The following is a 122,915-nucleotide window of genomic DNA, read 5'->3' as shown; positions in this document are numbered from 1 at the left end:
AAGTCCATGATGATCAAGTAAATTTTTGTAAAAAACATAAAGACAACTTGTATATAGACCATAGAATGGACTTCTTTGGAAGTCAATGACTAAACATTACAAAACGGTACGGAAGGAATACACATAGTCCAAGCTGGAAATGCATCGAGTGAATGGAAATTTTTGTATAATTTCAAGGAACTTGAATGTAATTTCTGGAATATTGTATGCCCTTGTACACAGCCATGAAGATGTTCATAAGGCACACCAAGGAATAGCAGACATTTGTAAAATAAACCGAAAATCTCAAATATCTTCTGATAGAAAAGGAGAGGAGAATTTAATTGATTTATTTTAAAATGTTACAATTCAAAAATTTTCAAAAAAAACCCCAAACACAATATAGATCTTATTTCTCTTAAAATAACAGTGAATCTGGATAAACAATTAAATTTTTTTTCTCAGAATTTATTTTCATAAATATTTCTAACAATTTAGTGTCAAATTAGGACAATTATGACTTTGTAAAATTTGTTACAAAATTAATCCTTTTAATTTTTCAATAATATTACACCATAAAATCTAAGATTTCCCTGAGGTCAAATAAACTAAAATAAAACTATTTCAAGACATTGATTAAATTATAATTATTTGTTAGTTCAGCAAATATAACTTTTTAATTTTTTATTTTCAATTTGTATTTTTTTTCAATGTTTTAAAAGTTAAGTTTTAAAAATTTTGTTTTTGTTTTTGGGTGGGCACTCATTCTGTGAATATATATTTTTTTTTATTTTATTACCACTTTTAAAAAAAAATTTATTACTTGTTAATATTAGTTTGATATTAGTTACATTTTTGGTTATTTTGGAACGTTAGTGCTCCAAAATAAATTCTACAGCCTTTATAGATACTTTTAGTTTTAAAATTCAATTCAAAATTTTAAATTTAAAATAGTAAAAATTTAAATCTTTGCACTAATGTAAATAATTTGTAATTATTGACACGTCCAATATCGACTTCCTATAGAAGATTTGAGTATTTTTGTACTATTCGTTTATATTATTGCTTTATTAGGGCCCGTTCCCACGATGTAACGCGGCGCTCATTCTGACACGTAAACACGTGACAGAGTCAGCGCTTCAAAACAGAATCCCATTGACTGCAATGGGTGCTGTCTTACGCGCGCTACACATTGAAATCAATGGGAGGCTTTTTAACCCATTGATTTCAATGTGTTACGCGCGTTACACGGAACCCATTGAAATCAATAGGATTCTTTTGTGAAGCGCTGACTCTGACACGTGTTTACGTGTCAGAATGAGCGCCGCATTATATCGTGGGAACGGGCCCTTATCCTCCTGTTTTCCGGCTCTCATGCAAGTGCCATCATTTACTGTGCAATAAGTATTCAGTTTTCCTTTTGCTCTTCAACATTTTTAAAAAAAATTTAATCAAATATTACAATTTTTTGCTTTTTTTTTAATCTTTTTCATTATTTACTTATAGTTATACCTTAGGAGACATTTAAATAACTAATATACAATTTCCATTTAGCCATGGATGTTTTTACCAAAAAATTTCAAGATACTATATTTCAATTAGAATTTTTTGTTTTTCTGGAGTGCTATTCTGTTTTTGTGTTTTTTTTCCCAGCCACATGGTTACAGAGACTGTCTAAGATCTCGCGTAGCTCACGTCTCTTTGCTTTAAGTTGAGACTGCAGACTGCGGCCTCAATATATATGCTACACCCGTCTGTCGTGGTATCAGAATATTTTACGGTACGGCTACATCATCTGCTGGGCTACTAAAGTCTTCGAACCAAAAACATTCATTGATCCTGTTCACCGCCATCAATTTCAATATTAAGATCTTTCGTTTTTGCTCTCTCGGGCCGAGAGTCCAATCGAAATAATCATCAAGTAGTGGAATCCTCTGAACAAGAGTAGGACTAGCCACCAAATTCAAGATGGAGGGCAATTGCCAAAATCCAAAAAAATCCACCTGTGCTCATAAGACCACGCTCCTTCTTTTTCTCCAAAATATTGATTTAATTTCCTTGGTGATTACTTCCTGCCAGTCTTCCCTGTAAAAAAAAAAAAAAATCGTAACATTATATAGTACAGACCAGACACATAAAATTCTATAAAGCAGACAGAAAGGTATTGTAAAATGTATTAATATCTAATAAAATATAGTACTGTGGTTCCTTGAATAGTTGCAGTTTCACTGATTCCGGCGCAGTTGGAATTTTTTTTCTACCCCTCACCGTTCCCGAGCAATCAATGTTGTTACTTTCCACACAATTATGCTCTCTTCTGTTAGGTGGGCGGTCCTGACCTGAAGCACGTAGTCTGGACCGCCCACCTCACGGCAGAAAGTATAATAACATTGATTGCTCAGGAACGGTGTGGGTTAGAAAGAAAATTCCAACTGCACTGGAATCAGTCAAGCGGCGGCTATTGAAAGATGGAATAAAATGGTATAGAGTATATATAGTAAAATATATATAGTATAGTATTGTATACCATAATATAGTATAACATTCTATGGAACGGGCTATAGGATTGTATAGGATTGTATATTTACCCCCTTATAACCCAGTAGAATATATGTACGATATAGCAAATGGTTCCACACAGTAATAGTAGGGATCGGAGCTAGCTCCCTTCCGGGTTGTTTAACATCCACAGGCTACATACATATGATCATGTGCAGGTCCTCCCATCCCTCCATCAGCTCTCCAGACATGAATTTAGGATGCTTATGGGATATGATAGCAACGACAGTACTAACAATCACAAAGGCAGGGGCTAATAGGTTCTCTGTCAATATAGTGCTGACAGGTGTATACACTGCAATACAAAAGTGCTATCATATTATAGCAGCGATCAATTGATCACATGATCTAATTACCTTAGATTGAAGAACACAACACTTAAAAATATGTAAAAAAAAAAAGTTGATTTATACCAAAGAAATAAAATAATGTAAATCACTGATATCAAGGCGTCAAAATTTTTTGGAAAACTACAACTTGTCTCACAAAAAATAAGCACGTCGAAAATTGAAAAGTTAGAGCTCGTTCACACGGGCAACAAGGAAGTGGACTATGGCGCGTAATCCATGTCATAATCCGCACCCACACAATGGTGGTCTATGGAGATCGCCAGGCTACTTTTTTCCGTGAGTAGCACCATGCCGGTCACGGAAAATAGATGCAGGCTGCCAATTCTTCAGGCGGATGCTGCAGCTCGGTGAGCCGTGGAGTCCGCCTGGTGGCAGCAACCTCTGGGATCGGCCCATTCATTTGAGCCTGCTCCGGAGGGGGAAGCCGCGACTGTCGGAAGGCGGGTTTTGACCCAAGAGTGACACGGCTCCCCATGTCACTCTCGGTGCTGAAATCTGCCATACCGCTCCTGTGTGAACTTAGCCTAACAATGTTGAGAATACAGGCAGATAAAAAAAAAAATGACTGTCCTGAAAGGTAAAATAGGCCCTGTCCCTTGCCCTTAAAGGGGTTGCGCCATGAAAAAAATGTATCCTCTTTCCAATAGATATACTGTAAGATGAATTGTTGACCGGGGAAGGTCTGATGAATGAGGCCCCCACAATACTAAGAAATATTATGGGGGTGTACAAACACCCCCCCAGCTCCCATCCACTTCAACTATGGAACCGCCCACCGTTTCTGAGAATGAAGGGGACGCAGCACTGATTTAGCACCATACCATCTATATGTAATACAGTTATGCATGGTCCAGGGTTGCAGGAGGCGTGGCTAATGGCACATATTTGCTATCACAACCAATCCGATTCTGTCATTTGTTTTACTGTGTCTGAAGGCTCCTCCCCCCCCAAAACAAAAATGCACAAGATTTTAGAAATGACAATGTTTCTGGGGTGTTTTTCACGCTGGTTCCTGTCTGAGATACCTAAAAATGATATATATCATGCACACAGAACGGCCAGACAACATGAGAGTTTTGCCTCTACCTCATCTCTACTCTTGCTGTTTAGAAAGCAACTTTTCCGCTTTTTTCCTTTTGAACTCTGCAATTTCCTCCGCTGTTAACCCGTGGGAATTACACCTGTGGTAGATATATATATATATATTAGTTATTGTGTGCAACAAAGGTAACTAAAGGGTTAAAAGTTTATTTTTTTTTTTAAATGTCATCATCACGTTACATATCAGTGTATGTTGTACTTGTGGCGTAGTAATAAAATTAACTTAAAGGGGATGTTTCGCCACTTCCACCAACTCCAAATTTTTGCATAACTCAATAGGCACTTCTTCACTGATTCTGGCGTAGTTGGAATTTTCTCTCTAGCCCCCAGCGTTCCTGAGCAATCAATGCTATTAGTTTCAGCACAGTTACACTCTATTCTGTTAGGTGGGCGGTCCTTGGTTGAAGAAGGTAGTCTAGAACCGCCCAACTGACAGTAAAAAATATAATAGCATTGATTGCTCGGGAACGGTAAGGGTTAGAGAAAAAATTCCAACTGTGCCGGAATCAGTGGAGCGGCACTGATTGAAGGACGGAAAGTTGGAGTTGGTGGAAGGGGTGAAAGGTTCTATACCAGGGCCCCCACCTACCGTATTGTAGTCTTATATAACACAAGGGCCTTTGGGCCCTCTCAAGCACCCAGCTCTGAGGGCAAGTGCTACCTCTGCAGCTCTCTAGAGCTCATAGAGTATATACCATTTATGCATGAATGACTTGCGTAGATATAACTAGTTAGGGGCCATTTAAAAAAGGGGGGTGAACATATCCCCTATCCTAAATCCTATCCCTAATCCCTAGAACTATTACTTTCCATTGCTTTTGTATCATTAAAACTGCAAATCCTTGAGATCATACATCAGCTAGAGGAGTCATGTTCTTCCCCACAGTTTATATGGGACAATGATCTGATTGCTTTTTTTCTCATTGGTGGTTTATTTGCTTGTAGTTCATACCATAATGTCAGGAATGCTGAAATTACCACATTTACTGTCCAAGACCACCAGGGATGCTAATAGTAACTTCCTTCACTACTCTAGACCACCAGGGATACTAATATTAAACTAATTGACTATGCTAAACTGCCAGGGATGCTAACATTACCCCATTGGTATAGCCTAGGCCACCAGGGCGTTAATATGAACCTTATTTACTATGCTAGACTACCCTCTGGATTCTACTATTAACCTCATGCAGTACCCTATAGCACCAGGAATTCAAATGTTAACCTTATTCACTACCCTAAACCACCAGGGATGCTAACAATACCACAATCACTAGCCTAGTCTATCAGGGATGTTCATTTTAATCTCATTCAATACTTTAGACCACTATGGATGCTAGCATTAACCTCATTCACTACCCTAGACCACCAATGATGCTAACAATACAACATTCACTAGCCTAGACTTTCAAGAATGCTAAAATTAACCTCAATCACTACTCTAAGCCACAAAGGATGCTAAAAATACCACATTCACTACCCTAGACCACCAGGGATGCTAACATTAACATAATTTATTACCCTAGACCACCATAGATTCTAATATTAACCTCATTTGTTACCCTAGACCACTAGGGATGAAAATATTAACCTCATTCACTACCCTAGATCACCAATGATGCTAACAATATCACATTCACTAGCTTGCAATCCCAGGGATGCTAATTTAAAACCTCAATCACTACCCTAGACTACAAATGATGCTAACAATACCACTACCCTAGACTATCAAGGATACTAATATTAACCTCATTCACAACCCTAGACCACCAACGATGCTAACACCCACTAGCCTATCATCCCAACCTCTTTTTCCTACCCTAAATCACCCAGTGATAATAATATCATTATTATTAATAACTAATATTAACCTCATTCACTACCCTAGATCACCAATGATGCTAACAATATCACATTCACTAGCTTAGACTATCAAAAATGCTATTATTAAGCTATTTTACTACCCTAGACCACCAGGGATGCTAATATTAACCTCATTCACAACCCTAGACCACCAATGATGCTAACACCCACTAGCCTATCATCCCAACCTCTTTTTCCTACCCTAAATCACCCAGTGATAATAATATCATTATTATTAATAACTAATATTAACCTCATTCACTACCTTAGATCACCAATGATGCTAACAATATCACATTCACTAGCTTAGACTATCAAAAATGCTATTATTAAGCTATTTTACTACCCTAGACCACCAGGGATGCTAATATTAACCTCATTCACAACCCTAGACCACCAATGATGCTAACACCCACTAGCCTATCATCACAACCTCTTTTTCCTACCCTAAATCAACCAGTGATAATAATATCATTATTATTAATAACTAATATTAACCTCAATCACTACCCTAGATCACCAATGATGCCAACAATATCTCATTCACTAGCTTAGACTATCAAAAATGCTATTATTAAGCTATTTTACTACCCTAGACCACCAGGGATGCTAATATTAACCTCATTCACAACCCTAGACCACCAATGATGCTAACACCCACTAGCCTATCATCACAACCTCTTTTTCCTACCCTAAATCAACCAGTGATAATAATATCATTATTATTAATAACTAATATTAACCTCAATCACTACCCTAGATCACCAATGATGCCAACAATATCTCATTCACTAGCTTAGACTATCAAATATGCTATTATTAAGCTATTTTACTACCCTAGACCACCAGGGATGCTAATACTAACCTCATTCACTACCCTAAACCACAAAGGATGGTAACAATACCACTAGCCTAGACTACCAGGGATGCCAATATTAACTTCATTTACTACCCTAGACCACCAACAATACTAACAATGCCACATTCACTAGACTACCATCTCTTTTTCCTACCCTAGACCATCAATGATAATAATATTAACATCATTATTATTAATAACTAATCTCATTAAATACCCTAGACCACCATGGATGCTAATATAAACCCCATTCACTATACTAGAGTATAATGGAAGCAGATATTCACTTATCCACTACACTAGAACACCAGGTAAATGGTCTTAGAGTAATGATGATTCGGTGGTAGTATTCATTCACTGTATGACAGTATTATTTCGTCACTGCATTGCTTTCTTATTCAGTCACTATATGGTGGTATTATTCAGTCACTATATTATAGTATTATTCAGTAACTATATGGTGGTATTATTTGGTGACTATATTCTGATATTATTCAGTCACTCTAAGGGGGTATTCAGACGGAGTAACGCCGGGCGTGTATCACAGCCGTACACGCCGGCGTTACGGTACACTGCTGAACACTTCCCATTCACTTCAATGGGAGCGCTCGTAAACGCTGCTGTTACGAGCGCTCCCATTGAAGTGAATGGAAAATGTTCGGCAGTCTGCCGTAATGCCGGTGTGTACGGCTGTGATACACGCCCGGCGTTACTCCGTGTGAATGCCCCCTAAGATTGTATTTTATTCTGTCACCAAATTATGGTATTATTCAGTCATTATATGGTGGGTATTATTCAGTCACTATATTGAGGAATTATTCAGGCACTATATGGTGGTATTATTCAGTTACTATATAGTGGTATTATTCAGTCACTATAAGGTGGTATTATTTAGTCACTGTATGGTTGTATTATTCAGCCACTATATGATGGTATTATTCAGCCACCATATGGTGGTATTATTCAGCCACTATATGGTGGTATTATTCAGTTACTATATAGTGGTATTATTCATTCATTATATAGGGGAAATATTCAGCCACTATATGGTGGTATTATTCAGTTACGATATACTGATATTATCCAGTCACTATAAGGTAGTATTATTTAGTCACTGTATGGTTGTATTATTCAGCCACTATATGATGGTATTATTCAGCCACTATATGGTGGTATTATTCAGTTACTATATAGTGGTATTATTCAGTCACTATATAGGGGAAATATTCAGCCACTATATGGTGGTATTATTCAGTTACTATATACTGATATTTTTCAGTCACTATAAGGTGGTATTATTTAGTCACTGTATGGTTGTATTATTCAGTCACTATATGGTGGTATTATTCAGCCACTATATGATGGTATTATTCAGCCACTATATGGTGGTATTATTCAGTTACTATATAGTGGTATTATTCAGTCACTATATAGGGGAAATATTCAGCCACTATATGGTGGTATTATTCAGTTACTATATACTGATATTTTTCAGTCACTATAAGGTGGTATTATTTAGTCACTGTATGGTTGTATTATTCTTCCAGTATATGATGGTATTATTCAGCCACTATATATGGGGAATTATTCAGCCACTATATAGGCGAATTATTCAGTCACTATATGGTGGTATTATTCAGTCACTATAAGGTGGTATTATTCAGGCACTATATGGTGGTATTATTCAGTCACTATAAGGTGGTATTATTCAGTCACTATAAGGTGGTATTAGTCAATCACTATATGGTGGTATTATTCAGTCACTATAAGGTGGTATTATTCAGTCACTATAAGGTGGTATTATTCAGTCACTATATGGTGGTATTATTCAGTCACTATATGGTGGTATTATTCAGTCACTATAAGGTGGTATTATTCAGTCACTATATAGTGGTATTATTCAGGCACTATATGATGGTATTATTCAGCCACTTTTAATGAAGGGTGGGGGCTAGAAAGCAGCCTTATAGCAGGTAAGCACTAACTATGTGGCAGTAATCCTTCTGTGGCTGCCCCTGCACTGCCGCCTACAATACCTTAGTACGATACCTTGGTAATATCGGGAAGTTCATGAAGTTATCAGCTGGAGTTTTCTGATCTGTCAAAGACTTACAAAAAGTTTTCACCGCAACTTTCTCATTAATATTCAGCGTCGGTGCGGCGCGGTGCTCGTATATTATCGTGACTGCACATTAACAATGAAATGTTTGTCAGTTTATTTACATATCCGGCAGCTCGGCGCACTGCGCGCTTTACCGAACCATTTCTCTTATTATGCTGATCCTCGTATTTATTTGCCCCCGTTGTATTTTTTTTTACATCTTTTCACTTGCAATTATGTGGTTAGAGCGAGGCAAGCAGTTTCCTTTGCTGGGAGATATTACACTATTAAAGAGAATTTATTGTGCTCCATAAAAGCGATACCTCCGAGACGCAGTCATGAATCAGAATACACTCCGTGTTTTTTTATGGCGGCCCATAAGCTGTTCAGACATTCGCCTAAGAAGGTGTTTGAGATGCAAAACAAACTGCTGAAACCCCCGCCATCTAGAAATAATACCGCTACGTATAGTGAAAGGCCTGAGATTATTACTGCGTAAATCGGAATTGCTAATATTGTCTGAGGGCGCAAATAAGTGGGCAGGACGAATGGCGGAATTCTGTGGAAATGTCAGGAAAAAACTCTCTTAAAGGGGCCGAGGCGTACATAGGGTGGGCAGATGAGAGTAGATGGAGGCGCTAGTTAGGCTAGGGATACATGGTGACTCCCATAAAGCAGTGGTATAGTCCTAAATAGAGATGAGTGAACAAGTCAGGTTCATTACAAATTTTACAAAAAAATTTGGGTTCAGCCCTTCCTGAGATTTTGGGGTTTTGCCACCCACAACTCACTATTATACACTTCAGACTCTGATATATAAAAAATCAAGGTGAAGTCAAATAATAAACACTGATATTCACCTTCCCTCACCTCTCCTGGGTTCCCTGGTGACATCCTGTGAATGTTCCCCGGCCTCCTCTGGCCTCTTCCGGCCTCTTCTGTGACATCACAGGCCCGCAGAGAAGGCAGAGGCGTGTGATTGGCTCTCAATGGTCGTGAAGGACATGCCCACTTCAAAGTGTCTTGATGTTAGTGTGTCCAATGAGACCACCGAGGCCTGTGAGTAGGGTAGGCCTCAGAGCTCCCTTAGGGTCTTTGATGTGTGTCACACAGGAGGATGAAAGAGGCCAGAATATGCCGGGGAACGATCACCAGATGCCACAGGGAGCTCAGGAGAGGCGAGGGAAGGAGAATATTAGTATTTACAAAAAGAAATTAAAGTGGCCTTGGGAATATTCATGAAATAAATCTTGCGAGGTTCACTTATCTCTAGTCATGAACAACTATTAGTCTGATCTGGTCCAAACACTGATATTCACCTTTCCTCACCTCTCCTGGGTTTCCTCGTGGCATCCAGTGAATGTTCCCCGGCCTCTTCCGGCCTCCTCTGTGACATCACAGGCCCCCCAAGGAATTTTAAGGCTTGTGATTGGCCCTCAGTGGTCACAAGTGTCTCGACGTTGGTGTGTCCAATAAGACCACCGAAGCCTGTGAGTAGGGTTGGCTTCAGGGGGTCCCTCAGGGTCTGTGATGTCACACAAGAGGCCGGAAGAGGCCAGAATAAAACTGGGGAACGTTCACCTGATGTCACAGGGAGCTCAGGAGAGGCGAGGGAAGGAGAATATTAGTGTTTACAAAAAGATTCAGAAACAAAAGTGATGGGTGAATCTCAGGAACATTCATGAAATAAATCTTGTGAGGTTCACTCATCTCTAGTCATGAACAACTATTAATCTGATCTGGTCCGATCACTGTCATACAGTAATGTTTACGCAATCAAGTGTCGCCATGTAGCAGTGAACGTTGGCCTTAGTAGTGGCGCATTAGATAGAGTACCACAGATGGTTCTTTTGAGCTGTTATTTGGTTACCATATGTCAGTATTATTGGAGCACTGGGTGGCGGTAAATACTTGGCATTGTTACTAGTGTCAGACTTGCCCACCACAGTATCAGATGATCCTCCGGATGATCCTCCAGTCCTGGGAAATATGGCCCACATACGTGGACTGTGATGGAATATGATCGTGTGCCTCAGACCTAAGGATTGTTGTAGGGTGGGCCCAAGGAACCTTAGACCAATACGTTACCTGGTCTAATCCCCCCAGATATAATCTATTAAAGGCATGAGCTGCCCGAAATGCCAAGGTAAGACGCCATAACCCAAATAAAACACATAAATTCTATATACATTGCTATACAGTACATTACTTTGATAACAATATACATACCCTGGCTTTACATCTGGTGGTTTTGGTAATGGTTTGGTGAATCCGTCTTTTCCTACTAACCAGAACGTTTCTTCTACTCCTTTGCCCTAAAAGAAAAAAAAATGCAAAAAAACCCAACCAAGTAACCAAGTTTTTATGTTAAACCTAAGTATTTTTTAATATCTATATTTTAAAAAGTATTACATACCGCAATTTTACCTCAGGCCACTAAGCCTAAAAATAGATTTGCCGCCTAATCCATAGGGACCTTCATTGCACCTCATTTACATCACAGACAGTAATAAACCTATTTTTAAGTATTTTTTTAATATCTATATTTTAAAAAGTATTACATACCGCAATTTTAACTCAGGCCACTAAGCCTAAAAATTGCACCTCATTTACATCACAGACAGTATTACAATAGAAGATAACACCTCTATAGATAACACCACTGACCCATCATTGCATCACTACCGGCAACAGATGATGTACAGCTTATCTCCTCCTCCCTGCACAGAGTATGTCTTGCTCAGACAAGATGGCCGCCCCCATAGTCATGGACAGTAAGTAGAAGAAAAAAAATCAACAATAACAAAGTAAAATCAGATAACAAAAAAGTGATCGATTCAGGGATAGGGTTGAGCGATCGGGATCGAGCAAAATTCACGATCGCGATCTTAATACCGAACCCAATCTTTTTAGGCGGGATCGAGTTCTCACGTTAGTTCCCACAATGCTTGGCTACTGGCCAATCATTGTAGGAAAAACTAACATTAGGGTTGAGCGATCGGGATTGGGAAAGATCGGATCCCGATCGGCGATCGAGCAAATTTCACGATCGCGATTGGTTGGAAAATGATCGAAAATCAGATTTTCAAAACGATCCTGAAATCTCAAGATCAGCTCAACCCTATTCAGGGAGTCTGAACTCTGGTTATCTTCACTATAAACATTAACATAATACTGTGTGCAGGGGCCACTATGGGACATAATACTGTGTGCAGGGGCCACTATGGGGCATAATACTGTGTGCAGGGGCCACTATGGGACATAATACTGTGTGCAGGGGCCACTATGGGGCATAATACTGTGTGCAGGGGCCACTATGGGGGATAATACTGTGTGCAGGAGCCACTATGGGGCACAATACTGTGTACTGGGGCCACAAAGGGACATAATACTTTATGCAGGGGCCACTATGGGGGATAATACTGTGTGCAGGGGCCACTATGGGACATAATACAGTGTGTAGGGGCCACTATGGGGTATAAAACTGTGTGTAGGGGCCACTATGGGACATAATACAGTGTGTAGGGGCCACTATGGGGTATAAAACTGTGTGCAGGGGCCACTATGGGACATAATACTGTGTGCAGGGGCCACTATGGGGTATAATACTGTGTGCAGGGGCCACTATGGGGCATAATACTGTGTGCAGGGGCCACTATGGGGCATAATACTGGGTGCAGGGGCCACTATGGGGAATAATACTGTGTACTGGGGCCACTATGGGGCATAATACTGTGTGCAGGGGCCACTATGGGACATAATACTGTGTGCAGGGGCCACTATGGGACATAATACTGTGTACAGGGGTCACTATGGGTTATAATACTGTATGCAGGGGCCACTATGGGGCATAATACTGTGTGCAGGGGCCACTATGGGGGATAATACTGTGTGCAGGGACCACTATGGGACATAATACTGTGTGCAGGGGCCACTATGGGGCATAATACTGTGTGTAGGGGTCACTATGGGGCATAATACTGTGTGCAGGGGCTACTATGGGGCATAATACTGTGTGCAGGGGCCACTATGGGACATAATACTGTGTACAGGGGCCACTCTGGGGGGATAATACTGTGTGCAGGGGCCACTATGGGACATAATACTGTGTGCAGGGGCTACTATGGGGGATAATACTGTGTGCAGGGGCCACTATGGGACATAATACTGTGTGCAGGGCCACTATAGGGCATAATACTGTGTGCAGGGCCCACTATGGGGGATAATACTGTGTGCAGGGGCCACTATGGGGTATAATACTGTGTGCAGGGGCCACTATGGGACATAATGCTGTATGCAGGGGCCACTATGGGGGATAATACTGTGTGTAGGGGCCACTATGGGGGATAATACTGTGTGCAGGGGCCACTATGGGACATAATACTGTGTGCAGGGCCACTATGGAACATAATACTGTGTGCAGGGGTCACTATGGGGTATAATACTGTGTGCAGGGGCCACTATGGGGCATAATACTGTGTGCAGGGGCCATTATGGGGTATAATACTGTGTGCAGGGGCCGCTATGGGACATAATACTGTGTGCAGGGGCCACTATGGGACATAATACTGTGTGCAGGGGCCACTATGCGGCATAATACTGTATACTGGGGCCACTATGGGGGATAATACTGTGTGTAGGGGTCACTATGGGGCATAATACTGTGTGCAGGGGCCACTATGGGGCATAATACTGTGTGCAGGGGCCACTATGGGGCATAATACTGTGTGCAGGAGCCACTATGGGGGATAATACTGTGTGCAGGGACCACTATGGGTGATAATACTGTGTGCAAGGGTCACTATGGGGTATAATACTGTGTGCAGGGGCCACTATGGGGGATAATACTGTGTACTGGGGCCACTATGGGACATAATACTGTGTGCAAGGGCCACTATGGGGCATAATACTGTGTACTGGGGCCACTATGGGGCATAATACTGTGTACAGGGGCCACTATGGGGTATAATACTGTGTGCAGGGGCCACTATGGGGCATAATACTGTGTGCAGGGGCCACTATGGGGCATAATACTGTGTGCAGGGGCTACTATGGGGCATAATACTGGGTGCAGGGGCCACTATGGGGAATAATACTGTGTACTGGGGCCACTATGGGGCATAATACTGTGTGCAGGGGCCACTATGGGGGATAATACTGTGTGTAGGGGCCACTATGGGGGATAATACTGTGTGCAGGGGCCACTATGGGACATAATACTGTGTGCAGGGCCACTATGGAACATAATACTGTGTGCAGGGGTCACTATGGGGTATAATACTGTGTGCAGGGGCCACTATGGGGCATAATACTGTGTGCAGGGGCCATTATGGGGTATAATACTGTGTGCAGGGGCCGCTATGGGACATAATACTGTGTGCAGGGGCCACTATGGGACATAATACTGTGTGCAGGGGCCACTATGCGGCATAATACTGTATACTGGGGCCACTATGGGGGATAATACTGTGTGTAGGGGTCACTATGGGGCATAATACTGTGTGCAGGGGCCACTATGGGGCATAATACTGTGTGCAGGGGCCACTATGGGGCATAATACTGTGTGCAGGAGCCACTATGGGGGATAATACTGTGTGCAGGGACCACTATGGGTGATAATACTGTGTGCAAGGGTCACTATGGGGTATAATACTGTGTGCAGGGGCCACTATGGGGGATAATACTGTGTACTGGGGCCACTATGGGACATAATACTGTGTGCAAGGGCCACTATGGGGCATAATACTGTGTACTGGGGCCACTATGGGGCATAATACTGTGTACAGGGGCCACTATGGGGTATAATACTGTGTGCAGGGGCCACTATGGGGCATAATACTGTGTGCAGGGGCCACTATGGGGCATAATACTGTGTGCAGGGGCCACTATGGGGCATAATACTGTGTGCAGGGGCCACTATGGGGCATAATACTGTGTGCAGGGGCCACTATGGGGAATAATACTGTGTACTGGGGCCACTATGGGGCATAATACTGTGTGCAGGGGCCACTATGGGACATAATACTGTGTGCAGGGGCCACTATGGGGCATAATACTGTGTGCAGGGGCCACTATGGGACATAATACTGTGTGCAGGGGCCACTATGGGACATAATACTGTGTACAGGGGCCACTCTGGGGGGATAATACTGTGTGCAGGGGCCACTATGGGACATAATACTGTGTGCAGGGGCTACTATGGGGGATAATACTGTGTGCAGGGGCCACTATGGGACATAATACTGTGTGCAGGGCCACTATAGGGCATAATACTGTGTGCAGGGGCCACTATGGGGCATAATACTGTGTGCAGGGGCCACTATGGGGTATAATACTGTGTGCAGGGGCCACTATGGGACATAATACTGTGTGCAGGGCCACTATGGGACATAATACTGTGTGCAGGGCCCACTATGGGGGATAATACTGTGTGCAGGGGCCACTATGGGGTATAATACTGTGTGCAGGGGCCACTATGGGACATAATGCTGTATGCAGGGGCCACTATGGGGGATAATACTGTGTGTAGGGGCCACTATGGGGGATAATACTGTGTGCAGGGGCCACTATGGGACATAATACTGTGTGCAGGGCCACTATGGGACATAATACTGTGTGCAGGGGCCACTATGGGGTATAATACTGTGTACAGGGGTCACTATGGGTTATAATACTGTATGCAGGGGCCACTATGGGGCATAATACTGTGTGCAGGGGCCACTATGGGGGATAATACTGTGTGCAGGGGCCACTATGGGGCATAATACTGTGTGTAGGGGTCACTATGGGGCATAATACTGTGTGCAGGGGCCACTATGGGGCATAATACTGTGTGTAGGGGTCACTATGGGACATAATACTGTGTACAGGGGCCACTCTGGGGGGATAATACTGTGTGCAGGGGCCACTATGGGACATAATACTGTGTGCAGGGGCCACTATGGGGCATAATACTGTGTGTAGGGGTCACTATGGGGCATAATACTGTGTGCAGGGGCTACTATGGGGCATAATACTGTGTACAGGGGCCACTCTGGGGGGATAATACTGTGTGCAGGGGCCACTATGGGACATAATACTGTGTGCAGGGGCTACTATGGGGGATAATACTGTGTGCAGGGGCCACTATGGGACATAATACTGTGTGCAGGGCCACTATGGGGTATAATACTGTGTGCAGGGGCCACTATGGGGTATAATACTGTGTGCAGGGGCCACTATGGGGTATAATACTGTGTGCAGGGGCCACTATGGGACATAATACTGTATGCAGGGGCCACTATGGGGGATAATACTGTGTGTAGGGGCCACTATGGGGGATAATACTGTGTGCAGGGGCCACTATGGGACATAATACTGTGTGCAGGGCCACTATGGGACATAATACTGTGTGCAGGGGCCACTATGGGGTATAATACTGTGTACAGGGGTCACTATGGGTTATAATACTGTATGCAGGGGCCACTATGGGGCATAATACTGTGTGCAGGGGCCACTATGGGGGATAATACTGTGTGCAGGGGCCACTATGGGGCATAATACTGTGTGTAGGGGTCACTATGGGGCATAATACTGTGTGCAGGGGCTACTATGGGGCATAATACTGTGTGCAGGGGCCACTATGGGACATAATACTGTGTACAGGGGCCACTCTGGGGGGATAATACTGTGTGCAGGGGCCACTATGGGACATAATACTGTGTGCAGGGGCCACTATGGGGCATAATACTGTGTGTAGGGGTCACTATGGGGCATAATACTGTGTGCAGGGGCTACTATGGGGCATAATACTGTGTACAGGGGCCACTCTGGGGGGATAATACTGTGTGCAGGGGCCACTATGGGACATAATACTGTGTGCAGGGGCTACTATGGGGGATAATACTGTGTGCAGGGGCCACTATGGGACATAATACTGTGTGCAGGGCCACTATGGGGTATAATACTGTGTGCAGGGGCCACTATGGGGTATAATACTGTGTGCAGGGGCCACTATGGGGTATAATACTGTGTGCAGGGGCCACTATGGGACATAATACTGTGTGCAGGGCCCACTATGGGGTATAATACTGTGTGCAGGGGCCACTATGGGCTATAATACTGTGTGCAGGGGCCACTATGGGGGATAATACTGTGTGCAGGGGCCACTATGGGACATAATACTGTGTGCAGGGCCACTATGGGACATAATACTGTGTGCAGGGCCCACTATGGGGGATAATACTGTGTGCAGGGGCCACTATGGGACATAATACTGTGTGCAGGGCCACTATGGGGCATAATAGAGCACGCAGGAATGCGTAAGAGGGGGTCAGTCGAGGTCTTCGGTGTCGGTCGGGGGATGGGGGGGCCATGTCAAAAGTTCGCCATGGGGCCCCGCCATTCCGAGTTACGCCACTGGCCACGCCTATATATAATATAATTACTATACATTTATTACAAAGAGATTTCTTAATCTTACCTTTAACTCTGTTTTCCCTCTAAGTTCTATTTTATAGTTCTCCTTTAGGGTTCGCAGCGTTGCCACCGTGCTTTGGTTGACGTGGATTCTATAAGCTGTAAAAGGGCAAATGGTTAGATACTCTGGGTCATTGTAACACACTGGAGGGCCCAGTGCTAAGGTTTTATAAGTGCCTTCCCCCCCCATAACTACCACTTGCCTGATCCGCACAAATTATAATGTCCCCACATAGTATAATGTCCCTGGAGTAACATCACACGTTAACACCCTAATGACCCATCAGACATTATGTTATATTGTAATGTCCCCATCCAATTGCTCCTACACAAGGAACCCGAAAAGTTTATCACGCCCTAGTGTGGGTCGAGGACGACCTATGACCCCCCTTGACTTCTGGGCCCGGTTACAACTGTTACCACTGCGGCCTATATGGGATATTAACCTGTTTATCACCTCCAGGGTATCAGATGTTAACCCCAAACCATAAAAATAAAACCATTGTATGTGAACGTTCTCACTATTAACCATTTATTACCATGTACCTCCAAGGATATTAGTAATAATAAACCTCCATGAATAATAGATATAATATTAATACAAAAACTATTTTGAAGGTAAGATCCGCAGCTCTTGTTCGTTGATAAAAAATAACTTTTATTACTTCATTTAAAAATTGGTAAAGACACCATAACGTACAAGTGAAAAAAGATTAAAAAAACATGAAAGTGAATTAAAAACCGCAGTAACTACATATTAGGCTGACTGACGCGTTTCGAGACACAAAAAAGGTCTCTTAATCATAGTCTTGTGAATGCCCACAAGACTATGATTAAGAGACCTTTTTTGTGTCTCGAAACGCGTCAGTCAGCCTAATATGTAGTTACTGCGTTTTTTAATTCACTTTCATGTTTTTTTAATCTTTTTTCACTTGTACGTTATGGTGTCTTTACCAATTTTTAAATGAAGTAATAAAAGTTATTTTTTATCAACGAACAAGAGCTGCGGATCTTACCTTCAAAATAGTTTTTGTGTTTCCTCTTCTTCCTCAAGTCCGGGAGAATCAGATCGTGCACCTTGTTTCAGGATATGGTGAGCTTTTACATTTAACTTTATTTGGATAATATTAATACATTTATTACCCAAGACCTCCAGGAATAATAGATATAATATTAATACATTTATTACCCAAGACCTCCAGGAATAATAGATATAATATTAATACATTTATTACCCAAGACCTCCAGGAATATTAAACTAACCAATAACCATTATACAGCACCTTTAATAATTGATATCAATATTAACCCCGTAGACCTCCAGAGATATTAGATATTAACCCATAGTCATTATAAACTATCATGAATAATACATATCAGTATCGGCCCTGTACCAGGAAAATGGCTCAGTGGTGTAATGGACAGCCAATTCCCTCCACCCCATAGATCTGGTGACTTACGCAGTCCTGTGGATTCCATTCGTGAAGCTGTGTTCACGGTGTCTCCGAATAGACAGTAGCGCGGCATAGTGAGGCCAACGACTCCGGCTACGCAAGGCCCTGGATGAGATGACAAATAGAAAACCATTATACTTGACCCCCAGGATGGGACTTCCACTTTTGGGAGTTGGAATAGTCTTCCATCACTATTATGATACCTGAGTGCAAACCTATCCTGATCCTGACCGGTACATCCGGCATGTGCCTCATCTGGAAGGTGCCCACAGAGCTCAGGATGTCTAGAGACATGTTGGCAATTTCGGCTGCGTGCTTGTTTCCGTTCCTCTTGGGAAGCCCTGAGGCCACCATGTAGGCATCGCCTATGGTCTCCACCTACAAAGAGAGAATTTATTGAATAGCCTAACCAGAAAAGGCGTGGCTAATGAAAGAGGAGGGGCTTCTGTCACTGTATGACCTTGGTCTTGGTTGCCCCTTTGTTCACATCCAAAACTATCCCTGGAATTGAACTTCTAACTCCCCCCTCTTTGGATAACCTTCTCATAGCCAGCTTATTTGATTGAACACAATGTAATACCATCTTGCTCCTGTAGTGGCCACTATGGAGCTGCTGGACCTGAAGCGATCAGCTGATCTCCAATGAGTTTTTAGTTCAAAATTATGTTGTTTTTTTTCCAATATTCTGCAAGATTCATCCACCAGATCATATTATTCCTACCGTAGAGACTAACTTTATGAAACAATGAAGGTTTATATGCCTCTCAGGGTTTGTAGAAAGCTGGGTACCTTATACACATCATGATTTCCCAGAACGGCATCGAATAGAGTATAAAGGTCGTTTAAAAGGTCGACCACCTCGATGGGTTCGCTAAGGGCCGATATGGTGGTGAAGCCGACGATATCGCTGAAGTAGATTGTGACCTGATCGAAATATTCCGGCTCAACCGTGGCTCCGGTTTTAAGAGCTTCAGCAACAGATCTGAAAGACACCAATGTGGGGGGGTTAAAGGGAATGTAATGGGGCTCTTAAAGGGAAGTTGCCATCATTGAACCTTGGCGTGGCGTCTACTCACGGAGGCAGCATTTGTGAGAGAAGTTTTTCCGTTTTCTGTTTTTCCACCTCCAGCTCCTCGGTTCGCTCTCGGATCAGATCTTCCAAGTTACTGGAGTATTGTTCCAGCATCCTCAGCATGGAGTCGATGATGTTGGTTTTCTTTCCTTTGTTGATGGTCTTAAACTGAAATAAAATACAACTGTCAGACCGTCCTCCTCGGGTATGGACTATCCTGGCATACACTACTAGGGTGCCAACTTTTTGGGTATGAAAAACGTGGCAAAATTATACGGGTCTTAGTGATTGTAGATGCCAGGAGAGCCCACTGATCACCCTGACTACACTAGGACTGAGCCCATTCTGCTTTCCTTTCCTGACTAACTGTCATGAAAGGGTTGATTTTCTCCTTTCTGACAGTGGAAGGCTGTGCATCATAAATCTCCTTCATCCAGTGCACCAGAAGGCAGGGGTGATACATTCTAAATGTATGTATGTAACATTCTAAATGTATTTCCCCTGCCTTCTGGTGCACTGGATGAAGAAGATTTATGATGTACAGCAGTGGCGTAACTAGGAATGGTGGGGCCCCGTGGGGAACTTTTGACATGGGCCCCCCCAACCAACACCGAAGACCTCGACCGACCCCCTCCTCCGCACTCTATTATGTCCTGTAGTAAGCCCCTGCACACAGTATTATGTCCATTAGTGGCCCCTGCACACAGTATTATGTCCATTAGTGGCCCCTGCACACAGTATTATGTCCCATAGTGGCCCCTGCACACAGTATTATGTCCCATAGTGGCCCCTGCACACAGTATTATGTCCCCATAGTGTCCCCTGCACACAGTATTATCCCCATAGTGGCCCTGCACACAGTATTATGTCCCATAGTGGCCCCTGCACACAGTATTATGCCCCATAGTGGTCCCTGCACACAGTATTATGTCCCCATAGTGTCCCCTGCACACAGTATTATGTCCCATAGTGGCCCCTGCACACAGTATTATGTCCCATAGTGGTCCCTGCACACAGTATTATGTCCCCATAGTGTCCCCTGCACACAGCATTATGTCCCATAGTGGCCCCTGCACACAGTATTATGCCCCATAGTGGCCCCTGCACACAGTATTATCCCCCATAGTGGTCCCTCCACACATTATTATGTCCCTTAGTGGCCCCTGCACACAGTATTATAGCCCATAGTGGCCCCTGCACACAGTATTATGTCCCATAGTGACCCCTGCATACAGTATTATCCCCCATAGTGGCCCCTGCACACAGTATTATCCCCCATAGTGGCCCCTGCACACAGTATTATCCCCCATAGTGGCCCCTGCACACAGTATTATCCCCCATAGTGGCCCCTGCACACAGTATTATAGCCCATAGTGGCCCCTGCACACAGTATTATCCCCCATAGTGGTCCCTGCACACAGTATTATGCCCCATAGTGGCCCCTGCACACAGTATTATCCCCCATAGTGGCCCCTGCACACAGTATTATACCCCATAGTGGCCCCTGCACACAGTATTATGTCCCTTAGTGGCCCCTGCACACAGTATTATAGCCCATAGTGTCCCCTGCACACAGTATTATGTCCCTTAGTGGCCCCTGCACACAGTATTATAGCCCATAGTGGCCCCTGCACGCAGTATTATGCCCCATAGTGGTCCCTGCACACAGTATTATGTCCCATAGTGGCCCCTGCACACAGTATTATACCCCATAGTGGCCCCTGCACACAGTATTATGTCCCTTAGTGGCCCCTGCACACAGTATTATATCCCATAGTGGCCCCTGCACACAGTATTATACCCCATAGTGGCCCCTGCACACAGTATTATACCCCATAGTGGCCCCTGCACACAGTATTATCCCCCATAGTGGCCCCTGCACACAGTATTATGCCCCATAGTGGCCCCTGCACACAGTATTATACCCCATAGTGGCCCCTGCACACAGTATTATCCCCCATAGTGGCCCCTGCATACAGTATTATGTCCCATAGTGGCCCCTGCACACAGTATTATGTCCCCCTAGTGACCCCTGCACCCAGTATTATGCCCCATAGTGACCCCTGCACACAGTATTATGTCCAGGATCGGCAAGTAAATAGGGCCCGTAACGGCCAATTTTAAAAAACGCAGCAGTAGTGGCTGTCACCGGGCCCCCTAATGGCCCGGGCCCTGTGGCAGCCGCCTCCGCTGCCTCTATGGTAGTTATGCCCCTGATGCACAGCCTTCCACTGTCAGAAAGGAGAAAATCAACCTTTTCATGACAGTTTGTTCGGTGGGGGAGGCTGTGACACAAAAAGGGGGCATGATTACTATGTGAGAATAGGGATGGGAATGATGTGAAGCTTTTGTGCACAGACATGGTGTGAAGAAGTCATCATGGTGGTCTGGGCCGGATAGAGAAAGAAAAGGACATGTAAATGCTACAAAAATCCACAGAAGGAACGTGGCTGATGGGTGTGAGAAGTTGCATAGGGGGCCCAACGTGAGTTTTTGCACCAGGGCCCATGAGTTATGCCCCTGGATAGCATTAATCTTGCACCGTCTCCACTGGTGAAGGGTTTTGCTGCCTCCCAGCCAAAAAAGTAGCTAAATTACCAAAATATTATTTTGCAATTTAGTATCTTATAACATTTTAATATTGTATCACTGCTTTATATAACTATTGTAGAGATAAAAGAGATGATGATACAAAATGGTGAAAGACTTAAAGGGAAAGGTTTGACCCCAGGAAAGGCAAACGGGTCTGGTTGTAACATCCAGCATACATAGGGTTAACCCCTATCCGAATCTTTCCGGCATACTGTATGTAGGGGCTGTAATACCATAGAACGGCCATCAGGCGGTGATATAAACCTATTTTACCTCCATGCTGATACTATGATACTGCTGGAACCCTTTAACCCTTCTGTTCCCACAATAGGTAATAATAATATGGACATGACAAGGTTTTCTTCCAGGTAAAGTGATGTATCCATAGCCCCCCCCCCCCCCCCATGAACACGTGTGACACATGGAATAACAGAGATCCCATCGGATGTGAGAGCAATCCACCGGCCCGGGATATTTGGCACCAACCTGATCAAAGATCTCATCGAAGGTTGGCCGCCTTTCTGCGAGTTCACTCCAGCATTGTTTCATGAGCTGTATGCACTCCAGGGGGGCCTGGTCGGGGGCCACAGCCGGGCGGCACAGAGGGGGCGGCTTCTTCACCTTCCTGATGATTTCTGGAACATGAAAATAGTGTCAATAGGAGATATGGGAGAACCTCTCAAGATTCGGCTAGTTTGGGGTTCGGGTGGGTCAGATCCCTGATTTGTTTGAGGTTGAAGAAGTTTTGGGGGGGGAGGGTAAAAAAGAAAACCATTCATACTCACCTCCTCTCAACTTTTTTGGGACCCCCCGAGTCCAGCGCTCTCTCTTGGTTTTGACTTCATGTGCTCGGGGTCACCACTGTGGCCTGTGATTGGGCCTCAGTGGTCACATGGGCACACCAGGCGTCATGATGTCATAACGCTCGGCGCGCCCATGTGACCTCTGTGGCCCAATCACAGGCCTCAGCATTGACCCCAGATACATGATGTCACCAGGGGAGCACCGGACGCCACGAGGGGGCTCGATAGAGGTAATGGAAGGTGAGTATGAATGTTTTTTGTTTTATACACCTCCCCTGGGCCTCCTCCTATTATACCCTGGGGTCCGAAGACACCCCACAGTATAATAGTATACCACAATGTAGGGCGCAAAAGTTTTTATTAAATTCTCAATTCTTCGGTTTTGTTAAAAACTGAGCAATTTGAGATATTTGGATCAAACCCGACTCGTGCCGAAGCGATTTGCCCATCTCTAGTCAATAGCGGATGACAATATTTCAATATCTCTGCTGACGCCCGGCCCATCACATACACAGCTCCGATAACACCCATGTGACCATCATGTAGGAGCCCAATGGTCCCCCGAAACATAAGTAGACACCAATACTATAAATAACACGTGGTAGTTACAGATTTTGTATTGGGGACCAAGTAGGTGCATGTACTCCAATGGTGGTCACCTGGACAGGAAGTTGTATGTTGGTAGGCAACCTACACCTAATTATCATATAGAATAATGGAGATATAACAGATTGTAAGCCACCAGGTAATCTTGTATTATGTCAGAGCTTTACCTTCAGCGGAGAGTCCAGACATGCAATATGGTGGACCCCGGACAACCACTTCTTGTAGTATGATGGCAAAGCTGAACACGTCCCCTTTAAAGGTTCCTCTCCTGGCCAGGTTCTGATCTCGTAGAAGTTCTGGAGCCGTCCAAAACAATTCTACATGAGAGAATGATGTCATATTTATTAGCTCCTCCCACGTGGAGATGATGTCATAGATTACTCATGAGCTCCACCCACATGGAGATGATGTCATAGATTACTCATGAGCTCCACCCACATGGAGATGATGTCATAGGTTACTCATGAGCTCCACCCACGTGGAGATGATGTCATAGGTTACTCATGAGCTCCACCTACATGGAGATAATGTCATAGGTTACTCATGAGCTCCACCCACATGGAGATGATGTCATAGGTTACTCATGAGCTCCACCCACATGGAGATGATGTCATAGGTTACTCATGAGCTCCTCCCACATGGAGATGATGTCATAGGTTACTCATGAGCTCCACCCACATGAAGATGATGTCATAGGTTAATCATGAGCTCCACCCACATGGAGATGATGTCATAGGTTACTCATGAGCTCCACCCACATGGAGATGATGTCCCAGGTTACTCATGAGCTCCACCCACATGGAGATGATGTCCTAGGTTACTCATGAGCTCCACCCACATGGAGATGATGTCATAGGTTACTCATGAGCTCCACCCACATGGAGATGATGTCATAGATTACTCATGAGCTCCACCCACATGGAGATGATGTCATAGGTTACTCATGAGCTCCACCCACATGGAAATGATGTCACAGACTACTCATGAGCTCCTCCCACATGGAGATAATGTCACAGACTACTCATGAGCTCCACCCACATGGAAGTGATGTCACAGACTACTCATGAGCTCCTCCCATATGGAGATGATGTCATAGATTACTCATGAGCTCCACCCACATGGAAATGATGTCACAGACTACTCATGAGCTCCACCCACATGGAGATGATGCCACAGACTACTCATGAGCTCCACCCACATGGAGATGATGTCACAGACTACTCATGAGCTCCACCCACATGGAGATAATGTCACAGACTACTCATGAGCTCCACCCACATGGAAGTGATGTCATAGACTTCTTATGAGAAGACTGTAGGCATGATTTAGTGATGTCACTTAAAGGGAATGTGTCAAAATGTTTTAATTAATTAACAACAGACAGTGACATATATAACTTTTTCAATTTTTTTTATATTTTCTGATTTTTTTTTCCCCAATTTTTCAGATTTTTTTTAAAAATTCTATTCTCTCTATTTTTTTTATTCAAGGGGCGGCCATCTTGCCTGAGATTCTCCTCTACTTCGTTAACAGCAATTAGCGATTTGCTTTACAGCATAGAAATAGCCATGGGCAGCGATAGTCTGCAGGAGAGTTTTCTAGATATGTTCTGTGCAGGGAGGGGCAGGAGATAAGCTGCGGCATCATCTATAGTAAGGAATGGGTATAATAATGGCTCAGTGGTGTTATCTATAGGGGTGTTATCTTCTTTTGTAATCCTGTCTGTGAAGTAAATAAGGTGACTGCTGCAAAGTAAACTCCCACAGAATTGTCAAGTCTCAAAGTATTTTTAGGCTTAGTGGTCAGAGTGAAAACTTCACATGATTTTAGAATATAGATACTGAAAAGGAAAATTCTTTAAAATAACACCAAAACTAATTTAAAATATGTTAATATGAAAACTTGGTCTGAAAAATAAGTAATTTTCCGACAACTCATTCCTTTTACGCGCGGTGCAGATACAAAAGGTAAGGGGATCACATCATAAAATGGGGCCCCCCAAATGGAGTATCATGAAAGCTCGACTAATATGTCACTGATGTAGAGACCAATGTGATATTCTCCCCATCATCACTTCTGATATCATCTAGGACATTTTCTCACCTCCGGGGGGCAGAGTAGAGCGGGGAGCTTTCTGATTTTCAACAATTTCATTGAAGCCATAGTCAGTGATCTTCAGGACAAATCTTCCGTCCACCACACAATTCCGTGACTTCAGACGTCCGTGTAGAAAGTCTCTGTGGTGTAAATATCTCATTCCCTGGGAATAAAAAATTCAAAGAAACTTAAATTAGTACATGAAAAAAAAACAAAACAATGACTTCCACCAGAGGGCGCTACTGACTGTCTAGTATAGAAGTGTCCACCCAGACGCTCCTGGCTCTTGTATCAACTAAGTCTTGTACGAGACTTGGCTAGTTCCTTCATATGTCACTGCACTATATATGGGGGATACATGTGGCTGTACTATATATGGGGGATACACGTGACATATATATGGGGGGTACATGTGACGGTACTATATATGGAGGATACATGTGACTGCACTATATATGTTTGCTGTGAGTAGGAGTACAAGTGCCACAGAATGTAATGCTGCATCTAAGATGCCCCTAATAGGAGGTGATGACGACCTCTAATACCTGGTTGGTGAAAACCATCAGCAGGTAGAATATTTAATAATCAAGTTATCTATTAACCCTGAACTGTGAACTGCCGATTATTAGCGTATACTCTGTGTATGGTACAGTGTTGGCCAAAACTATTGGCCCCCCTGCAGTCCTGTCAGATAATCCTCGGTGTCCCCCAGATAATGATTACAAGCACAAACTCTTTGGTAATATCTTCAGTTATTTTGCTTGCAATGAAAAAACACAAAAGAAAGTCACATCATTGATCATTTTACACAAAACTCCAAAACTGGTGCGGACAGAAGTATTGGCGCCCTCAGCCTAATACTTGGTCGCACAACCTTTAGACACAATAACTGCGCACAACCGCTTCCGCTAACCAGCAATGAGTTTCTTACAAGGCTCTGCTGGAATCTTAGACCATTCTTCTTTGGCTGCTGCTCGCGGTCCCCCCTGAGATGTGAAGGGGGCCTTCTCCAAACTGCCCCCAAGAGATCTCTCCCCCTCCCCCACAGGTGTTCTATGGGATTCAGGGCTGGACTTATTGCTGCCACTTTACAAGTCTCCGGGGCTTTCTCTCACCACCATTTTCTAGTGCTGACCTGAAGTGTGTTTTGGGTCCTTGTCCTGCTGGAAGAGCCCTGACCTCTGAGGGAGACCCCGCTTTCTCACACTGGGCCCTACATGATGCTGCACAATGTGTTGGTCGTCTTCAGACTTCATAATGCCATGCACACGGTCAAGCAGTCCAGTGCCAGAGGCAGCAAAGCAACCCCAAACCATCAGGGACCTCCGCCATGTCTGACTGTAGGGGGCGTTTTCTTCTCTTTGGAGGCCTCTTTTTTTCCTGTAATCTCTATGTTGAGGCCTTGTCACGGAGCAAAGGTATACGTCTTCCTCCGGATGGTCTTTTGAATCAACACGGACGCAAGAGGTCGGGAGACAACAGCAATTTATTGTAATCCACAAAGTTAGTAGCCGGTGGCGGTCACATCAACCGTAATAACAATAAGTCCACAGAAGTCACAATCCAATGATAACTTTGGTTCCTTGGTCCTGTAACTAAGTCCTGGCTCTCTGCAGAGCTGTGCACAGGCCGGCTAACACATACTAACTGCAAGCTACAACTATATACTAAACTGTTACTTCCTCTATCTGTGGGTGGGAAGGGCTGAGTCACAGATCCTTCCCCCCTCACCTATACCAAGGAGAGCAGACTCCCTGTCTACTATGGACAATGCACCGTCCAACATCTTCTTGGAGACACTGATCAGATTATCTCCACCCATTGTCCTCACTGGTCCTCACTAGTTAGAGGTATTTGCATACAATGTGCTAACACACTAGACCCTAATCAGCCAACTACACATTGATGTATATAACAGGTTAGAGAATACATTCCACATGAAATATATATTACACATTGCCTATAGTATAGACTCTAACCATCCCGTGACAACCCCTCCCCCTCTCAAAACATGTGCATGACACAATTGGCCTACACAGGTAAATTGGGGAATGCACATCAGTCTCTATAGCTCATATTTCCTCCTGCCGGGATAACCCATCTGCGTTCTGGTGTTGGTTCCCTCGGCGGTACTGAATGGTAAAGTTGTAGAGTTGAAGGGCTGGCATCTGGCAAAAAATCCGGTCGATCCATGTTGGCGTCTCTCTGAGCTTGGCTTCGGGTCACTGCTCCCACAAAGTGGCACTGTAGATTTCCAACATCGTTGCCTAACAGAACATCGGCCGGCAGCCCGCTCATCACACCAATTGTGCATCGTTTTGGTCCATAACCATAGTCGAGTTCCACGGTAGCTTTAGGAATACGTTTCCGAGTACCTCCTGCCAACTCGATAGAAAGGCCAGGGCCCTCCTCTAGGGCCTCGGGTCGAACCACTCGGGGGTCCGCTACCGTTAGGAAAGCTCCCGAGTCCCGGAATCCAACAACTGTTCGGCCATCCAGTAGGGCCTCCTGCAAGTGCTTCCGCTGAAGGTTTGCGGGATGTGTGGCGGAAGGCTGAATCCCATAGACCCCTGGAGGTGGAACAGATGGGTCATTCATGGAGTCATCTGGAAATGGGGCCAAACTTTCAGTCCTAGGGGTGGTTCCCAGGTAGTGAATAGGCCGGGATGCCACGGTGGCCCGTGCCCCCATGTTAACAGGGCAACTAGCTTGCAAATGTCCAGGCCGCCCGCACCCAAAACATCTGCGCTCTAGCATTCTTCCAGTAGGTCGTTGTCTAGGGACAGGGTTGTTCATAGCTGGAGGCCGATGGGCTGGGGCAGGGGTAGAGGGGGAATTGTAATCCTGAGGCCGGGCACGAAAGGTGGGTGGCTGGATGAAGGGTGTCTGGCGGACTGTGGTAGTTTTCCGCTCCTCTGCAAACAACCTCTTCCACTGCGGCTTGATGGTCAGGCCCTCATCTGCAAGAGAAGCAGCTTGCTCAACTGTGGCTGGGTTCCGTTCCAGCACCCACTCACGGATCTCAGCGGGGCACTGGGAAAAGAACTGTTCCTTAAGTATGACTTGGAGGATCTTATCGACTGTGACAGCCTCCTCTCCTTCTAGCCAGCGCTTGCATGCTTGCTTCAACTTGTGGGCGAACATGTGGAAGGAGCTTCCCCCATTGTAAGACAAAGAGCGGAATTGAACTCGGTAGGTCTCTGGAGTGACTGCATAATACTTCTGCACCGCTCTTTTAATGGCCTCATAGTCCCGCTGATCACTAGGGTCCATGGCTCTGAGAGCTTCCACAGCCCCATCTCGTAGGTGCCCCACCAGATACCGGACCCAATCCTTCTCTGGGACTTCCATCAGGTGGCACTGGTGTTCGAAGTCCTGAAAATATCCATCAACATCCCCAGCCGCTTCATCAAAGGTCTTGAAGTGTTTATGGGAAACATATGGTGGTTCTCTCACTGTTGGGCTGGGGGCCGACGTTTGATTATAATTCCGCGTAGTTATCTCAGCCATTCGCATTTCATGCGCCATTCTTTCCTTTTCATGCGCCATTCTCTGTTCCTCCTTCTCCGTTTCCTGAGCCCTCTGTAATGCTCTACTCCTTTGCTCTGCAGTTGCTCCTAGCCCCAGCACTGCCAACTCCTCCTCATACAAAACAACCCATCTGCTCTTTTGGGTCTGTACCTGCCACTCCCGTATCTCTCCAGTCTCCTGGGGGCAGCCCTCCTCATGGTCGCTTTGCAGGGTCATCTCCTCCAGTGCCTCGATCAGTTGATCTTTCGTTCTTCCCTGGTAACTCAGGTTTAGTTCCCGGGCCCTTACTTGTAGACTTGCCATAGTCCAGTTCCTGTATTCTGAGGTTGTGGCTCCATTAATCGCTGGGCTGCTGTAGTCCATCTCGCTGTCCGCTGTTGATCCCACCGCTGCCACCAGTTGTCACGGAGCAAAGGTATACGTCTTCCTCCGGATGGTCTTTTGAATCAACACGGACGCAAGAGGTCGGGAGACAACAGCAATTTATTGTAATCCACAAAGTTAGTAGCCGGTGGCGGTCACATCAACCGTAATAACAATAAGTCCACAGAAGTCACAATCCAATGATAACTTTGGTTCCTTGGTCCTGTAACTAAGTCCTGGCTCTCTGCAGAGCTGTGCACAGGCCGGCTAACACATACTAACTGCAAGCTACAACTATATACTAAACTGTTACTTCCTCTATCTGTGGGTGGGAAGGGCTGAGTCACAGATCCTTCCCCCCTCACCTATACCAAGGAGAGCAGACTCCCTGTCTACTATGGACAATGCACCGTCCAACATCTTCTTGGAGACACTGATCAGATTATCTCCACCCATTGTCCTCACTGGTCCTCACTAGTTAGAGGTATTTGCATACAATGTGCTAACACACTAGACCCTAATCAGCCAACTACACATTGATGTATATAACAGGTTAGAGAATACATTCCACATGAAATATATATTACACATTGCCTATAGTATAGACTCTAACCATCCCGTGACAGGCCTTTTCCTACTTTTGTCTCCTCTGACCAGAGAACATTCTTCCAGAACGGTTTTGGCTTTCTCAGGTAAGTTTTGGCAAACTCCAGCCTGGCTTCTGTCTGTGGGTAAGAAGTGGGGTCTTCCGGGGTCTCCTACCATACAGTCCCTTCTCATTCAGACGCTGACACTGGATAGTACGGGGTGACACTGTTGTACCCTCGGACTGCAGGGCAGCTTGGACTTGTTTGGATGTTAGTCGAGGTTCTTTATCCGCCATCCGCACAATCTTGCGGTGAAATCTCTCATCAATCTTTCTTTTGCGTCCACATCTAGGGAGGTTAGCCACAGTGCCATGGGCTTTACACTTCTTGATGACACTGCGCACGGTAGACACAGGAACATTCAGGGCTTTGGAGATGGACTTGTAGCCTTGAGATTGCTCATGCTTCCTCACAATTTTGCTTCTCAAGTCCTCAGACAGTTCTTTGGTCTTCTTACTTTTCTCCATGCTCAATCTGGTCACACAAGGACACAGGACAGAGGTGGAGTCAACTTTAATCCATTTCACCTGGCTGCAAGTGTGATTTAGTTATTGCCACCACCTGTTAGGTGCCCCAGGTAAGTAACAGGTGCTGGTAATTACACAAATTAGAGAAGCATCACATGATTTTTCAAACAGTGCCAATACTTTTGTCCACCCCCTTTTTTATGTTTGCTGTGGAATTATATCCAATTTGGCTTTTTGACGATTCTTTTTGTGGTTTTCCATTGAAGACAAATTAAAGCATTTTCTGGAAGAACACAAGTATTATTTGACAGAATTGCAGGGGTGCCAATACTTTTGGCCAACACTGTATATAAGATTCCTAACCAGTGGAGTTTACAAACTACATTCTGCTACAGTTTACAGTAGAAATTGGAGGACTCTATACTGCCATCTGGTGGACAAGGCTGGTACTTCATATTTTCAGTACTATCATTTTCTATCCTTCTGTATAAGTTCCCACCTATCAGACACCTCCACATACCTTGATGAGATCTAATAGCAGTGAAGACTTGAACATCCAGTCCAGCTTGACGTCCTCGTTCTTCAGCAGATCCTCCAGGCTTCCTCTGGAGCAATGTTCAGTCACAATGGCAAAAATGCTGCAGTCGGAGAAAAAGCCTAAAAAGGGATTCACATTTTCATTCCTCAAATCCTTCATCTGCAAATGGAAAACGGAGCAGAGAAGAGACAGGTCAGATCTCTGTAGGGTCGGATGTACAGTGGATGACGCCATGTGTGGTCCTCCTAAACTACCCACTTGTTGGGCCATACAGTCTACAAATGACAATATAATACACTGCATGACTATAAGCGGCATGCAGTACAGTGAGGAAATATAAGCGCCATATAGTACAGCGCATAATTATAGTGCCATACAGTACAGCACATAATTATAGCCCCATATAGTACAGAGCATAATTATAGTGCCATATAGTACAGAGCATAATTATAGCGCCATATAGTACAGAGCATGATTATAGCGCCATATAGTACAGAGCATGATTATAGCGCCATATAGTACAGAGCATGATTATAGCGCCATATAGTACAGAGCATAATTATAGCGCCATATAGTACAGAGCATGATTATAGCGCCATATAGTACAGAGCATGATTATAGCGCCATATAGTACAGAGCATAATTATAGCGCCATATAGTACAGAGCATAATTATAGCGCCATATAGTACAGTGCATGATTATAGCGCCATATAGTACAGTGCATAATTATAGCGCCATATAGTACAGTGCATAATTATAGTGCCATACAGTACAGCGCATAATTATAGCACCATACAGTACAGCACATAATTATAGCCCCATATAGTACAGCACATAATTATAGCCCCATATAGTACAGAGCATGATTATAGCGCCATATAGTACAGAGCATGATTATAGCGCCATATAGTACAGTGCATGATTATAGCGCCATATAGTACAGTGCATGATTATAGCGCCATATAGTACAGTGCATAATTATAGCGCCATATAGTACAGTGCATAATTATAGCGCCATATAGTACAGCGCATAATTATAGCGCCATATAGTACAGCGCATAATTATAGCGCCATATAGTACAGTGCATGATTATAGCGCCATATAGTACAGTGCATAATTATAGCGCCATATAGTACAGTGCATGATTATAGTGCCATATAGTACAGTGCATGATTATAGCGCCATATAGTGCAGTGCATGATTATAGCGCCAAATAGTACAGTGCATAATTATAGCACCATATAGTACAGTGCATGATTATAGCGCCATATATAGTACAGTGCATGATTATAGCGCCATATAGCACAGTGCATGATTATAGCGCCATATATAGTACAGTGCATGATTATAGCGCCATATATAGTACAGTGCATGATTATAGCGCCATATAGCACAGTGCATGATTATAGTGCCATATAGCACAGTGCATGATTATAGCGCCATATAGTACAGTGCATGATTATATCGCCATATAGTACAGTGCATAATTATAGCGCCATATAGTACAGTGCATGATTATACTACTATACAATGTGTAATAATACTAATATATGTGTAATAATACTACTTTACAGTGTGTAATAATACTACTATACAATGTGTAGTAATACCACTATACAGTGTGTAATAATACCAGTGTACAATATGTAGCGAGGTGATACTGCTATACAGTGTATAATAATGCAACTATACAGTGTGTAATAATACCAGTGTACAATATGTAGTGATACTGCTATACAGTGTGTAATGATACCACTATAAAGTGTGTAATAATATTACTATACAATGTGTAATAATACCACTATACTGTGTGTAATAATACCAGTGTACAATATGTAGTGATACTGCTATAAAGAGTGTAATAATACCAGTGTACAATATGTAGTGATACTGCTATAAAGTGTGTAATAATACTGCTATACAGTGTGTAATAATACCACTATACAGTGTGTAATAATATTACTATACAGTGTGCAATAATATTACTATACAATGTGTAATAACACCACTATACAGTGTGTAATAATACTACTATACAGTGTGTAATAATACTACTATACAATGGGTAATACTACTACTATATGATGTGTAATAAAACCACTATACAGTGTATAATAATACCACTATACAGTGTGTAATAATACTATTATACAGTGTGTAATAATACTACTATACAGTGTGTAATAATACCACTATACAGTGTGTAATAATACTACTATACGATGTGTAATAATATCACTATACAGTGTGTAATAATACTACTATGCAGTGTGTAATAATACTACTATACAGTGTATAATAATACCACTATACAGTATGTAATAATACCACTATACAGTGTGTAATAATACTACTATACAGTGTGCAATAATACTACTGTACGATGTATAATAATACTACTATACAGTGTGTAATAATACTACTATACAGTGTGTAATAATAACACTATACAGTGTGTAATAATACTACTATACAGTGTGCAATAATACTACTATATGATGTGTAACAATACTACTATACAATGTGCAATAATACTACTGTACGATGTATAATAATACTACTATACAGTGTGTAATAATACTACTATACAGTGTGTAATAATAACACTATACAGTGTGTAATAATACTACTATACAGTGTGCAATAATACTACTATACAGTGTGTAACAATACTACTATACAGTGTGTAATAACACTACTATACGATGTGTAATAATACTATTATACAGTATGTAATAATACTACTATACAGTGTGTAATAATACTACTATATGATGTGTAATAATACTACTATACAGTGTGTAATAATACTACTATATGATGTGTAATAATACTACTATACAGTGTGTAATAACACTACTATACGATGTGTAATAATACTATTATACAGTATGTAATAATACTACTATACAGTGTGTAATAATACTACTATACGATGTGTAATAATAATACTATACAGTGTGTAATAATACCACTATACAGTGTGTAATAATACTACTATACAGTGTGTAATAATACTACTATACAGTGTGTAATAATACCACTATACAGTGTGTAATAATACTACTATACAATGTGTAATAACACCACTATACAATGTGTAATAATACTACTATACCGTGTATAATAATACCACTATACAGTATGTAATAATACTACTATACAGTGTGTAATAATACCACTATACAGTGTGTAATAATACAACTATACAGTGTGTAATAATACTACTATACAGTGTGTAATAATACTACTATATGATGTGTAATAATACCACTATATGATGTGTAATAATACTACTATACGATGTGTAATAATACTATTATACAGTGTGCAATAATACTACTGTACGATGTGTAATAATACTATTATACAGTGTGTAGTAATAGCACTATACAGTGTGTAATAATACTACCATACAGTTTGTAATAATACCACTATACAGTGTGTAATAATACTACAATACAAAGGGTAATAATACTACTATATGATGTGTAATAAAACCATTATACAGTGTATAATAATACCACTATACAGTGTGTAATAATACTACTATACAGTGTGTAATAATACCACTATACAGTGTGTAATAATACTACTATACGATGTGTAATAATACCACTATACTGTGTGTAATAATACTACTATACGATGTGTAATAATACTACTATACAGTGTGTAATAATACCACTATACAGTGTGTAATAGTACTACTATACAGGGTGTAATAATACCACTATACAGTGTGTAATAATACTACTATACTGTGTGTAATAATACCACTATACAGTATGTAATAATACTACTATACAGTGTGTAATAATACTACTATACAGTACGTAATAATACTACTATACAGTGTGTAATAATACCACTATACAGTGTGTAATAATACCACCATACAGTGTGTAATAATACTACTATACAGTGTGTAATAATACTACTATACAGTATGTAATAATACCACTATACAGTGTGTAATAATACTACTATACAGTGTGTAATAATACCACTATACAGTATGTAATAATACTACTATACAGTGTGTAATAATACTACTATATGATGTGTAATAATACTACTATACAGTATGTAATAATACTACTATACAGTGTGTAATAATACTACTATACTGTGTGTAATAATACCACTATACCGTATGTAATAATACTACTATACAGTGTGTAATAATACTACTATACAGTACGTAATAATACTACTATACAGTGTGTAATAATACTACTATACAGTACGTAATAATACTACTATACAGTGTGTAATAATACCACTATACAGTGTGTAATAATACTACTATACTGTGTGTAATAATACCACTATACAGTGTGTAATAATACTACTATACTGTGTGTAATAATATCACTATACAGTGTGTAATAATACTACTATGCAGTGTGTAATAATACTACTATACAGTGTATAATAATACCACTATACAGTATGTAATAATACCACTATACAGTGTGTAATAATACTACTATACAGTGTGCAATAATACTACTGTACGATGTATAATAATACTACTATACAGTGTGTAATAATACTACTATACAGTGTGTAATAATAACACTATACAGTGTGTAATAATACTACTATACAGTGTGCAATAATACTACTATATGATGTGTAACAATACTACTATACAATGTGCAATAATACTACTGTACGATGTATAATAATACTACTATACAGTGTGTAATAATACTACTATACAGTGTGTAATAATAACACTATACAGTGTGTAATAATACTACTATACAGTGTGCAATAATACTACTATACAGTGTGTAACAATACTACTATACAGTGTGTAATAACACTACTATACGATGTGTAATAATACTATTATACAGTATGTAATAATACTACTATACAGTGTGTAATAATACTACTATATGATGTGTAATAATACTACTATACAGTGTGTAATAATACTACTATACGATGTGTAATAATAATACTATACAGTGTGTAATAATACCACTATACAGTGTGTAATAATACTACTATACAGTGTGTAATAATACTACTATACAGTGTGTAATAATACCACTATACAGTGTGTAATAATACTACTATACAATGTGTAATAACACCACTATACAATGTGTAATAATACTACTATACCGTGTATAATAATACCACTATACAGTATGTAATAATACTACTATACAGTGTGTAATAATACCACTATACAGTGTGTAATAATACAACTATACAGTGTGTAATAATACTACTATACAGTGTGTAATAATACTACTATATGATGTGTAATAATACCACTATATGATGTGTAATAATACTACTATACGATGTGTAATAATACTATTATACAGTGTGCAATAATACTACTGTACGATGTGTAATAATACTATTATACAGTGTGTAGTAATAGCACTATACAGTGTGTAATAATACTACCATACAGTTTGTAATAATACCACTATACAGTGTGTAATAATACTACAATACAAAGGGTAATAATACTACTATATGATGTGTAATAAAACCATTATACAGTGTATAATAATACCACTATACAGTGTGTAATAATACTACTATACAGTGTGTAATAATACCACTATACAGTGTGTAATAATACTACTATACGATGTGTAATAATACCACTATACTGTGTGTAATAATACTACTATACGATGTGTAATAATACTACTATACAGTGTGTAATAATACCACTATACAGTGTGTAATAATACTACTATACAGTGTGTAATAATACTACTATATGATGTGTAATAATACTACTATACAGTATGTAATAATACTACTATACAGTGTGTAATAATACTACTATACTGTGTGTAATAATACCACTATACCGTATGTAATAATACTACTATACAGTGTGTAATAATACTACTATACAGTACGTAATAATACTACTATACAGTGTGTAATAATACTACTATACAGTACGTAATAATACTACTATACAGTGTGTAATAATACCACTATACAGTGTGTAATAATACTACTATACTGTGTGTAATAATACCACTATACAGTGTGTAATAATACTACTATACTGTGTGTAATAATAACACTATACAGTATGTAATAATACTACTATACAGTGTGTAATAATACTACTATACAGTACGTAATAATACTACTATACAGTGTGTAATAATACCACTATACAGTGTGTAATAATACTACTATACAGTGTGTAATAATACCACTATACAGTGTGTAATAATACTACTATACTGTGTGTAATAATACCACTATACAGTATGTAATATTACTACTATACAGTGTGTAATAATACTACTATACAGTACGTAATAATACTACTATACAGTGTGTAATAATACCACTATACAGTGTGTAATAATACTACTATACAGCGTGTAATAATACCACTATACAGTGTGTAATAATACTACTATACTGTGTGTAATAATACCACTATACAGTATGTAATAATACTACTATACAGTGTGTAATAATACTACTATACTGTGTGTAATAATACCACTATACCGTATGTAATAATACTACTATACAGTGTGTAATAATACTACTATACAGTACGTAATAATACTACTATACAGTGTGTAATAATACTACTATACAGTACGTAATAATACTACTATACAGTGTGTAATAATACCACTATACAGTGTGTAATAATACTACTATACTGTGTGTAATAATACCACTATACAGTGTGTAATAATACTACTATACTGTGTGTAATAATAACACTATACAGTATGTAATAATACTACTATACAGTGTGTAATAATACTACTATACAGTACGTAATAATACTACTATACAGTGTGTAATAATACCACTATACAGTGTGTAATAATACTACTATACAGTGTGTAATAATACCACTATACAGTGTGTAATAATACTACTATACTGTGTGTAATAATACCACTATACAGTATGTAATATTACTACTATACAGTGTGTAATAATACTACTATACAGTACGTAATAATACTACTATACAGTGTGTAATAATACCACTATACAGTGTGTAATAATACTACTATACAGCGTGTAATAATACCACTATACAGTGTGTAATAATACTACTATACAGTGTGTAATAATACCACTATACAGTGTGTAATAATACTACTATACTGTGTGTAATAATACCACTATACAGTATGTAATAATACTACTATACAGTGTGTAATAATACTACTATACAGTACATAATAATACTACTATACAGTGTGTAATAATACCACTATACAGTGTGTAATAATACTACTATACAGTGTGTAATAATACCACTATACAGTGTGTAATAATACTACTATACTGTGTGTAATAATACCACTATACAGTATGTAATAATACTACTATACAGTGTATAATAATACTACTATACAGTACGTAATAATACTACTATACAGTGTGTAATAATACCACTATACAGTGTGTAATAATACTACTATACAGTGTGTAATAATACCACTATACAGTGTGTAATAATACTACTATACTGTGTGTAATAATACCACTATACAGTATGTAATAATACTACTATACAGTGTATAATAATACTACTATACAGTGTGTAATAATACTACTATACAGTGTGTAATAATAACACTATACAGTGTGTAATAATACTACTATACTGTGTGTAATAATACCACTATACAGTATGTAATAATACTACTATACAGTGTGTAATAATACTACTATACAGTGTGTAATAATACTACTATACAGTGTGTAATAATACTACTATACGATGTGTAATAATACTACTATACAGTGTGTAATAATACTACTATACAGTGTGTAATAATACTACTATACAGTGTGTAATAATACCACTATACAGTATGTAATAATACTACTATACAGTGTGTAATAATACTACTATACAGTGTGTAATAATACTACTATACGATGTGTAATAATACTACTATACAGTGTGTAATAATACTACTATACAGTGTGTAATAATACCACTATACAGTATGTAATAATACTACTATACAGTGTGTAATAATACTACTATACGATGTGTAATAATACTACTATACAGTGTGTAATAATACTACTATACAGTACGTAATAATACTACTATACAGTGTGTAATAATACTACTATACAGTGAGTAATAATGCCGCTATACAATGTATAAACAGTTTTTGGGTGGTTGTACCCTACTGCTGGTAGACCCTCTAGGGTTGCCCTATGGCAGAGGCATCTTGTCTTCTTGTCATTAAGGGCAAACCTTGGCCTAACGTTTTGACCAAAAGATCTCTTAGTGCACAGGTTTTACGCTGAGCCAGGAGAGTCGGACTGCGCCCCCTACTGCCGCACCAGCATGTGAGAGGTGAGGCCGGGATGATCTTGTGCACCATAGTATTAGTAGGTAGCCATTATATTACCGACAATAGTATCCTCACCTTGCGCAATGTGCTGGTGGTGCTCTGCCGCAGTTCGTGATATGCCCCGGGCTCAAATTTCTTCAGCCAAACCCAATCTCCCTGCAAGATAACATCAAACCATAAACTCAGGATTATCCACATATGACAAGAAATGACAGGAGTGACCTGAAACGTACAGGCCCGAACGCCAGCTATAATACAGGTGACCAATATCTCTATATAAATAGTCCGGAGCAGAGATACAAACATCTGTATGCAATAATATTCTACGGGTGCATTCACACGGAGTAAAATGGAGTGTAATTTGGAGTGTAATTTTTACACGTGTAAAAAATTTACGCGTTTTTTTACACATAGCGTTTACGGAGCGTTTACGGAGCGTGTTTTTCTACACGCGTAAACGCTCCAAAAAACGTTCCGCAAATGCCACAAGTAAAAAAAAACCTCCAAAATATACGTGTACATTTTTTACACGTGTAAAAATTACACTCCAAATTACACTCCATTTTACTCCGTGTGAATGCACCCTACTAGTAACAGGCGGTAATATGTTATATACAAGGCAATAATGTAGCAAGGAACAACCCAGGAGTCTAGAAATGAGAGAAGCTTCCTCATCTTCCATACTAGTACCACATACCCACCCCAGAGAGGAACTACCGAACTATCCGTATCACAGTACAGGGATAATACACACAGTGATGTCACAGTACAGGATAATACACACAGTGATGTCACAGTACAGGATAATACACACAGTGATGTCACAGTACAGGATAATACACACAGTGATGTCACATACAGGGATAATACACACAGTGATGTCACATACAGGGATAATACACACAGTGATGTCACATACAGGGATAATACACACAGTGATGTCACAGTACAGAGATAATACACACAGTGATGTCACAGTACAGAGATAATACACACAGTGATGTCACAGTACAGGATAATACACACAGTGATGTCACAGTACAGGATAATACACACAGTGATGTCACATACAGGGATAATACACAGTGATGTCACAGTACAGGATAATACACACAGTGATGTCACAGTACAGGGATAATACACACAGTGATGTCACAGTACAGGATAATACACACAGTGATGTCACAGTACAGGGATAATACACACAGTGATGTCACAGTACAGGGATAATACACACAGTGATGTCACAGTACAGAGATAATACACACAGTGATGTCACAGTACAGGATAATACACACAGTGATGTCACAGTACAGAGATAATACACACAGTGATGTCACAGTACAGGGATAATACACACAGTGATGTCACAGTACAGAGATAATACACACAGTGATGTCACAGTACAGGATAATACACACAGTGATGTCACAGTACAGGGATAATACACACAGTGATGTCACAGTACAGAGATAAAACACACAGTGATGTCACAGTACAGGATAATACACACAGTGATGTCACAGTACAGGATAATACACACAGTGATGTCACAGTACAGGATAATACACACAGTGATGTCACAGTACAGAGATAATACACACAGTGATGTCACAGTACAGGGATAATACACACAGTGATGTCACAGTACAGATAATACACACAGTGATGTCACAGTACAGAGATAATACACACAGTGATGTCACAGTACAGGATAATACACACAGTGATGTCACAGTACAGGATAATACACACAGTGATGTCACAGTACAGAGATAATACACACAGTGATGTCACAGTACAGGGATAATACACACAGTGATGTCACAGTACAGAGATAATACACACAGTGATGTCACAGTACAGAGATAATACACACAGTGATGTCACAGTACAGGGATAATACACACAGTGATGTCACAGTACAGGATAATACACACAGTGATGTCACAGTACAGGGATAATACACACAGTGATGTCACAGTACAGAGATAATACACACAATGATGTCACAGTACAGGATAATACACACAGTGATGTCACAGTACAGGATAATACACACAGTGATGTCACAGTACAGGATAATACACACAGTGATGTCACAGTACAGAGATAATACACACAGTGATGTCACAGTACAGGATAATACACACAGTGATGTCACAGTACAGGATAATACACACAGTGATGTCACAGTACAGGATAATACACACAGTGATGTCACAGTACAGGATAATACACACAGTGATGTCACAGTACAGAGATAATACACACAGTGATGTCACAGTACAGGATAATACACACAGTGATGTCACAGTACAGAGATAATACACACAGTGATGTCACAGTACAGGATAATACACACAGTGATGTCACATACAGGGATAATACACAGTGATGTCACAGTACAGGATAATACACACAGTGATGTCACAGTACAGAGATAATACACACAGTGATGTCACAGTACAGGATAATACACACAGTGATGTCACATACAGGGATAATACACACAGTGATGTCACAGTACAGGATAATACACACAGTGATGTCACAGTACAGGATAATACACACAGTGATGTCACAGTACAGGATAATACACACAGTGATGTCACATACAGGGATAATACACACAATGATGTCACAGTACAGGATAAAACACACAGTGATGTCTCAGTACAGGATAATACACACAGTGATGTCACAGTACAGGATAATACACACTGTGATGTCACAGTACAGAGATAATACACACAATGATGTCACAGTACAGGATAATACACACAGTGATGTCACAGTACAGGATAATACACACAGTGATGTCACAGTACAGGATAATACACACAGTGATGTCACAGTACAGAGATAATACACACAGTGATGTCACAGTACAGGATAATACACACAGTGATGTCACAGTACAGGATAATACACACAGTGATGTCACAGTACAGGATAATACACACAGTGATGTCACAGTACAGGATAATACACACAGTGATGTCACAGTACAGAGATAATACACACAGTGATGTCACAGTACAGGATAATACACACAGTGATGTCACAGTACAGGATAATACACACAGTGATGTCACATACAGGGATAATACACACAGTGATGTCACAGTACAGGATAATACACACAGTGATGTCACAGTACAGAGATAATACACACAGTGATGTCACAGTACAGAGATAATACACACAGTGATGTCACAGTATAGGATAATACACACAGTGATGTCACAGTACAGGATAATACACACAGTGATGTCACAGTACAGAGATAATACACACAGTGATGTCACAGTACAGGATAATACACACAGTGATGTCACAGTACAGAGATAATACACACAGTGATGTCACAGTACAGGGATAATACACACAGTGATGTCACAGTACAGAGATAATACACACAGTGATGTCACAGTACAGGATAATACACACAGTGATGTCACAGTACAGGATAATACACATCAGTGATGTCACAGTACAGAGATAATACACACAGTGATGTCACAGTACAGGATAATACACACAGTGATGTCACAGTACAGGATAATACACACAGTGATGTCACAGTACAGGATAATACACACAGTGATGTCACAGTACAGAGATAATACACACAGTGATGTCACAGTACAGGGATAATACACACAGTGATGTCACAGTACAGATAATACACACAGTGATGTCACAGTACAGAGATAATACACACAGTGATGTCACAGTACAGGATAATACACACAGTGATGTCACAGTACAGAGATAATACACACAGTGATGTCACAGTACAGAGATAATACACACAGTGATGTCACAGTACAGGATAATACACACAGTGATGTGACAGTACAGGGATAATACACAGTGATGTCACAGTACAGGATAATACACACAGTGATGTCACAGTACAGAGATAATACACACAGTGATGTCACAGTACAGGATAATACACACAGTGATGTCACAGTACAGAGATAATACACACAGTGATGTCACAGTACAGAGATAATACACACAGTGATGTCACAGTACAGGGATAATACACACAGTGATGTCACAGTACAGGATAATACACACAGTGATGTCACAGTACAGAGATAATACACACAGTGATGTCACAGTACAGAGATAATACACACAGTGATGTCACAGTACAGGGATAATACACACAGTGATGTCACAGTACAGATAATACACACAGTGATGTCACAGGACAGAGATAATACACACAGTGATGTCACAGTACAGGATAATACACACAGTGATGTCACAGTACAGGATAATACACACAGTGATGTCACAGTACAGAGATAATACACACAGTGATGTCACAGTACAGGGATAATACACACAGTGATGTCACAGTACAGAGATAATACACACAGTGATGTCACAGTACGGGATAATACACACAGTGATGTCACAGTACAGGATAATACACACAGTGATGTCACAGTACAGAGATAATACACACAGTGATGTCACAGTACAGGGATAATACACACAGTGATGTCACAGTACAGAGATAATACACACAGTGATGTCATAGTACAGAGATAATACACACAGTGATGTCACAGTACAGGATAATACACACAGTGATGTCACAGTACAGGATAATACACACAGTGATGTCACAGTACAGGATAATACACACAGTGATGTCTCAGTACAGGATAATACACACAGTGATGTTACAGTACAGAGATAATACACACAATGATGTCACAGTACAGGATAATACACACAGTGATGTCACAGTACAGGATAATACACACAGTGATGTCACAGTACAGGATAATACACACAGTGATGTCACAGTACAGAGATAATACACACAGTGATGTCACAGTACAGGATAATACACACAGTGATGTCACAGTACAGGATAATACACACAGTGATGTCACAGTACAGGATAATACACACAGTGATGTCACAGTACAGAGATAATACACACAGTGATGTCACAGTACAGCATAATACACACAGTGATGTCACAGTACAGGATAATACACAGTGATGTCACAGTACAGAGATAATACACACAGTGATGTCACAGTACAGGATAATACACACAGTGATGTCACATACAGGGATAATACACACAGTGATGTCACATACAGGGATAATACACACAGTGATGTCACAGTACAGGATAATACACACAGTGATGTCTCAGTACAGGATAATACACACAGTGATGTCACAGTACAGAGATAATACACACAATGATGTCACAGTACAGGATAATACACACAGTGATGTCACAGTACAGGATAATACACACAGTGATGTCACAGTACAGAGATAATACACACAGTGATGTCACAGTACAGGATAATACACACAGTGATGTCACAGTACAGGATAATACACACAGTGATGTCACATACAGGGATAATACACAGTGATGTCACAGTACAGGATAATACACACAGTGATGTCTCGATAATACACACAGTGATGTCACAGTACAGGATAATACACACAGTGATGTCACAGTACAGAGATAATACACACAGTGATGTCACAGTACAGGATAATACACACAGTGATGTCACAGTACAGAGATAATACACACAGTGATGTCACAGTACAGGGATAATACACAGTGATGTCACAGTACAGGATAATACACACAGTGATGTCACAGTACAGGATAATACACACAGTGATGTCACAGTACAGGATAATACACACAGTGATGTCACAGTACAGGATAATACACACAGTGATGTCACAGTACAGGATAATACACACAGTGATGTCACAGTACAGGATAATACACACAGTGATGTCACAGTACAGGATAATACACACAGTGATGTCACAGTACAGAGATAATACACACAGTGATGTCACAGTACAGGATAATACACACAGTGATGTCACAGTACAGGATAATACACACAGTGATGTCACAGTACAGAGATAATACACAAGTGATGTCACAGTACAGGATAATACACACAGTGATGTCACAGTACAGGATAATACACACAGTGATGTCACAGTACAGGATAATACACACAGTGATGTCACAGTACAGGATAATACACACAGTGATGTCACAGTACAGAGATAATACACACAGTGATGTCACAGTACAGGATAATACACACAGTGATGTCACAGTACAGGATAATACACACAGTGATGTCACAGTACAGAGATAATACACACAGTGATGTCACAGTACAGAGATAATACACACAGTGATGTCACAGTACAGGATAATACACACAGTGATGTCACAGTACAGAGATAATACACACAGTGATGTCACAGTACAGGATAATACACACAGTGATGTCACAGTACAGAGATAATACACACAGTGATGTCACAGTACAGGATAATACACACAGTGATGTCACAGTACAGAGATAATACACACAGTGATGTCACAGTACAGGATAATACACACAGTGATGTCACAGTACAGGATAATACACACAGTGATGTCACAGTACAGAGATAATACACACAGTGATGTCACAGTACAGGATAATACACACAGTGATGTCACAGTACAGGATAATACACACAGTGATGTCACAGTACAGAGATAATACACACAGTGATGTCACAGTACAGGATAATACACACAGTGATGTCACAGTACAGAGATAATACACACAGTGATGTCACAGTACAGGATAATACACACAGTGATGTCACAGTACAGGATAATACACACAGTGATGTCACAGTACAGAGATAATACACACAGTGATGTCACAGTACAGGATAATACACACAGTGATGTCACAGTACAGAGATAATACACACAGTGATGTCACAGTACAGGATAATACACACAGTGATGTCACAGTACAGGATAATACACACAGTGATGTCACAGTACAGAGATAATACACACAGTGATGTCACAGTACAGGATAATACACACAGTGATGTCACAGTACAGAGATAATACACACAGTGATGTCACAGTACAGAGATAATACACACAGTGATGTCACAGTACAGAGATAATACACACAGTGATGTCACAGTACAGGATAATACACACAGTGATGTCACAGTACAGGATAATACACACAGTGATGTCACAGTACAGAGATAATACACACAGTGATGTCACAGTACAGAGATAATACACACAGTGATGTCACAGTACAGGATAATACACACAGTGATGTCACAGTACAGGATAATACACACAGTGATGTCACAGTACAGAGATAATACACACAGTGATGTCACAGTACAGAGATAATACACACAGTGATGTCACAGTACAGGATAATACACACAGTGATGTCACAGTACAGGATAATACACACAGTGATGTCACAGTACAGAGATAATACACACAGTGATGTCACAGTACAGAGATAATACACACAGTGATGTCACAGTACAGGATAATACACACAGTGATGTCACAGTACAGAGATAATACACACAGTGATGTCACAGTACAGAGATAATACACACAGTGATGTCACAGTACAGGATAATACACACAGTGATGTCACAGTACAGGATAATACACACAGTGATGTCACAGTACAGGATAATACACACAGTGATGTCACAGTACAGAGATAATACACACAGTGATGTCACAGTACAGGATAATACACACAGTGATGTCACAGTACAGGATAATACACACAGTGATGTCACAGTACAGAGATAATACACACAGTGATGTCACAGTACAGGATAATACACACAGTGATGTCACAGTACAGGATAATACACACAGTGATGTCACAGTACAGAGATAATACACACAGTGATGTCACAGTACAGGATAATACACACAGTGATGTCACAGTACAGGATAATACACACAGTGATGTCACAGTACAGGATAATACACACAGTGATGTCACAGTACAGAGATAATACACACAGTGATGTCACAGTACAGGATAATACACACAGTGATGTCACAGTACAGATAATACACACAGTGATGTCACAGTACAGAGATAATACACACAGTGATGTCACAGTACAGGATAATACACACAGTGATGTCACAGTACAGGATAATACACACAGTGATGTCACAGTACAGGGATAATACACACAGTGATGTCACAGTACAGAGATAATACACACAGTGATGTCACAGTACAGGATAATACACACAGTGATGTCACAGTACAGGATAATACACACAGTGATGTCACAGTACAGGATAATACACACAGTGATGTCACAGTACAGAGATAATACACACAGTGATGTCACAGTACAGGGATAATACACACAGTGATGTCACAGTACAGGATAATACACACAGTGATGTCACAGTACAGAGATAATACACACAGTGATGTCACAGTACAGGATAATACACACAGTGATGTCACAGTACAGGATAATACACACAGTGATGTCACAGTACAGGATAATACACACAGTGATGTCACAGTACAGGATAATACACACAGTGATGTCACAGTACAGGATAATACACACAGTGATGTCACAGTACAGGATAATACACACAGTGATGTCACAGTACAGGATAATACACACAGTGATGTCACAGTACAGAGATAATACACACTAGTGATGTCACAGTACAGGATAATACACACAGTGTGCACAGTACGGAATACACAGTGATGTCACAGTACAGAGATAATACACACAGTGATGTCACAGTACAGGATAATACACACAGTGATGTCACAGTACAGGATAATACACACAGTGATGTCACAGTAACAGAGATAATACACACAGTGATGTCACAGTACAGGATAATACAACAGTGATGTCACAGTACAGGATAATACACACAGTGATGTCCACAGTACAGAGATAATACACACAGTGATGTCACAGTACAGATAATACACACAGTGATGTCACAGTACAGGATAATACACACAGTGATGTCACAGTACAGGATAATACACACAGTGATGTCACAGTACAGGATAATACACACAGTGATGTCACAGTACAGAAAGTGATGTCACAGTACAGTGATAAACACACAGTGATGTCACAGTAAGATAACACACAGTGATGTCACAACAGAACAGGATCAAGATAATACACACAGTGATGTCACAGTACAGGATAATACACACAGTGATGTCACAGTGTAAACAAGTGATGTCACAACAGAACAGTGATGTCACAGTACAGATAATACAAACACAGTGATGTCACAGTACAGAATACACAATGATGTCACATACGAAACACAGTGATGTCACAGTACAGATAATACACACAGTGATGTCACAGTACAGATAATACACACAGTGATGTCACAGTACAGAGATAATACACACAGTGATGTCACAGTACAGAGATAATACACACAGTGATGTCACAGTACAGAGATAATACACACAGTGATGTCACAGTACAGGATAATACACACAGTGATGTCACAGTACAGGGATAATACACACAGTGATGTCACAGTACAGGATAATACACACAGTGATGTCACAGTACAGGATAATACACACAGTGATGTCACAGTACAGAGATAATACACACAGTGATGTCACAGTACAGGATAATACACACAGTGATGTCACAGTACAGAGATAATACACACAGTGATGTCACAGTACAGAGATAATAACACAGTGATGTCACAGTCAGGATAATACACACAGTGATGTCACAGTACAGGATAATACACACAGTGATGTCACAGTACAGGATAATACACACAGTGATGTCACAGTACAGGATAATACACACAGTGATGTCACAGTACAGGATACACCAGTGATGTCCAACAGGATAAACTACACACAGTGATGTCCAGTACAGATAACCCAGTGATGACAGTACAGATAATACACACAGTGATGTCACAGTACAGGATAATACACACAGTGATGTCACATACAGGATAATACACACAGTGATGTCACAGAACAGGATTCAACAGGATACACAGTGATGTCACAGTACAGGATAATACACACAGTGATGTCACAGTACAGAGATAATACACACAGTGATGTCACAGTACAGAAAACAGTGATGTCCAGTACAGAGATAATACACACAGTGATGTCACAGTACAGGATAATACACACAGTGATGTCACAGTACAGAGATAATACACACAGTGATGTCACAGTACAGGATAATACACACAGTGATGTCACAGTACAGGATAATACACACAGTGATGTCACAGTACAGGATAATACACACAGTGATGTCACAGTACAGGATAATACACACAGTGATGTCACAGTACAGGATAATACACACAGTGATGTCACAGTACAGGATAATACACACAGTGATGTCACAGTACAGAGATAATACACACAGTGATGTCACAGTACAGGGATAATACACACAGTGATGTCACAGTACAGGATAATACACACAGTGATGTCACAGTACAGAGATAATACACACAGTGATGTCACAGTACAGGATAATACACACAGTGATGTCACAGTACAGAGATAATACACACAGTGATGTCACAGTACAGAGATAATACACACAGTGATGTCACAGTACAGGATAATACACACAGTGATGTCACAGTACAGGGATAATACACAGTGATGTCACAGTACAGGATAATACACACAGTGATGTCACAGTACAGGATAATACACACAGTGATGTCACAGTACAGATTAATACACACAGTGATGTCACATACAGGGATAATACACAGTGATGTCACAGTACAGGATAATACACACAGTGATGTCACAGTACAGGGATAATACACACAGTGATGTCACAGTACAGGATAATACACACAGTGATGTCACAGTACAGAGACAATACACACAGTGATGTCACAGTACAGAGATAATACACTCAGTGATGTCACAGTACAGGATAATACACACAGTGATGTCACAGTACAGATAATACACACAGTGATGTCACAGTACAGAGATAATACACACAGTGATGTCACAGTACAGGATAATACACACAGTGATGTCACAGTACAGGATAATACACACAGTGATGTCACAGTACAGAGATAATACAAACAGTGATGTCACAGTACAGGGATAATACACACAGTGATGTCACAGTACAGAGATAATACACACAGTGATGTCACAGTACGAGATAATACACACAGTGATGTCACAGTACAGGGATAATACACACAGTGATGTCACAGTACAGGATAATACACACAGTGATGTCACAGTACAGAGATAATACACACAGTGATGTCACAGTACAGAGATAATACACACAGTGATGTCACAGTACAGGATAATACACACAGTGATGTCACAGTACAGAGATAATACACACAGTGATGTCACAGTACAGAGATAATACACACAGTGATGTCACAGTACAGGATAATACACACAGTGATGTCACAGTACAGGATAATACACACAGTGATGTCACAGTACAGGATAATACACACAGTGATGTCACAGTACAGGATAATACACACAGTGATGTCTCAGTACAGGATAATACACACAGTGATGTCACAATACAGGGATAATACACAGTGATGTCACAGTACAGGATAATACACACAGTGATGTCACAGTATAGAGATAATACACACAGTGATGTCACAGTACAGGATAATACACACAGTGATGTCACATACAGGGATAATACACACAGTGATGTCACAGTACAGGATAATACACACAGTGATGTCACAGTACAGAGATAATACACACAGTGATGTCACAGTACAGGATAATACACACAGTGATGTCACAGTACAGGATAATACACACAGTGATGTCACAGTACAGGATAATACACACAGTGATGTCACAGTACAGGATAATACACACAGTGATGTCACAGTACAGGATAATACACACAGTGATGTCACAGTACAGAGATAATACACACAGTGATGTCACAGTACAGGATAATACACACAGTGATGTCACAGTACAGGATAATACACACAGTGATGTCACAGTACAGGGATAATAACACAGTGATGTCACAGTACAGGATAATACACACAGTGATGTCACAGTACAGAGATAATACACACAGTGATGTCACAGTACAGAGATAATACACACAGTGATGTCACAGTACAGGATAATACACACAGTGATGTCACAGTACAGAGATAATACACACAGTGATGTCACAGTACAGGATAATACACACAGTGATGTCACAGTACAGAGATAATACACACAGTGATGTCACAGTACAGGATAATACACACAGTGATGTCACAGTACAGGATAATACACACAGTGATGTCACAGTACAGGATAATACACACAGTGATGTCACAGTACAGAGATAATACACACAGTGATGTCACAGTACAGGGATAATACACACAGTGATGTCACAGTACAGAGATAATACACACAGTGATGTCACAGTACAGGATAATACACACAGTGATGTCACAGTACAGAGATAATACACACAGTGATGTCACAGTACAGAGATAATACACACAGTGATGTCACAGTACAGGATAATACACACAGTGATGTCACATACAGGGATAATACACAGTGATGTCACAGTACAGGATAATACACACAGTGATGTCACAGTACAGGATAATACACACAGTGATGTCACAGTACAGAGATAATACACACAGTGATGTCACAGTACAGGGATAATACACACAGTGATGTCACAGTACAGAGATAATACACACAGTGATGTCACAGTACAGAGATAATACACACAGTGATGTCACAGTACAGGATAATACACACAGTGATGTCACAGTACAGGATAATACACACAGTGATGTCACAGTACAGAGATAATACACACAGTGATGTCACAGTACAGAGATAATACACACAGTGATGTCACAGTACAGAGATAATACACACAGTGATGTCACAGTACAGGATAATACACACAGTGATGTCACAGTACAGAGATAATACACACAGTGATGTCACAGTACAGGGATAATACACACAGTGATGTCACAGTACAGAGATAATACACACAGTGATGTCACATACAGGGATAATACACAGTGATGTCACAGTACAGGATAATACACACAGTGATGTCACAGTACAGGATAATACACACAGTGATGTCACAGTACAGAGATAATACACACAGTGATGTCACAGTACAGGGATAATACACACAGTGATGTCACAGTACAGAGATAATACACACAGTGATGTCACAGTACAGAGATAATACACACAGTGATGTCACAGTACAGGGATAATACACACAGTGATGTCACAGTACAGGATAATACACACAGTGATGTCACAGTACAGAGATAATACACACAGTGATGTCACAGTACAGAGATAATACACACAGTGATGTCACAGTACAGGATAATGACACACAGTGATGTCACAGTACAGAGATAATACACACAGTGATGTCACAGTACAGAGATAATACACACAGTGATGTCACAGTACAGGATTATACATACAGTGATGTCACAGTACAGGATAATACACACAGTGATGTCACAGTACAGGATAATACACACAGTGATGTCACAGTACAGAGATAATACACACAGTGATGTCACAGTACAGAGATAATACACACAGTGATGTCACAGTACAGGATAATACACACAGTGATGTCACAGTACAGAGATAATACACACAGTGATGTCACAGTACAGGATAATACACACAGTGATGTCACAGTACAGGGATAATACACACAGTGATGTCACAGTACAGAGATAATACACACAGTGATGTCACAGTACAGGATAATACATACAGTGATGTCACAGTACAGGATAATACACACAGTGATGTCACAGTACAGGATAATACACACAGTGATGTCACAGTACAGAGATAATACACACAGTGATGTCACAGTACAGGGATAATACACACAGTGATGTCACAGTACAGATAATACACACAGTGATGTCACAGTACAGAGATAATACACACAGTGATGTCACAGTACAGGATAATACACACAGTGATGTCACAGTACAGGATAATACACACAGTGATGTCACAGTACAGGGATAATACACACAGTGATGTCACAGTACAGAGATAATACACACAGTGATGTCACAGTACAGGATAATACACACAGTGATGTCACAGTACAGGATAATACACACAGTGATGTCACAGTACAGGATAATACACACAGTGATGTCACAGTACAGAGATAATACACACAGTGATGTCACAGTACAGGGATAATACACACAGTGATGTCACAGTACAGATAATACACACAGTGATGTCACAGTACAGAGATAATACACACAGTGATGTCACAGTACAGGATAATACACACAGTGATGTCACAGTACAGAGATAATACACACAGTGATGTCACAGTACAGAGATAATACACACAGTGATGTCACAGTACAGGATAATACACACAGTGATGTCACATACAGGGATAATACACAGTGATGTCACAGTACAGGATAATACACACAGTGATGTCACAGTACAGGATAATACACACAGTGATGTCACAGTACAGAGATAATACACACAGTGATGTCACAGTACAGGGATAATACACACAGTGATGTCACAGTACAGAGATAATACACACAGTGATGTCACAGTACAGAGATAATACACACAGTGATGTCACAGTACAGGGATAATACACACAGTGATGTCACAGTACAGGATAATACACACAGTGATGTCACAGTACAGAGATAATACACACAGTGATGTCACAGTACAGAGATAATACACAGTGATGTCACAGTACAGGATAATACACACAGTGATGTCACAGTACAGAGATAATACACACAGTGATGTCACAGTACAGAGATAATACACACAGTGATGTCACAGTACAGAGATAATACACACAGTGATGTCACAGTACAGAGATAATACACACAGTGATGTCACAGTACAGAGATAATACACACAGTGATGTCACAGTACAGGATTATACATACAGTGATGTCACAGTACAGGATAATACACACAGTGATGTCACAGTACAGGATAATACACACAGTGATGTCACAGTACAGAGATAATACACACAGTGATGTCACAGTACAGAGATAATACACACAGTGATGTCACAGTACAGGATAATACACACAGTGATGTCACAGTACAGAGATAATACACACAGTGATGTCACAGTACAGGATAATACACACAGTGATGTCACAGTACAGGGATAATACACACAGTGATGTCACAGTACAGAGATAATACACACAGTGATGTCACAGTACAGGATAATACATACAGTGATGTCACAGTACAGGATAATACACACAGTGATGTCACAGTACAGGATAATACACACAGTGATGTCACAGTACAGAGATAATACACACAGTGATGTCACAGTACAGGGATAATACACACAGTGATGTCACAGTACAGATAATACACACAGTGATGTCACAGTACAGAGATAATACACACAGTGATGTCACAGTACAGGATAATACACACAGTGATGTCACAGTACAGGATAATACACACAGTGATGTCACAGTACAGGGATAATACACACAGTGATGTCACAGTACAGAGATAATACACACAGTGATGTCACAGTACAGGATAATACACACAGTGATGTCACAGTACAGGATAATACACACAGTGATGTCACAGTACAGGATAATACACACAGTGATGTCACAGTACAGGGATAATACACACAGTGATGTCACAGTACAGATAATACACACAGTGATGTCACAGTACAGAGATAATACACACAGTGATGTCACAGTACAGGATAATACACACAGTGATGTCACAGTACAGAGATAATACACACAGTGATGTCACAGTACAGAGATAATACACACAGTGATGTCACATACAGGGATAATACACAGTGATGTCACAGTACAGGATAATACACACAGTGATGTCACAGTACAGAGATAATACACACAGTGATGTCACAGTACAGGGATAATACACACAGTGATGTCACAGTACAGAGATAATACACACAGTGATGTCACAGTACAGAGATAATACACACAGTGATGTCACAGTACAGGATAATACACACAGTGATGTCACAGTACAGGATAATACACACAGTGATGTCACAGTACAGGATAATACACACAGTGATGTCACAGTACAGGATTATACATACAGTGATGTCACAGTACAGGATAATACACACAGTGATGTCACAGTACAGGATAATACACACAGTGATGTCACAGTACAGAGATAATACACACAGTGATGTCACAGTACAGAGATAATACACACAGTGATGTCACAGTACAGGATAATACACACAGTGATGTCACAGTACAGAGATAATACACACAGTGATGTCACAGTACAGGATAATACACACAGTGATGTCACAGTACAGGGATAATACACACAGTGATGTCACAGTACAGAGATAATACACACAGTGATGTCACAGTACAGGATAATACATACAGTGATGTCACAGTACAGGATAATACACACAGTGATGTCACAGTACAGGATAATACACACAGTGATGTCACAGTACAGAGATAATACACACAGTGATGTCACAGTACAGGGATAATACACACAGTGATGTCACAGTACAGATAATACACACAGTGATGTCACAGTACAGAGATAATACACACAGTGATGTCACAGTACAGGATAATACACACAGTGATGTCACAGTACAGAGATAATACACACAGTGATGTCACAGTACAGAGATAATACACACAGTGATGTCACAGTACAGGATAATACACACAGTGATGTCACATACAGGGATAATACACAGTGATGTCACAGTACAGGATAATACACACAGTGATGTCACAGTACAGGATAATACACACAGTGATGTCACAGTACAGAGATAATACACACAGTGATGTCACAGTACAGGGATAATACACACAGTGATGTCACAGTACAGAGATAATACACACAGTGATGTCACAGTACAGAGATAATACACACAGTGATGTCACAGTACAGAGATAATACACACAGTGATGTCACAGTACAGGGATAATACACACAGTGATGTCACAGTACAGGATAATACACACAGTGATGTCACAGTACAGAGATAATACACACAGTGATGTCACAGTACAGGATAATACATACAGTGATGTCACAGTACAGGATAATACACACAGTGATGTCACAGTACAGGATAATACACACAGTGATGTCACAGTACAGAGATAATACACACAGTGATGTCTCAGTACAGGATAATACACACAGTGATGTCACAGTACAGAGATAATACACACAGTGATGTCACAGTACAGGATAATACACACAGTGATGTCACAGTACAGAGATAATACACACAGTGATGTCACAGTACAGGATAATACACACAGTGATGTCATAGTACAGGATAATACACACAGTGATGTCACAGTACAGGATAATACACACAGTGATGTCACAGTACAGGATAATACACACAGTGATGTCACAGTACAGGGATAATACACACAGTGATGTCACAGTACAGGATAATACACACAGTGATGTCACAGTACAGGATAATACACACAGTGATGTCACAGTACAGGGATAATACACACAGTGATGTCACAGTACAGGGATAATACACACAGTGATGTCACAGTACAGGGATAATACACACAGTGATGTCACAGTACAGGGATAATACACACAGTGATGTCACAGTACAGGATAATACTCACAGTGATGTCACAGTACAGGATAATACACACAGTGATGTCACAGTACAGGGATAATACACACAGTGATGTCACAGTACAGGATAATACACACAGTGATGTCACAGTACAAGATAATACACACAGTGATGTCACAGTACAGAGATAATACACACAGTGATGTCACAGTACAGGATAATACACACAGTGATGTCACAGTACAGAGATAATACACACAGTGATGTCACAGTACAGGATAATACATACAGTGATGTCACAGTACAGGATAATACACACAGTGATGTCACAGTACAGGATAATACACACAGTGATGTCACAGTACAGAGATAATACACACAGTGATGTCACAGTACAGGATAATACACACAGTGATGTCACAGTACAGAGATAATACACACAGTGATGTCACAGTACAGGATAATACATACAGTGATGTCACAGTACAGGATAATACACACAGTGATGTCTCAGTACAGGATAATACACACAGTGATGTCACAGTACAGAGATAATACACACAGTGATGTCACAGTACAGGATAATACACACAGTGATGTCACAGTACAGAGATAATACACACAGTGATGTCACAGTACAGGATAATACACACAGTGATGTCATAGTACAGGATAATACACACAGTGATGTCACAGTACAGGATAATACACACAGTGATGTCACAGTACAGGGATAATACACACAGTGATGTCACAGTACAGGATAATACACACAGTGATGTCATAGTACAGAGATAATACACACAGTGATGTCACAGTACAGGATAATACATACAGTGATGTCACAGTACAGGATAATACACACAGTGATGTCACAGTACAGGATAATACACACAGTGATGTCACAGTACAGAGATAATACACACAGTGATGTCTTAGTACAGGATAATACACACAGTGATGTCACAGTACAGAGATAATACACACAGTGATGTCACAGTACAGGATAATACACACAGTGATGTCACAGTACAGAGATAATACACACAGTGATGTCACAGTACAGGGATAATACACACAGTGATGTCACAGTACAGGGATAATACACACAGTGATGTCACAGTACAGGGATAATACACACAGTGATGTCACAGTACAGGATAATACTCACAGTGATGTCACAGTACAGGATAATACACACAGTGATGTCACAGTACAGGATAATACACACAGTGATGTCACAGTACAGGGATAATACACACAGTGATGTCACAGTACAGGGATAATACACACAGTGATGTCACAGTACAGGGATAATACACACAGTGATGTCACAGTACAGGGATAATACACACAGTGATGTCACAGTACAGGGATAATACACACAGTGATGTCACAGTACAGGATAATACTCACAGTGATGTCACAGTACAGGATAATACACACAGTGATGTCACAGTACAGGGATAATACACACAGTGATGTCACAGTACAGGATAATACACACAGTGATGTCACAGTACAGGATAATACACACAGTGATGTCACAGTACAGGATAATACACACAGTGATGTCACAGTACAGGATAATACACACAGTGATGTCACAGTACAGGATAATACACACAGTGATGTCACAGTACAGGATAATACACACAGTGATGTCACAGTACAGGATAATACACACAGTGATGTCACAGTACAGGGATAATACACACAGTGATGTCACAGTACAGGGATAATACACACAGTGATGTCACAGTACAGGGATAATACACACAGTGATGTCACAGTACAGGGATAATACACACAGTGATGTCACAGTACAGGGATAATACACACAGTGATGTCACAGTACAGGATAATACTCACAGTGATGTCACAGTACAGGATAATACACACAGTGATGTCACAGTACAGGGATAATACACACAGTGATGTCACAGTACAGGATAATACACACAGTGATGTCACAGTACAGGATAATACACACAGTGATGTTACAGTACAGGATAATACACACAGTGATGTCACAGTACAGGATAATACACACAGTGATGTCACAGTACAGGATAATACACACAGTGATGTCACAGTACAGGATAATACACACAGTGATGTCACAGTACAGAGATAATACACACAGTGATGTCACAGTACAGGATAATACACACAATTGTCTATGGGGTTTGGGGACCCTCTTACCTCATATACAGCCACGTTGGAGTTCTCATGGTTGACTCCTGTGCTCTGTGACCGTGTGAAGGACCTCAGGCTTTTGCAGTCAGAAACACTTTTGGTGTCGCTCAAGTTGTCGATATTAATTTTCTATCAATAAAAATAAGATAAAATATCAGATTATTTCATGTCCATCCAGTATGTTTAGGATATGTTGATGAAGGATCCGGGGTTGTATTGTGGTGTGTGTGTACGGGGGGGGGGAGTGTTGGGTACAAATAAATCTAAAGACAAGATGTATACAGCGAGGAGGGGGTGGGGGGGTTTATGAAAGGATTGTCCAGGGATAGAAAAAACATAGTTGATTTCTTCCAGAAACAGCACCACACCAATTCACAGGCTGTATGCGGTACTGCAGCCCAGTCCCATTCACGTTAATGGGGCTGTAATTCCATGGACAGGTTTGGCGCTGTTTCCCTGCTGATCACAAGGTTGAGTCCTATTTGGACTAGTACGGTGGTCACACATGTCTAGTGTCGCTCTATTCAGCTTTTCAGGACTGTTGAATATCGCCACATATCGCACTCACTAAATTCCTAAAAATACCGCTTTATCATTGTCTGATTCTCCATTAGGATCCATTAGGATATAATCCGGGTCTCCGAGGTTTATACGCCTCTACTTACCATACAAATACAGAAGTAATGCTCATCTAATACCGCAGACATATGACAGATTTATAATCCGCTCCAACCTCTTCATGTCAATATCTGGCAGCAGTGTGTGCGGTAGAATGTTCTGTATAGGGATTTATTGTTGTAATGAATTCTTTATTATATACAGGGGGGGAAATGATCAATCCCTGGAGGGCAGATTTCTGGGTAGAAGGGTGATATGGTGCTGCATATTGGGCACAAGGCAGAGCGGCAGGCCGGGATCATGAGACATCAGACGACTAGGCCTGAAGCCTGCCCGGATCGTGGAGAGGTAAGTAACAGTGTTTTTTATGTTTCTTACCTCTCCCGGGCCGCCGATCATTATACTCGGGGGTCCGAAAAGACCCTTGAGTATAATGATAGCAGCGGTATCGACTGTCACCGGGCCCCTAATGTCCCGGGCCCTGTGGCAGCTGCCTCTGCTGCTATGGCGGTAGTTACGCCACTGCTTACGGCTATTTCTACGTGTTAGGGACAAAAAAATGACTTTTAATGATGGGATCCCTTTAAAGCATCTCATGTGACCGCTGAAGCCCTATAACTGGCCCCAGTGGCCCCCCAGGACTGGTGACATCATCAATGAGGCCAGAAGAGGTTAGAAGACATCTGGAAGAGTACACTGGACATCATGAGGGATTCCAGGAGATATTAGGGAAGGTGAGAAAGGAATTGGGAGGAAGAAAAAGTTGAAAAGAATAAAGACGTTGCATAGAGGAAGAATGAATAAAGAATAGGTGAAGGAGAAGATGATGCAAATGTATGAGAAAAAAACTAAGACGTTATAATGGAATAGGATGGAGAAGAAAAGCAAGGAAAAAAGAAGGGGAAGAGGGAGAAGGAAGAAGGTGATGGAGGCAAAGGAAAAAGTAAAATATGAAGGAGAAGATGATTCATAAGAAGAAAAGGACATCAAATACAAGCCACAAGAAGGAAGAAGATGGATACTAAGACTAAGATGATGATGGAGGTAAGAAGAAAGAAGAGGAGTGGAAAGCAAAGGTGGAGAAGGAAATGAAATAATAAGTCGAGGAGAAAGAAGATGAAGATTAATAAAGAGAAGAACAAAGATGTGAAGAATGAGGAAAAGAAATAAAGAAGGACAAAGAAATGAAGAAGATAAAGATACAAAGCAAAGCTGAAAGGGAAGGAAAAATAGATGATGGAGAAAGAAGATAATGTCTGAGGGAAAGATACATCATAAGGAAAAAACTAAAAAATAAGGTGCAGAAGAGGAAGCATATAGAAGAAACACGGAAGAAGATCAATAGGAAGGAAGGTGTTGAAAGAAGAGCAGGAAGATCATAAAAGTTATAGAAGAAGCCTGAGAAGGAAGAAGGAAAAGATACAGAAGATAGAAAGGAAAGAGGTGGAGAAAGAAGAGGAATAAGACATAGAAAAGGAACTAAAAAGTAGTACAAAGGAATGAAGAAGATAGATGAAAAGAAAAATATGTGTAGAAGTCAGATGAAAAAAGAGAAGTAAACAGAAGATGGAGGATCAAGAACAGGAAAACATGAAGAACAAGGACGTGAAGGAAACAGAAGATGATAATGGAGAAGGAAAGGGAAAATGGAATGGGGAAGATGAGTTATAAAAAGTAGGAGATGAAGAGAAGGAACAAGGATAATGTAAAAGAAGGATGAAAAAGAAAAGATTGAGAAAATGGATAAGGAGACAAAATATATTGATGGAGGAGGAAAAGAAGGGGAAGAAACAAGATGGGACAAGGAAGTAAGTTGATCCGGAAGAATCAGAAGAAGACGACTGGTCTTTGACATTACCTTCATACTCAGCTTGGGGTTGATAAAGGTCAAGTCATCCAGAGACAAGAGAATCTTGTTGGGTCCTTTCACCAGTTGTATCTGAAGGAGGCTGTGCCTGAAATATCACAGGAGATCTTGTGGAACATCTCATAGATACTGTCATGAAGTCCTACAGACCTCGGCATGCTGTATGCTATACTGATCTATACTGTGCACCTTAGTGGCATCTCATCCATCTAGAACCTTAGAACGTTTCATTTAGTGTTCTCATCATTTGATGAATTTCCCCTTATGATATATTACATGCACATATTACATGGCCTGGATGGGGACAATCTTCTGACCTAATAAGACATGTAGACTAGGGTTGACCTCTTGAGCCATCTCCTAGCCGTGGCTTTGCTTGACCCAAGGCACATGTCCACCATCCCCCTAATTTCACCCCCTGATGTGTACCAGGATTACATTATGACACACATAGGATTATAGGCCCATAATCTTCATGCCGTAAACATCTCTCTGAGGACTATTGAAGTAATACACAAAAAACACAAACTGCTTAACCTCCCACCAAACCCAATAACATCCATTATATTTCCATGTTTTGAGGATTTAGAACTGGTCGACCGATGATCACAAATATAATCCCAGAGATTATTACATTGTGGCGTCAACAAAAAGATGAGCCACTGGCCCGGTCGGACAGACGAGGAGCGTCACCGGGGCTATATCTTGTATTAGGGGTGGAATTACAAGACCACTACAATGATGGGATTGAATACGTAACCACGGATCCTCCCCTTCTTTCTTCAGCAGCGTCACCTCTGTCGGCTCTTACACTAGTAGAGCCGACTGCGCATGCTTGCAATTGCGGCCTCGGAACTATGGCCGCGCATGCGCCGTCGGCTCTACTAGTGTAAGAGCCGACAGAGGTGACGCTGCTGAAGAAAGAAGGGGAGGATCCTGTTCTCTGGCAGCCGTGGGGACGCCCTCGCATTTTCAGCGCTGGGGCCCGCCCCCATCGCTGCCAGAGAACTAATTTACATACCGGTAAAAAACGGTATTACTAAGGAACGGCGCGATCCTTAGATCCCATCTAAAGGTAGGAGATGAATAGCCTTTCTAAAGGCTATTCCGATGTTTTATCCACAGAAAAAGTTTTTTAATGGTAGAATCCCATTAAGTAAGACTACGTGAAAAATTGCCTCAATTTCTTATTTTAGGGTGCATGCACACTACGTAACGCCGGGCGTGTATGAGAGCCGTACACGCCGGCGTTACAGCAGGGCTGCCGAACACTTCCCATTCACTTCAATGGGAGCGCTCGTAAACGCCGCTGTTACGAGCGCTCCCATTGAAGTGAATGGGAAGTGTTCGGCAGTCTGCCGTAATGCCGGCGTGTACGGCTCTCATACACGCCCGGCGTTACGTAGTGTGCATGCACCCTTAGATGGAGTAATTAAAAATTAAAAGCAGTTACCTGATGAGGTAAGAGACACCGACGCCACATAAAGCCAAAGCAAACACCAAACCGAACACCAGGATGACAATAGATGGTTCAATACCTGAAATACAAAATACACTATTACTACTATGGGCCACATGGACGGAGGCTCCTGGTATAAAAGTTCACCCTTTTCATGGCCATCACATATGTGTATACACTATAGATACATCCAGTCAGGAGTATGGCGATAGGAGATGAAGGGGTAGCAGTTGTTATTGGGCCCTGGACCCTGAGGGGGGCCCGAAAATCCCTCTGCCACCAAAAATATAGCACTATTGTAAATGTCACAGGTTCCATTAGTGCCTCTTAGCAATATTTTGCCCCATTAGTGATTCCCATGGTACGATGCCCCAGTAGTTACCCTCACATAGTATAATACCTCATTAGCAAAGGAATAACGTGAAGCTCCTGGGCCCTAGGGGAAAATCTGTAATGGGACTCCACATCCCTTGTGCTATTTAGAATAGTGGTCCAGGCGACATTAGGGATTGCCACCTCTGAACCCGCTATAGTTACCCATTAGTGACCCACATAGTATGATACCCCAAGTGATCCTTCACCTAATTTTTCTGTATTTTGCCCCTCTATTCTGTAATTCTTTATATATGATAACCACCCCGCACGTTCTTTCAGCCTCCACCGCCTGCAGACATTGGTCTTGTCCATAGACTGGCGGTGGGTGGAGGCCCAAATGGCCATACACCTGGAGGCTGACAGTACGGGGGTGGGGTGGCCGTCAGGTATAAAGAACATGGCGCAGAGTAGCCGTGCCAGGGAGTTATCTGCTGGAGGGTTGCCGACCTCTGTTCTGCACAAATGAATTCTCCCTTTTTGCCCCACAAAGTTATTATTACTACGGCAAGGTGACCTTTTTGTGCCGCTGCAGTAAATGTCCTCCTTCATCCCCCCTACAAGGCAACAATGACCCCTTTATACTGTCCCTAAATATACAGGGTTCCTTTCGATATAATTGTGCCCTCTTGTGCCCCCAAATAGGCCATAGAGACAGTTTTCTTCTTTTAGGGACACCTCATTTGCATAGCATTTCCCAGTGTTCCTGTAAGACTCCTGACACTAGCTGGATCTCCTCAAGGAGTCTCAGTACCCCGTGATAGTCCCCGTAGAATTCAGTAGCAACTAAAACATCCAAATTATAGACTCCATCATCTACGGGAAGAAGATGGATCCTAGTTATGGCCTGTGGCAAAAAGAAAATATAGAAGAAAAAATAGAATGGAAAAAAATAGAATGTCCGAATACGGATCAATTTTCACACCACACCAGCCTAAATTTTTCCGGGGGCTCTCCATAAATCAGTCATTTCCTGAGTCAGTCATAACCGTTATTCAGACTGGCATACAACACACCAGTCTTAATGATTCTGCCCCTTTGTCTCTATGGGGGAGGGGCCATAAATTGTTAAACTTCAAATATGACATCATAGAATTTTCCTCTTTAGTCTAGGGCAATGGTTGGGCAATGGACACATCATTGCTGGCCGAGTATGACCAGAGACCCATGGAGACCACAAGAGTATCTGTACTAGATCAATGGGGGATTGATGAGGTAAGTGGTTGTAAATATTTGTAGAAATTGGACAACCCCTTTAACTGGTTACGAGTGGACAGATGTAGATCAAGACATCAAGATGTGAGAAATTTTATGCTGGTGAAGTCCAGATCTACCAATGATAGGAAATTCTGTACCATCAAACATTTTGTAACCTAACAATAATCTCTGGCCATTATCGTCAGATTTTGTTGCGTCTTCTCAGACTTGACTGGTCCACCAAAATCTACATCGTAAAAAGTTGCAAATTATTACAGGGGATCATCTCAAGAACTCCAGGAATCTTTACTTTCAGATAAGGTCAAGGTCCAAAATAAGAAAGGAACTGAGAACAAACCAGGGTAGAATAGGAAGATGGAAACCCCACTCCCCTTCCTCCGGCTCCCCTCCTGGGACCCATTCGCTATCTGGCTCACTTGTTCTAAAATCTTTCCTTTAGTATCCCCGTGCTCTTCCATGATCTCCTTTTTGTTTAACCCGCTTCTCCCTGGTGGTCTCATGGCAGCGATGGTTTGACCTTGGAGTCAGCTGGGCTTCTTTCATGTTCCTGATTTGGTGGGCCGCTGACCCTGGAGTTCAGGCCCTTTGACTACTTTACCTCATAGCTACACTTGCCCTCCTCAGAGTGGTTCCACTACCAGAAGATTGTCCACTTTGTGTCTTGACAATTTGCCTCTTTGAGGGTATCACCACCTACTGCCTTCGAGAAGGTGTGTTGGGCGGGTTCCTCTACGGTTGGGTTATCAACTATTTATGGTCTTCTCTCCTCTCCTGAGGGGCAACCTCCTATCGCCCATTGGTACATGACCTCACCTATCTGCTTAACCTCCCACCTAGACATTTGGGCAAGCAGACCTTTGACTCCTCCCCCCCCCCTCCTTCCTTCTACCCCAGATATGCAAGTACAACCCTAAGACACTGGGGGTAGTGTCCTACAAACATGGGTGTCCAAAGTGGAAGAATGTGATCAAACAGGGCCAACTCCTGTAGAAGAAACCCAACTTTCTAGAGACAAGACAACGTAGTACACCGGCACACATTGTGACGTTATAAGGAAACTGATGATGTCATCAGATTCATGAATTCTACTCTGGATCAAATTTTTTTTCCAAAAACCAAAGATGAGCCACAATTATCGGGAAGGAAATGATCTAAAATATGAGGACAAGTCTACGCCTTGATGTCTATGAAAATTTCTGATTGGCCCCCTGACTGTCCGCGCCATTTTTCTGGCATAGAGGGATGATATTGTAGCGCAAATTTAGAACAAGGTCTTTTCCTGTGCCAAACGTGTGCAACAACCCCCAATTGTGGGAATGTGGGCAGGTCGGAGAGCGGGGCGGGGCAAGGGATGGCTTGGACCAACATACTTAATATTACTAGGCTGGGTAAGCCAAACCACTGACTCCATATCTTATTCCGGCCCTAACTCCAAGCTAGAATGAAAATTTGCTCTGTTAAGGATGCCGAAATTTTTTCAATAAACTTTATTTTATTAAAATAAAGCCACTCAATACCATAGGTATGTCTTACCTCCAATGCATAATGTATCTGGATCAAACCAACAGCTGGAGTCTGCAGGAGGAGGAGTCCCGCCAGGAAAACGAATGGTTTTTCCCAAGAAACGCACTAAGTGGGAGGCCATCTCTACTGAGTAGGTCGGGAAGAGCTGATTGACTTTGCCATCAGTGTCCAAGACCACAAAGCTGCTGAGCTCGTTCCCCTTCCCATCGGTGTAGAGCATTTGCGTAAACCCGGGATAATCCAAGTTTTTGGTATATTCCACAAGGTTTGATCCGGAGATCCAGGCTCCTTGTTTCCATGCGTTGCTCATTGCTTTGGCCATTAAGTACATGGAATTATAGATGGTGCCAAATAGCGGGGAAACCTGTGGACATGCAAAAAGTTTATTAATACTGGTCCAGAATTGTCTGGTATAGAAAAATAAAGATTATTCCAGAAACAGCGCCCCCTATGGTCTTGTCCTTTACAAGTAGCCCAAGATTCCAGTACACAGGCCACATCCATGGACTATACCTGTCGCGGGGTGTTTAGAGTCTATACTATAGGCCATGTGTAATACATATTTCATGTGGAATGTATTCTCTAACCTGTTATATACATCAATGTGTAGTTGGCTGATTGGGGTCTAGTGTGTTAGCACATTGTATGCAAATCCCTCTAACTAGTGAGGACAATGGGTGGAGATAATCTGATCAGTGTCTCCAAGAAGATGTTGGATGGTGCATTGTCCATAGTAGACAGGGAGTCTGCTCTCCTTGGTATAGGTGAGGGGGGAAGGATCTGTGACTCAGCCTTCCCACCCACAGATATAGGTGTAACAGTCTTAGTATATAGTTTGTAGCTAGCCGTTAGTATGTGTTAGCCGGCCTGTGCACAGCTCTGCAGAGAGCCAGGATTTAGTTACAGGACCAAGGAACCAAAGCTATCATTGGATTGTGACTTCCGTGGACTTATTGTTGTTACGGTTGATGTGACCGCCGCCGGCTACTAACTTTGTGGATTACAATAAATTGCTGTTGTCTCCTGACCTCTTGCGTCCCTGTTGATTCAAAAGACCATCCAGAGGAAGGACGTATACCTTCGCTCCGTGACAACTGGTTGGCAGCGGTGGGATCAACAGCGGACAGCGAGATGGACTACAGCAGCCCAGCGATTAATGGAGCCACAACCTCAGAATACAGGAACTGGACTATGGCAAGTCTACAAGTAAGGGCCCGGGAACTAAACCTGAGTTACCAGGGAAGAACGAAAGAGCAACTGATCGAGGCACTGGAGGAGATGACCCTGCAAAGCGACCATGAGGAGGGCTGTCCCCAGGAGACAGTAGAGATACGGGAGTGGCAGGTACAGACCCAAAAGAGCAGATGGGTTGTTTTGTATGAGGAGGAATTGGCAGTGCTGGGGCTAGGAGCAACTGCAGAGCAAAGGAGTAGAGCATTACAGAGGGCTCAGGAAACGGAGAAGGAGGAACAGAGAATGGCGCATGAAAAGGAAAGAATGGCGCATGAAATGCGAATGGCTGAGATAACTACGAGGAATTATAATCAAACGTCGACCCCCAGCCCAACAGTGAGAGAACCACAATATGTCTCCCATAAACACTTCAAGACCTTTGATGAAGTGGCTGGGGATGTTGATGGATATTTTCAGGACTTTGAACACCAGTGCCACCTGATGGAAGTCCCAGAGAAGGATTGGGTCCGGTATCTGGTGGGACACCTACGAGATGGGGCTGCGGAAGCTCTCAGAGCCATGGACCCTAGTGATCAGCGGGACTATGAGGCCATTAAAAGAGCGGTGCAGAAGTATTATGCAGTCACTCCAGAGACCTACCGAGTTCTTATGGTAGAGTTGGAAGGGACCTCAAGGGCCATCGGGTCCAACCCCCTGCAAGTGCAGGTTTTCCTAAATCATCCCAGCTATATGTTTATCCAGATTCCGCTTGAAGATTTCCATTGATGGAGCGCCCACCACCTCCCGTGGCAGCCTATTCCACTCTCTCACTCCCCTCACTGTCAGAAAGTTTTTCCTAATGTCTAATCTGTATCTCTTTCCCTTTAGTTTCATCCCATTGCTTCTTGTACTTCCTTGTGCTAATGAGAATAGGGGAGATCCCTCTGCACTGTGACTACCTTTCAGATATTTGTAGACTGCTATTAAATCTCCCCTCAGCCTTCTCTTCTGCAAACTAAACAGTCCCAGTTCTTTTAGCCGCTCCTCATAGGACATGGTTTGCAGACCTTCCACCATTTTGGTTGCTCTTCTCTGGACTTGCTCCAATATATCGATGTCTTTCTTGAATTGAGGCGCCCAGAACTGTACACAGTATTCCAGGTGTGGTCTGACCAGGGAAGAGGACAGCGGAATAATGACCTCTCTTGATCTAGATTCAATGCTTGTCTTAATACATCCCAGAATTTTATTCGCCTTTTTTGCAGCAGCACCGCACTGTTGGCTCATGTTGAATTTGTGATCTACTATTATGCCCAAGTCCTTTTCCCCTATGCTATCACTAAGTTCTATTCCTCCCATACTATATATGTTTTTTACATTTCTGTTACCCAGATGTAGAACTTTGCATTTGTCCCTGTTAAATACCATTTTGTTCGCCTCAGCTCATTGTTCCAGTGTGTCTAAGTCCTTTTGAATACACTCTCTCTCCTCTCTAGTGTTGGCTATTCCTCCTATCTTCGTATCATCTGCAAATTTTATGAGTTCCCCAATAATTCCATCGTCCAGATCATTTATAAAGATATTAAAAAGTACTGGGCCCAGAACAGAGCCCTGCGGCACCCCGCTTTTGACTTTCTTCCAGTTGGATGTGTAGCCATTTAGTATTACTCGTTGTGCCCGATCATTAAGCCAGTTGTGAATCCACCTAACTGATTTTTTGTCAAAGCCATACTTAATCATTTTTTCAATAAGAAGGTTATGATACTTTATCAAATGCCTTACTGAAGTCAAGATATACTATGTCCACGGCATTCCCTTGGTCCAACCATTCAGTGATTTTGTTGTAGAAGGAAATCAGGTTAGTCTGACAAGATTTATTGGTCATAAAGCCGTGCTGGCTCTGGTTAATTAATGCCTTCCCATCCAAGTACCGAAGTAAATGTTCCTTGACAATTTGCTCAAAGATTTTTCCTGCTATCGAGGTCAGACTTACCGGCCTGTAATTTCCTGGATCGTCCCTTTTCCCCTTTTTGTAGATGGGGACAACATTTGCCCTTTTCCAATCTAAAGGGACCACTCCTGTTTCCCATGACTTACCGAGGATTATAGCAAGGGGTTCTGTTATTTCCTCTGCTATCTCTTTCAGGACTCTAGGGTGTAAATCATCTGGTCCTGGGGACTTGGTTTCCTGTAACTTGGCTAAGTGCTCTCTTACCAGTTCCGCTCTTTGTCTTACAATGGGGGAAGCTCCTTTCACATGTTCGCCCACAAGTTGAAGCAAGCATGCAAGCGCTGGCTAGAAGGAGAGGAGGCTGTCACAGTCGATAAGATCCTCCAAGTCATACTTAAGGAACAGTTCTCTTTCCCAGTGCCCCGCTGAGATCCGTGAGTGGGTGCTGGAACGGAACCCAGCCACAGTTGAGCAAGCTGCTTCCCTTGCAGATGAGGGCCTGACCATCAAGCCGCAGTGGAAGAGGTTGTTTGCAGAGGAGCGGAAAACTACCACAGTCCGCCAGACACCCTTCAGCCAGCCACCCACCTTTCGTGTCCGGCCTCAGGATTACAATTCGCCCTCTACCCCTGCCCCAGCCCATCGGCCTCCAGCTATGAACAACCCTGTCCCTAGACAACGACCTACTGGAAGAATGCTAGAGCGCAGATGTTTTGGGTGCGGGCGGCCTGGACATTTGCAAGCTAGTTGCCCTGCTAACATGGGGGCACGGGCCACCGTGGCATCCCGGCCTATTCACTACCTGGGAACCACCCCTAGGACAGAAAGTTTGGCCCCATTTCCAGATGACTCCATGAATGACCCATCTGTCCCACCTCCAGGGGTCTATGGGATTCAGCCTTCTGCCACACATCCCGCAAACCTTCAGCGGAAGCACTTGCAGGAGGTCCTACTGGATGGCCGAACAGTTGTTGGTTTCCGGGACTCGGGAGCTTTCCTAACGGTAGCGGACCCCCGAGTGGTTCGACCTGAGGCCCTAGAGGAGGGCCCTGGCCTTTCTATCGAGTTGGCAGGAGGTACTCGGAAACGTATTCCTAAAGCTACCGTGGAACTCGACTATGGTTATGGACCAAAACGATGCACAATTGGTGTGATGAGCGGGCTGCCGGCCGATGTTCTGTTAGGCAACGATGTTGGAAATCTACAGTGCCACTTTGTGGGAGCAGTGACCCGAAGCCAAGGTCAGAGAGAAGCCAACATGGATCCACCAGATTTTCTGCCAGATGCCAGCCCTTCAACCCTACAACTTTACCATTCAGTACCGCCGAGGGAACCAACACCAGAACGCAGATGGGTTATCCCGGCAGGAGGACATATGAGCTATAGAGACTGATGTGCATTTCCCAATTTACCTGTGTAGGCCAATTGTGTCATGCACATGTTTTGAGAGGGGGAGGGGTTGTCGTGGGGTGTTTAGAGTCTATACTATAGGCCATGTGTAATATATATTTCATGTGGAATGTATTCTCTAACCTGTTATATACATCAATGTGTAGTTGGCTGATTAGGGTCTAGTGCAGGGGTGGGCAATTATTTTTCCCATGGGGCCGTATAAGAAATTGAAACTATGCTAGAGGGCCGTGCCACGACAAATTTAGCTCCACCCACTTCTACGTTGACTCCGCCCATTCCCGGTCATCTTTCCATGTGCCCCCACACAGTATAATCCTCCTACAGTCACCCGTACATTATATGTCTCCACATTGTAATATTCCCTTCCAACTGCCCCACAGTATTAAGCCCCTCTCCTGGTGCCCCAGTATAAACTGGTGGAAACTAGAGGGGACATGAAACTGGAGCAGCTGGAGGGGACATTAAATAGTGGGGGTAGTTGGAGGGGGGCAATAAATTGACAGCTGGAGCGGGACATGAAACTGGAGGCAACTAGAGGGGGACATTAAAATCAGGAAGCTGGAAGCAGACATTAAACTGTAGGGGTAGCTGGAGGGTGACATTAAACTGGGGGCAACTAGAGGCAGAAGGGTCCCCCTACAGCTTCCTCCACGGTTTAATGTCCCCCCAGTCTGTGCCCTCTTCATCAACCACCAGTTTCATGTCCCCCTCTCCATTTCTCCCTCAGTTTCATATCCCTCTTTATTTTCCCCATTTCATGTCCCCCCCCTCCATCTCTCCCCCAGTTTCATGTCCCCCCCCCCTCCATCTGCCATCTCTGCCCTAGTATAACATTCCCCTTCCATCTCTGCCTCTAGGTTACTGAGACACACACACAGACACACACATATAGACAGACAGACACACATATAGACAGGCACACATATAGACACACACATACACACACATATAGACAGGCACACATATAGACACACATACATACACACACATATAGACAGGCACACATATAGACACACACACATATAGACAGACACACATATAGACACACACACATATAGACACACACACATATACACACATATAGACAGGCACACATATAGACACACACACATATAGACAGGCACACATATAGACACACACACATATAGACAGACACACATATAGACACACACACATACACACACATATAGACAGGCACACATATAGACACACACACATACACACACATATAGACAGGCACACATATAGACACACACACATACACACACATATAGACAGGCACACATATAGACACACACACATACACACACATATAGACAGGCACACATATAGACACACACACATACACACACATATAGACAGGCACACATATAGACACACACATATAGACACACACACATATAGACACACACATATAGACACACACATATAGACAGACACACATATAGACACACACACATACACACACATATAGACAGACACACATATAGACACACACATATAGACACACACACTCTCTCTCCCCCCTGCAGCTCACCTTACATCTCTCATCATCATGACACGCTCCACATCTTCATCTTCGGCCGGCACTAAGACACGCCCCTAGACACGCCCCCCAGACACGCCTCCCTAGACACGCCTCCCTAGACACGCCTCCCTAGACACGCCCCCCAGACACGCCTCCCTAGACACGCCTCCCTAGACACGCCTCCCTAGTCAAAGCTGTGCGGGCCGGACTGAATCAGTCAGAGGGCCGGATATGGCCCGCGGGCCAGACTTTGCCCAGGTCTGGTCTAGGGTGTTAGCACATTGTATGCAAATACCTCTAACTAGTGAGGACAATGGGTGGAGATAATCTGCTCAGTGTCCCCAAGAAGATGTTGGATGGTGCATTGTCCATAGTAGACAGGGAGTCTGCTCTCCTTGGTATAGGTGAGGGGGGAAGGATCTGTGACTCAGCCCTTCCCACCCACAGATATAGGATGTAACAGTCTTAGTATATAGTTTGTAGCTAGCCGTTAGTATGTGTTAGCCGGCCTGTGCACAGCTCTGCAGAGAGCCAGGATTTAGTTACAGGACCAAGGAACCAAAGCTATCATTGGATTGTGACTTCCGTGGACTTATTGTTGTTACGGTTGATGTGACCGCCGCCGGCTACTAACTTTGTGGATTACAATAAATTGCTGTTGTCTCCCGACATCTTGCGTCCCTGTTGATTCAAGATATCCTCCGGAGGAAGGACGTATACCTTTGCTCCGTGACAATACCATTCCACTCTGTATGGGGGTATCTACCGCAATTCTATGTTCTACTATGAAGCCCCTCATGTGTATTAGTCCTTTTATGCAGCATCATTACATTAACCGTATAGTGTGACATATATATAACGGCATTCTTGGTGACCATTGTTAGCATTTGTTATTCCTATATTACTGTATGATGTATGGTGATAATAATGATCTGCATTATCAATATACTGTGACATCACTGTGTGTATTATCCTGTACTGTGACATCACTGTGTGTATTATCCTGTACTGTGACATCACTGTGTGTATTATCCTGTATTGTGACATCACTATGTGTATTATCTCTGTACTGTGACATCACTGTGTGTATTATCCTGTACTGTGACATCACTGTGTGTATTATCCCTGTACTGTGACATCACTGTGTGTATTATATCTGTACTGTGACATCACTGTGTGCACTATCCTGTACTGTGACATCACTGTGTGTATTATCTCTGTACTGTGACATCACTGTGTGTATTATCCCTGTACTGTGACATCACTGTGTGTATTATCCTGTACTGTGACATCACTATGTGTATTATCTCTGTACTGTGACATCACTGTGTGTATTATCCCTGTACTGTGACATCACTGTGTGTATTATCCCTGTACTGTGACATCACTGTGTGTATTATCTCTGTACTGTGACATCACTGTGTGTATTATCCCTGTACTGTGACATCACTGTGTGTATTATCTCTGTACTGTGACATCACTGTGTGTATTATCCTGTACTGTGACATCACTGTGTGTATTATCCCTGTACTGTGACATCACTGTGTGTATTATACTGTACTGTGACATCACTGTGTGTATTATCTCTGTACTGTGACATCACTGTGTGTATTATCCTGTACTGTGACATCACTGTGTGTATTATACTGTACTGTGACATCACTGTGTGTATTATCTCTGTACTGTGACATCACTGTGTGTATTATCCTGTACTGTGACATCACTGTGTGTATTATCCTGTACTGTGACATCACTGTGTGTATTATCCCTGTACTGTGACATCACTGTGTGTATTATCCTGTACTGTGACATCACTGTGTGTATTATCCTGTACTGTGACATCACTGTGTGTATTATCTCTGTACTGTGACATCACTGTGTGTATTATCTCTGTACTGTGACATCACTGTGTGTATTATCCTGTACTGTGACATCACTGTGTGTATTATCCCTGTACTGTGACATCACTGTGTGTATTATACTGTACTGTGACATCACTGTGTGTATTATCTCTGTACTGTGACATCACTGTGTGTATTATCCTGTACTGTGACATCACTGTGTGTATTATCTCTGTACTGTGACATCACTGTGTGTATTATCCTGTACTGTGACATCACTGTGTGTATTATCCTGTACTGTGACATCACTGTGTGTATTATCCCTGTACTGTGACATCACTGTGTGTATTATCTCTGTACTGTGACATCACAGCTTCCTAATATTTCACTATACATCCCATTTCAGCACCTACTCCACTTCTTCTTGGTGTATGGAGTCTAAGCTATAGCTTCATGGTGACTTGACCACTGGGTGGCAGTGTAGTCTTACCTGTTGTGGCTCCAGAGTGGTGCTTATTTCTCCCTTCTCTTTGTACTCTGAGAAGACGTCATAGAAGGACTTCTCATCATAGTCCATTGTGATTGTCAGCACAGCATCGTAGGCTTCCTGCAGTTTGCTATTTCTATCAAAGATGGCGTACGAGTTGTTTTTATAGGGAAGGCTGTAAAGTAAAGTGTCGTAGGGTACAAAGACATATCTTCCATCTGTAAGTCCCATCTCATGTGCTCTTATGAGGAAGGTGGCTTGGTCTTGTCCTCCAACCAGGACTGAGTGCATGCACATGACGATTACTAAAACGAAAAAAAGCAGGAAAAGTCAACCATATAAAGGTCCCGACCATGAAGCTGCAAAGAGATGGACTACGGCAAAATGAAGATAAGTCTGACGCAAATGTCCGTCTGAAATTCCTCATTTCCCGCACTATGAACATACCCTGACTCTTACTCTCTCAGAATGTGAGCACTCAAAACAGATCCCATTCATTTCGATGGGTCATTACGGGGGTATAACTCACGTAATTTTGCGGCGGCAAAATTATGTGCGCAAAATTAAGGGCGTTATACGCCCGTAACGACCCATTGAAATGAATGGAATCTGTTTTGAGTGCTCACATTCTGACACGTGTATACGTGCCAGAATGCGCGCCCGTTAACTCCGTGTGAAGTGGCCCTAAGTAGGCCATGTACACCATGGAGCATGCCCACTACACTTAGATGACATCAGATGATGTCATCTGGAAGGGGTTCTACAACATGCAGCAAAGATGATGTCGGAGAGGTGGGGTATGACTCATTTATGCTATATTAGGAATAGATAGGCTACGTACTCCATAGAGCATGCTCACTACACTCCAGATAATTCAGGTGATGTCATCTGTAGGGTCTACAACGTGAAGTTGACACCTGATAGGGCAGGGCATGGCTATATGGTGTTCTTGGCTGCGTGTGAATGAGGCCTAGAACAGACCATGTCCATTTTTCAGGGACATCAGGCCACCTGAAAAAATGGAACGGTCATATGCATAAGTCCTAACAGTACAAGACGTCGAAGGGTATAAATTGGAGTTGTTTCATGAAGACAGCATCATAGAGGGGGGCTATAATGGATGGCCCTCATATGAAACCCCTCCATTACCTAATGCAAAGAGTTGCTCCAAAAAGCCGTCCTTGGTCCAGTGGACCTGGCCCATCCATATGTCACAGGTTGGCCATACATTAAAGGGATTCTATCATTAAAATCACATTTTTTCTCGATCACACGTAGGAATAGCCTTAACAAAGTCTATTCTTCTCCTACCTTTAGATGTCTTCTCCGCGCCGCCGTTCGGTATAAATCCCGGTTTTCATCTGTATGCAAATGAGTTCTCTCGTAGCACTGGGGGCGGGCCCCAACACTCAAATAGCACTGGGGGCGTCCCCAATGCTGCGAGAAATCTCTCCAGCACTGCCTCTATCTTCTTCAGGAATGGCCTCTCTGCGTGTTTTCTTTCGCAGCTGGGTTCAAATTTCTAGGCCTCAGCCAGAGCCGACTGCGTATGCCCACAGGCCACAAGAAAATGGTCGCTTACTGTAAGCGGCCATTTTTCTTGTGGCAGCAGGCATGTGCAGTCTGCTCTGCCCTGCTAGAAGTTTGACCCCAACGTGTGAAGAGGCCGTTCCTGAAGAAGATGGAGGCGTCGCTGGAGAGATCTCTCGCAGCATTGGGGACGCCCCCAGTGCTGTTTGAGCGCTGAGGACCGCCCCCAGTGCTACGAGAGAACTTATTTGCATACAGACAAAAAACAGGATTTCTACTGAACGGCGGTGCGGAGAAGACATCTCCGCATAAAGGGGTTGTCCCGTGAATTAAAACATAAATAAGATTTCAGTACAGGACGGTAGAGCCTCAGGGAAGCAGGGACTCCAAACACCATAGATCAGTAAGATGGTCCGATAATATCCAATCTTGGACAATCCCTTTAAGGTTCCCTTTATGCTCCCTCTCTCAGCTATGCATGAGATGGAATTTTCCACCTTTGATCTTTGATATGACATTCCATATTATAATATTAGTATTGTGTCTACATTGATAGACTGTAGGATTGTATCTGGATATTACTCGGGCTTTCTGACGGCCTCTTGATGTTTTCCTGACACACTTCGGCTTTTCCTGCCGTACAGAATATTTACCCATTTACATTTATTTCATCTATTTTTGTCTATTTTTTATTTCTTTCCTCAATCCCACGGGAAACGCTTCTGTCAGATGGAAGAGACGCGACATTTACGGTTTGGTGGAAGAAAACAGAAACATATTCCTGCCAAAGGTTACATTTCATCGCTTCAGTGTCCAAGGTTTTCCGAGTTTCAGTTATCAAAAGTTCATGGTGTCAATTTAACTATTTCCAAAAGGGGAAAAAAAATCCCAAATGTATAAGGTCAGGCCTAAGAATAGGGCAATGTACAAAGCCAGGGGTGTAACTACCAGGGTAGCGGCTGCCACAGGGCCCGGGACATTAGGGGCCCGACAACAGCCGCTACTACTGCGTTTTTTTTCTTAATAGGCCGTTACCGACTGGAGTTACTCCAACCGGTAACGGGCCCTATTTCCTTACCGATCCTGGCAGGGGCCGGGATCGGTAAGTGACGCCACGGGCCCCACAAACACAATTATTATACTCGGGGGTCTTTTCAGACCCCGAGTATAATGATCGGAGGCCCAGGAGTCGTAAGTGAACATGAAAAATAGTGTTACTTACCTCTTCGGGCAGGCTTCAGGCCTAGTTGTGTGATGTCCATGACATCACATGACCGGAACTGCGTCCCAGGTCATGTGATGTCCGGGACGTCATTGAAGATGGCCAACACCACCGAGGACTGCAGCGGAGCCGGAGATAGGTAAGTAACTGTGCGTTTTATGTTTGTATCCCCCCTGTCTCCAATTATTATACTGAAAAGACCCAAGAGTATAGTAATTGTTCATGGCTGTTCACAATGGGGCAAAATACTGTGTGCAGGGGCCACTAAGGGGCGTAATAGTGTGTGCGGGGGCCACTATGGGACATAATACTGTGTGCAGGAGCCACTATGGGGCGTAATAGTGTGTGCAGGGGCCACTATGGGACATAATACTGTGTGCAGGGGCCACTATGGGGCATAATACTGTGTGCAGGGACCACTATGGGGCATAATACTGTGTGCAGGGACCACTACGGGGCATAATACTGTGTGCAGGGGCCACTATGGGGGATAATACTGTGTGCAGGGGCCACTATGGCGTATAATACTGTGTGCAGGGACCACTATGGGGCATAATACTGTGTGCAGGGGCCACTATGGGGGATAATACTGTGTGCAGGGGCCACTATGGGGCACAATACTGTGTGCAGGGGCCACGATGGGACATAATACTGTGTGTAGGGGCCACTATGGGACATAATATTGTGTGCAGGGGCCACTATGGGACATAATACTGTGTGCAGGAGCCACTATGGGGCATAATACTGTGTGCAGGGGTCACTATGGGACATAATACTGTGTACAGGGGCCACTATGGGGCGTAATAGTGTGTGTAGGGGCCACTATGGGACATAATACTGTATGCAGGGGCCACTATGGGACATAATACTGTATGCAGGGGCCACTATGGGGCATAATACTGTGTGCAGGGACCACTATGGGGCATAAAACTGTGTGCAGGGGCCACTATGGGACATAATACTGTGTGCAGGGACCACTATGGGGCATAATACTGTGTGCAGGGGCCACTATGGCGCACAATACTGTGTGCAGGGGCCACTATGGGGGATAATACTGTGTGCAGGGGCCACTATGGGGCACAATACTGTGTGCAGGGGCCACGATGGGACATAATACTGTGTGCAGGGGCCACTATGGGACATAATATTGTGTGCAGGGGCCACTATGGGACATAATACTGTGTGCAGGAGCCACTATGGGGCATAATACTGTGTGCAGGGGTCACTATGGGATATAATACTGTGTACAGGGGCCACTATGGGGCGTAATAGTGTGTGTAGGGGCCACTATGGGACATAATACTGTGTGCAGGGGCCACTATGGGGTATAATACTGTGTGCAGGGGCCACTATGGGGTATAATACTGTGTGCAGGGGCCACTATGGGGTATAATACTGTGTTCAGGGGTCACTATGGGGCATAAAACTGTGTGCAGGGGTTACTATGGGGCATAAAACTGTGTGCAGGGGTTACTATGGGGCATAATAGAGGTAGCAGGAATGCAGGGGGGAGGTCGGTCAGGGTCTTCAGCGTTGGTCAGGGGAGCCCATGTCAAAAGTTCGTCATGGGGCCCCACCATTCCTAGTTACGCCACTGTACGAATCCCTAATAGTAAGTGCACTTTTAGGTCTGATTTGGTCCAGGAGATACAGACCAAACGTTGGCCGAATTTTGCAATGCTGGCCGACCCCTGAGCCATGACTTGGACTCCATCTCTGATGTTAGTTCCTGGACTCCCAAAGTCTTCTACAATGCTAGGAGTCCTGGTTTCACTGTCCAACACTGAATACATTATTACAGTATGGAGCTCTACAGGAAAGCAAGGACTCCTAGCATCGTAGATGACTGTGGGAGTCCGAGTCCCAGGTCAGGGTTCAGTCCACGAAATGTAGCCTCTTGTGTGACGCTGGCCTTAGTGCTTTACTTTTGGGGTGGGTGAAGTATAAACGACAGGTAACCATATTGTGTAAGTCATTATGAATATGGAGTTTCTATCCAAGGACACACAACACTGTAGGAGTCCAATGGTGATCCAACCACTAAGACCTCAACTGGTCATGAGTAAGTGGATCCCATGTCTCCCATATTAACAGAGTGGCAAGTCATCTTGCACATTTCCATTGCATTCATGACTATTGGATTGGCGAAGATAGTCAAGTACTGTACTTGGCTTCTCTTTGGCTGTCCCATAGAGATGACGATGGAAGCAGGACCGTCAATCGAGACATGGAGCCCCTGTTCTCATGATCGTAGAGATTCCAGCAGTAGCTCTTCAGTATCCCTAGGTAAAATTAAGTATTACATAAAGCCCATTCGCAACATCATTGAACTCCATGGTTCTAATTACTGCAACATTATCCAAATAAATTCACATTAAAGTCGGAATCCTACCAATCCTACCAAACTTAGATTTCGATAACGTCCTGTGGTAACCTAAATTCAGTTCACTGGAAGCATGAAAGGTCTGGGTTGTGCCACCATAAAATAGGCATTGCCATAAGGCCCTATAAAACCAACCATAGATAGTATTCAAGCCCCAATTTCTTCTTCTTACCTCGAAGGTCATGTGTTTCTTTTATAGCTTTCAGTGTAGCTTTGATTCCTTTGTCTCCATTGCCCAAACTCGTCACGATGCCAATGGGCAGTCCATGGTTCCTGAGAGCACTGGCTACTTTCCGACCAGTGTCCACCCAAATATCATCATTAGAAGACACCACCCCGACATGTGCCCATCGGAAATACTTCATAAAGTCAAACAAAACTTTGGTCGGCGTCGGCATAGTCCTGGCAAAGGTTGGAAAACTAATTTTATTATCCAGGTCATGGTTGACGCAAGCCCAAGAGAATATGGCTTTATTCCAATTTTTACCTAAAAGAGAGGCAGAGTCACAGTACCCGGGGTTTTGCGGGCCTATAAATGCCGAAGAAAGTTTATCAAAACCTGCAAAGTCTACTAAAGCTTTGGAAGTTTCACAATTCTCATCTAAAATTTTGTAATCCAATTTACGATTCAGTTCAAGCGTCGAATCATTGTTGATCTTGATGACCGCCAAACGGGCGGCCAACTCTGGCAAGGCCTTAGAGAAAAGTGGGTCACATTTCCAAGGACCAACAATGCCCACGGTGAAGTTCTCACTCTGCGCGCCCAAAGGCTTCATGAGTAATCCTAAAAGAAAGCACCAAGGAACCACATGAAATGGGAACGTTCTTGAAGGTCGTTGCGTTCGGAGCTGGTTAGGACCTTGGAGCCTTGATCTCTTCAACAAGAAGTCTCCAAGGCTTGAGGAAAGATAAAACATTGTCTTATAGCTTGTTACCGTGAAGCTAAGGTCCTTCACTGGCCATGAATCTACAACCACGCAAGGTCCTGAAGGAGATAAAGGGAAGAAAATTAGAACTTTTTAGAATTGAAAAAACAGCACCAAACAGTCTTCAGTGGACACCAAAGGCTTGAACCCATTTCATGTTTATCACAATCAGGTGTCTTATGTGGTTCAACTTTTGGAAGATTCTACAAACCCCATTTAACCCCTTTAGGGTTGGCAACATGCGGATGTAGCAGAGCTGACTATGTGGTTTGACTCCTCGTGCTCCATAGTCTTGTGTTACTGACATTAAGATGTTACAAATGGTGCAATGACAGTTCTGCTGCATTGATGAATTGAGCTCTGCTACATCAGTGCGGAGACAGGTAATGTGTCAGGGGAATTAGGAAGTCCAATGTTCCACGAGGGGATGGCAGGAGGTCCTGACCTTAGGTACAGATCCATCTACCAGTCATGTATGTAACACTCACCCTGCAGATATAACTACTGGTATAGTCAGAAGCTACATTGGGACGGGGTGATATTCCAGTGCTGTGTCCCTAAAAAAGAATCCAAAAACTCCTTTGTAACTTTTGGATCAAGTTGCGTCTTCTGACACAGCATTCAAATGGGACTAAAGATGGTGGCCAGTGATATCAATGGGTGCACAAATGGCAGTATACACGGTCCTGTACTATACCCTTCTATTCTGGAGGCAAACATGGCACCAAAATGAGAGGAGGCTCTTCCCAATGGGGCTCCCTATGTGCTACGTACACCACCACTCTGGAGGAATTGTCCTGACAAGACATTTAGGCCGGGGCCCCATGGGCCGGAAACGCCGCGATTTGCCCACAGCATTTCCGCCGTGGTAAAAATCGCGGCATTATGCAGTACAGACAAAGTGGATGTTATTTACGTGAATCCCAAGCCCACTTTGCGGTTAAAACTGCAGTACGGACACCAGCATGGTTTTGGAAATCACAGCATGTCAATTATATCTACGGAAACGCCGACGGAGGAAAACTCCATGAACTTTCTGTTCAAAGCGCTGCGGGAAGAACCGCGATGTATTCCCGCTTTAGCGCTACAGATCGTCCCGTGAGGCCTTAGCCTTAAAGACAATTCATTAAAAGGATGTTTTGGACTTTATCCTTAAGTGTCTGACACCCAGGACACTGCTGTCTGATGCGGTAGCAGTGAACCCTATGCACCACTTTGGCTTCATGAGGCTGAGCTGCAATACCAAGCACAGCCACTGTACAATGTATGGCGCTGTACTTGGTTTGCTATGAAGAGACTGCAGCGTCGACCCCAAAAGATGATCAGCATTGATCCTGGATGTTGAACCCCTGCCGATCTTCAATAGATGACCACTACGTGGGGCCTTAGCCAAAAATAGTTTTTCCCTGGAGGCCATGGAAGGTGAAAAATAAAATAAAACATACCTGTACCCAGCGCTTCAGTGCCCCAGGCCACTGTCCGATTCTGCGGCACCCCAGTGCTTGTTCTATCACCTGTGATGTCCCGGGTCCTTTCCTTAGGCCATAGCTTGGCATCAGCAGTCACATGCAGCGGCGATTTCTGCTAGAACAAGCGCTGGGGGTTTCGTGGGACCGGACAATGGTTGGAGACACCGGAGCGCCACCAACGGGTGACAATTTGTTCCTGTTTTTTCCTGGACAACCCCTTTAAATCTCATTCACTTTGCTGGGACTGTTTTGTTTTTCAGCGCGTTTCCGCAATGTGTGGCCTTTATTGTCGGCGACTACAACTGAACACTTACTGTCAGCTCCCCCTTACATAGTAAATCTCTATTATTTGCTCGTGCTGTTGTTATATCAGCAATCTCTCCGTATATTATGGTGCATTTAATATTGCCTTTTGAGTGTTGCAGTATAAAGAATGGGGGACAGAGAGCATCCTGAGGTTTCACATCCATTTTAACTTTCCATAGACCCTTCCCAGCTCCTGGTAGAGTCACCGGCTGACGCGGACTATGTTACAGCTCCATTAAGTGAATGGATTATAATCGTCTTAATGTTCATCGCTTTGTCAGCACATGGAGGGAGGATTTGTAGGAGAGTTTCACCGGCACCAGTGAGAATCCCAAATCCCCCATGTACAGTACAGTATACCGCCTGAAGGCTTATTAACGGAGCAGGCGAGGGACCGAGCGCTCCTCATACTGCTGATACCGCCATAGACCCAACCCATGGGAACGGGGACAGAAAAACCTGCGCATGTCCTGCTCTACTTTACAAGTTCCTACATTACATACAGCACATTATAGCTTTACTTTAATGGAGGGCTGCATGGCGATATTTTTTTTTTTGTGCAGCAGGATAGTATTGGATGCTTTATTAACCTATTAACTCATGGGACTATTGTGTCTCTTATGTTTAGTTACGAAAAAATCCAGCAATATTGCAATTTTTCGCAAATGTGGAACCACAGGTAACAGCGTATGGTATACATGTGTAATGTCAGGTGTACCCAAAAATTTTCGTTAGGAGCTATTGGGACACATCCCACCTACAACAGATGTAATAAAGTCTTTGGCTAAGGCCCCACAGGCCGGAAACGCTGCGTAAAGCTCTGCGGGAACAACCGCGGCGTGAATGCATCGCAGTTCTTCCCGCAGCGCTTTGAACAGTAAATTCACAGAGTTTTCCTCGGCGGACTTTCTGTTACCATTAAGCTTCAGCGATTGGGTTTGGATCGGCGAGCGAGTAAATTTCACGATCACGATCAGAATCACGATCCCAATCTTTTTTGGGGGGATCGAGGTCTCACGTTAGTTCCCACAATGCTTGGCTACTGGCCAATAGGGTTGAGCAATCGAGATCAGGAAAGATCGGCTCCTGATCGGCGATCGAACAAATTTCACGATCGGGATCGGCTGGAAAATCAGATTTCAAAAACGATCCTGAAATCTCAAGATCAGCTCAACCCTAGTTACCATTCTACAGGGAAGCCGCCGGCGTTTCCGTAGATATAATTGACATGCTGTGATTTCGCGCCGGTTTTGGAAATCACAGCGTGTGCGCATTGCGGTTTTAAACGCAAAGTGGGCATGGGATTCCCATCCACATTGCAGTTACTGTATAACGCTGCGATTTTTCCCACCCCGGCCTTCATGTTGGGCACCGTAAACAAGAGAGCGATTCGGTGGGAGAAAGTCAACTTAAAGGGGTATTTCAATCTCATCAATACGATGCGTTGCAAATTTGGTTTCTCCATGGGGTGTTTTGTTCCCTGAATGGAACAATGGTCGCCTTTTATTTATATAGGACTGCCCAAGATAGTCAAAGCTATCTGAAATATTTGGGTTGATGGTCTGTCTCTCCGACCATCGCATCATTCAGAATTGGGGGACAAAACACCCTCGTTCTCGTGATAGGTGGAAAACCCAGACCCCAATGATCTGTAACATGTCCTCTAATATGTGGATGTTGATGTGATAGGAAAAAATGGCCAAATAGTAGAATATTCTAGAAGATGGCCTATCACTGTGTACAGGGGCAGAGCACTGGACAATGGAAGTCCATCCAGTTAGTCAGCGAGGTGAAGCTGGGTAAGTAGAGGTGAGTATATACTGCCCAGGCCTGTATATACAGTTATATGTATATAGTATATAGTTTCACTGTATAGAAATATAATAAGATTTAGAAGCCTTTCACTAGGCCGCATTCAGACAAATAAAGCTGTAGTGGTTACCCATAGCAACCAATCACAGCGCAGCTTACATTTCTTATATTGGTCTGGAGAGATGTAAGCTGTGCTGTGATTGGTTGCTATTGTCTAGCTGTAAGAGGAGGCAATGGGAGTCTTATTTTTACACGCGTGTTTACTCCGTGTGAAGGCGACTGGCCAGCGCATCACTAAAGGGGGTTCCCACATCATAAAAGTGGGGGTGTCATACGTGGCTTTTAAGGAAGGTGGTGTGGACACGGGACAGATCTTGTATCATACATATCAACCTGAAAAAGGTTCGGGCCAGTTGAAAGAAGGGTCAAATTTGGGAAGATTTAGTCCCAAAGTGTGTACCTATACACGCCGCCTCTGTTGTAGTAAATCTGACACCAGAGCGGAGGCACTCGGCGTCCATCTTGTGTTACAAGCAGGGGTGTAGCTATAGGAGTCGCAAGTGTTAGCAACTCCTACAGGGCCCCGGACCCTGAGGGGGCCCCAAATTCCCCCTCCTATACCCCATAATAAAGCTGCCTTCAGCTACACTTATCTGATCCCAGGCTTCGGCAGTATCCCGGTTGTATTTTGTCCGCACTGTTTGCACAATGGATGCACAACCTAAACCTAACACTGAGGATGGTAGTGAATAAATATCTATTGGAAAGGGCCTGAAACCTTGACCCTGGTGCCTGGAGGCCCATAATCCTCATATGTAGTCTATGGAGAGGGGCTGGGGGAGGAATGAGCTACAGCTGATAGAATGGGAAGTTTCTATCTTATCCCAAGTGCTTTATTCACATCAGTACAGCTCAGTTATTCTCTACGACGTCCTTATTGAACCTGCTGCAGCTTCAGAGTGAGAAAGAGAGAGTTATGGAGCAAGTTCTCCTCCTCTGTGAGTAATCTATGGCAGACGTCCTAGTAGGTAGTCTCCAGTTCCCAGCAGAACTGAGAAGTAGGATCTTAGGTTGTTAGGGGTCTGACACCGAGCACCCCCACTGATCAGCTATTCTCAACAGATGCTGGAACTACTCAGTGGACTGAGCCAGAACATAATGGCTTTTGCACTGTGTAGTGGCCGTGTTGGGCTTCTGCTGCTCATCTCCCATTCATGTAAATGCACATCGTTAAGGGTCAGAATTTGCACTCTGCATGTGAACATTAAGTGCAGCTAGCTGCAACGGGATGCCGGCGCAGTGCACCGGAAGACCGTCGCGGCGTTCTGGATTTGGTCCAAATGAATGGGCCTAATCGGGAGGGAGCCTCGCACTGCGGACGCCGCGGCTGATTAATGGAAGATTATCAGACATATAGGGCATAGGGACTAGCTATAGGGGGCGCCAAAATAGACATTACACCCAGGCCCTGGTACCTACAGAGGCCTAACCCCCCCATATAAAGAGACCTGATTTACTCAAGGAATAGAAACACAGAATTTGTCACTTTGTCCTATATGGGTGAGACTAGACGAGTTCTTCTCCGAGGAGTTTAGTTGCTTCCATAACTTGACATCTGTCACTGCCACTAATCCCCCGACTGTAAGAATATAGGGGAGAATTTGTGGGGAACTAATGTAATCTCTCTATATTGTATCATTATTATTAGTATTCTGTTCTTATTTAGCTATCGATCTTATGTGATTATTATAGGGAGATGTTTTTGCCTTTTATTCCTTTATATTATTAGTAGTTGTATTATAGATTATTACTTATCTGCTGGTAGTAGAATCACTATTATTATTATTATTATTATTATTATTATTATTATTATTATTATTATTATTTTTATTATTATTATGTTTAATTATAATTTTAGTAATTTATTACTTGAACCACTTACAATACAGAACCTAATATTTCATTTACTATTTTGTGTCACTATTATTCTATTCTTGTTATGGGATTTATGTTTACATTTTATTGCGTATTATTATTATTATTATTATTATTATTATTATTTTTATTATTATTATTATCATTTTTATTATTACTATTATTATTATTACTATCATTATTATTATTATTATTATTATTACTATTATTATTATTATTATTATTATATGTAGTGGTTGTTATATTATGGTTTTTATTTTGCTATTATTATTGTTGTTGTTGTTGTTAATATTATTATTATTATTATTATTATTATTAATAATAATAATAATAATAATAATACATTAATAATTATTTACTTATTTTATTAATTTATCTACTTTCGATTTTTTCCCTTTTTTTAGTCTTTTTATACTTATTTTCTTCCATAAATGTATTAACTGATAACATTGTAATATTCCTTTTTATGAACTCAATCACATGCACACAAATATATAAATATTATATACAGATAGATATAGATATAGATATTTTTTTTTTTTCTCCTTTGTGTGGACTAGTAATATGTTCATCTTACACAATTACCAAAGAAAGCGAGATTCATGATGTAAGCTACACTATTATCTAATGTCTGTATATATATATATATATATATATATATATATATATATATATATATGTGCACATAGTATGAGCTTCCTGGAGCTCGCATGGAAGACGACACAAGACCTGCTAGAATCATTCACTTACCCTTCAAGAGCCCATTATAAACTTTGTATGCCGGACATTATAGGGGTGTAGCAGCCTCATTAACCCTTAGAAGTCTCCAAGTTCAGTATTTCAGCACCGCAGACAGCTCCTGCAGACAGTCTAGTTGTGTCCCCCTGGTCTGCGCTCTCATATCCTCCTATGGGGCCAGTGTCCAGTACAGGGAGACTTCTACGTCCTCCACTCTCCTGTATCCACCACCAGATTTCTTATTATCTCCTTGACCTTCAATTAAGAAGCCAAAAAATTCCATATTAAAGGGCCAAAGATCCAGCAGTGAAGCAACATCATAGAGAATGGGGCGCATGTATGGAGGGCGTCCTACTGGACATCACTAGGTTCCACTTTTAGGGTCCTGCACATGGTACCCAGGGGTCGGTAGCTCCTGGTGGTTCCTCTTGGTGGCCGCTGCTTGTTAGAAACTCTTTAGTCAAATTCCATATGTTTCCAAGTTGCTAAAAAAAAATAAAAATAAATGACACATATGTGCAGCAATTTTGCACAGTGTGACCTCTGGGTCAGGAGCAGAGCATTACTTGGAGCTGTGAGTGTGTGTATAATCCCTGCTTTGTGCAGGAAGCCTCCTAAGAAGATTGCTGCTTTACTCTGTCTCTCACACCTCTCCCATCCTGCAGTTTAGCTTCTCTCCTGTTGCTTGCCTGCGCCTGCACTTCATAGACATGACATGTAGTAAACAGCTGGGGGGCCTGCCCGGGCTACAGAGACCTGGGATCAGGACCTGGACAGGGAATACAATGGGGTCAGGATACATAGAGAGCAGGGTCTGCACCCTGTAGCCCCCAGCTATTGTCACAGCATGCTGGGCATTGTAGTTTCACAACAGCTACAGGTTGTACAGAATGCCCTCACATATATACATACTCCATAGTGTCGTACAGATACACTCACATCGGTCCCTGTGGAGGACCATCTATATACACACACCTCCTCTATCACAATTACTCTCTCTCTCTTTATGGTAAATATATTGGCAGATATTAGTTTAATATAATGAATTATTATTACTAGAGTTCTCTTTCTATTTATTGCCCATGAGTTATTACTTAACATTTACACAGCACAGTCTTAAAGTGACCCCCAGATTTCTCTTACTTCAGCTTACCCCCCCCCCCCCCCAGTATATCTGCACTGGCTCTGCAGGGGTGGGGAAAGAGGAGTGGCCTGAACCGATGATGAAGAAGGGGTGTGACTTGTGCTATCATATACTCACTGTAGTCACAGTTCACAGCTCTGCTGCAATAAAGCCGTACTAGTAGTAATTATTCTATCTATTCTTATATCTATCTCCTATCAATCATCTATCTATCTATCTCTCCTATCAATCATCTATCTATCTATCTCCTATCTATCTATCTATCTATCTATCTATCTATCTCCTATCTATCTATCTATCTATCTATCTATCTCCTATCTATCTATCTATCTATCTATCTATCTATCTATCTATCTATCTCCTATCTATCTATCTATCTATCTATCTATCTATCTCCTATCTATCTATCTATCTATCTCCTATCTATCTATCTATCTATCTATCTATCTATCTATCTATCTCCTATCTATCTATCTATCTATCTATCTATCTATCTATCTATCTATCTCTCTATCTATCTATCTATCTATCTATCTATATCCTATCTATCTATCTATCTATCTATCTATCTCCGATCTATCTATCTATCTCCTATCAATCTATCTATCTATCTCCTATCTATCTATCTATCTATCTATCTATCTCCTATCTATCTATCTATCTATCTATCTATCTATCTATATCCTATCTATCTATCTATCTCCTATCTATCTATCTATCTATCTATCTTCTATCTTCTCTCTATCTATCTATCTATCTATCTATATCCTATCTATCTATCTATCTATCTATCTATATATCTATCTCCAATCTATCTATCTATCTATCTCCTATCAATCTATCTATCTATCTATCTATCTATCTATCTATCTCCTATCTATCTATCTATCTATCTATCTATCTATCTCCTATCTATCTATCTATCTATCTCCTATCTATCTATCTCCTATCTATCTATCTATCTATCTATCTATCTCCTATCTATCTATCTATCTATCTATCTATCTATCTATATATCAATCTATCTATCTATTTATCTATCTATTATCTCCTATCTATCTATCTATCTATCTATCTATCTATCTATCTATCTATCTATCTCCTATCTATCTATCTCCTATCTATCTATCTATCTATCTATCTCCTATCTATCTATCTATCTATCTATATATCAATCTATCTATCTCCTATCTATCTATCTATCTATCTATCTATCTATATATCAATCTATCTATCTATTTATCTATCTATTATCTCCTATCTATCTATCTATCTATCTATCTATCTATCTATCTCCTATCTATCTATCTATCTATCTATCTCCTATCTATCTATCTATCTATCTATCTCCTATCTATCTATCTATCTATCTATCATCGCTCCCTCGCTCTGGGCTCACATCTCTTCTCTATACCCGCTGTGTATTTCTTTCTTGCTTTACTCTATTATTTATTTAAGCTTATGTTATTACCACTATGTTTATTCTTACAATATTATTATTACATTGCATTATGTTACTGTATTATTTATTGAAGCCGGTGTCACTACTATGTTTATTTTTACAATGATATTAATATATTTTATTATTTTATTATATTATGTATTTAATCTTATCTTATTACTATTGTTTACTTTTTACATTCCTATTATATTTTATTATCTTACCCTATTTTTTTTTTTATTTATCAGCATTATTACACTGTAACTCTTGCACAGGAATATTCCACAAGGAGAACTGTATTATAAAGCAATGTTCACACATTATGTACCCGTCAGGATTTGGTGCTAGATTCTGGCAGTACATATAGTACATCCCATTTATAGGTTCCAGAAACAATCCTATGGAATAATGAACCCCCTGCGGATGATAAAATCGGCGGCACGTCCTGTATTACCTCGGATGCCGGACACAAAACCTGAGGATTAGTTTTGTTACATTACAATGAGGACGATCCATGGGGTGGATTTGTGGTAGAAATCCAAGATTCGGCTTTGAATTTTTGCTACGGATTTGCTCAAAAAATCTAAATTGGGTTCAGTCCCATGTGAACAAACTCTTACAGTTCCAACGGTGCCGCTATCAGCGCATACAGTATAGCATGCTGTAATATTATGTACAGTACTGTGCAAAGGTTCTAGGCAGGTGTGGAAAAATGTTGCAGAGTAAGGCGGCGTACAGAACAAGAAGGGTTAATAGTTTATTTTTGTCAATTAACAAAATGAAGAAAAAAAGAAATGTCAATCCCATCAATATTTGGTGTGACCTTTGCCCTTTGGAGGAGGAGTCCTGGAAGTGATGATAGGGACCCTACAGATATAGTGCTGATCTCAACATCATCCAGTCTGCCTGGTATAACATGAAGAGACAGACTGATTGGAGCAAGCCTATATCTGCAGAAGATCTGCGCTTAGTTCTCCAAGATCTCTCTCATATACTCTCATAATTTTTTTTTCTTTTTCTGCTCTCTTATCTCACATCTCTGTCTCTTTACTCTCTCTTCTATATCTCTCGCCTCTCTCACATATCTCTCCTCTCACACATATCTTTCATATCTCTCTCCTCTCTCACATATCTCTCATATCTCTCTCCTCTCTCTCATATCTCTCTCCTTTCTCTCATATCTATCTCCTCTCTCTCATATGTCTCATATCTCTCTCCTCTCTCTCATATCTCTCTCCTCTCTCTCATCTCTCTCTTATCTCTCTCCTCTCATATCTCTCCTCTCTCACATATCTCTCATATCTCTCTGCTCTCTCTAATATTTCTCTCCTCTCTCACATATCTCTCATATCTCTCTCCTCTCTCACATATCTCTCATATCTCTCTGCTCACTCTAATATTTCTCTCCTCTCTCACATATCTCTCATATCTCTCTCCTCTCTCTCATCTCTCTCTCTTATCTCTCTCCTCTCATATCTCTCCTCTCTCACATATCTCTCATATCTCTCTGCTCTCTCTAATATTTCTCTCCTCTCTCACATATCTCTCATATCTCTCTCCTCTCTCTCATATCTCTCCTCTCTCTCATATCTCTCTCTTATCTCTGTCTTTTATTTCTCTCCTCTCATATATCTCTCATATCTCTCCTCTCTCTTATCTCTCTCCTCTCTTATCTCTCTCTTCTCTTCTCTCTCATATCTCTCTTATCTCTCTCATATTTTCTCATATCTCTCATCTCTATCATCTCTCTTATCTCACACATCTGTCATATCTATCTCATCTCATATAACTCTCAGAACTATATACTGTTAACCCTTAATGCTGTAAGACAAGCTGATAGGGGGGTCCAGGGACCCTATTACCCCAGTAGGTGGGAGTTCAGACATCTATATCCTATCCTGACACGCGCAGTCGATACCTATGGTCGGTAAACACTGATAACATGCTCTTAGCTTCCCAGATTTGGGTAACGATGGTAACTGACCCTTGAGTGTATATCTATACAATACTTACTCTTTAAAAATCCTACTAATATTAGAAATGTGAAAGTTTGGATGTTGTGCTAATTGCACTTTGCTGGTAAAGCCAGGGCTATTATCTCTCTATGTAAACACGCAGATAACACTGAGTCCATTCTTATTATCTGATCTGCATAAGTGTTCTGTTCAACCAGAGGGGGGGGGGGGGAGACAAATACACTCTAGGCAGTGCTGAGACACCCCTTTAATCCAAATTGGTAATTTCCCAATTTTAAACATGCCGGGAAATACAAATACTAATTTGTTGCAAAATTCTCAAAAAACAAGAACTATGAAGGAAGCAAACGCCGGAGCAGATGGATCATCAACACCAACAATACGCTCATTATATGGCGTCCCAGCGAGCTGCTGAGTTGCCAGAACAATCACAGGCACGGTTCGAGGAACAAATTCAGCAACAGGACAGCTTGAGAGCTGCCGAAACGCCGGAGCAGGAGGATCATAGACAGCAGCAATTTGCTGAATATAGGCGGATCATCGATGCCAACAACACGCAGACAAAGTCACGGGCGGAGGCTAGTAAATCAATAAAGGACCCTGGATTCTCTTTAGAATTGTTTTCAGGGTCATAGGCAGCAGTAGACTGGAGTTGACACATTGAGGAATTTGCTAGACTTGTCTCTGTGCAGGGGAGAGGAGGTAGATAAACTGTGACAGCATCTATTGTCAGTAGTTGTTACAATGATGGTGCAGTGGTGTTATCTATAGAGGTGTTATCTACTAATGTAATCTTGTCTGTGATGTAAATGAGGTGACAGCAGCAAAAGAAAACCTCTATAGAATTGGCAAGTATCAGTCTATTATCATTAGGTTTAGTGGCCAGAGTGAAAGTTGCAGGTTTTGTTAGATAAGGATACGGAAAAAGTAAAAAAAAATACATATATATATCTCGTCAAAAATGCTCAAAAAATGCATTTGCTGCTTGTCCAGTCGATGCAGGAGTCCAATATATTACCACAATAAAATACAGTACAAAGTATCATCCTCTGACAACCACTTACCTCTTACTGGTCTTCTTCCAGTTGTCAGATTGTCAGCATTGACTTTTCATGCAATTAACATGCAAATAATTAACAGGAAATGAATAGATAATTGCAGACCCCCGAATGGTCAGTGACCTGCAGCAGGCGCTGCTCTACTGGCCAAGGCTGGCATGGACTGGCACTGCCATGAGATGTGCAGTTGTGCCCGGGGACTGGCAGGAGGTCACATGATACTCCAATTATTTGATGTCTTGGATGAAACTTTCCAGCGGTTTAATCATTTCTAATACCGAGGAGACTTGGTAGATTTGGTAGAAGCTGCTGATGGGAACATCTTACATGTGAGTCTCCAAAGCTGAGCTGTTGGTTTAGGAGAATAATAAAAGTTTCCATCATTCTAGGCTTCATTTTAGGTTCACAATTATGGGCTGATTAATGTCTTACTAGCGCTTTATAGTGGTCAGAGCCCCATTCTCCTGATACAGAGATCCAAATCCCCAGCATAGATAGTAACAGGGGAGCTTAAAGGGAGTAACATGGTAAAATTCTGTCTGCAGCCACCACTAGGGGGAGCTCAGGGGGTGTAACATAGTAATATTCTGTCTGCAGCCACCACTAGGGAGAGCTCAGGGGGAGTAACATGGTAATATTCTGTCTGCAGCCACCACTAGGGGGAGCTCAGGGGGAGTAACATGGTAAAATTCTGCCTGCAGCCACCACTAGGGGGAGCTCATGGAACATGGAAGCCTGTCTGCAGCCACCACTAGAGGAGCTCAGGGGGAGTAACATGGTAATATTCTGCCTGCAGCCACCACTAGGGGGAGCTCAGGGGGTGTAACATAGTAATATTCTGTCTGCAGCCACCACTAGGGAGAGCTCAGGGGGAGTAACATGGTAATATTCTGTCTTCAGCCACCACTAGGGGGAGCTCAGGGGGAGTAACATGGTAATATTCTGTCTGCAGCCACCACTAGGGGGAGCTCAGGGGGTGTAACATAGTAATATTCTGTCTGCAGCCACCACTAGGGGGAGCTCAGGGGGAGTAACATGGTAATATTCTGTCTTCAGCCACCACTAGGGGGAGCTCAGGGGGAGTAACATGGTAATATTCTGTCTGCAGCCACCACTAGGGGGAGCTCAGGGGGTGTAACATGGTAATATTATACATACCTCCATGTCCAATATAAAACGTTGTATAGTGCCCCCTCTGTCCGTTCGCTGGCCGTCCTCTCTCCCTCAGTCTTGGGGTCAGGCTGGTGATCTGATTAGAGGCTCCGCCAGATGTCAGACTCCCTCCATAAGCTCGGATTCCTCCTTTTACATGATCTTGGCCGGGGATGATTGTTTTTCTCCTTAGGCCGATGAAGAGATAATACTTCCTTAACCCCTTCCTAGCTGGTTAGGGTAAAGGCAAGAAAACTAGGGCGATGGCCAGATGTCGCCGGTCAAGGCAGCAAAAGCTTTACCGTAGTGTATGGTGTTGTGTGTTCATAGACAGTTCAGGGTGAAGAACAGATCAGCCATCCATCTATAGAGAGTATAGCATGGGGGAGGGGTCACCTGCTCAGAACCAGAGGGCGCTGTACTCGGCCACCATCTTCTCTGTCTCTGGATTCTGCCTACATCTTGTTCCTGGTACTTGTAGCTTGGACCCCTTGGTTTTGTTCTTTCCCTGCTTTTGGTTATGGTCTTGGACCACCAGCATCTCCCCACACCCCACTATGGACTCCTCTCCTTCCCCTGCCATGGTCCTCTGCTGCTTCCTCTCCTGATGGTCACCTCCACATTGTTATTGCCTCTTCTGCATGCATCCGGAAGGTCAGCACACCCTGTAAAGTGTCCCCAGGCACTATCTTTAGTTCCCTGGTATTTTAGGCATCTTCTTCCACAAGAAGGTGCCTGAGCAATAAGGTTCCTAGCTTGTTAGGGTCCTGGGAAGGTTTTTACTATACTGTGTGTTACCTGTATACTGACCTTTGCTTGTTTACTGAACTTAGAATCTATCCCACCTGCCCTGACCTTTCCCAGTTTACTGATCTCAGAACCCGCCCCACCTGCCCTAACCTCTGCTTGTGTACTGAACTCTGAACCTATTCCACCTGCACCAACTTCTGCCTGTTTACTGAGCTCAGAATCTGTCCTGCCTTACCTAACTTCTGCCTATTTACTGAACTCAGAACCTGTCCCACCTGCCCTGACCTCTACCTGTTTACTGAACTCAGAACATGTCCTGCCTTACCTGACCTCTACCTGTTTACTGAACTCAGAATCTGTCCCACCTGCCCTGACCTCTGCCTGTTTACTGAACTCAGAACATGTCCTGCCTTACCTGACCTCTGCCTGTTTACTGAACTCAGAACCTGTCCCACCTGGCCTGACCTCTGTCTGTTTACTGAACTCAGAACCTGTCCCACCTGCCCTGACCTCTACCTGTTTACTGAACTCAGAACCTGTCCCACCTGCCCTGACCTCTACCTGTTTACTGAACTCAGAACCTGTCCCACCTGCCCTGACCTCTACCTGTTTACTGAACTCAGAACCTGTCCCACCTGCCCTGACCTCTACCTGTTTACTGAACTCAGAACCTGTCCCACCTGCCCTGACCTCTACCTGTTTACTGAACTCAGAACCTGTCCCACCTGCCCTGACCTCTACCTGTTTACTGAACTCAGAACATGTCCCACCTGTCCTGACCTCTACCTGTTTACTGAACTCAGAACATGTCCTGCCTTACCTGACCTCTACCTGTTTACTGAACTCAGAATCTGTCCCACCTGCCCTGACCTCTGCCTGTTTACTGAACTCAGAGCATGTCCTGCCTTACCTGACCTCTGCCTGTTTACTGAACTCAGAACCTGTCCCACCTGGCCTGACCTCTGTCTGTTTACTGAACTCAGAACCTGTCCCACCTGCACCAACTTCTGCCTGTTTACTGAGCTCAGAATCTGTCCTGCCTTACCTAACTTCTGCCTATTTACTGAACTCAGAACCTGTCCCACCTGCCCTGACCTCTACCTGTTTACTGAACTCAGAACATGTCCTGCCTTACCTGACCTCTACCTGTTTACTGAACTCAGAATCTGTCCCACCTGCCCTGACCTCTGCCTGTTTACTGAACTCAGAACATGTCCTACCTGCCCTGACCTCTACCTGTTTACTGAACTCAGAACATGTCCTGCCTTACCTGACCTCTACCTGTTTACTGAACTCAGAATCTGTCCCACCTGCCCTGACCTCTGCCTGTTTACTGAACTCAGAACATGTCCTGCCTTACCTGACCTCTGCCTGTTTACTGAACTCAGAACCTGTCCCACCTGGCCTGACCTCTGTCTGTTTACTGAACTCAGAACCTGTCCCACTTGCCCTGACCTCTACCTGTTTACTGAACTCAGAACCTGTCCCACCTGCCCTGACCTCTACCTGTTTACTGAACTCAGAACCTGTCCCACCTGGCCTGACCTCTACCTGTTTACTGAACTCAGAACCTGTCCCACCTACCCTGACCTCTACCTGTTTACTGAACTCAGAACCTGTCCCACCTGCCCTGACCTCTGCCTGTTTACTGAACTCAGAACTTGTCCCACCTGGCCTGACCTCTGTCTGTTTACTCAACTCAGAACCTGTCCCACCTGCCCTGACCTCTACCTGTTTACTGAACTCAGAACCTGTCCCACCTGCCCTGACCTCTACCTGTTTACTGAACTCAGAACCTGTCCCACCTGCCCTGACCTCTACTTGTTTACTGAACTCAGAACCTGTCCCACCTGCCCTGACCTCTACCTGTTTACTGAACTCAGAACCTGTCCCACCTGCCCTGACCTCTACCTGTTTACTGAACTCAGAACCTGTCCCACCTGCCCTGACCTCTACCTGTTTACTGAACTCAGAACCTGTCCCACCTGCCCTGACCTCTACCTGTTTACTGAACTCAGAACCTGTCCCACCTGGCCTGACCTCTACCTGTTTACTGAACTCAGAACCTGTCCCACCTGCCCTGACCTCTACCTGTTTACTGAACTCAGAACCTGTCCCACCTGCCCTGACCTCTACCTGTTTACTGAACTCAGAACCTGTCCCACCTGCCCTGACCTCTACCTGTTTACTGAACTCAGAACCTGTCCCACCTGCCCTGACCTCTACCTGTTTACTGAACTCAGAACCTGTCCCACCTGCCCTGACCTCTAACTGTTTACTGAACTCAGAACCTGTCCCACCTGCCCTGACCTCTGCCTGTTTACTGAACTCAGAACCTGTCCCACCTGGCCTGACCTCTATCTGTTTACTGAACTCAGAACCTGTCCCACCTGCCCTGACCTCTGCCTGTTTACTGAACTCAGAACCTGTCCCACCTTCCTGACCTCTACCTGTTTACTGAACTCAGAACCTGTCCTGTTTGCCTTGACCTCTGTTTGTTCACTGTGTTGACCAGCGCCTGAATATCTTTACACACAAACTCTGACCTCAGCCTGCTGACTACATCAGTACCTGTCCCTTTGGTGCCACATTCTGGCATCTGTTGATCCACATGGGTCAGTCGTTACTGAAGTGAGACTCTTCCTAAAGGTAGTGCCCTGCTGGTTCCCTGCAGAGAAGACCAGATCCCTGTATGGGGGTTTATAGCATCAATACCAACTTAGACAACACCATCAGGAATAGCCCCAAGTCATATCAGTTCAGTGGCACAGTGGACACACACTTGTTACGTTACAATTTACACCTTCATTTCATCCTTTGCATTGTTGCGTGCTGCTCCTCTAGTACTGCCTCCTGGTTTCATTTTCAATTCTGCGCCCCGCTGGACATCCCTATGGCACTGTAACCTGGGAATCCCACCATGAATGTCCATACCACCCTTCACGAATCCTAGAACGGAGAACAGGAAGATTCCCTAGATTCTGCTCCCCTATTTATCCAATTCTAGGTCTCAGGTAGGGAAAAGATAATATCGCCATACAGTGCCCAAAACAAGTCCAAATATTTTATACTTATATCATACTGCCATATAATTCCCATATAATATTGCAATGCCCAAATAATGCCACCAAAGAAAAACTGGACAGGACAACAATAATGTGTATATATGCCAGTATCATACAAATAATACCGCCAAACAGTCACAGAATAATACTACCGCAATAACAGCTATATAGGACTAAAATAATAATTCCATATAGTGCCTATATAGTGGCATCATACCCTTGCAGATTTGTAGACTTCATGGTAGAGGCCGCACCCCTTTTGCCCTGGAATTACCCCAATTCTCAGGATGAGTGGGTGTCCTAGGGCCCAAAAATTTTTGTCAAATTTTACCAAAATTTGAGTTGTATTTGGGATAACATCTTATTTTGTAAGTAAGATGTGACCGGTGTAATACATGTGAAATTGTACAAATTGTACGGTATTTTTTTTATAATAACTTGCTGACAAATGGAACATTCTGCGCTCAGACATTACATCGTCCCTCTAATTGACCCTAAAATATAAAACAGGATGATTTATCCCTTAGGGTTTAAGGCCTGGAACTGGTTAAATGTGAATCCCAGGGCGGTGTAAGATAATGGCGGTGCCACGTGCGCACTTTTTGCAGTACACGATGGAACACTTTGCTCCTTAATAGATTCTTTCTCTTTTCTCCGGATATAATGAGTGTCCTGGGAGCGAATCTTTCCACGGGATGTGATTCAATTATACCGCCACGATCACTCTGTGCACCTCCCATCAACAACTTGTTAAGAACACTTAGAAGCTGATGTCCTCATTACAACAACACTCCGGGATCACATCCATTGACTTATCACAAATTGCCACAGAATCGGAATTTCCAGTAGTTTTCCCAAAACTTTTTAAGCTCCTCCCCCCCCTTCCCCAAAGAATCCCAGAAATTCCCATTATTGGGCCCCCTTTCGAAGTTCCTTATGTGGGGAAATCTTTTAAAAACTCCGGTCTATAACTGGGCTGCTATAGCCAACACTTGCACTTTTTGCATATGTGAGTCCAAGGGACTCCTCATGTCATGCTGGATCCACCCTAGACCACCAGGGATCCTATCATTAAAATGCAATTTTTTTGTGACTAACACGTAGGAATAGCCTTAAGAAAGTCTATTCTTCTCCTACCTTTAGATATCTTCTCCGCGTCGCCGTTCAGTAGAAATTCCAGTTTTCTTCGGTATGCAAATGAGTTCTCTCGCAGCACTGGGGGCGGTCCTCAGCGTTCAAACAGCACAGGGGGCGTCCGCAATGCTGTGAGAGAACTCTCCAGTGCCGTCTCTATCTTCGCCTGGAACGGCCTTTTCACACGTCTTCTTCCAGCGCATGCGCAAGTCGGCTCTGCTGTCGGGCCTCAGGCAGAGCCGACTGCGCATGACCACCTGGTGTAAGCAGCCATTTTCTTGTGTGGCCACAAGAAAATGGCCGCTTACACTAGGTGGTCATGCGCAGTCGGCTCTGCCTGAGGCCCGACAGCAGAGCTGACTTGTGCATGCGTAGGAGTTTCACTCCAGCTCCGGAAGAAGACGCGTGAAGGACCCGTTCCTGAAGAAGATGGAAGCGGCGCTGGAGAGTTCAGCAGCATTGGGGATGCCCCCTGTGCTGTTTGAGCGCTGAGGACCGCCCCCAGTGCTGCAAGAGACCTCATTTGCATACCAAAGAAAATCAGAATTTCTACCAAACGGCGGCGCGGAGAAGACATCTAAAGGTAGAAGAAGAATAGACTTTCTTAAGGCTATTCCGATGTGTTAGTCACAAAAAATTGCATTTTAATCATAGGATCCCTTTAACTCAATCTAGACTACTACATCATGTTAAAGGGATGTCTCACAACAACAATCCCCATGTATATGTCCCCATAATAAGGAGTTTGTAAGCAAGAGATTACTCCATTTAGGACCCTCATCTATCTGAAAAAACTGAGGCCCGTGTACTACATGGTGGATGTGACTTGACAGTTATTTTGCCGCTGTATGTCAGCATTATTTACTCACTATATGGCATTAAAATTTCTGTATGATATGGTTTTGTTATATATGCATTGTAATATTACGTAGGCATATGATGACGATATTATTTATATATTGTAAGAAACTGTTATTTGGCCACTGTATGTCAGCACTATTTATTCACTACATAGCATCATAACTTTGGTATGGCCTGCTTGTGTTCTATATGTATATTATTATGTAGGTACATGATGGCCATATTATTTACAGTCCTATGAAAAAGTTTGGGCACCCCTATTAATCTTAATCATTTTTAGTTCTAAATATTTTGGTGTTTATAACAGCCATTTCAGTTTGATATACACTCACCGGCCACTTTATTAGGTACACCTGTCCAACTGCTCGTTAACACTTAATTTCTAATCAGCTAATCACATGGCGGCAACTCAGTGCATTTAGGCATGTAGACATGGTCAAGACAATCTCCTGCAGTTCAAACCGAGCATCAGTCTGGGGAAGAAAGGTGATTTGAGTGCCTTTGAACGTGGCATGGTTGTTGGTGCCAGAAGGGCTGGTCTGAGTATTTCAGAAACTGCTGATCTACTGGGATTTTCACGCACAACCATCTCTAGGGTTTACAGAGAATGGTCCGAAAAAGAAAAAACATCCAGTGAGTGGCAGTTCTGTGGGCGGAAATGCGTTGTTGATGCCAGAGGTCAGAGGAGAATGGCCAGACTGGTTCGAGCTGATAGAAAGGCAACAGTGACTCAAATAGCCACCCGTTACAACCAAGGTAGCCAGAAGAGCATCTCTGAACGCCGCACAGTACGTCCAACTTTGAGGCTACAGATGGGCTACAGCAGCAGAAGACCACACCGGGTGCCACTCCTTTCAGCTAAGAACAGGAAACTGAGGCTACAATTTGCACAAGCTCATCGAAATTGGACAATTGAAGATTGGAAAAACGTTACCTGGTCTGATGAGTCTCGATTTCTGCTGCGACATTCGGATGGTAGGGTCAGAATTTGGCGTCAACAACATGAAAGCATGGATCCATCCTGCCTTGTATCGGTAACGGTTCAGGCTGGTGGTGGTGGTGTCATGGTGTGGGGCATATTTTCTTGGCACTCTTTGGGCCCCTTGGTACCAATTGAGCATCGTTGCAACGCCAAAGCCTACCTGAGTATTGTTGCTGACCATGTCCATCCCTTTATGACCACAATGTACCCAACATCTGATGGCTACTTTCAGCAGGATAATGCAATGCCATGTCATAAAGCTGGAATCATCTCAGACTGGTTTCTTGAACATGACAATGAGTTCACTGTACTCCAATGGCCTCCACAGTCACCAGATCTCAATCCAATAGAGGAGCATCTTTGGGATGTGGTGGAACGGGAGATTCGCATCATGGATGTGCAGCCGACAAATCTGCGACTGCAACTGTGTGATGCCATCATGTCAATATGGACCAACATCTCTGAGGAATGCTTCCAGCACCTTGTTGTATCTATGCCACGAAGAATTGAGGCAGTTCTGAAGGCAAAAGGGGGTCCAACCCGTTACTAGCATGGTGTACCTAATAAAGTGGCCGGTGAGTGTATCTAATAACTGATGGACACAGTAATATTTCAGGATTGAAATGAGGTTTATTGTACTAACAGAAAATGTGCAATATGCATTAAACCAAAATTTGACCGATGCAAAAGTATGGGCACCTCAACAGAAAAGTGACATTAATATTTAGTAGATCCTCCTTTTGCAAAGATAACAGCCTCTAGTCGCTTCCTGTAGCTTTTAATCAGTTCCTGGATCCTGGATAAAGGTATTTTGGACAAACAATTCAAGTTCAGTTAAGTTAGATGGTCGCCGAGCATGGACAGCCCGCTTCCAATCATCCCACAGATGTTCAATGATATTCAGGTCTGGGGACTGGGATGGCCATTCCAGAACATTGTAATTGTTCCTCTGCATGAATGCCTGAGGATTTGGAGCGGTGTTTTGGATCATTGTCTTGCTGAAATATCCATCCCCGGCGTAACTTCAACTTCGTCACTGATTCTTGAACATTATTCTCAAGAATCTGCTGATACTGAGTGGAATCCATGCGACTCTCAACTTTAACAAGATTCCTGATGCCGGCATTGGCCACACAGCCCCAAAGCATGATGGAACCTCCACCAAATTTTACAGTGGATAGCATGTGTTTTTCTTGGAATGCTGTTTCTTTTTGGACGCCATGCATAACACCTTTTTTTATAACCAAACAACTCAATTTTTGTTTCCAAAATGAAGCTGCCTTCTCCAAATGTGCTTTTTCATACCTCAGGCAACTCTATTTGTGGCGTACGTGCAGAAACGGCTTCTTTCTCATCACTCTCCCATACAGCTTCTATTTGTGCAAAGTGCGCTGTATAGTTGACCGATGCACAGTGACACCATCTGCAGCAAGATGATGCTGCAGCTCTTTGGAGGTGGTCTGTGGATTGTCCTTGACTGTTCTCACCATTCTTCTTCTCTGCCTTTCTGATATTTTTCTTGGCCTGCCACTTCTGGGCTTAACAAGAACTGTCCCTGTGGTCTTCCATTTCCTTACTATGTTCCTCACAGTGGAAACTGACAGGTTAAATCTCTGAGACAACTTTTTGTATCCTTCCCCTGAACAACTATGTTGAACAATCTTTGTTTTCAGATCATTTGAGAGTTGTTTTGAGTAGCCCATGATGCCACTCTTCAGAGGAGATTCAAATAGGAGATCAACTTGCAATTGGCCACCTTAAATACCTTTTCTTATGGTTGGATACATCTGGCTATGAAGTTCAAAGCTCACTGAGGTTACAAAACCAATTTTGTGCTTCAGTAAGTCAGTAAAAAGTAGTTAGGGGAATTCAAATCAATAAAATGATAAGGGTGCCCATACTTTTGCACCGGTCAAATTTTGGTTTAATGCATATTGCACATTTTCTGTTAGTACAATAAACCTCATTTCAATCCTGAAATATTACTGTGTCCATCAGTTATTAGACATATCAAACTGAAATGGCTGTTGCAAACACCAAAATATTTAGAACAAAAAATGATTAAGATTAATAGGGGTGCCCAAACTTTTTCATAGGACTGTATATATTGTAGGAAACTATTATTTGGCCACTGTGTGTCAGTATTATATGAGCACTATATGGCGTACTGGGGAATTTTATTATACCATTATTTGGACACTGTAGGGTATAGTATTGCGCAATGTTAGATGTTGCGATGTAGTTTATGTATTATTGTATAGCTATGTTATCCGGGCCGTATGCCTATATATGAACCAAACTATTGGAGTCATATAATAATAACATATGATGGTAATAGTATACCATTATATTACTGGTACGCTGGTATGTGGGCATAGTATGGCAATATTATTTAGATAATGTATGAAATTATTATTTGGGCACCGTACAATGTTGTATTGTTAGGTGAGCACAGTATGGGGATATTATTTATACCGTTTATTCACTTCTTATTGTCTCTCTGTCGGTATTATGTCAGCACTTTATGGTATATTTAGTCATGTTTTATCCTTTTGGTAGTATATTGTATATGACTGGGCACATTATGGCGGTATTATTTAGATACTGCTATTGGGACAATATGATGATAGTGTACTATAAGTTGGACAGTGTTATGTCACTGTAGTTAATTCCTATTTTAATGATTTTGACCACTGTGCGGCACAGTTTGGTCACACAATGGCGGTGGTATTTATACCAGTCCTGTTTACGTATATTTTTTCATCCTAGAAGTTTCTTTAGCTTTTGAGTGGTCAGACTAGACTGCGACCAGACAAGACGGCGAGTTCGGAGTCATCGTAGCGGTATACATTTAAAGGTATTGTGCGTATCTTTTTCTCTCCTTGTGGGAAAGTGTCTGTGGCGATTAAATCCTCCCACCTGACCTATATCTCATAAGCTGATAATATTAATCCGCTCAGCGTGATTACTCCCAAGTCCTATTCTCCACAATATTCAGATCTGTATCATCAGCAAACACAATCTGCCACGTTCCTCCCCTACAAATATTTACCCCCTGGGGTAATTATCGGACGCCGTTACTGCCAACGCCATGGGCTGAGTTACGTATTTGATATAGGACGAGTAGTACCGGGCAAATATTGATGAGGAGGTGCAGGCAAATGGCAAAGGGGTCACCGCGCAGACTGCTCGCCCACTCGCCCGCTCTGATTGGACGGCTATTAAAAGACTGGAGGACGGAGAGATTTGGGAGAGCTGAGGGATTTACCGAGACAAAAGTTCACTGCTCGGCAATTGTGATGACAAAGACGGAATATACGGGGATGGGTTTTGTGAATAAGGGACGGTCAGGGGAGGGTTAAACTGGAGATCAATGAAATAAATCACCAGATAAGGGAACCTCTCGCCCCTGCTGATATACTGGGAATAGTATATACCGGCAGTGCCATGATATAACATCTATTCTTATAACTCTGTCTTGTACGTTCCTCTGTTACTCCTCCTGGACGTGTATAGATAACTGAAAACACTGGGTGTAACCGATTGGGGGGGGGGGATCCTATACAGTCTAACGCTGTCTAACCAGTGCTGACATTGAGGGTTGCAGAGAGACACCCCTATGACAAGGAGAATGGTAACGCCCACTTGTCACATAATCAATTCATTACTGGGAGGAAAACAAAGTTACGAGAAAAGAAGCTCCAGAGAAGTTACATAATGGGGAATACAAGACATGTCCGGAGAGGTGACGGGTCCTCCGGAAATGGGGGAGACACCTATATACATGTACCCACCATATATACACAAATAGCTCCTCTGCTATACACATGTACACACCATAAATACACATAGTGTCACTACTATACACATATAAAACTCATACAGTTTACATGCAGCATACATACACTATACATACAGCACATGTACTCAGTGGCGTAACTAGGAATGGCGGGGCCCCGTGGCGAACTTTTGACATGCCCCCCCGACAGACATCAAAGACCTCGACCAACTGACCCCCCACACACACACACACACATTTCTGCACACACTATAATGCCCCATAGTGGCCCCTGCACACAGTATTATGCCCCATAGTGGTCCCTGCACACAGTATTATGTCCCATAGTGGCCCCTGCACACAGTATTATGCCCCATAGTGGTCCCTGCACACAGTATTATGTCCCATAGTGGCCCCTGCACACAGTATTATGCCCCATAGTGACCCCTGCAGCCAGTATTATGTCCCATAGTGGCCCCTGCACACAGTATTACGCCCCATAGTGACCCCTGCACACAGTATTATGTCCCATAGTGGCCCCTGCACACAGTATTATGCCCCATAGTGGCCCCTGCACACAGTATTATGTCCCTTAGTGGCCCCTGCACACAGTATTATCCCCCATAGTGGCCCCTGCACACAGTATAATACCCCATAGTGACCCCTGCAGACAGTATTATCCCCCATAGTGGCCCCTGCACACAGTATTATGTCCCATAGTGGCCCCTGCACACAGTATTATCCCCCATAGTGGCCCCTGCACACAGTATTATCCCCCATAGTGGCCCCTGCACACAATATTATCCCCCATAGTGGCCCCTGCACACAGTATTGTTCCCCATAGTGACCCCTGCACACAGTATTATGCCCCATAGTGGCCCCTGCACACAGTATTATGTCCCATAGTGACCCCTGCACACAGTATTATACCCCATAGTGGCCCCTGCATACAGTATTATGCCCCATAGTGGCCCCTGCACACAGTATTATCCCCCATAGTGGCCCCTGCACACAATATTATCCCCCATAGTGGCCCCTGCACACAGTATTATGTCCCATAGTGGCTCCTGCACACAGTATTATGTCCCATAGTGGCCCCTGCACACAGTATTATGTCCCATAGCGGCCCCTGCACACAGTATTATGTCCCATAGTGGCCCCTGCACACAGTATTATCCCCCATAGTGGCCCCTGCACACAGTATTATCCCCCATAGTGGCTCCTGCACACAGTATTATGTCCCATAGTGGCTCCTGCACACAGTATTATGTCCCATAGTGGCCCCTGCACACAGTATTATGTCCCATAGCGGCCCCTGCACACAGTATTATGTCCCATAGTGGCCCCTGCACACAGTATTATCCCCCATAGTGGCCCCTGCACACAGTATTATGTCCCATAGTGGCCCCTGCACACAGTATTATGTCCCATAGTGGCCCCTGCACACAGTATTATGCCCCATAGTGGTCCCTGCACACAGTATTATGTCCCATAGTGGCCCCTGCACACAGTATTATGTCCCATAGTGGCCCCTGCACACAGTATTATGCCCCATAGTGGTCCCTGCACACAGTATTATGTCCCTTAGTGGCCCCTGCACACAGTATTATCCCCCATAGTGGCCCCTGCACACAGTATAATACCCCATAGTGACCCCTGCAGACAGTATTATCCCCCATAGTGGCCCCTGCACACAGTATTATGTCCCATAGTGGCCCCTGCACACAGTATTATCCCCCATAGTGGCCCCTGCACACAGTATTATCCCCCATAGTGGCCCCTGCACACAATATTATCCCCCATAGTGGCCCCTGCACACAGTATTGTTCCCCATAGTGACCCCTGCACACAGTATTATGCCCCATAGTGGCCCCTGCACACAGTATTATGTCCCATAGTGACCCCTGCACACAGTATTATACCCCATAGTGGCCCCTGTATACAGTATTATGCCCCATAGTGGCCCCTGCACACAGTATTATCCCCCATAGTGGCCCCTGCACACAATATTATCCCCCATAGTGGCCCCTGCACACAGTATTATCCCCCATAGTGGCTCCTGCACACAGTATTATACCCCATAGTGGCCCCTGCACACAATATTATCCCCCATAGTGGCCCCTGCACACAGTATTATGTCCCATAGTGGCTCCTGCACACAGTATTATGTCCCATAGTGGCCCCTGCACACAGTATTATGTCCCATAGCGGCCCCTGCACACAGTATTATGTCCCATAGTGGCCCCTGCACACAGTATTATCCCCCATAGTGGCCCCTGCACACAGTATTATGTCCCATAGCGGCCCCTGCACACAGTATTATGTCCCATAGTGGCCCCTGCACCCAGTATTATCCCCCATAGTGGCCCCTGCACACAGTATTATCCCCCATAGTGGCCCCTGCACACAGTATTATCCCCCATAGTGGCCCCTGCACACAGTATTATCCCCCATAGTGGCTCCTGCACACAGTATTATGTCCCATAGTGGCCCCTGCACACAGTATTATGTCCCCATAGTGACCCCTGCACACAGTATTATGTCCCATAGTGGCCCCTGCACACAGTATTATCCCCCATAGTGGCCCCTGCACACAGTATTATCCCCCATAGTGGCCCCTGCACACAGTATTATGCCCCATAGTGGCCCCTGCACACAGTATTATGTCCCATAGTGGCCCCTGCACACACTATTACGCCCCATAGTGGCCCCTGCACACAGTATTATGCCCCATAGTGGCTCCTGCACACAGTATTATGTCCCATAGTGGCCCCTGCACACAGTATTATGTCCCATAGTGGCCCCTGCACACAGTATTATCCCCCATAGTGGCCCCTGTACACAGTATTATCCCCCATAGTGGCCCCTGCACACAGTATTATCCCCCATAGTGGCCCCTGCACACAGTATTATGTCCCATAGTGGCCCCTGCACACAGTATTATCCCCCATAGTGGCCCCTGCACACAGTATTATCCCCCATAGTGGCCCCTGCACACAATATTATCCCCCATAGTAGCCCCTGCACACAGTATTGTTCCCCATAGTGACCCCTGCACACAGTATTATGCCCCATAGTGGCCCCTGCACACAGTATTATGCCCCATAGTGGCCCCTGCACACAGTATTATCCCCCATAGTGGCCCCTGCACACAATATTATCCCCCATAGTGGCCCCTGCACACAGTATTATGTCCCATAGTGGCCCCTGCACACAGTATTATCCCGCATAGTGGCCCCTGCACACAGTATTATGTCCCATAGTGGCCCCTGCACACAGTATTATGTTCCATAGTGGCCCCTGCACACAGTATTATACCCCATAGTGGCCCCTGCACACAGTATTATGCCCCATAGTGGCCTCTGCACACAGTATTATGTCCCATAGTGGCCCCTGCACACAGTATTATACCCCATAGTGGCCCCTGCACACAGTATTATGTCCCATAGTGGCCCCTGCACACAGTATTATGTCCTATAGTGGCCCCTGCACACAGTATTATCCCCCATAGTGGCCCCTGCACACAGTATTATCCCCCATAGTGGCCCCTGCACACAGTATTATGTCCCATAGTGGCCCCTGCACACAGTATTATGTCCCATAGTGGCCCCTGCACACAGTATTATGTCCCATAGTGGCCCCTGCACACAGTATTATCCCCCATAGTGGCCCCTGCACACAGTATTATCCCCCATAGTGGACACCCATGAACAATTATTAAACTCTAGGGTCTTTTCAGACCCCAGAGTATAATAATCGGAGACCGAGGGGGGGGGGGGGATACAAACATAAAAATCTACTGTTACTTACCTATCTCCCGGCTCCGCTGCATTCTTGCTCCGCTGTCAGCCTTCTTCCGGGACGTCATGTGACCAGGGGGCCTGCGTCGCAACGCATATGGACACAGGTCCCAGGTCATGTGACGTCACGCAAGTAGGCCTGAAGCATGCCCGGATCGCGGAGAGGTAACTAACAATGTTTTTATGTTATCTTACCTCTCCTGGGCCTCCGAAAAGACCCCAAGTATAATAGTGCACTTAATACAGCATACATACAATATGCAAAATACATACATCACCAATACAACACACATGGAGCACATGCTATACACACATGACACACATAAGCCACATACAGATTTACACAAGACACACAAATATAACATTTAGACCTTCTTGAAATGTGTCTTTAATCATACAGCAATCATATATGTATATAGGAGTCCCCTGCTATACCTGTAATACAATACACCTGCAGCACATATAGTAGACACGGAGAGCCTGCACAATACACATGTAGTACTAATGCAATACACATACATGTGCTATGTACACATTGGGGAGAGTTATCATATCTATCATCACTAATTCGCTGCCACACAAGTCTGAAAATGAGTAAATTATTGTATAAATTGGGTTTTGGTGCAAAAATTTGCAACTTTTCTTTCTCTTATACCCTGTGAGGCGAAGCGCGGTGTGAGGGACGGGCACCAGGATATAGAATCACTGGCACAAGTGATGGCAGCTATAAGATGTATAATAATACATCAATACAATATATATGCGCCACCCATTACTCCTCCTAAATCTCCTAACAGTGGGGTCAGGTCAATCGAGTTAGGTTATTATCCTACAGATTATTTTAGGGACTATCCCTTTAACATGCGCACTGTATACTCAGAGAGAATAGTACAGTCATGGCCAAAAGTTTTGAGAATGATACAAATATTACTTGTTACAAAGTCTACTGCTTCAGTTTTTCTAATGGCAATTTGCATATACTCCAGAATGTTATAAAGAGTGATCAGCTTAACAGCAATTACTTGCAAAGTCAATATTTGCCTAGAAAATGAACTTTATCCCCCAAAACACATTTCAATATCATCGCAGCCCTGCCTTAAAAGGACCAGCTAACATCGTTTCAGTGATTGCTCCATTAACACAGGTGTGGGTGTTGATGAGGACAGGGCTGGAGATCAATCTGTCATGATTAAGTAAGAATGACACCACTGGACACTATAAAAGGAGGCTGGTGCTTGGCATCATTGTTTCTCTTCTGTTAACCATGGTTATCTCTAAAGAAACACGTGCAGTCATCATTGCACTGCACAAAAATGGCCTAACAGGGAAGAGTATTGCAGCTAGAAAGATTGCACCTCAGTCAACAATCTATCGCATCATCAAGAACTTCAAGGAGAGAGGTTCCATTGTTGGCAAAAAGGCTCCAGGGCACCCAAGAAAGACCAGCAAGTGCCAGGACTGTCTCTTAAAAGTGTTTCAGCTGCGGGATCGGGCTACCAGCAGTGCAGAGCTTGCTCAGGAATGGCAGCAGGCAGGTGTGAGTGCATCTGTACGCACTGTGAGGTGGAGACTCTTGGAGCAAGGCCTGGTCTCAAGGAGGGCAGCAAAGAGGCCACTTCTCTCCAGAAAAAAACATCAGGGACAGACTGATATTCTGCAAAAGGTACAGGGAGTGGACTGCTGAGAACTGGGGTAACGTCATTTTCTCTGATGAATCCCCTTTTCGATTGTTTGGGACATCTGGAAAACAGCTTATTGGGAGGCGACGAGGTTGGCGCTACCACCAGTCTTGTCTCATGCCAACTGTAAAGCATCCTGAAACCATTCATGTGTGGGGTGGCTTCTCAGCCAAGGGAATCGGCTCTCTCACAGTCTTGCCTAAAAACACAGCCATGAATAAAGAATGGTACCAGAATGTCCTCCAAGATCAACTTCTCCCAACCGTCCAAGAGCAGTTTGGTGACCAACAATGCCTTTTCCAGCATGATGGAGCACCTTGCCATAAAGCAAAGGGGAGAACTAAATGGCTCAGGGAACAAAACAGAGAGATTTTGGGTCCATGGCCTGGAAAATCCCCAGATCTTAATCCCATTGAGAACTTGTGGTCAATCATCAAGAGACGGGTGAACAAACAAAAACCTACAAATTCTGACAAAATGCAAGCATTGATTGTGCAAGAATGGACGGCTATCAGTCAGGATTTGGTCCAGAAGTTGATTGAGAGCATGCCAGGGAGAATTGCAGAGGTCCTGAAGAAGAAGGGTCAACACTGCAAATATTACAACGCTGCATTAACTCATTCTAACTGTCACTATAAGCTTTTATTACTCAGAATATGATTGCAATTCTATTTCTGTATGTGATAAAAACATCTGACAAACACACAGAAAAACCAGAGGGAGCAGATCATGTGAGAATAGAATATTTGTGTCATTCTCAAAACTTTTGGCCATGACTGTAAGATGTACACAGAATATCACATAGGGTGGATATAATACTATAGATATCAGGGTTATTTAACAGGTCGGAGCGCCACCTAGTGCCCATGTACTCGTACAGTCCTTCTATAGGAGAGATGGGCTAAATATTTAGGATCTTGCTGGCCATCATGTACATTTTAGTATGAGGATTATACAAGGTTTATGTGTGAGGTCGGAGTGTTCTGCGGAGGAACGGGCCGGGTAAGTATTAGGATATATTTGTTTGCTTGTACAAAAGGCCATTACCTTTTGGAATAATCCTATAGGAAGCCAATATAATAAAAATCCATAATGCGCCACTGCTATGGGGCCCCTCTGAACCCCAGAGCTCCACGCAATTGCAAGGGTTGCATTAAGGCCAAATCTGCCCCTCACTACTGCTGGCACCATTACTACTATTACTGGTGCTATTAGTACTACAGTTACCATATGTATTTCACACTATCAGGTTTTTGGCGGACACCATGCAATAAAATGGCCATCCAGGACAGAGCCCTCTGCTCCTAAATGTCCAAGACCATGTGCACTAGCATTAAAGGGGGAGGAAACGTGTCCTGGAGGAGAACACACCGCATTTCTATTTCAATTTTCATGAGAAGAAGAGCAAAAAATCCGGAGGTAATGTCAGGTTTTATACGGTCACATATTCTTTGTTCTTTGCTTAGACTCTGGGTTTAGTAATCCTTTAACTCCTTAATGACTGTCCACTTCAGGATGGGAGGTGCAGGTACAAGTCAGTGAGAGCTTCTACTCCAAGTATGAACTGTGACTAATATCTCCAGGTCTTAGAGCCGCCGGGATCAGAGGAACCTCCTAACAAAACAAACAAATGTCTATTCTCTATCATTATAGATAGGTTCCTAGGAGTCCTGACAGTGTCATACGCTATGTATTATAGATAGGTTCCTAGGAGCCCTGACAGTGTTATACACTATGTATTATAGATAGGTTCCTAGGAGTCCTGACAGTGTCATACACTATGTATTATAGATAGGTTCCTAGGAGCCCTGACAGTGTCATACACTATGTATTATAGATAGGATCCTAGGAGCCCTGACAGTGTCATACGCTATGTATTATAGATAGGTTCCTAGGAGTCCTGACAGTGTCATACACTATGTATTATAGATAGGTTCCTAGGAGCCCTGACAGTGTCATACACTATGTATTATAGATAGGTTCCTAGGAGCCCTGACAGTGTCATACACTATGTATTATAGATAGGTTCCTAGGAGCCCTGACAGTGTCATACACTATGTATTATAGATAGGTTCCTAGGAGCCCTGACAGTGTCATACACTATGTTTTATAGATAGGTTCCTAGGAGCCCTGACAGTGTCATACACTATGTTTTATAGATAGGTTCCTAGGAGCCCTGACAGTGTCATACACTATGTATTATAGATAGGTTCCTAGGAGCCCTGACAGTGTCATACACTATGTTTTATAGATAGGTTCCTAGGAGCCCTGTCAGTGTCATACACTATGTATTATAGATAGGTTCCTAGGAGCCCTGACAGTGTCATACACTATGTATTATAGATAGGTTCCTAGGAGCCCTGACAGTGTCATACACTATGTATTATAGATAGGTTCCTAGGAGCCCTGACAGTGTCATACACTATGTATTATAGATAGGTTCCTAGGAGCCCTGACAGTGTCATACACTATGTATTATAGATAGGTTCCTAGGAGCCCTGACAGTGTCATACACTATGTATTATAGATAGGTTCCTAGGAGCCCTGACAGTGTCATACACTATGTATTATAGATAGGTTCCTAGGAGCCCTGACAGTGTCATACACTATGTATTATAGATAAGTTCCTAGGAGCCCTGACAGTGTCATACACTATGTATTATAGATAGGTTCCTAGGAGCCCTGACAGTGTCATACACTATGTATTATAGATAGGTTCCTAGGAGCCCTGACAGTGTCATACACTATGTTTTATACATTTTAATCCAGCAATCCATCCACAGGTCTTTGAGCTAAGAACTTCTCCACCTTCTCCAATTGTTTATTCTTCAGTCTCTTTCCGCCATTTAGGATTTTTCCGTGTTCTTTTATCGCCTCTTCCTCTTTAGACGACCTGTTCATGGAACCAAAATATAGATCTATCAATAACAAGATTGAGGTTGATATCCAGACTATTCCACAGCAGAAAGCAAGAATTTGATGTTACATAATAAAACATGAATCCTGCATTCAGGCCACTCCTCAGAACTACATGGTCCTCATTCAGACGCAGTGGATTCCACTAAGTGTAACAGCAGTGTTTGCACACAAAGCTATTTCAAGAAAAATAACAAAGTACTAAAAGGGTGACCTGGTCAGTGACTATTAGACTATAACCCCGACCGTCAGCTTGTATTACCGCGACAGTTAGCTTGTATTTTGTTTTGCAGTGGTTTGTATGTATATTGGGTAAGCAAAAAAAAATAAAAAATGTTTGTCGTGTTTATTGAGTCAGGTGATCAAAAAAAAAAAAAAAAAACCTTAAATAACTGAAGAAAGAAACTCTTATACTTATAGATTTATATTTAGGCTGTATATTGGGTGAACAGCAAATAAAAAGTTTAAGGAACAGAGAATTTTCTTGGATTAGCCCTGGCAGAGTTTTCACTAACAGGACTGACTGTCAGTACAAACTATGTTTAAACACTCTGTAGACAGATGAAACTGCTCTGTTGCCCAACAGATAGATAAAATGAGATTATTATTATTATGATGTAGTGAGATGTCTCCAAGTGCGTCATAGAGGCATGTCTAGCAGTCAATGATCTCTCGTCAAGAAGTACACTACCCAAAAGTAGCCTCTGAGAAAAAAATTTGTACAAAAGTTTTGCAGCAATCCAACATTTTTAATCTGGGTGTGCTATTTTTTTGTCACTTTTCTAATACTGCCTCCTATGGAACATGGAGCACATAGAAATAAGAATATAGATGCAGTGTCCCTTTAAATCTTGCAATATCTCCGTCCTCACTATCTGGGTATTGTCAGATCTTGCACGTACTATGGAGCAGTTTTCAGTCTTGTCTCATTGCCTCGCAGGATTCAGTAACAGGTCTCGGGGGCCGCGCTCAGTTTATAATACGCGGTGATCCGGGCGTAGTCCTGTGACCCGGGCAGCAGATGTTCCCTCCTGTGAGATCACTGCTCTTGTATTTGGCCGGGTCTCCGGGTCTGTTTCCCATTTTCGCTGTTTGTGTTTTATTATTTTATGATCTCTGCTGATGGGAGGAACTAAAAACACATCATGTAACCAGGACCAGATCTGCACCCAAATCCCCCGAGACCCATTACCCAGCTACAACGTGATCACTCCCATCATGTCTTCTACATTGAACTCCACATGCCCTTATATATGTATAACTTTTTGATTTAGAATTTTTGTATTGGCTTCGTTACTTACAGTAGGGGGCAGAGCCCCTATTACATTATCCGAACCCCCATAACAGTACCTGTGTAATAGATGAAGAGCGGGCCCATAACAGAGCACCTTGATAATAGTGTCCCTATACAAGTCCTACTGTGGCCCCAAACCACAGTCACTAATACCGCCGCTATGACAGTCCTACATTGCCCCCATAACACTTATTGAGCACCCCCATATCATTGCCCCTACAAAAGTTCACAATGCATCTTAAACAGTCCAAGGGTTTCTTCTTCTAGAGCCATAGCCCCATAACTATACCAATATGAAAGTTCCAGAGTACCCCCATAACAATGCGCTTATAAAAGTTCCACAGCACCTTTGAACATTCCATAAAAGTGCCCTTATAATACTGCCAGGGTTCCCCATTATCACTTCTAGAGCCTTCTAATAACAAAGTAGCTTTAAAAAGTTTCAATTCCTCTCCATAAGCTGCAGAGCACCCCCATAACAGTGGCCCATAAGAGTGCAGAGCACCCCCATAACAATGCCCCATAAGAGTGAAGAGCACTCCCATAACAGTGCCCTATAAGAGCGCAGAGCACTCCCATAACATTGCCCCATAAGAGTGCAGAGCACCCCCATAACAGTGCCCCATAAGAGTGCAGAGCACCTCCATAACAATGCCCCATAAGAGTGCAGAGCACCCCCATAACAGTGCCCCATAAGAGTGCAGAGCACCTCCATAACAATGCCCCATAAGAATGCAGAGCACCCCCATAACAGTGCCCCATAAGAGTGCAGAGCACCCCCATAACAGTGCCCCATAAGAGTGCAGAGTACTCCCATAACAGTGTCCCATAAGAGTGCAGATTACCCCCGTAACAGTGCCCCATAAGAGTGCAGAGCACCCCCATAACAGTGCCCCATAAGAGTGCAGAGCACCCCCATAACAGTGCCCCATAAGAGTGCAGAGTACTCCCATAACAGTGTCCCATAAGAGTGCAGATTACCCCCGTAACAGTGCTCCATAAGGGTGCAGAGTACCCTCATAACAGTGCCCCATAAGAGTGCAGAGCACCCCCATAACAGTGCCCCATAAGAGTGCGGAGCACCCCCATAACAGTGCCCCATAAGAGTGCAGAGCACCCCATAACAGTGCCCATAAGAGTGCAGAGCACACCCATAACAGTGCCCCATAAGAGTGCAGATCACCTCCATAACAGTGCTGCATAAGAGTGTAGATCACCCCCATAACAGTGCCCCATAAGAGTGCAGAGCACCCCCGTAACAATGCCCCATAAGAGTGCAGAGCACTCCCATAACAGTGCCCTATAAGAGTACAGAGCACTCCCATAACAGTGCCCTATAAGAGCGCAGAGCACTCCCATAACATTGCCCCATAAGAGTGCAGAGCACCCCCATAACAGTGCCCCATAAGAGTGCAGAGAACCTCCATAACAATGCCCCATAAGAGTGCAGAGTACTCCCATAACAGTGTCCCATAAGAGTGCAGATTACCCCCATAACAGTGCTCCATAAGGGTGCAGAGTACCCTCATAACAGTGCCCCATAAGAGTGCAGAGCACCCCCATAACAGTGCCCCATAAGAGTGCGGAGCACCCCCATAACAGTGCCCCATAAGAGTGCAGAGCACCCCATAACAGTGCCCCAAAAGAGTGCAGAGCACCCCCATAACAGTGCCCAATAAGAGTGGAGAGCAATAACAGTGCCCCATAAGAGTGCAGAGCACCCCCATAACAGTGCCCCATAAGAGTGCAGAGCACCCCGTAACAGTTCCCTATAAGAGTGCAGAGCACCCCCATAAGAGTGCCCAATAAGAGTGCAGAGCAATAACAGTGCCCCATAAGAGTGCAGAGCATCCCCATAAGAGTGCCCCATAAGAGTGCAGAGCACCCCCATAATAGTGCCCCACAAGAGTGCAGAGCACCCCCATAACAGTGCCCCATAAGAGTGCAGAGCACCCCCATAACAGTGCCCCATAAGAGTGCAGAGCACCCCCATAACAGTGCCCCATAAGAGTGAAGAGCACCCCCATAACAGTGACCCATAAGAGTGCAGAGCACCCCCATAACAGTTCTCCATAAGAGTGCAGAGTACCCCCGTAACAGTGCCCCATAAGAGTTCAGAGTACCCCCATAACAGTGCCCCATAAGAGTGCAGAGTACTCCCATAACAGTGCCCCATAAGAGTGCAGAGTACCCCATAACAGTGCCCCATAAGAGTGCAGAGTACCCCCGTAACAGTGCCCCATAAGAGTTCAGAGCACCCCCATAACAGTGCCCCATAAGAGTGCAGAGTACTCCCATAACAGTGCCCCATAAGAGTGCAGAGCACCCCCATTACAGTGCCCCATAAGAGTGCAGAGTACCCCCGTAACAGTGCCCCATAAAAGTGCAGAGCACCCCATAACAGTGCCCCATAAGAGTGCAGAGTACTCCCATAACAGTGCCCCATAAGAGTGCAGAGCACCCCATAACAGTGCCCCATAAGAGTGCAGAGTACTCCCATAACAGTGCAGAGCACCCCCATTACAATGCCCCATAAGAGTGCAGAGCACCCCCGTAACAGTGCCCCATAAGAGTGCCGATTACTCTCATAACAGTGCCCCATAAGAGTGCCGATTACTCTCATAACAGTGCCCCATAAGAGTGCCGATTACTCTCATAACAGTGCCCCATAAGAGTTCAGAGTACCCCCATAACAGTGCCCCATAAGAGTGCAGAGTACTCCCATAACAGTGCCCCATAAGAGTGCAGAGTACCCCATAACAGTGCCCCATAAGAGTGCAGAGTACCCCCGTAACAGTGCCCCATAAGAGTTCAGAGCACCCCCATAACAGTGCCCCATAAGAGTGCAGAGTACTCCCATAACAGTGCCCCATAAGAGTGCAGAGCACCCCCATTACAGTGCCCCATAAGAGTGCAGAGTACCCCCGTAACAGTGCCCCATAAAAGTGCAGAGCACCCCATAACAGTGCCCCATAAGAGTGCAGAGTACTCCCATAACAGTGCCCCATAAGAGTGCAGAGCACCCCATAACAGTGCCCCATAAGAGTGCAGAGTACTCCCATAACAGTGCAGAGCACCCCCATTACAATGCCCCATAAGAGTGCAGAGCACCCCCGTAACAGTGCCCCATAAGAGTGCCGATTACTCTCATAACAGTGCCCCATAAGAGTGCCGATTACTCTCATAACAGTGCCCCATAAGAGTGCCGATTACTCTCATAACAGTGCCCCATAAGAGTGCAGAGCACCCCATTACAGTGTCCCATAAGAGTGCAGAGCACCCCCATTACAGTGCCCCATAAGAGTGCAGAGTACCCCCATAACAGTGCCCTATAAGAGTACAGAGCACCCCCATAAAGTGCTCCATTTACAAAGCAGAGCACCCCCTTTTCTTTTTGGAAAATGGTGAGGTCGGCATAAAAAAAGCCATAGCATCCAGTCTAGACAATGCTCTGTGAGCTATCAGCAGCCAAGTCTCTCCTGTCTGATACAATGTAACAGTGCAGGTAATATATATATATATATATATATATATATATATATATATATATATATATATGGATGGGGTCAGAGTTGTGTATCTCACAGATGATACAAATGTAGCAGACCCTCAGCTGTGAGAAGTGATAGGGCTGTACCAGGCCCAGTCTCTGAGTGTAAACACACAGCAAGAAATTGAAACCCAAAGTCTATCGGAAACTTGTGATTTATTGCCATAGAATAGATGCAATGTCCATGTATGACCAGATAGACTGTGGGGGTGCTGCTGCTTCAGTCAGGCTATCCCTTACCTAGGGCATAGGTTACATTTACTGTCTTAGCCCTATATGTCCTGTCAGTACCCTGACTAATGCAGAGTAGCTTGTTGGTGCCACCAGTAGAGGGCAGTACTGGTATATAGGAAGCAGATAATCCATGTGTAATGAGGAAGGAGCCGCAACACTAATAAACATATTACACTCAGACTGGCGGGGTCTAATAGGAGGTCTCACATTGGAAATGTATCATGGAATTCATAGAGTAAATATATAGGGTCTCATGCCACACTGTATTGTCCCTATAGGAGCCACATTAAGGTGTATATAGGAGCCATGTACAGGAGTCATGTATATAGGAGCCATGTATATAGGAGTCATGTACTGTATATAGGAGTCATGTATACATGAGTCATGTGTATAGCAGCCATGTATATAGGAGCTGTGTGCAGAAGTCAACTGTAGAACTGTAGGAAGCAGACAGCAGTAGTAGAGTTGTAGGGAGTAGTCAGCAGTAGAGCTGTAGGGAGCTGTCAGTGACAGTAGAGCTGTAGGGAGCAGTCAGCAGCAGTAGAGCTGTAGGGAGCAGTCAGCAGTAGTAGAGCTGTAGGGAGAAGTCAGCAGTAGTAGAGCAGTAGGGAGAAGTCAGCAGTAGAGCTGTAGGGAGCAGTCAGCAGTAGTAGAGCTGTAGGTAGCAGTCAGCAGTAGTAGAGCTGTAGGGAGCAGTCAGCGACAGTAGAGCTGTAGGGAGCAGTCAGCAGCAGTAGAGCTGTAGGGAGAAGTCAGCAGTAGTAGAGCAGTAGGGAGAAGTCAGCAGTAGAGCTGTAGGGAGCAGTCAGCAGTAGTAGAGCTGTAGGGAGCAGTCAGCAGTAGTAGAGCTGTAGGTAGCAGTCAGCAGTAGTAGAGCTGTAGGGAGCAGTCAGCGACAGTAGAGCTGTAGGGAGCAGTCAGCAGCAGTAGAGCTGTAGGGAGCAGTCAGCAGTAGTAGAGCTGTAGGGAGCAGTCAGCGACAGTAGAGCTGTAGGGAGCAGTAAGCAGCAGTAGAGCTGTAGGGAGCAGTCAGCAACAGTAGAGCAGTAGGGAGAAGTCAGCAGTAGAGCTGTAGGGAGCAGTCAGCAGTAGTAGAGCTGTAGGGAGCAGTCAGCAGTAGTAGAGCTGTAGGGAGCAGTCAGCGACAGTATAGCTGTAGGGAGCAGTCAGCGACAGTAGAGCTGTAGGGAGCAGTCAGCAGCAGTAGAGCTGTAGGGAGCAGTCAGCGGCAGTAGTGCTGTAGGGAGAAGTCAGCAGTAGAGCTGTAGGGAGCAGTCAGCAGTAGTAGTGATGTAGGGAGCAGTCAGCAGCAGTAGAGCTGTAGGGAGCTGTCAGCAGTAGTAGAGCTGTTGGGAGAAGTCAGCAGTAGTAGTGATGTAGGGAGAAGTCAGCAGTAGAGCTGTAGGGAGCAGTCAGCAGCAGTAGAGCTGTAGGGAGCAGTCAGCAGTAGTAGAGCTGTAGGGAGCAGTCAGCAGTAGAGCTGTAGGGGGCAGTCAGTGGCAGTATAGCTGTAGGGAGAAGTCAGCAGTAGTAGAGCTGTAGGGAGCAGTCAGCAGCAGTAGAGCTGTAGGGAGCAGTCAGCAGCAGTAGAGCTGTAGGGAGCAGTCAGCAGCAGTAGAGCTGTAGGGAGCAGTCAGCAGTAGTAGAGCTGTAGGGAGCAGTCAGCAGTAGAGCTGTAGGGGGCAGTCAGTGGCAGTACAGCTGTAGGGAGCAGTCAGCAGTAGTAGAGCTGTAGGGAGCAGTCAGCGACAGTAGTGCTGTAGGGAGCAGTCAGCAGCAGTAGAGCTGTAGGGAGCAGTCAGCAGTAGTAGAGCTGTTGGGAGAAGTCAGCAGTAGTAGTGATGTAGGGAGAAGTCAGCAGTAGAGCTGTAGGGAGCAGTCAGCAGCAGTAGAGCTGTAGGGAGCAGTCAGCAGTAGTAGAGCTGTAGGGAGCAGTCAGCAGTAGAGCTGTAGGGGGCAGTCAGTGGCAGTATAGCTGTAGGGAGAAGTCAGCAGTAGTAGAGCTGTAGGGAGCAGTCAGCAGCAGTAGAGCTGTAGGGAGCAGTCAGCAGCAGTAGAGCTGTAGGGAGCAGTCAGCAGCAGTAGAGCTGTAGGGAGCAGTCAGCAGTAGTAGAGCTGTAGGGAGCAGTCAGCAGTAGAGCTGTAGGGGGCAGTCAGTGGCAGTACAGCTGTAGGGAGCAGTCAGCAGTAGTAGAGCTGTAGGGAGCAGTCAGCAGCAGAAGAGCTGTAGGGAGCAGTCAGCAGCAGTAGAGCTGTAAGGAGCAGTCAGCAGTAGTGCTGTAGGGAGCAGTCAGCAGCAGTAGAGCTGTAGGGAGCAGTCAGCAGTAGTAGAGCTGTAGGGAGCAGTCAGCAGTAGAGCTGTAGGGGGCAGTCAGTGGCAGTACAGCTGTAGGGAGCAGTCAGCAGTAGTAGAGCTGTAGGGAGCAGTCAGCGACAGTAGTGCTGTAGGGAGCAGTCAGCAGCAGTAGAGCTGTAGGGAGCAGTCAGCAGTAGTAGAGCTGTTGGGAGAAGTCAGCAGTAGTAGTGATGTAGGGAGAAGTCAGCAGTAGAGCTGTAGGGAGCAGTCAGCAGCAGTAGAGCTGTAGGGAGCAGTCAGCAGTAGTAGAGCTGTAGGGAGCAGTCAGCAGTAGAGCTGTAGGGGGCAGTCAGTGGCAGTATAGCTGTAGGGAGAAGTCAGCAGTAGTAGAGCTGTAGGGAGCAGTCAGCAGCAGTAGAGCTGTAGGGAGCAGTCAGCAGCAGTAGAGCTGTAGGGAGCAGTCAGCAGCAGTAGAGCTGTAGGGAGCAGTCAGCAGTAGTAGAGCTGTAGGGAGCAGTCAGCAGTAGAGCTGTAGGGGGCAGTCAGTGGCAGTACAGCTGTAGGGAGCAGTCAGCAGTAGTAGAGCTGTAGGGAGCAGTCAGCAGCAGAAGAGCTGTAGGGAGCAGTCAGCAGCAGTAGAGCTGTAAGGAGCAGTCAGCAGTAGTGCTGTAGGGAGCAGTCAGCAGCAGTAGAGCTGTAGGGAGCAGTCAGCAGCAGTAGAGCTGTAGGGAGCAGTCAGCAGTAGTAGAGCTGTAGGGAGCAGTCAGCAGCAGTAGAGCTGTAGGGAGCAGTCAGCAGTAGTAGAGCTGTAGGGAGCAGTCAGCAGCAGTAGAGCTGTAGGGAGCAGTCAGCGGCAGTAGTGCTGTAGGGAGCAGTCAGCAGCAGTAGAGCTGTAGGGAGAAGTCAGCAGTAGAGCTGTAGGGAGCAGTCAGCAGTAGTAGTGATGTAGGGAGCAGTCAGCGGCAGTAGAGCTGTAGGGAGCTGTCAGCAGTAGTAGTGCTGTAGGGAGCAGTCAGCAGCAGTAGAGCTGTAGGGAGCAGTCAGCAGTAGTAGAGCTGTTGGGAGCAGTCAGCAGTAGTAGTGATGTAGGGAGAAGTCAGCAGTAGAGCTGTAGGGAGCAGTCAGCAGCAGTAGAGCTGTAGGGAGCAGTCAGCAGTAGTAGAGATGTAGGGAGCAGTCAGCAGTAGAGCTGTAGGGGGCAGTCAGTGGTAGTATAGCTGTAGGGAGAAGTCAGCAGCAGTAGAGCTGTAGGGAGCAGTCAGCAGCAGTAGAGCTGTAGGGAGCAGTCAGCAGCAGTAGAGCTGTAGGGAGCAGTCAGCAGTAGTAGAGCTGTAGGGAGCAGTCAGCAGTAGAGCTGTAGGGGGCAGTCAGTGGCAGTACAGCTGTAGGGAGCAGTCAGCAGTAGTAGAGCTGTAGGGAGCAGTCAGCAGCAGAAGAGCTGTAGGGAGCAGTCAGCAGCAGTAGAGCTGTAGGGAGCAGTCAGCAGTAGTGCTGTAGGGAGCAGTCAGCAGCAGTAGAGCTGTAGGGAGCAGTCAGCAGCAGTAGAGCTGTAGGGAGCAGTCAGCAGTAGTAGAGCTGTAGGGAGCAGTCAGCAGCAGTAGAGCTGTAGGGAGCAGTCAGCAGCAGTAGAGCTGTAGGGAGCAGTCAGCAGTAGTAGTGCTGTAGGGAGCAGTCAGCAGCAGTAGAGCTGTAGGGAGCAGTCAGCAGGCATCCTCACCAGGTGGCTCTAACTTCTATAACGTCATATTAAGAAATAATTACATGACAGTCATTTTTGGACTCATTTCCTTCTATGGACCTGACTCTGATCTTGACCGCTACGTGTGAATGACTCCACTCTTGACTCGTACTTTGTAGCATTCTCTTCAGAGCTGCGCTCCTGGACATCAAAGCTCCGGCGTCTCAGAGCCTTCAGCCTTCCTGCATCGTGTTTTATAAAATCTCCTTGTGAATCAGCCGCAGATGGAACAGATAAGAGAACGTCTGATTTGAGGTTCCAGGAACGTCCGCTGGTTTGCAGAGGATTATCAATCACAGACAGAGGATTAAAGGAGTCCTCCATCTTTGAAGTTACTGCAAAAAAAAGGAAAAATAAAGTTTACATAAGACTCTTCGAAAAACAACATTAGAAATACCTGACACAAAATAACTTAAAGGGAAAGTCCAGCCTTGAACAACATTCTGGTTTCAAAAGAAAGTCCAGGCAGTTGTCTATGTCCCTGAGCTGTTGAGGAGGACCACACCCCTTCTTTGACATCACTTCCTGTTCTGCAGCCATTGGCTGAAACTGCATCTCACAGACTTCCTGTTGTACCCAGCCTATAACATGGGTAATACCGACAACTTTCTGTTCCATCTCATTTTCAGTTCGAATTTCAGCAGCAAAAACATACTTGCCAACATTCTGAAATTTTTGGACAAGGCCGTGACCCCTG

At 43.2% G+C, this 122,915-nt stretch overlaps 1 protein-coding gene and 1 long non-coding RNA gene across 3 annotated transcripts; both read right to left on the bottom strand.

Moving 5' to 3' along the window:
- Positions 1–1,673: 1,673 nt before the first annotated feature.
- On the bottom strand, positions 1,674–88,067 carry LOC142196068 (retinal guanylyl cyclase 2-like). 2 transcript variants are annotated; one of them, XM_075266262.1, is made up of 20 exons: positions 87,383–88,067; positions 80,357–81,169; positions 75,053–75,354; positions 66,666–67,020; positions 63,537–63,621; positions 62,075–62,171; positions 59,605–59,727; positions 39,874–39,954; positions 31,422–31,598; positions 25,900–26,056; positions 23,964–24,113; positions 22,874–23,022; positions 19,800–19,963; positions 19,513–19,705; positions 18,927–19,101; positions 18,730–18,828; positions 17,274–17,368; positions 11,042–11,127; positions 3,975–4,069; positions 1,674–2,064 (listed from the first exon to the last, which is right to left on the bottom strand). In XM_075266262.1, exons 2-19 carry the CDS (start codon positions 81,099–81,101, stop codon positions 3,982–3,984), a joined length of 3,321 nt encoding a protein of 1,106 aa, XP_075122363.1. In that variant the 5' UTR covers positions 81,102–81,169; positions 87,383–88,067; the 3' UTR covers positions 1,674–2,064; positions 3,975–3,981. The 2 variants fall into 2 exon arrangements, with proteins under 2 accessions (XP_075122363.1, XP_075122364.1); XM_075266263.1 differs by lacking the exon at positions 3,975–4,069 and having other exon boundaries at positions 87,383–88,066.
- Positions 5,363–6,257, bottom strand: LOC142196071 (uncharacterized). The gene is made up of 4 exons (XR_012715126.1): positions 6,106–6,257; positions 5,964–5,982; positions 5,521–5,560; positions 5,363–5,394 (listed from the first exon to the last, which is right to left on the bottom strand). It is a non-coding gene; the product is annotated as an uncharacterized LOC142196071 (long non-coding RNA).
- Positions 88,068–122,915: the final 34,848 nt, after the last annotated feature.

Source organism: Leptodactylus fuscus, chromosome 2, assembly GCF_031893055.1.
Source record: "Leptodactylus fuscus isolate aLepFus1 chromosome 2, aLepFus1.hap2, whole genome shotgun sequence".
NCBI lineage: Eukaryota > Metazoa > Chordata > Amphibia > Anura > Leptodactylidae > Leptodactylus > Leptodactylus fuscus.
The sequence above is the reverse complement of the archived record's forward strand: the minus strand, read 5'-3'. Positions and strand labels throughout refer to the sequence as shown.

Bases quoted from the DNA above. Each gene is read 5' to 3' on its own strand.
- LOC142196068 (XM_075266262.1), bottom strand. From the start codon at position 81,101: ATGTTTTATCTTTCCTCAAGCCTTGGAGACTTCTTGTTGAAGAGATCA. The intron at 63,622-66,665 runs GTAAGACATACC...TTTGTATTTCAG, and splicing joins AGATACATTATGCATTGGAG to GTATTGAACCATCTATTGTC. The intron at 23,023-23,963 runs GTAAAGCTCTGA...TTCATGTTCCAG, and splicing joins GTCTGGACTCTCCGCTGAAG to AAATCATCAGGAAGGTGAAG.